The sequence below is a fragment of the Ambystoma mexicanum genome, chromosome 6q (genome assembly GCF_040938575.1).
Source record: "Ambystoma mexicanum isolate Mex_15411 chromosome 6q, UKY_AmexF1_1, whole genome shotgun sequence".
Classification (NCBI taxonomy): domain Eukaryota; kingdom Metazoa; phylum Chordata; class Amphibia; order Caudata; family Ambystomatidae; genus Ambystoma; species Ambystoma mexicanum.
Window position 1 is genome coordinate 593,209,333 of NC_090937.1, and position 144,179 is coordinate 593,353,511.

The following is a 144,179-nucleotide window of genomic DNA, read 5'->3' on the forward strand; positions in this document are numbered from 1 at the left end:
GAGCTGCTGTTTGCTCCTAGTCAACAAAATTCAATTTCAATCCCACTAACTTTCAAAAAATAATTATCCCATCAAAATAGCTCTGTTGCTGTGAAAGGTCGTATTACAAATTCTAGCAGTTTTCAGTTATTAGCAGGCATACCTAATGAACATTTAAATGTACTGCCATGCAAACATAACATACAATCTGCACAAATATAATTAAACAGTTTGTATTATGTATTCATAATAAGCAATGTTTCCACATCAGCCTTTACCCTTTAGAACATAGAAACCATTCTGGTTCAACTATATATCTGTACATTCCATGTGATACTTGTTTACCACCACATGAATATTTCTTTTTACACAGTTAGTGACTACTGAAAGCTGGTGACATCGGGAATACTACCTAATCTCTTGGTATTAAGTTTCTATTACGGCCATACTTCGTGATATTAACAGGGAAGTGAGATTAGTATATGCTAGCCCTTTTCTAATATTCTATGCACTTGACTTCAAGTGTGTACAAAAGGAATGTATTTCAGCATGCTAATTAACTTGCTCAAGGGTCTGCAGCTCTGTTTGCATTTAAATCTTTGCTCTGCAATTTGTTTAACATCTTCACTTCGTAATCTTGATAGCAAGGGATTATTGTTGTTGTACTATTAAAACTATGGAGAGCTGCAAATGTATCTATTTAGCTCCTAGTTATAGTCAAGGGGAACATGCTTTGTTTGAAACGGACAAGCACCTACTACAGACCCCTGTTGCAAAAGATGACACACAAACCTACCTATGCGCTATTAACTTTGAATGTTTGGAAATGTAAAAGTATGACAATAAACAATAAACCAAATACATATTTAGAGAACATTATATAGTATAAAGGGGACAAAAAGGTGTACAATCCATTTGGAATATGCAACTGGTTACCCCCTGCTAATGATGATACTCTTCCAAAGCTGTCTAACTTACAGCATTATATTATCCACACAACCTTTTCTTTTTTGAAAAACTAAAGAGTTGTATTCATTTTATTTTCATCAGATTTCATTTACCATAATAGCAATTCATACATAAAACAATGACTATATGCTGCAATTCATTCGAGTCAATACTAAAAATAACAATTAGTTCAAACATTACAAGTATTAAAAAACAATTTTTGTGTCTTGGGGTTAGTAGGTGATGTGGTTTGGACATATCTGACACACCTGTTTTATAGAACACAGTGGGCCTCATTACACGGAAGGCGGTAATCCAGGGTGCTATTAGCACCCTGGACCATGCCGGTAAATTACCGGCACCGCCTTGGCGGAAAGGGGATTTACCGCCCCATTCCAAGGTTGGAGGGGCGGTAAATCCCCTTTCCGCCATTGCCCTTCCCCATTCCCATTTCTGCCCCATAGGGCTCTATGGGAATGGGGAAGGCGCTAATTACGGCACCGCAATTTTGCGGTGCCGTAATTAGCTCCGAGGTCCCTTAGCGGGTTGGTACTTAACGCCTGCAAGAAGCAGGCGTTAATTCCTCCAACCCGCAAAGGGACCTCGTAGTACGGCGGTAAGGGTTAACGGTCACCGTTGCCATTAACGGTGACCGTTAACCCTTACCGCCGTCCGTGTAATGAGGCCCAGTGACTCTCTTATTTGCATTCTGATATATTCAATTCAAGTTCAAAATGTGTGAGAGTCAAAAAAGAACTGGCCCACTACTTCACAAGGTAGCCTAAACAAGAACTGAAAGACAGTTTGCATTTCAAGTTGTCTATTTCGTCTACATGTGTTTTAGCCCATGGATCTGAATACGCATGTTCAAATGCATTTCTGATGGGTGTTAATATGGCTTTCTTCAGGACAAGAAATTGCTTTTATCTGTGTTGACATCAATGAACCACAGTTTTCTCAGGATTGACACTCTGTATAAAAGATACGGACAGTGTGAAAAGGTGTTTTCAAAAAGGTTTCCAGACAAACCTTTCTGTGGAACTGTTGAGGTTTCCCTCTAGAGTATCACTAGCTTAATTGTTAAAACAGTGGAGGTGAAGGTAGGCGGAATGGATGAGTTATTTCGTTTTTGCAATAGACTCACTGGCCCTCATTACAACCCAGGCGTTAAGGGGTTAATGGCGCCATAAAAGGTGGCGGCGCCGTTAAACCCTTAACGCCTGATTACGGGGTCCCTTTGCGGGTGGCACTTTAACGCCTGCTTTTAGCAGGCATTAAAAAACCAACACGCAAAGGGACCAAGGAGCTAATTATGGCACCGTAATTTACGGTGCCGTAATTAGCGCCTTCCCCAGTCCCATTGAGCCCTATGGGGCAAAAATGGGAATGGGGAAGGGCCATGGAGGCATGGGGAATTACCGCCCCGCCAACCTCGGAATGGGGCGGTAATTCCCCATTCCGCCATGGCGGAGTCAGTAAGTTACCAGCATGGACCATGGTGCTATTAATAATTCTATTACATTCACTTCCAAAAACCCTACACCTTAGGATATAGAAGGAAAAAAAACCTAATAACACCAGTTGTTTTCATATTATAAAATATAGTGATGATAGTAAACTAAGAGAAAGGAAGACTTACTATGTCCATCTGCTTTCAGATATCAGTAGTCATCACATATTTACTTCTCAATCTCATTTCACATTAACATTGACCATTCACATTGCTACTCCAACACTGTTTTATAAAAGCACACAGTGGTTAGAATACACCTTCTCAGAAACCAGATTTCTAACCTTCAGTACCCAAAAATGTAAACTTACATTATGTACCTTGTACCCACCACAGTCAAAGAGATCCCTGCAATATGTAAGCATTTCCAAACACTCGCTGTCCGTTTGTCCAAAAGATGAAAGCTTTTCACAATAGCCAGGCAATCAGCATCAGCACAGTAGACGTTCTGCAAGCAGAGTGACAGTTATACACAACATTTGCCTTTAAATCATTTCCATAAGCAATGGCAACAGCAGAGGCTTAACGTTACCAAGAACTGTAAAAAGGTAGACACATTGTCACTTCAACCTATCACATCCAATAACACAATACAAACAATCAACACTACCAATTGCAAACACTGAAATCCTGACGTCATCCTCTCCCAACTGCTACTAATACTTCAATTACAAATAACCATGTATTGTCAAGAGAACAGTGACAGAGTGCAGACATCATGACTGAAGGTCAAACTGTGTGGTTCTTTGGAGATAGCTGGGTGTTTTGATTAATGTGTTTTGTCAGAATGTACATATTGACATGGACCTCGGTTTGACTGATTTGAAAATTAAATGGATTGTATTGCGAGGAATGTGATGGTCCCAGATTTTTCCTAAATTGTTGAGTCTGAGAAACACAGCGCGGCACCATGTCATACTCACTCATTCATTGTGGTGGCAATGATTTGGTTGGGGAATCTACAAAGCATATCTCTAGCTTTGATGATGAAGCAAGATTTCAAAATAACTCCTATAACTTTTTCCTCTCAGCACCTTCATTTTTTCCATCCTGACTCAGCAGCAAAAATGGAACTGGACCACCAAATGTAATTCTGATATTGAGAAATCTTGGATAAATGTGAATGAAGTCATTTCTGCTTTCATCAGAGACAGGAAACACCTGTGGATATCGAACAACAACATCCAGTTCTACATGTGTAACTTTTATAGACATGATGGAGTACATCTAACTGATCAAGAAAATGTGCTCTTCCTTCACAATATTAAAGCAGCAATCCAGCTTTACTGAAATACTGCAGCCAGTGTACCCCCAAACATTCCTTTTAGTGACTGCCTAGTATACACATATGCATGTTAAGGCAGCGATAGCTACCCTATAGTTAAGGTGAGTCACAGACAAATGGGAACCTCTCAAAATTCTATTTTAACTTTTGATTCGAGTAACGGATTTGACCGACATTTTGAAAGTGATTAAAATTCTGAGGCCCCCTGCCAGAATGAAAAGTTATATAAAGATTCAATAAGATATTAAGCATCAAAACATATTTTTTTTCAAAAAGTGCGTCCTACTTGCTTTTCATTTTCCCATAGACAATAAGGTCAACTTTTGCCAACGCGCTCAGCCCAAACCGCTGGACGAGTTTGGACCAGGTCTGAAACAACTTGGGCATGAAGCGTTCAAAAGCATGCTTTGCTTGGTTTGGGGTTATTCTGGGCAATAATTATTTAAATGTTTGACAGAGGAGGGGGTGCCCACCCCCCCTCCAAAAATGGAGTGCATGGCGCATTGCAGGATCATGGTTTTCAGAAATAAAACAACTGCCATCTTATTTTTCTCTCGATGTGAGAGATATTCACAGCTTAGCCAAGGTTATGGGGAAATGAAATGCATTAAAAAGATGTTTGCAGGTCATAAAGCATACAAATACTTTCAGGATAGAGGTGGGGGTGGCTAGAAGGCACTGAGTGAAACGTGAGAGTTAGAGGGGGTACAGGGACCGAGTTTGAAACACAAAGCTTTCTGTAGCCTCAGCTATAGCCGCAAATAGCTGACATCAGAAAGCAAACTGTGTCACAGAAGCAGCAGGCATTCTGGGGTGAAAGGGAGAGGGCATGGGAGGTGAGGAGGCCACCTGGGGAGTGGGGGGAGCTGGTATAGATGAGGGGGGCACTTGGAGATGGCCTGGTGGGGAAGGGAAGCATGTTTTGTTCCGACTGTTTTGCTGATTTTCCTGGCTATATCCGAGGTTACAAGAGACCACAGATACCCATGGGTAAGAATAGTGCTGTATTCACAGCTATATGTTTTGGGTGGTCTGCGTTTTATTTATTTTTGAATGTTATTTTTATAGGTTTAGTGACGTTAAACCTGGGCAGTGACTCGGAAAGGTATTTTAGAGTCTTATTTATTTTGGTTGTGTGTTTTAAAATGTTTGTACATGTGAGACTGTGGAGAAAAACAGAAGGGAAGTGTTTTAAAAACTTAATATTAAAATTATGTTTTCTACTGTAGTTTTAGACAACCCCCATACTGTAGTTTATGTGTATTTGTTTTTTTTGGCCTACTTTATTATAATTATTTTTGGCTTTATTTAGTTTTTTTTAAATTTTAGGTAGCATACATTACTGCTTGAGCTGTATTGTGGGGTATTGATGTTTAACGTTTTGTTGTAGTTGTAGTCCCGCTCTTCTCAAGCAAAGTTTTGCAATTGATAAAAGTCAATGAACTGTAGCCGCAGTTATGAGAAACTTTTTTTGTTGCATATGTCTTTGTATTTGTGTATTGTTATGTCATAAATAGTCCTTAAAAGACTGTTTTAGGGTGCACTGAGTCTAGTATTTTATCACATCTGCAGTATTGTTTTATGTTATCAAGGAATACTGAATTTCCTTCATTGGATTTGTGTACTCCATCATGCCTATAGAAATTGGCCATATGGAATGATGTTGTTTGATATCCATAATTGGTTGTGGTCTCTCATGAATGCTGAAACTGATTTGTTAACATTTCTTCGGGATTTCTCAATTTTACCATTACATTTGGTGGTCCATCTCCATTTTTGCCTCTTAGTCAAATTGGAAAAGATAAAAAGATGTTGTGAGGAAAAAGTTTCATTAATTTTGCCATGTATTGTTTCATTTTTTAAGTAAGCAACACACCCCGTACATTCCCTAACTCATTGCCTCCACAATGAGTTAGTATGATGTTTGCTTGTATTGTACTTCTAGACTTAACAATTTTGGAGCAACTTGAAACCAATCCAATCAATTGAATTGTAAATTCTCTTAAACCTAGGTCCATGTTAATATTTAGTTTCTCACAAAAAGCCAGCAACCAAAACAGCCAACTATCTCCTATGAGCCACACAGTTTTGAAACCAGCCATGATATCTGCAGTCTTTCTCTGTGTTCATGAAAATGATTCCCAACTTGAGTTTTCTAGTAATTGATGTGTTTGATTGGTTGATGGTACTGTTGTAGCTATCCGTGACTTTGCCACAGCCACCTGATACTTACTGCTGTCAACCACAGGTAAGCAGGCCTTTGTGTTATAGCTGCAGCTATTTGAGGATAAATGCGATATGTCATGTGTTTGTGGACATGCTGTAACCATGGTTATTTGATGACACATGGCATGTATTATTTGTTTATTTATTTATAATGCACACCTTACCTAAAGGTATCTGGGCGCAGTACAAGATAATGCAGTTTCTTAGTTACACAGGAGGAAATAAATCACATATATACAAATACAGATAGAGAACATTTTTCATAGTTATAGAAACAAAGCTGTAAAGCAAATATTATTACAAGGAAGGCACAGGATGTAACATATGTACATAAGAGGGCAGGTGCACTAGTAAGGGTCATCATTAGTAATAAGCCAGTTCTTCATGTTGTTTCTGAAACTACAAAGGGATTGATTAGTTCTCAAATTGGAGGGTAGTGTGTTCCAGAGTTGGGCGGCGAGGACAGGGAAACTGTTACCTCCTAATTTTTTCAGTTTGTATCTAGGAACTTGTAGACATCCAAAGTTGGCTGATCTGGTAAGTCTGGTGTATTGTTTCAGGGCAAATATATCCGAGAGATATTGTGGGGCTGAATTGTTAAGGCATTTGAATGTTAGGGAAGCAGTTTTAAGTTGAATTATTTAGTTTATAGATAGCCATTTGTGTTTCCTTCATATGGAGGAGTTATGCTGTCTGCGAGGAAAGCTCAAGGCTGTCCTGAAGGCATTATTCGGCAGGATCTGCATTTTCTTGGTGAAATATTTGTTGGCTCTTTTATAGTGTTGCCATTGATTTAAAAAATGATCAATATTGGTCACCTAGTTTGGTGATGTTGATGGGAGTGGCTAGAAGGGGAGTTCTGTTTTATCATCATTCAGGCAGAGGCCGAGTGTGGCCATCCATGCCTGAATGATGAGGTTGATTATGTTAATCAGGTATAGGTCCTTGGCATAATCCCCTGTCAATGGGATAATGATCTGGGTGTCATCAGCATAGTTTGTGTAGGTGACACCCATGTGGTCCAGGTCATCAAACTATGGTTTGGTAAATGTGTTGTACATGGTCGGGGATACACACAATCCTTGTGTGACTCTGCATGTAATAGGGATTGGGATAGCAGTCGCTGATCAGGCGTCGTTAGCGGGTCCCGCGAGTGGACCTCATAATGAGGCGGTAGAGGGTTAGCGTGACCAGCAGCTTGTTAACCCCCTACCGCCTAACGTGTAATGAGGCCCTTTGTCTTTAAGGTCGTCAATTTGCATTTTTAGGTTGTGGCCTGAAGCCTGATTGACGGAGACCTAGTAGTTTGTTAGACTCCAAAAAATGTTGTATTTGGTTGTAAGCTGCTTTGTCTAAAATCTTTAACAGGGATGGGACAGTGGTAATGGGTCTAAATTTAGTGGGTATATTCGGGTCAAGGAATGTTTTTTTTAGCAGGGGCAGCGCCCATTCGTTCTTCAAGTTGGTTGGAACAGTACAGGTATGGAAGGAGGCGTTAATCAGAGATGTAATGAAGGGGACGCGAATGCTTGCTGCATCCTTGATGACAGCAGCAGGGCATGAATCTCCATGGCAATTTGAGGGTTTGAGGGAATCGATGATTATTAGAACTTCTTGGGGTGATATTAGAGTGAACATGAATCGTTCCGTGGAGGTAGGAATGTTAGGACATTGTTTTAGGGAGTTATCTTGCGGTGGCAAAATATGTTTTTTGTCAGTGATTTTCTTTTGTAGCAGTGTAATTATATTGGCAAGTGCCTCCTGGACTTTTGTACACTAGGCTTGGTCCTTGACACAGAGATCTGTAGGAGGTTGGTGATTCAAGTTCTCTAGGATGACAAAGAGTTCACGGGTGGTACAATTGGCCTTATCAATCCTATCATTGTAAGAACTACGTTTAGCTGCTAGGATTTCATCTTTGTAGTTGGCAGTAACTTTTACAAGTATTTCTTTATTGATAGTAGATGGGCTGCTTTTCCATATTGCTTAATGTTTCCATTTTTCTTTTCTAAGGTCTTTAAGTTTGGGGGTGAACCAAATATTCACATGCGTAATCGGTTTACTTTTACACATTTTTAAAGGTGCAATGGTGTCTATAGCAGTGTTCATAGTATTCTTGTGCAATTCTACTAGTTCCTCAGGGTTAGAAGGAAAAGAAGGTGCCTGCAGGGGTTCGAGAATAGGTCTAAGATTATTGATCATGATATTTTCTTATTTCTCATTGATGCCGTGTGTTTGTGGTCATTGGTAGCTACGACTATGCAATATTTTGTGGTTAGGGTTAGGGGAGATGGAGGAGGGCCATGGGCATTGGAGGGGGGTAGTAGGCATGTTAGGGACACTTGTTTATAGTTTGGGAGGGTAGAAATCCAATTTTAAGTTCATGGTTTTAGTGATTATCCGAAGCTATCGACAAATGTACATGAAGGGCTGTCCTATAACAGCGTCTAAAGATGGCACATAAATAGGCGTGTCTATAATTTTCATCATTTAATTGGTTGTGACAGTGGTTGCCGTTATATTTGTAACTGTGTCTATACATATACATTCTCTGTGCAATATTCACGTTGTTATGTGGATGATACAGCACATCATTTTATTTGTGTGTGTTATTTGATGTGCTTAGCTGTTCTCTTCTTTTATTTTAAGTTTTGTGGGCCAGTTAGGTTTGATTTTTAGGTTGCTTAAAATACAAACTATGGTCTATAGCTGCATCGAATAGCCACGGCTATGAAAGAGGTTCAGTGGGGAAAAAATTGATTTCTGTCAATTTCATTGTTTTTTTTTTTCATTGGTTGTTGTTACTTTTCTTTTTGTGTAGCTGACTTTGATAGGTTGTGGGGAAAATGTGTCATCCATTTTAGTACTGTTATTGGTATATAGTCCTCTTCTATTTAAATTCATTTTGAAACGTATAAAAGCCATCATTTTCTGCAGTTTCATCCTTTTGATTGCAGAACGCTGCCTGTGTTCATGGCAGGTGTGTCGGTGATGTGAAGTGTTATTAAATGTTTACATGTTTTAAGGTTTATTTGCAGTTTTGTGTGTGTTAGTTATAATAGTTACTTCTAGCAGATGATGTTTATTATCATTTGTTTCATCTGCTCTGATTGTGTGACATGTATATCTTGAAGTATTTTTTTACTTTCACTAAAATGGACCTACACATTTAGATTTGTCTATCAGTTGCATTTTATGTAGGCATTTATTTTTGTATTCATGTTAGTGAAGTTGAAGGTTTATTTGATTGCATTTGTTGTAATTATAATGCAGTTTCAACTATGCAGTACTCTTAGCTGTTTTGAGTTTTCTATGAGGTAGTACAATTAATGGTGTTCTGTAAATTCATTTAAGTCATTTATATATTTTTTTTAATTTTGTTAAGCTGTATCATTCTCATCATACCAGTGGATTTGCACGAGCTGTTGGACAGTTAACTTCTGTGTAAGGTCACCCTATATTCAAAACATTGTGGTACTGCTGGAGATGGGAGCAGCACATTTGTAGACAGTTTTGAAAAGCCTTCTTTTTTAACCTCTCTAGCATTCCTGATGATTGTTGAAATGGAGTTCGGCAGGTGTTTCAAGTCTCTGGTTTGGCTCCAGAATTCTCACTGTGGAGATGGCAGGAGTGTGGCTGATGTGCTGATATTTCTGCACGTAATGCTTGAGCTCTATGCATTTTTATTGTGTGGTGCTTGTGCGTTTATTTCATAGGCATCATGCACATCTTTGTAGTGGATTTGCAGCAGTTGGTTTGACCTTTCTCAAATGTGTCTGTACTCTTGACTACCCATTTGTGGCATTGCCCACACATGACTTGCATCATGGAAAGATTGTGAGTCGGTAAAAGAGGTGTGTGTAGCTGATTTTGCTGCTGAAGTTGAGGCTTCATTTGCAGTTGATGATGTTGTTGCACTGATGGATGGAGGTTGTGCAGGTGGCACTGATCCCTGTCTATGCAAGGAATGGGACCCATGCATTTTTATTTTTTGATGTGCATGTGCATTTTGAAAGTTTTCACCCATCTCATTCCAATGGACTTCCATTGGATGGTTTATTATTATTGATATTCCTAGGCTTTCAGATGGAACATCAGAAGGCCAACAATGTCAAGGTTTGTTGCAAAATGTGTAAAGTATTTCCTCTGTATCTTTGAAGAAGTGTCAGTTGTGAGCAGTGGGTTTCATTCTGTATGTCAATGGATTTGGAACCCAAAATGAAGACATTATCACTACTGCTACTCTTGTGGTTGGATATGTTGGAATGTCCCACTGGGGAATAATATGAAAATGACAACTCTAAAAAGAGAATTGCTCAATATGTCCAGTTATCTTTGTGGGGTTCATTTAAAAAAAAAAAAACAGTCTGTTTTATATCCCTTGTTCTCCAAGTCTATTTATCCTACACTATTCTTGCTTGCTCTCCAATTTTATTTAACCTTCCCATCCTTTGTCCTGCAACCACCCAGTATAATGTTCTTTGTTTATTTTCACCCACTTTATATATACTTTTTCCTAAAAGTTTACTTAACCATCACCATCATTTGTGCTGCAACTAGCTAGTATAAAGTTCTTTGTTTATTTTCAACCAGTTTATATATCCCTGTTTATTAACTTTTTACATTGTTTTCCAATGACCCAATGATTAAAGAGAACAACGGTGTTTAATGCACAAATGTTGCATTTCAAATAGTGCATGTGATGCACTGTATAAAAACTATGAGGGTCATAGAAATGTACGTATTAAATTGTGTTTATCAAAGTGTGTGTTGTTGAACTGATCATGTTTTTTTTTTCAGTTGTAAATATATTATTTTTTTAACCATATATGTTGCTGTTGCTCCCGTGAATCGCTCATGCCTGCTGAACTTTGGATCTTTGGATACCGGCACTACAGCGACCAGAAGGCTTTGCTTTCCCTGCATTTTGTGGGCGGCTCCATAAAACTGCTTTCGCGCGCGCACCGGAGCAAGTCCCGGTCTAAGTCCCGCTTTGCCGCTCATGCTGATTGCTGTTGCTGTTGCTCCCGTGAATCGCTCGTACCTGCTGAACTTTGGATCTTTGGATACCGGCACTACAGCGATCAGAAGGTGACTTTGAACAGCAGTATACTACGAGTATACGAGTATACCTGGACTCGATACTTACTGTGACTTTCTTATTCAGGCTTTGCTTTGCCTGCATTTTGTGGGGGCTCCATAAAACTGCTTTCGCGCGCGCACCGCACGCGCGCACTGGAGCAAGTCCCGGTCTTAGTCCCTCTTCGCCGCGGCATTGCGAGTGGAGAGTGGAGGCTAATTTTGTGCTAATTTACAAACTCAAAGTGTGAGAAAAACTCAGTCATACTCAGTCATATAGACAATAACACTTTGGTGAGTTATCTGCAGTTATTTGCTCCATACTTGCACGCTTGCACGCCAAAAAGAAAACATTATTGATTTTTGCATTTTTGTCCATACACTCTGAAGACAAACATGCCGGAGACAGGCAACGCTTTAAGTGTTTCACTCACTACTGATCTAATGACTCCAAAACAGAAGAAACTAGCTCGCATTTCTAAAAAATACATTATTTTGACCCCCATTCTTCGAACACCACTTGCGAATCAAGACATCCGCACTTTTTGTGCCAAACACAAAGAATTTATGCCAGATCAAATTCCCAGTGTGCCGCCTCCTTTCACATTGATAACGCCCAAGGCTAATGCAGCAAACACTGTGTTTTGTTTGCCTGGAGCTCATGAACCTACCAATTGTCTGCCTATTGTTTCAGACTCCACCTTACTAGCAAACATTCACTCTGAGTCGGTATGTCATGAGGTAAGAAATGCTCTGACAAGCGTGTGTCCCTTAGCAACAATTTTCGAAGTGTCTAGTCATGTGCCTGATTCACCTGATTTCTCAGATGTATCCAATATATCCTTACATCCTAGTGATGGAAAACTAAATAATTCTTATGAAGACCTTTCGTGTGGGGTAGCAAATCAAAGCATTATGGGCTCAACCATCAACTCCGTACATGACTCCTTTTTGCTACCAACACCTAGACGTTGTTTACCAACTAATACGTCTGCAAATCCAATGGAAAATCTGTCTCTAATTGAAATCACTTTAGCAGCCGTGAATACTACACTAGCCAGTTTATATAAATTGTTTGAATCGCTTGACCAGAAATCTACATCTCAAGCTTTGCAAATACAACAGCTGGCTGAAGGATTTGCAAGTCTACCTGACACTATCCAGTCGCTCTCAAAGTCCATTAGCAAGGCTGACATGGCGGTAGGTCCTGATCAGCCTATGATTACGACACAAGAGTTTGAAGGGCCTGCTGCCCCTAACTCGGCTTTACTCTTTTTTGCAAATATTATTCGTCCTGTAACATCGCCTGCCCCTGACTGTTTGTCTATTAATGACTCTTGGATTCATCTTGACAACAGCCCAAAGAAAATAACAAAAAAAAATACGGCCATTGCCAGACAGCCTTTTGTTTCACTTGCTGACTTGCAAAAAATAGCAAAAGTCCGCAGTACTCGTTTAACAAAGGCAAAATCCAAAATTGCTCCCAATAGGAAGGATGCGATGAACACTCAACGTCAGATGGCTCTGCAAACATTATTACCAGCTTGCTTGTCTGACGTGCCAAACATTCCTCCAGCACTCCCCACTTTCAAATCCTCAGTTTCCATTGGTGTAGGCTCAGTGCCTCCTGTGAATTCAACGCTAACCAATGTACCAACTGAATATGCACCCCTGACAGAAATTATTGATCTAATTGATGAAACACTCAATAGAAATTTGCCATCAAATCTTCCCTCCTCTCAGCCTTCACAGATTCCGGTGAATTTTCCTCTGAATCCCAAACAGAGCCAATCTATTACAAAGTGTTTAATGGGGAAGCTTTCTGCCAGACAGTTTGATTTACAAGAACAGATGGCCTCTATTAAAATGGCATTAGAGGCATATATGAATGAACGTGTTGCTTTATGCCCCCCTGTCAATGTTGTAAATGGGTCCAATTTGAATCCGCAAACTCACGCACATTCAATGCAAACTAATTCTAACCTCATGAGTGTCGTGCAAAACTCATCTAATGAACAGTTGGATGGTTGGAAAAAGAAAAAAGTAAGCTTTGTATCTGAGGTTGGCCCCTCTAAGAGATATGAGGATATTGCTTCCATCCCCACTGATAGAAAACAAGGTGTACAAAAACGTAAGCGGACATGTGGCAATACTTTTGCAAATTGTCCTTCCTTAATCTTAAAATGCAGAGATGCGCCCCATGAACAGTACGATCTATGCAGGGCCAGCATCCTAAACATCTTTGGGGATGTAAGCAATCTCCAGGATATTGCTTCAAGTGATATTGATCAGGTCGAATTTGTGTGCGACCAAAACCTCGCAATTGTGCGACTCTGGATCAAATCTGGGCTTGTTCTGAATTCAATCTGGAAAGAAAAAATTGTACTCTTTAAAATGGGCTTCCTTATTGCCCAAGATCCGGAGCGTTTAATTGAAGAAGCCAAAGAGTTTGAACCAACTGTGCCCACTCCACTTGTTCCACAAAATCCCTCTGGATGTCTCTGCTCTTATTGTGGCCAAGCACAAGTTCCCATTGTACCCACTTCCGGTAACCTCCAAGCATAACCATTAATCGAGCAATCCCAGGTAAAACATAGTTTAGCTTCATGGAACACGAGAGGTAACTCCCACTTGCAATGGTCAGATCCATCTAACATTAACAAATATGATATTGTGGCCTTGCAGGAAACTTGGTTGGTGACTACCCCTATATGGGATGATCATGATGTCATTCTGCTACCAGCTTCAACGGCCTCTAAAGGGAGACCAACATCTGGCCTTCTGGTGGCGGTTAAAACAAGTAAAGGATTAAGGATTACCCAATGGGCCTCTCCCAACAACTTTATCCAATTAGTCAAAATTACAAGCTCTGTACAATCTTTGGCTTTAATAAATTTATATCGAAATCCTATGGGTCTGACTGAGAACACCTTTTATAAAGATTTGACCGCAATGTTGGAATTAATAGCTTGTGATAATTCTGTTGGTGGCATACTCATGGTTTGGGATATAAATCTCAACTGCATTAGCTCAAAAACATCCAGTCAGAAGCGTGACACTAGAAAATGGCTAAATTGTGTGAAAGACCACAACTTACACATGGCCAATGGTGCCATCTCAGGTGACATTCCGGCTAATGCGACATGGGAAAGAGGAAAGTCCCAGTCAATTATTGACTATGTTTTTGTATCTGATAGTCTCTTTCATAAGGCCACTCAACTGAAAGTCATAACGCAAACCATCAGTGATCACCATATGATAACTTTTGAATGGGAAGGTCTTTACGACTCCACAATATCAACACAACGATGGTCAAAACATATTTTGACTGTCAATACTGCGCGAACACGTTTCAAATGGACTCCTGCATCTTTACATGACCTTGAGCTTGCCACTCAAGGATTGCTTATTTCTAAAAAGGACTTCTATGCAGATATCCTTCCAAGCTTTGGCTCAGTGCTTGTTGATAGATCAAATAATACTACTGCACATAAACATCATTATGACCAAATCATGCAACAGGCCAAACGTACTTATAGAAAAGCTATAAGAGCTATACGAAAAATGACAAGTGAATCGACAGAAAATTAAATGTCAGTATAGAAACTGGTGTCGATCTAGAAGGTCTACTTTATATCAGCAGGATGGCAAAGCCTTTCTGGCGGCTGTAAATAACAAAAATTCAGGTCAAATATGGTCCTTACTCAACAGTGCGGTGTCTCCAACTCAATTGAACCTTCAACTGTGCGGAGTCACTGAAGTTCAGTGGCTTGAGCACTTTTTGAAATTGTACTCTGATCCGATATATGCAAACTTTAACTACATTTCTTTTACACCGAATCATTGGGACTTGGAGTGCTCACCCAGTATAGTTGAGGGTTTAATCAAAAAGTCTTCCTCCTCATGTGCTGAAGGGCCAGATGGGCTAAGTAATTTCATGTTCAAGCAGAACCCCTTGGAATGGGCGTTGATTTTGAACAACATATTTCATCAGATCATCAGTTGCGAAAAAATTCCAACCTCATGGCAAACATCTCTACTTGTTCCAATCTTTAAAAAGGGCGACAGGGAATCCCGGCGAGCTATCGACCTATTGCCCTGCTCGATGCTCCCGGGAAGATCTTTGCTCGCCTTGTTTTATGGGATTTTTCTCATTGGACGGAGATCCACCAGCAGCGAGACCGCTGCCAAACGGGCTTTGTAGCTGGTCTGGGTACATCAGTCAATCTAATAACTCTTAATGCCTTAAAAGCCCAAGCGCAGTCCTCTAAACAGCCAATGTACTTTGCATTTGTTGACCTCCACACAGCCTTTGACTCTGTATCCAGAACCAGACTGACGAATAAATGACATCTGGCTAATTGCCCTAAAACTTTATGTGACATTATATATGCCTTGCATTCTTCGACTTCAATCAAAATTCGTCTGACTGTCTCAGGCCTTCTGTCAAGGGCAATTCCAACTTTTCGGGGGTTGAAACAAGGCTGCGTGCTGGCTTCTGCCATTTTTAACTTCTTCATCCAAGTCGTCAAACACATTTTTTCTGATGTGATTTCAGATTCACCAAAACTCCGGATTGCTCTTTATTACAATATTGGCCAGTCCATTTGGGCCAGGTGCCCTGGAAGATTTCAATGCTTTAATCGTAGACAAGATGGATTCATAGGAGATGTCTATAGAAGGGTCAGTTGGAATTTTACCTATCTCAGTCATCTCATCATATTTAGAATCTACATTATGCTTTTCCAGGAACCTGGTCCACTCTACACTAGATATTGGGTTTGCTAACTGCCGAGCCTTGTTCCCCCTGGCTTCATTAAGGAGTGACCATATACTACTAGATTTCCTAGAGCAAATAGTCTGCACCAGCCTTTGCCAGGACCTGTTTCTATCAAGGCTTCTCTTTGCCTTGATATCAGCCCTGTATTTATTCCTTAATTTCTTAGATGTTAAAGTATATATCTCCCAAGTTAGACTAGTTTTCTTGGCTCGTCTTAGATTAGCTCTTAATATTCTTTTAGTATCTCGAATGTATCTGTCGTAAATGGGATATTTCGTTTGGTCACTGATCATGCCACCAGTAGGCGTTGCAGCATGTTTATCCGAGAACTGGAAGATACAGTTCTCTACATCATCAATAGACATCTTTATGAATTCTTCTATATTGGGGTAGCAGTTTTTATTTAGAGCTTCTGTAGCAAGTAATACATTCCTATCCGACCAGCGAATGCAGTTCCCTGCATGATTAATTTTTAAATCCCCTACCATACGAAATTGGGTACGGACTTCTATATTGTCAAAAGAGCATGCTAAAATTGCATGGTCGCTCCAATTATTAGGGATTACTATCATATCTTCAAATGATAGGAGCATACTTGGAGAGACGAAAACATAGTCCAAAGTGCTAACCATTGCTCCATTCCTCCAAGTATGTCTACCCGGATGATCACTTATCTTGCGACCATTTATCATCTCAAGATCCCATTTGCGAAAAAAATATATCCTTCACTCTCTACTTTCTGATGTTCCATGGCACATTTAGGATATATCTTTAGGTTGGCCGTTCTCTGTTCACCTCCTATCATATGGGTATTAAAATCTCCTACTACACACACATCCACATTTCCTTCAATGGTTAGCCAACTGGCTAATAGCTCATGCAATGCGTCCTGTAAGGACTCTCTATACACTGCCCCAGGGGGGTTGTACAGACAGACAACTAGCAGTTTACCAGGGTTCTCCTTATCTTTTACTATTTCAACTGCTAGTAATTGTTCCTCTTGATTCACTTCCAGCTTTCTAGAACCAAGCCAATTAGCTATCCCAATCCATAGCCCTCCATAGGGCCGTCCTCTTTCTCCTCTTTTGGCTAGTACCTGATGACCGTTATAACCATCCAAGTACAGAGGATTCATTGCCAAAGTCTCTTGAAGACAAATACAATTGTAATGAGATAGTTGTGCAATCGGTCCATCTTCATTTAGGAGATGGGCAAAGCCCCTGCAATTCCATGAAGCCAGCAATAATTTTCAATGTCCGGCTGTGACCTTGGGGAGAGCCTCTGTCAGCCATCTCAAAACAGACTGTACTTCTGTCATGTCCACCTTCTTTCCAATTGGTATATTAAGACAGGCAACGGCCGAACTATCGGTCACAGCTTCCGATTCAAAACCACCTGTCTCATTATACAACAATTCAGCATCTATCTCGATATCCACCGTTGTCAATTCTTTTTTGAAGGTCCTTAATAATTGAGCAGTGGATATAAATGTACAATGTAAAGCTGATACCTTGGGATATGTACCAGTCAAAGGCTCTAAGAATTGAAAATCCTCAGATTGTAATACTCTTAATTGGGGGACAGAAAACAATCTCTTCAAAAATTCAGAGCGAGAGAGCCAGGTACCTTTATCAATATTTACAAATATCAGATTGGTACAAATTTTTTATAATGCAGGTACGGTTGCCCCAAACGGCATCATTTTCTTTTATAGAATTTGATGTTGAAAATACAGAGCAGTAAGGACTTCCATGTTTACTAGCTGTTTTTGGAGTATTTATTGGAACGATGTTGTCCTCAAATATAGACTCGTTCATTGTATTTTCAAGTTCGTCTACCCCGTCCGGGGCTTCTGTATCCCCAGAAATTAGCCAGCTCGTTAGATGACCATTGCCTAGATCTTTCCGTTTCTTTGCCCGAGCAGCTCTTTTTTTTGCTTTTTTAGAGCGATGAATGGGCTTCCCCATCTCCGGAGGTGACGCCCCGTGACTGCTGGTTCTGGCTCCGCAGGATGCTAGCTTATCCCTCTTGCGTTGTTTACGCTGCTTGCGTGGAGGCAGTGTCTCTGGCAATATCTCTGGTTGTTCAGATGTTTCTATGCTTGGGGCAATGGTTTGTGGCTCATGCAGTTCATTTGCTATTGAGATGGCTTCAGTTAAGTTATTTTCCGCCTCCTCAGCCAGGTTCTGTCTGTGCTCTTGGTCACTGAACAAAGCATCTGTATTTGCCAATATTCGCCCAGACATCCGCAGCAATATTTTTAATGCAAACTGTAACGATGCCACCGATGCCTGTAGTTCAGCAATTTCTGGTACTAATAGGAAATTACTGTTGGTTTTCTCTGTGCCAGTTACGAATGATGTGTCTATAACTAGATTAGGTGAGGCTGATAATCTCACCGATGACCCATCATGAGGCGGCAGTTTGCCATCTTCTTTAGCTAAGCTCTCAGGCTTTAAAAAGTTCTCATTTTCCAGAGGGGTTATTGTCTGGGGAGTCATACCTCTCTGGATATTCAAACATAGATCTAAGAGAGAGTTATTGTCGATGTCTTCAAAGTTGAGCGAACTGCCCAAATTTGAGATGTTGACCACTGGTTCGATAGGTGTCTCCAGGACAGTGGAATTAATATCGACTGGCGCATTTAAAGGGAAAAAACCTGTGATCTTTCCTTGATCAACAGGGATTCCCTTCTTGACTTTATTTCTCTTACTTTTATTTTCTTCCATTATAGGTCCCAGGGCTGCCTCCTGTTTCTTTTCCCTTAGATTGTATTTGGAAATAGAAGGTTTTTTAGAGGGTGCCATCAGTTCAAGGGTATAATCACTAAATAAGATCAATAGATAAAGTTGAGACAGATTTCGGGAGAAGAGAGGCAATAATTTAATTCAACAAATATTGTCCCCAATCGTCCGGATTCAGCATCTAATTGTATCTTAGTGTTTTATAGGAATGCTGGTATCCTCTTCCAATCCCGCAATGTCGCCCCCTGTACACGTGGGAAGAGGGCGTAGGTGTTGCAACTACTGTTCCAGTTCGCCCACAGAAACCATATGGCTTCCCGTATCCCGTAGCCGAGCGTGCTGGAGCTGGAGCGCTGCTCAATTAGTGTCCGCGATCCGCGTTCAGGTCCGGAAATGAAACGAGAGGACCTAGCATCAAGCCGCACCTCAGGTGGCTGCCGTACGACTGATTACTGTCGTACTCCACAGAGGCCGTTTCCGATGCCGACATATAATGAGCGCTCATTCAAAGTTAATCAGTACTCTGCTACCTAATGGGGCAAATGGAAGCAGTGGAGGTATTACAGCAATTAAAAACTAGAGGTAGACAGGGAGAACCCCCTACCTTCTTTTCATATTGCAGTCCTCTGTATTACCGCCTCTTCGTAAGCCAGGCTACCTACAAACCCCCAATCTGCCCGCCGGCCGTTGTCAGCTGCCAATTACCTGGTTGGAGGTTAATAACTTTCTCAGGATACGGCAGCACTCGAGCCTGTGTGTAGTAGGCGACAGCAGACAAACAGGGCAAGGCAGGGAAAGGCTGGCTACGGATGTTTCAAAGTTGCGTCACCCACGCTTCCCAAACAATACGGGGCCCCGGCCTGTCAAAGTTAGCGGCGCTTCGCCGCTTTCCCGCGAGGTAGTTTCCACAGCTCGGCTCGTCTGGCAGGTTCCATAGCCGGGCCTTCTCCTTCGCGCGATTAGAGGAAAGGTCCTAGAAACTAGGCGGGACCTCTCCTGCGTGTCAAACACGTCAAGCCGCACCTGATTCGGAGCCCGCGTTCACCAAGCAAAGCCCAGCAGAGCCTCCGTGATCTGGCCGCTTCCGACGTTAGTCTTATGTTGAAAGAATAGACAGAATGTACTTGCAAAATCCTGATTGTGCCTCATTTTCTTATGGTGCATTGTGTTCAGCATCTTAATTTTTTATTTCTTTCTCTGGAATAATTGTCCTCCAGCCATTTCATTTTTCCATTTTGGTGTGATAAAAATAAATACTGCTTGACACTTCAGATATTAGAATTATCAATTGAGGAAGAGTACATGAGGACAGAAGGTGAAATGTTTGTATTTACCTTTTGATTGGTTGTTCAATGTCTGTGTGGTGGGTTGTTGCCAATAGGATGTCAAGTACCTCAGATGATGTTGAATTGTTGAACCTATCAGAGAATGTACTTTTCGATTGATGTGTGTATGTGTCAATGAAATTATAGATTACATTGTGTCATTGTATTAAACATTTTTGTACATAGTACATTTCTGTTGCTTAAGAGCGAGGTGTGGTTTTAGTTGATTGTGCTATTTTTGGTGTTATATTCATTCTTTTCAAACATGGAGGCCATTTCAGAAGGAGAATGTTGTGATTGTTCAGTAGACTGTGGAGAATTTGACAATGGGGTTCACAATGATGTTGAGGAAATAGGTGATTTGTTGGGAAAGCTTTTGCTTATAAAGTTTTTTTGTTCTATAATATTATTTTAGATGGAGTGTTTGGAATGAGAGGCTTATGCTGCAATTGTGGAGAAATATTTTTGACATGGAGCACAGTATATATTTGTTTGGGAAGAGAACATGAATTAATCATCTCAAGAAATGTTTGACATTTTTTTGGAATTGTAACAGAGGTGAAGAGTAATTTTCTGAATGAAAATATATCTTTTGGTTATATATTGGTTAAAGCACTAAAAGGCTCTTTTAAGAGACACTCAGAGAACTTTTAGAGTATATTGGAATAGGGAAATACCTTTCATTTTTTGTTGTTGTTGTTATAGCCGCTGCTATGAAAGCAACCAATGAAATGTTGTGCCCAATCAGGTTGATTGCAGCTGCGGATTTCATACACAGTCGCGGGTATCAGAAAGTTAATGGTACGTTGTGTATTTTTTGTCGGGTGTAGCCAGGGCAACATATTTCCTTAGGGTGTATAGCTACGTGTACCATCAAGCCAATGGGACATTGTGTTTTTTGGGAGGAGTAGCCAGAACCATGTTATTATGTTGGTCACGTGTAGCCGCGGGTATGACGATTTCAATTTCTGTTCAGTGATCATGGTGTTCCCTTGTTTTTACATTACACAATTTCATAAGTGTTTCTGATTTGATGCTCTAATGTGTACTGTTATGTTGTTGAATTGATACTTTGAACTTTATGGCGGGCCTTTGTAGCCACTGGTATTTACCTGTTAGCTATACTCACAGTTATAACTGTTTATGTTTTGGTGCAGTGATCCTATTATAGTATTGATGTTTTAGCACATATTTGCAAGATGTGTCTGTTTGGATGTTCACACATGATGGCATGTGTGAATTACATTTGAAACCTCTGTGATATGTTTTTTTTGGCATATCTGGAAAATGTACATGTAGCCGTGTCTATAGGTAGGTTTTCATCCTTTAACCAGGGTTATTGCAGTGGTTATGCAATTTGACATATTTAAAAAAATAAAAAGGTGTGCACATTTTCTTCAAGGTATTCTTTGATAGGATTTGTTGGGGTTTACTGATTGCTATAAGTTGTGATAAAGATGTTTTGGGAAAGTGCTTGTTTGCCATGTGCAGTCCTCTTTTTGTGCTAGTGGTTTCTGCAAGTTATTAAAGTTACATATTGTGAACTTTTGACAATGTGATCCTAGAGCTCAGAGTGTGCAGATGGTCTGTGTTGTGCTATTGTGAAGATGTATTCGTTCAATGGAGCAGCTGAATGTGAGTGATTGTGTGTTTTCGATATTTTATGTACATTATGATTTGTAGGATTTCTAGGGTAAATTAAGTATGTTTAGGTGTTTGTTTTAGTGAAGTGTATAAGCATTGCCTTGAAAGTTGGGTTTATTTTACTTCACTGCAGTTAGGAGAGTGATTAAGCAGTATGACATGTTATGCTATAGTTATGTTACAACAAATGTATTTGCAATTAAAGCTTGTTTCTCGCTGAGTTCGGAAGATGGGATATGAATCTGAGTGTATAAGAAACCCTAGTTGCAACTAAGCAATATAACTCAAACTGTGTTAAATATAGGAACTGTGTAATGGTGTGTGTGTGTGTGCTTTGTTATTGGACAATACGTTTTTCAGTGACTCTATATTGGTGATTTTGTAGTTTGTTAGAATTGTGCAAGTTAATTTGATTTGATAAGTTTGGAGTGAAGTTTAATATGTTGAGAAGTGGTTTGGGAGTTGTATTTTAAAATTGACATGTCTTTCTTTTAATATGTGCATGGTATTGTGGTGCTTAGGGCACGTGGTCATTAAAATCCTATCTTGAGTAGGGATGGGCAGTGGAGGGAGGAAACCCATGTTATAGGGCCTGATTCATGGAATGTTTTCCTATGGGATTGCACCATTATAAAATACTTCCATGAATCAGGCCCATTATGTTTTGTTGAGTAGCAATAGTAATGATTGGTTTGTTGGTGAAAAACAGGATAGTGGGTTAGGCCATTGATTTACGCTGCTTAAATAGGTGGTAATAGGTTAGGTTGTTCATTTTGCATGTTTTCTGGCTAAGGATGACTGATTAAATGGGTGGTGAGAGAAGCAAGGTTGTGGTAGGCTCACTCATATAACCAGCAGTATACTCAATGGGGTGTGCATGGAGTGCTCCTTCAGGTTTTAAGAAGAGTTTTCTAATGTGTGAAAACTGCAGCTGAATGGAGCAACTAAGTAGCAGTATGTTGTCGTGCAGCTCTTTTCTCTTATTTTCTTTTTTATGAATTCATGACACAGCAAAGATGAATGAATAGTTGGTAGGTACATGAAAGCAATGATGTGTTACAGATTATTTTGCAACAGTTTAAGAATGTGAAATTATAGCTTGAGTATGCCAGATAGTATCACTGTTTTTGTTGTTTTAGGCAAGATATAAATGGTTTCTGGGAAATCATGAAGTCAAGTGAAGAAGGTGAATTTATAGTGGCTAATTGGGTAGGGATTGATAGTTGGCATTTCAGCTTTTGTGCATTAATTTTCAACATGTGTTTGACTCTTTGTATATAGGTGTGAGCTTGCAAATGACTTGCTTCATGTATGCATTTCTTTTGATATGTCTATGTTTTATCATGCATTGTTAGGCTATGTAAGAAATGTGTACTGTGGTATAAGATTAGGACTGACATAGCGAGATGTCTAATGAATAGGGATGCAAAGTGGGTTGCGGGAAATTGTATTATTGATGTGGTTTGCTAAGGTAGCTGTATGGGGGTGCTCAGGCACTTGGTCATTAACATGCTAGCGAGAGTGGGGATGGACAGTGGACGAAGAACATATGTCCTATTTTGTTTTGTGGAGTAGCAATAGTAGTGATTAGTTTGTCAGTGAAAAACAGGATAGTGAATTATGCCATTGGTGTATTATGCTTCAATAGGTGGTAATAGGTGAGGTTTTACATTTTGCATGTTTTTTGATGAGAGTGACTAAGGAACACGGATTAAATGGGTGGTGGGAGGAGCAATGGTGTGGCAGGATGTAGTTGTGTGAGCAGTAGTATAGTGATCGCTGTGTGTGTGGAAATGGTCTACAGTTGTTCTGTAGAGGATTTTAAGGTGTGAAAAACTGCAGCTGGATGGATCAAGTAAGAGTCAGTGAGTGTAGTTGCAGCTCTGTCATATTATTACCTCATTAATCATTTGAAGATACACCAGAGACGCATGAATGCTAGGTTGGTACATGAAAGCAAAGATGTGTAACAGATTATCCTGGAACACTGTCATGACTGTGTTATAAGAAATGATGGTACTTTATGCCATGATGTTTATTGTGTTTATGCTTATGGGGCTCACTTTGCACCTTTAGTTCGTAGTGATCAATTAATGTAGAGAGAGAGACGAGCATGTACACATCTTTCATATTTTTGGTAAAGGAATGCTTTTTGGCCTATAAGCTTTTATGTCTTGTAAATTAGTGTTACTTGATTGAAGGAAGCGTTTGAAGTATTAAATGTAGTATAAGATGTGCAAAGTAGACTTTCAATGTATGGAAACAGAGTTTTTCAGTTTGTTATGTATTTGTGGTTGGAACAGTATGTTTTTAAGATGGTAAGATTGAATAAAATGTAAGATCATTACTTGATAGTGATGATGTATTCTACAGTCTCAGTGTGAAAGTAATATTATATATTGAAAATATCAAGAAACGTAATGAGTGACATTAACATCCTATTTTCTTTTAAAATACAGATTTTTTGTAAGATGCCAACATGAAAGCAAAAACAATGTGACATTAGGAAGCATTGTCTGCAGGGAAGTAGTAGTGTTGCTATATCTGTAAATACAAATAGTGTAGATTATACAATAGTACCTGTTTTCAACAATACTTTTACAATTCTGCAATTTGAAATAGGAGATGTGCCAACTGAACTTATCGATGCAACCAATCATGTTTTTATTGATAGTAAGAAAAGAAAAAGTGTATCAAATGAGTTGATAGCTAGTAAAAAAAAAAGATTTTTTGAATAAAAGGTAAGAAATGTGATATCAATTTGAAACAGAGGAATACAGATATATAAAAGAAAATGTATCACTCTTGAGTTTTTGCAAATCTTTGGAGAAGTGTGAAACCAAAATCTAAATATGTGGTAAAACATGTTTTCAAAAGAAAAAGGTAGAATTAATAATTAAAAAAGCATTTGATATGAAAATACAATTGTTCATTTTCCTATTGAATAAACTTAAAAATTACTGATGATGTCTATACCTTTCTATACAAATATAGAAAGAGTTCACATACTTACATGTGACAACTTTTGAGACGTGTTTGGTGGAGAGTGGAAACACTTCTCACAAAGAAAGATTTTTTAATCAGGAGAGTTACATTCAAGGAAAGAAAGGTCTGTTAACTATTGATGAGACTAGACACAGCTATGAAGTACACAATGGTGTGATTTTTCTTTTAAAAAAAGAAGAAATCCTAATGTCTGATAATACAGAAATGGAAACTTTAGGTCAATCTAGAATGAAACAAAAGAAGCATTGTGAGGTATGGACATGCAAGTTTGTGTGCAATACTGACAAGTTTTCTTGTAAAGTCTTAAAGAAATGTTTGCAACTTTTGTACAAAAATGATAATGTTCAAAGACAGATCAAGATCCTACAAAGAATAGATGACTTTGAAGTTCATGAGAATGCAGGACTTCTTGGTCCCTCTCTAGCTTGTCTTGATAAAAGTAGATGTAAGAGTCAGTTTCATCATATACGGATGCTGGCTGCACAGCATACTAAAATTAGATATGTTCTTGTTAACTATAAGAGTGTAAAATGGCAAGTATGTCTCTTGCACTTTTACGTCAAACAGGTTTGACTGGAACTGTAGAAAGTTCTTTGATCACAGAGTTTTAACCATGTTACACTTTTTATGTAATAAAGAAAATGGTCCATTAGGCACTGTGGAACATTTATTTGGGAGGAAATAGTACCAGGCACGTGGGGCTCCACATATTCATATGCTGTTGTGGATTAAATATGCCCCTCAGTTTGGTAAGGAAAGAGATGGCTGTGTGATGGAGTTTATTGAAAAATGTGTTACTTGTGAATGCTGATCTACAGAAACAAAGTGGAAAGATTTCAAAGGCACTCAGGTGGAAAGTACTGTCAGAGAAAATATAAACATTAAGAGAAGTACTACACTCAAAACAGGTTTGGCTTTCCAAGGCCTGTGACACCAGTTGGTCAAGTGAATAGTTTAATGTTATCTGTTCAATACCATGGTACTGGTAAGTCACCAAAACATACCTATCTTTTAAAAAGAAGTAAGGAATACCAATTCATGAATGATTACAATCCTGTCATTGGGCCTCATTAGGACCCAGGCGGTAAGGGGTTTACGGCGGCGTAAACAGCGCCGACCCATACCGCCTGATTCCGAGGTCCCTTAGCGCCATGGAGGTTTTAACACCTGCTTTTAGCAGGTGTTAAAATCCATGGCGCTAAGGGACCTTGTTGTTAATTACGCCACCGTAATTTACGGTGGCATAATTAACGCCTTCCCCACTCCCATTATGCCCTATGGGGCAAAAATGGGAATGGGGAAGGGTAAATGGGTTAATGGGGACTTACCGCCCCACTCACCTCGGAATGGGGCGGTAAGTCCACCAACCACCATGGCGTAAACATAGTTTATGCCATGGTGGTAAAGGTACGACCCAGGCGGTAACTTACCGCCTGGGTCGTAATGAGGCCCATTGTTCTGCTTTGGAATGCAAATAATGATTTACAGTTTATTGCTGATGATACAACAGATGTTGCTCGTTATGTTACAGCATAAATGACACAAGCTGAAAAGAGCAATGCAGATGAAGTATGTACAGGATTATCAGCAGATAAAACACTTAGACACTTTTAAGGTTGGTCTGAAGATGCTTTCACATAGAGAGTGTGGTAGCTATGAAGCCACAGATTGCTAGTTTTCCTCTCTATAGACTTAGCATCAATGTACTTTGGGTAAGTCTTGGACCAGCTAGTATTAGAAATCATACACTGAATTCTTTGAGTGAAATTGAGCAGTTAGCTGAAGCAGTACTTGATAGTACAGTGATTCTGAAAACCAACTTGATTGATGCATATTATCCAAATCGATCTGAAGTGTTGGAGGATCTTTGTTTATATGAAATAGCACACCGCTACTCATATCGAAATATTGAAACACATGGTGACAGAGGACGGTTTAAAGTACATGGATGTACTGGTTGTCTAGTGACACACAAGAAGGAAATTCTCAATAACCACATGAAACTGTCTTGCCAAAATGCAGGGAAAAAGGAAATATTTTATTTTCGTCTTTTGCAGTTGTTCTTCCCATGGCGTGCAGAGAGCGATTTGCTTGGAAGTTTTAAAACTTTAGAAGGATCAGTTTTTGTTAAAAAAAGATTAATACATATACAACATGTGGCCAGTACTTGTAGTTACTGGAGAAAGAACTATGCCAAGAAGAACTTTTGGCAGCTGAATTGGCAAAGAGACTCCTGAGGGAAATCAAGATTCTGCAGCAGGAAGTCAAAATCTGCTTGGTGAGCCAATTATTCAAACTGATGTTGAGCCTTGGAAGAAGTAGAAAGTGCAATGGAACAAAGATGCACATTTTGATGAAATAGTTACTAAACTTAATGTAGAGAAAAAAGAAGTTTATTATAAAATTAAAGATAGGTTCTTACATGGTTTACAGCATGGCAAGCGTGACTGTTCTTGTGTACATACAAACCTGTACTGTTATATGTTAGTGGTCAAGCAGGAACAGGTAAATCTTGTTCTAATTCATGCAATAAGAGGTTTGTTCCAAAATGTTACAGATTCCTTTTTGTCATGTATTGTAACGGCTCCAACAGGTTTAGCTTCATTTAATGTAGGAGGTGTTACATTGCATCACCTGTTGATGTTACCATTGGATCATGACAACAAACTAGAGTATCGAAAACGTGTACCAAGTGCAGCACAAGAAGTATGACAGGTTCTTAAAAAATTGAATAGCTTGATTGTAGATGAAATAAGTCTGGGGTCTTACTTGATTCTAGCTTTTACTCACTTGCGATGCAAGAGGTTTTGAAAACTGACTGAAGCATTTTGTTTGGAGGTAAACAAGTACTGGTTTTTGGAGACTTGTTACAATTAACTCCTTTGAAAGGTCAACCAGTTTTCAAAAATTGCAGCAATCTAAAGATAGTCAAAAAGGTATAGGAAATATTGGTCATTTTAACCTTTGGAATTGTGTTGAAATCTAGGAACTGACCATCAATATGAGGAAATCTGCAGACTTACAGTATGCATAAATGCTTAATGAGATTTATATAGGTGTTGTTAAAGAAAATGTGAAAGCAGTGTTAAAGGGGGGACTGATTTCTAACCAGTTTCATGCAGATTACAGTCCTTCTGATGTCAGTTGACTCTTAAGGAAAGGAATATTTCTTGTGTTGCTTTGATGTGCACACTTGCACAGTGTAACACGTTTAACTCCACAATGCTAGTGTCAATGAAGCACAATATTGTGGAGATAAAATCGTGTGATGTTTTAGATGGCCATGTTATGTCTTCAGAGTTGCATAAGAGAGCAAAGTCTCAATTATGTCAACAAGACAATTCAATTCCTAAAACAGCTGGTGTGGAAGGAGTTTTAAAAATGCATCAATGCACAAGTAATGTTAACGAGAAAGTTGAATTTAGGAATTGGTCTAGTTAATGGAGCGATGGGAAGAGTGCATTTGGTATGTTTTCTCACAGTACAAACATTGAACATGTTGAAGTGTAGTTTAATCATGTGGAACAAACTCATTTTATTTATCTGACTTCTGCATGTTTCATGATTTTTAAGGAAACCTTTGTGAAAAGAGCACCGTTTCTATTGTGCTCTGCTTTTGCAATAACTATTTATAAATCGCAAGGGCTGACTTTAGAAGCAGCACTTATTGACATTGGTCATACAGTATTTAAAGAAGGAATGCTATCGGTAGCTTTGTAACGTGTGAAAAATATAGGTCTATTTTTAATGAACTTTGATCTAAGAAACGTGACTGCTGACATTTCTTTAATTGAAGAATATAATAGGTTACATGTATTGCATGCTCCTCACCTGAGCCTAATACCTGCACCTGCTAAGCTCTCAGTTAGGAAACATAAATATTCAGTGAAATTGCCTTGTAATAAAAGAATTCCTCTCAAGCGTGGTAAAGAACACATTCTGCTGAAGTTGCTGAGATGTTCAACTATGAAATATTCTCATTCCAAATTTAGTAATGAAACAGGAGTTGAATGCTATTCTAATACAGCTTTGTGTATGTTGTTTTAAATGACACCATTGATGCAAGAAATAGCTTCCACAGCACAGAAATAGCTATGCGTGGAACTTTCATTTCTTAAAAAAAAACACACAGTCCATTTAATGTCTATTCGAAATGCAGTAGGTGTTGAAAGTGGAAATCAACAATGTTCTCAATGTACTCAGGAAGATAGTCAATAATTTGTAATGACTGTCTTTGATTTGTCAATGGAGGAAACAGATAATGTAGATAGGTATGCAGTAATTAGCTACGAGTGGAATCATATGTGTCCGCTATGTAAGAAATTTGAGTCTACTCCAGATCTTTGTGAAAGATTTGTATGTGTGCCTATCCCTGATCAGAAAAGTGTAACTTTTTCTGATCTTCTAAGTAAAGCATTCCATGACAGGCAATACAGTCACTGTGGTTGTAATTTACAATCAACATTGCAAAATCTAGTTTTCAATAAGTATGTATTGATTATGTTTCAAAGATACAGTGTAGAAGGTAGGCACATTTACACATCTATAATGAATGTTAGATTTGGTCAAGTTCCTATTAGAAAGACAACTTTTAAAATGTGTGCAATTATTTTTCATGAGTGGGAATCCGTCGTTTGAGGACATTTCACAGCATGGGTGCGTTAAGAAATAGATTGTCTTGTTTGTAATGTCTCCATATTCACACACTAAGCAAGATTGCCAAAGGGTTTAAAGAATGCTTAACTATTTTTTTTAACCAAAGTTTTAACATATGTGTGTAATATTTTTTGTGAATATAAACATGCAAAATAAAAGTGTAAAATTAAAAACTAGGTTAATATGTGTTTTATGTAAAGTAGTAGAGGAATTGTTACTAGGATGTACTTTAAAAATAGTATGTGATAAATGTACAGGTAATATTCAGAAGATTATATACATTAGAAGTAAAAACAGCATTGTGCAATCTTCTACTTCTGTTTTATTTTGTAAAACACTATTGCCCTGATTCATGGATTATTTGCGCCGGAAAAAAAATAATTTGTGCGCCATTCTGCCTGCAAATCTATGTTTAACAAATGGGGATTAGCAGGCAGAAAGGCGCTCAAATCCCGTTTTTCTGGCGCAAATAATCCATGAATTAGACTGCATGTGAAAGTGTTCCTTATAAGTGCTAGGTTACAAACATGTTTCCTTGTACATTCTTTTGAGTGCGATGGAGTGTAGAAAAGCTATAACTGTTTACATCTGAAACAAGAAAACATTAGGCTGTAGATATAATAAACAGATAAAGTGTAATGCTTGAAAACTAAATTAGATCTTACTATTAATTACAGATGTAAGGAAGAATTTAGATATATTGTGTTTATGTATTATGTGTATAGGTGGTGAAGTTAAGTATGTACATAATATTTTCAAAAAAGTATTATAATTGAAATAGAAAATGAAACTATCTTACTGAAAGGGTTAGTTTGTTAAATATACAAGTGTGTTCTAAATGCAGTGTGAAGTTTTAGAAAAGCCATATCATTGTTTTAGTTATTAAACTGTACCTGTATCTGTTTTTTCGTTTTGCATGATAGGTTTAAGAAATTGTCATTATCTTCTTAGGTGTAGGTGGCCAGAAAAAGGATGCACACCAAATTATGAAAGAAGTTATGAAATGGCAATGTATATATATGTTTTCATAATTTAGAATGTATTTTGATATAGTATTACACACTGCGTAAAAGTATCAGTTCAAACAGAAGTTTATATACTAATTTGTATTTTGTTTTTTTAAATAGGTTGTGTACAATAAGAAATGTCATTATGAACTTCTTATGTGTTTAGGTGGCCAAACAATGGACCAACACACGTTTGATAAGAAGTATGGAAATTACACTTGTTAGGTTATTAGTGTCGTTGTTCGTGTTAATATGTTTACTCACAACAGTCTTTATTGTATACCTATTATTTGTAATATAGGTATGACTATACTTTAAAAAGATTAATACTCAAAATAATGTTTCAATGTTGGCATGTCTTCATTTTTTTATTTGTAAAACTGAAGACATAGGGCCTCATTACGAGTTTGGAGGTAGCCATGGTGCTATCAGCACCATGGCTGCCTCCAAAATCGTGTCCGGGTTCCTTGAATGAGGAATTACCGGGTCATTCCAACCTTGGAGGACCCGGTAATTCCTCATTCAAAAACCCATCTTGGGCCCGTTATTAGCTCCCTGGTCCCCCTGCGGGACCCGCAAAGGATGTCTGGTCTGACGAGACATTCTGAGCGGGTCCCGCAAGGGAACCTCGTAATAGGGCGGAATGGGATTAACGGCGCCGGCACTATTACCGGCATTGTTAATACCATTCTGCCACCTCGTAAAGAGGACCATAGTTAGGTTACATGTCTTGATTTTCTGTAAATGTCTTATCTTAAAATACTAAATGCTGTTTCTAGAGCATTGCAACATATGTGCATTGTACTGAAATGTCTTTACATATGTGCAAAATATTGAATTTGTGGGGAATACTTTTTAGAATTTGCTGATGCAAAACCAAATTCGTAGTTACGTAAATGATTAGTATAGTTAAGGTGATAATACTCAATGTTTTTCCCTATACTACACAGCAGCAGCCAAGAAAGTATTATTTTATAAAGGGTGTTTTATTGAGTGTAATGCACATATATAGAGTTGTATTTTTTTATGTTATTTTGTATAGCAGCGGCTATAGCATTCATTTAATAAATTGCTGTTTGTTGCTTGTGCAGCTAAGGCTAGCAACAACTGGGTTGCTTTTATTTACAGCTAAACTGTTTCTCCAGTTAACAGTGTAACCACAGCTACAAAAACACAAGGGGTTTGATTACTGAAGCTACATACAATAAACTACAATATGTATTGTAATATATTTTTGCAGTTTCTGTTCATTTGAATCTATTTTTAGAACTTAAAAGGTGGCCCTTAAAATGGCTGTTTTGGGGGATAGTAAGAGGGGGGTGAAATAGGGGAGTAAAACACATAAGGATGAAAAACAATACAAAGGTACTAAAACCAAAAATAAACATATATGTTTATGTATTTTGTTCTATTGTCATCAGTGATGTGATTTGTAATGTCATCAGGGTTCTCATACAACATGTAATTAGTGATGTCATCAGTAATGTGATCTCTGATGTCATCATTGTGGTCCTTGGCTGCGCAACAGGGGGCACAAAGGTAAGGTGTCTTCAGCTGAATTTCAGAGGTTTTGTTGTGTTAAGTTCACAGCTTAATGTCCCTGCAACTAACGTTTTTCCTTGAATATATATATATATATACATATATATATATATATATATATATATATATATATATATATATATATATTTATATATATACATATATTTATATATATGACATTAAATGAAAAAACGTTGTTAAAGGCATGTTATAGTTACAAGTAAAAGCCAAAAACTTCCGAAATTCGGCCAGTTATGGTAAACTAAGGATCCATACCTCGCACCAACACTGTGCACTGCTAAGACTAACATCCATTGCATTATTTAAGTAACTTTGGGTCTCACCCCAAGTTACCAGGGGAATCCAGACGCGGACCCCTTGCTCACTATTCTTAGAGAAGTTTTTTCAGTGAATTTCATAGATTTTTCCCAGTGCACCCTTCATTTCCTACAACTTGCTAATACAATACTTACCCCAATATAGCTAAATTGTTGTCCAATTTACAAAATGTCACCTTAAAACTCTGTCAATCCTCACCTTTTGGCATAACTTTTAAAACTTATTCTGCTGTTTTTGTGTTCGCCGACATTCGCAAACATCTGATGTCATTGCAGACTGTTCGGACAGTGTCACGTGAACGCATGCAGTGTGATGATGTGTTCTCGAACACTGTACTTCGGGAATGGGTCCGTACTTTGCTAACAGTCCAGAACTGCATTCTCCGCTGATCCAGGAACTTTCAACCTCAAAATGTTCCCTTGCACAGCTCCTCCACCTATTCTTACTCATTATGCATTAACAATCTAGCAAAGAGCACATACTTGGAAGAATATTAGCAAAACTGCTATTTATCTTAAAAATGACATCAGCTATTACCATCCCTCCTCCCCAAAAGCCACCACCACCACCACCACCACGAGCTGGAGTAACTACAGCACAAAAATAGCAGTACTTCAAAAGATAAGGAACAAGTTCAAGAAGATAAGGGAGGGGAAGTGCCTACCTCTAACACCCAGAGAGAATCATGAGTGTGGCAGTCATTACCACTGCTGGGAATGTACCAAAGGCTAAAGCTACCAAAGTGAAATTCACTGTGTGAAACGTTGTACTCAGTCGCGGATTACCTGGACAGTACTCGTGTGTGCTACCACACCAAATCCAACCACCACTCTCAAAAAGGTTGTTTCTTTCCTAGCAAGCAATAGGCTGTCTTCCTTCACCTTATTTTCCTCCATTAGCCTTTGTCTGTGGGACACAAAAATCCCAATAGCTTGTAAACGATAAAAGAGGCTGTTGATCCATATCTTTCGAAGACAACAGTACTCTGTATATACTGCAACACACCACTCTGCATGGGAGAGCAATTTCAAAGTGCTTTTGAAGCTGTAATTAAGGAGCATGAGAAACACAGCCCCCTACCTTAGATGTAACTCCCATGCAACCAATAAAATGGTTCCTTTGGGAACCACCTTTCACAGTTAAACATTGAACAAAATAAACAATTTTATAGCCTCCATCTACTTTACATTTCCTTGTAAAGTAGTTATATTAAATAAGAGTCTCAAACATTCCAATTAGCGTTTTGTGTTATGCTAATGGGAATAATGGACAATTGTATATTAGAGAAAAAAATGAAAGGACAGAAATTTCCCAAATAACTTTCTCTAGCCTACAATAAGGACCATAATCGATAGACTTTTATAACTATGGTCTACACAGTCCCCTTGCCAGGACCTGGATCATTAAAAGACCTGGATGGCACGTGCACACCATCGCACTGGGCAGCCTTTCTACCATTTTTAACTTTATATTTGTAACACTCCCTCAATGTCTGCTTTCGAACAGTCAGACAACCATCCACCAATCACTTCCAAAAACTGTACATATAACGCTATGACCATATCAAGCTTCCACACACCAACTGCCATTTAACAAATCTTTTCCATCTGTACTCAGTGCTCCTTTAAATGCACATATGCATTGTGCAGTGAGAGAAGTGCATAAATAGAAGGGGCAGTATGGATGATAAAGTTCTCATGAAATCCTAGGAGGGAAATGCAAAGGAATGCCAAGGTGGGACGCCACTGGCTAACTAGGGAGCAGAGGAGTCCCAATTGCGGGATGCATCTTAACCATAACATCCCTTTAACAACGTTTTTTCGGCCAATTTAATAGGTTAACATAAGTGAAATGTTTTCATGGTGTTATATCACTGTATATAAGTTATTAATAATTCCTCTTTTCATATATATGAAAGAACTATACACCTCCTTTAAGAAAGATTGTTTTTACAACATATAATTTTGTCTGTAGCTTTCAGCAGCTCATGCTGGGGATACACATCATTGTTCAAGTGCCTACAATTTAAAATTCAACCATGTCCCCAGCCCAACTAAACAAACCCTGTTTTTCACTGCACCTACCCTACATCCGAGCTTAGTATCAACTATACCCTAACATTGTAAACAATGACCAGTTCTCATGACCAATCTCCAAATCCATGGGGCATGGGCTTTGGCCATGCTGCATTCCCCAATGAGCAAATCAGAGTTCACATTTGCATTTGTCAAGGGCAAGGCCCGCTACCCAGACACCAAGGGGCCGATTCATGGAACAAACGTGCGCCGGAAATCTACGCGCAAGCAGGCGCAAGCAGGCGCAAGCGGAAAAAAAGAGGCGCACGCGCACGCGTGCGATTCATGGAAGTCCCTGCGTGTGTCTTCCTCGGGATGTGCGCCAAACCCGTGCATGGGACACACGTCACTGCAACATCCCGAAAGACGTGCGCGACGCGCACAGTGAAAGCGCACAACCTCTGCGCATACACTAGAAAGTGGGCGGAACACGGGGCGTAACGCGCGGAATGGGGAACAACTCGCGAAAACAAGGGCGTAACTGGGGATGTACTGCAGGGAAGCAGACGGAACGCCCACACGCACCCGAACCACATGTATTCATGGAATCGAATAGGGCAAAGCCACGCACAGCGAAAGACACGCACAAGCCCAAACACGTCCGCCACACGAAGGCAGGCGGTAGCATCCCTGCGCATTACAAAAGTGGCAACATACAGCAATAGTTCCTGTGCGAGCGGGGCACGTGTATTTCAGGGTTGCGCGGGAAGTTACACACGCGATTGAGCGGGGTACGTGTATTTCAGGGGTTCGCGTGAACTTTCTCATGCGATCGGGCCTGGGGGAGCGTGCTATGTGCATTTCGGGGGTTCGCATGAACTTTCTCACGCGATCGGGCCTGGGGGAGCGTGCTACGCGTATTTCAGGGGTTCGCGTGAACTTTCTCACGCGATCGGGCCTGGGGGAGCGTGCTATGTGCATTTCGGGGGTTCGCGTGACCTTTCTCACGCGATCGGGCCTGGGGGAGCGGGCTACGTGCATTTCAGGGGTTCGCGTGAAGTTTCTCACGCGATCGGGCCTGGGGGAGCGGGGTACGTGTATTTCAGGGGTTCGCGTGAACTTTCTCACGCGATCGGGCCTGGGGGAGCGTGCTACGTGCATTTCAGGGGTTCGCGTGAACTTTCTCACGCGATCGGGCCTGGGGGAGCGTGCTACGCGTATTTCAGGGGTTCGCGTGAACTTTCTCACGCGATCGGGCCTGGGGGAGCGTGCTACGTGTATTTCAGGGGTTCGCGTGAACTTTCTCACGCGATCGGGCCTGGGGGAGCGGGCTACGTGCATTTCAGGGGTTCGCGTGAAGTTTCTCACGCGATCGGGCCTGGGGGAGCGGGGTACGTGTATTTCAGGGGTTCGCGTGAACTTTCTCACGCGATCGGGCCTGGGGGAGTGTGCTACGTGCATTTCAGGGGTTCGCGTGAACTTTCTCACGCGATCGGGCCTGGGGGAGCGTGCTACGTGTATTTCAGGGGTTCGCGTGAACTTTCTCACGCGATCGGGCCTGGGGGAGCGTGCTACGCGTATTTCAGGGGTTCGCATGAACTTTCTCACGCGATCGGGCCTGGGGGAGCGTGCTATGTGTATTTCAGGGGTTCGCGTGAACTTTCTCACGCGATCGGGCCTGGGGGAGCGGGCTACGTGCATTTCAGGGGTTCGCGTGAAGTTTCTCACGCGATCGGGCCTGGGGGAGCGGGGTACGTGTATTTCAGGGGTTCGCGTGAACTTTCTCACGCGATCGGGCCTGGGGGAGTGTGCTACGTGCATTTCAGGGGTTCGCGTGAACTTTCTCACGCGATCGGGCCTGGGGGAGCGTGCTACGTGTATTTCAGGGGTTCGCGTGAAGTTTCTCATGCGATCGGGCCTGGGGGAGCGGGCTACGTGTATTTCAGGGGTTCGCGTGAAGCTTCTCACGCGATCGGGCCTGAGGGAGCGGGGTACCACTCACCGTCTGCCTTGCGTGTAGTAGAACGCGTAGCCAACACCCTCTGTGAAGTAATAGCGTGTGAACCCCAACGGATGGAAAACACACGCACCGCACGAAAAGCACATACAGAACATAAAGGCACGCGGGATCTCCAAGCCCTGCCAGGGCAACGCCCGTGCGCAAAACGTCACAGACGCGCTTACGCTGTAAGGGCCTTTGGTCCAATGAAATCGCGTACGCGTGCTGACGCGCTTACGCGCTAAGGGCCTTTCCTCGAATTACACGCTGACGTGTAGATTTTTCACGTGCCAAATCACTCCGTATCAAGCTGGCCACGCGAAAACACACAGAAGACCACGCTCCTGCCCAGAAGGTTGAATCACTGCCCCCCAGTGCCCTGAGCATTTTCCCACGTGCCATCTGCTGCTGCCTGCCTGCCTGCCTGCTGCCACAGTGCCCTGCCATTTGGTGCCTGCACATCAGCCATCTGCAGGGGTCCAGTTGCTGTGTCCACCCCTGCTGGTACAGAAGACTCCCGACTCGAATAACATCGCTCCACAGCCCAGCCCCAGGACCCAGTTGCCCACCCACTCCTGCCACTGGGGTTGCCATGTCGGGCACATCCACATCTGACCCCAGCCAGAGGGGCAGAGGGGCACCAGCTTCACTGCCACCGAAGTTGGTGTCCTGGTGGAGCAAGTCCTGGGGCAGTATGATGCCCTCTTCGGATCGTCCCGCGCCAACAGGGAAGGACGGGATAGGATCTGGGCCGACTGTGTGGTTGCCATCAACGCGGAGGGGGTGGCAACCCGCACCATCCAGAAGGTCAAGAAGCGCTGGGAGGACTTGAGGTCCAGGACCCTCATGAAGGCCCGGCGCCTTGTGGAGGGGCCAGGCCGCATGAGTTCCATCCAGTTGAGGGTCCTGGAACGCGCACACCCAGCGCTCCACGCCCAGGTCCTTGAGAGGGAGACCCGTCTGGAGTTGAGCGGTAAGTGGCCAAGCATTGCTGTGTGAGACAGGGCATGTTGCAGTGTGCTGGTTGTCTGATACTTGCCTGCATGTGTGACATAGGCCATGTACGCATGTATGTGTGCAGGGACATCATGGGAATGCATGTGCGACCTGTAATGTGTGAACCGCACGGTTGTTGCATGTGTTTGAATGCGACATGGGGAGCTCTGTGCAAATTGCACACATGAGAGCATGGCAGTCTCTGTTCCTGGACATGGGTGGGGCGAGGGATGGGTGCTGATGCCAGATACATATGTGGTATCCATGTCTGTGTGCCTGACCTGCGTGTCTGTGACTTGTGAGTGCCATGGATGCATGACACATGTCTGTGACAATGTACAGATTCACTGATGCAGCCTAGTCATCCTTGTATGCACTGTGATTGGGGTGTACAGGGCCAGATGGATGTGACTGAGGTGAAGTGTGTGCATGTGATAGGCATGACCCATGATGCATGTGAGTCCCACTACATTGTATGATTCGAGAGTCCATTGGACATGCATTGAAATGTCCATGGCACGCACCATGACTGTCACTGTGTGTGTTTTGCCTGGACTGACACATGTGTTGTGGTGTGACATGATGGAAGTGTACTTTGACAGTGGCACTCATCTGCTATTGCTTCCTGTTTAGGGGACCATTGTACAGTACCCTGATGCTTGTGTTCTATGTCTCCCTCTACGCAGCGGCTAGTGAAGGAGAGGGCGGAGACCGCGCTGTGGAGCAAGGCGGCGGGGATGCCCCCACGGCTGCAGCGGAAGGGGTGGGTGAGCCCCCACAGGGGCCTGCTACGGTGGTAGACGGCGAGGAGCCATCCAGGTTGGTGGTTTCCACAGAGGAGGAGGAGGCCGCCACTGAGGCGCACATGGGGCCTGGTGGGGGCATCCCTGCTGGTGCAAGTGGTGCAGTCCAGGGGCAGGGGCAGGAGACAGCACAGGTCACCGTGGAGGGGCCTGTGCATGTCGCTGTCCCTGAACCTGTGGGTGCACCACCTTGCACCAGCAGGGATGCCCCGTCCCAGGCCCGTCCGCAGGTAGAGGGGATGTCCATGTCATCTGACTCCCCTCCACCTGTGGACGAGGGGACCCCTGGCTGTGTGGAGAAGGTCCTGATTGGGGTCGCGATGCGCACGGCTGTGATTCGTGATGCCGTGCGTGCTTCCCAGGAGGAGCACGCACGTCATCACGAAGAGCACTGTGCCGACATGGCCCAATTGGGATCGGCCATGTTCGGGGGTTTCCTGCATGTGTCGGCCAATCTGGCGGCCCTCTCCTCCTCTGTGGAGACTATACGCCAGTCGTTCTCCTTGCCGTCTTCCGGCCCAGATGCCACCAGGGCCCCCTGTGGACCTGCCCTGACCAATGCGGCCAGCTCGGTGGGGATCCCATCCCTGCCACAGTCGGGAGTCAGAGGTCCAGCAGGGGTGGACAACACAGCAACTGCACCCCAGCAGACGGCATCATCGGGCAGGGCATGTGCACGACGGCGTCGGTGGTTTCCATCATCCTGGATGCCGTCATGCTGGCAGAGGCAGTGGCGTCGGAGGCAGCAGCAGGCTCGACGTGGGAGGCATCATGGCTCGGGGCCATCAAGATCAGAGGGGCAGGCATCGGCCGGAGGGCAGGAGAACCCTGGGATGGTAGTGTCTTCCGTGTGGGAGCAGTTGGTCCAGCGGATAGGTGCGGAGCGGCAGCGGGCGGAAGAGGAGCGGCTCACCATGGTCAGGGCGGAGTTCTCCATGCGTCGGGCGTTGAGGCGGGCTGAGTGCCTCGAGGAAGCTTGCAGGGAGTTTGAGGTGAACATGGGGTTATCCCTGCGAGACCTCGGGGCCAGGACATCGACATGGAGTTCGATGATGCCCTGGCCGGCAACATCAAAGAGTGAGCCACAGGACTTGCCCGCTGCCATTGTATATAGTTATATAGTTAGTGGTAGGTTTCCTTTAAATTATTATTTTTTTTTATTTGGTTGCGATTGGACAATGCGTCACTTTTTTGTATATAGTTCAGTTTTTAGTTAGTTGACATAGTTAGGTTTCATTTGGTTGGGCTCATGGACCCGGGATTGTCTTGTATATAGTTCTTCTATGGATTTTTTGATTTTTTGGATTTTTTTCATGGACATTCATCTTCTTTTTGTTGTTTTGCTTTGTGGTTTTTCTAATTTCATTTCCATTCTAGTTGATTTTCAATACATTTTTATTTTCATCCTTCAATGTGTCGTATCATCTCATTACTTTCATGCATGTCATGTTGGGTGTTTTAACATTCACTTGCAGCCATTGTGTGTGACAGACATGTGTTCATTTGCATTATTTACATTGGGTGTGTAACATGTAATTGCCTTTGATATGAGGGTGGATGTGATAGTTGGTTGGGCCTTTTGGCAGGGGAGGATGGCCATTACGGACATGATTGGGGATTGTTGGGACCCAGGTGCAGGGGGACATGGATGGGACATGGGTGGGGGCCTGCTGGCAGGTGCCCCACAGTGCTGGGGGGTGGGGGTGGTGGGGGACATGAGTTGGACATGGGTGGGGGCCTGCTGGCAGGTGCCCCACAGTGCTGGGGGGTGGGGGTGGTGGGGGACATGAGTTGGACATGGGTGGGGGCCTGCTGGCAGGTGCCCCACAGTGCTGGGGGGTGGGGGTGGTGGGGGACATGAGTTGGACATGGGTGGGGGCATGTTGGCAGGTGCCCCACAGTGCTGGGGGTGGGGGTGGTGGGGGACATGAGTTGGACATGGGTGAGGGCCTGCTGGCAGGTGCCCCACAGTGCTGGGGGGTGGGGGTGGTGGGGGACATGAGTTGGTGTTCATTAGTTCAAGGAGACGTATGCCTTTGCTGGGGGGCATGCCCATGTTGGGTGGGCTGCCTGCGGGACATGACCAGGGATGCAGGGTAGTCCCCTGTGGTGTGGGCTGCCTGCAGGGGCCGTGGAGGGTGTACAGGGAACACCTGGGAGGACCCACACTGTCAAATCGCATGTAGGACTCCCCGGCACCCCTGAAATACACGTACCCTGTAAAACTTCCCGCGCACCCCTGAAATACACGCGCCCAGGCTATTCGCGTGTGGAACTTCCCGCGCACCCTTGAAATACACGCGGCCAGGCTATTCGCGTGTGGAACTTCCCGCGCACCCCTGAAATACACGCGCCCAGGCTATTCGCGTGTGGAACTTCCCGCGCACCCCTGAAATACACGTGCCCAGGCTATTCGCGTGTGGAACTTCCCGCGCACCCCTGAAATACACGCGCCCAGGCTATTCGCGTGTGGAACTTCCCGCGCACCCCTGAAATACACATACCGTGCTGGAATCGCATCTGTAACTTCCCCTGCACCCTGAAATACACGTACCCTGCTGATATCGTGTGTGGAACTTCCCGCGCACCCCTGAAATACGCGTACCCTGCTCGCACGGGGCCAATCGCGTGAGGTACTTCCCGCGCACCCCAGTGATACACGTAGCCCGCTTGCTGTGCTGGTACAGGGTTAGCGCAGCCCTTTGCGCTGGATTGGGTATGATGATGGCTTTTCCCTGCGCGGGAGGTGTTCTTGGGGGCGTAACTGGCGCTGCTGTAGGGTCGCTGCGCCACTGTGCGCCATGGCTGGTTTTGGTGGCTGGAATCCATGAATACGCTGTGCGCGGAAATGGATTTCAGCGCACGCGGCTGGCGCAGGGATTCGCACGCGCACACTGTGCGCCAGCCACGTGCGCCACTTGTGCGCTGAATTCTATGAATTACCCCCCAAATGTTTATCACTAGTTTGTCTACTTACTTTCTTACACTTTGGAAAAATAAAACACAATATACATTTCCAAAAACATGCTTTCAGGTCCTTGCTAATGCTTGTGGTGCATGTTTGTTTTAATCTAGTCCCCCACTTCAGGCTGCAAACACAAGCAGAATGTGTTTTCCCATTCAACCTTATCACTTCACCCAAGCTGCATGCTCCAATAAGCAAATTAGAGTACAAATTTCTCTGTGATGATAGCCAGGTCCATTGCCCAGACACCAAAGTTATTTTACTGTGTTGTGTACTTACATTTTCACACTTTCAAATGCCCACTGTAACCCCATTGCTAGTCCCTCATGGTCGTGGCCAGTGGCCAGATTGTTCAGGTCATGGCCTTAGGCCATGACCCAGACAATCTGGCCACTGCCCGTGGCCACAGGCTATACCTCATTCACCAAAGATATATGACTATTTTTTGTGCCTTCATTATGACACTTTTAAAAAATAAAACACAGAACATTTGCAAAACCATGTTTTCAGGCTTCAAAACCACCATGTTTTATTTTTTGAAAAGTGTCAAAATGTACGTACATAAAATAGTCATATTACTTAGCCCCCACTTGACAAAGACCATTCAGACTTTGCCCAAACACTAAAAGTTTGGTCTATAATCTCTCTGAAATGGTGTGTCCGCACTAACATACAATACAGGTTTGGATTGCACACAAGAACATGCATACTTGTCATGCAGTAACCCATGTAGGAATCTAATTGTATAAGAAACTTCTTTTTGCTCTATTTTAAGTTTACTAACAATGTCATCACAATTCACATTGGCAACTTCAATTTGTTGCATAGCAATTTCTACTTCCTCCATAGCAAGCTCAACTTCAGTTTCAATATTGGCTCACCAAGGACATTTTGACGTCCTGCTGCAGAATCTTGACTGCCCTCAGGAGTGTCTTTTGCCAATTCAGCTGTCAAAAGTGTTTCTTGATATAATTCTTTCTGTAGTAACTCCAAGTACTGTTTACATTTGGAGATGTAATTAAGCTTTTTTTTAATAAAAACATGATTTATCAAAAGCTTCAAAACTTCCAAGCAAATCACTTTCATCATGCCATGTGAAGAACATCTGCAGAAGACAAAAATAAAATAATTCCTTTTTCTGTGAAGTTTGGCAAGACAGTTTCATGTGGTTAATGAGACTTGCCTTCTTATGTCTCACTGGACAACCACTACATCCATGTACTTTAAACTGTCCTCTGTCACTGTTTGCTTCAATATTTCGATATCAGTAGCATTGTGTACTTCATATAAACAAAGATCCTCCAACATTTCAGATCGATTTGGATGATATGTATCAATCAAGTTGCAGTTTATAGAACTAGCTGGTCCAAGACTTAACCAAACTACATTGATCCTATATTCATACAGAGGCAAACTAGTTAGCTGATCCGCAGCTTCGTAGCTAACACACTCTCTATGTGAAAGCATCTTCAAATAAATGTTTAGAAGTTCCATGACTGAGACTTTTATCTGCTTATATATCTGCCATTACTTCAGCTGCATTGCCATTTTCTGCTTTTGTCATGTATGCTATAACATAACGAGCAACAGCTATTGAATCATCAGCAATAAACTGTACATCAGTATTTGCATTCCATAGCTGAGCAATTACAGGATTATAATCATTAATGAATTGACATTCCTCAGCTCTTTTTAAATTATAGGTATTTCCCAGTGACTTACCAGTAACATGGTGTCGAACAGATGACATTAACCTATTCACTCAAACAACTGGTGTCACAGGCCTTGGAAAGCCAGATCTACACTTAGTGTAGTACTTGTCTTTACTTTTGTATTTTCCATGACAGTACTTTCAAAATGAATGCTTTTGAAACCTTTCCTCTTTGTTCCATAGATCAGCATTCACGTGCTGAGCTAGAATAGAACAAGTAACATATTTTTCAATGAATTCCATCACACAGCCATCACTTTCCTTAACAAACTGCAGAGCATCTTGAATCAACAGCACATGTATATGTGGAGCCCCACGTGCCTGGTACTCTTTCCTCCAAAAGAAATTTTCCACAGGGCCTAGTGGACAATTTTCTTTATTTCATATAAAGTTTAACATGGATAAAAAATATGTGATGAAAAAAACCCAATACACTTACAGGGTCCATTAAACACAATTATCCTGGTGTCATGTGCTCTTTGTTTCCTTTCTCTGCATTAATTTCCAAAATCCACTCTACACGATCATGCCAACCATACTAAGCGCATCTTAATATCATAAACCAGGTTGGTGATCCCAAGTTTCTGATCATGCATCTAACCTCGGAGTGTTTCCTATACCAATATCCTTAAGTACCTCTCATTGTAGCAAGAATATTCAGAGGTTTGCCCTCTAAAACTTCATTTTTTCCTTTCACCTGTTTCAGCATCTCACATGCAGAAAGATTTTGAAATCTAATTCCAGTCTCAAGTGTATGAGCAACAGCATAACATAATGTTGAAAATTCACGTTAATACAATAAGTGAAAAATATATTCAACATTGGAGCAGAATCGTGAATCTTTTGAATACATTCGTGTACGACGATACTCTGAAGCAGAGATTTGCACCTTCCGATCATCCAATCTCCCTCCAGCACTAGTTGGAAAAAGCATAGGGAAACAACAGGCTTCTAATGTCTTTTCCCAGATACTAATTTGTGAACCTTTTGTTGCTTTCATTTGATACAATTCTAAACTGTCTCCCATGACTTCACTCGAGTGTAGAGGATGAATAGTGTAATGTTCATGCAAACTATTCCCTTCTGCAACCGATAGATGCTGAACCTGACCTCCACTGCTTTTGTTTGTTGACTCAACATTAAACGTAGACAAATCTGGTACAGTCACATTGCCTTTATATAAATTGTTGTGTTCAAAAAGATATGCCAATGCATTTTTCACCAATATCGATAAGCTGTTGCCAAATCCTCTTATCTTTAGTGGAAACACAATTTACTAAAACAAAGAATCAGCAATGTCACTCTTCAATCCTAGAGTATTAAAATGTTCTTCCATGTTCAAAGGTAAATACACAACTTTGCCTCTCACACCTTGCACTAATGAATTTGTAGGCAGATATGACATCTTTGTTTTGCAATTTAACAATTACTTGGAAAGGATGAACAGTTTGCAATAAAAACCCTTCAAACATGTTCAATTTTTAAAGCACTGCAGGGATATCAGGTACTACCAATCATTTAAGACATTATAAAATCCAACACAGTGTCTGCAAACATAAACTATAAAACGCTTTAATGGTCAAGACTGTTGTGTAACACTCCGCTCTTTTTCATATATATATATTCTTTTGTAGCAGGTACAAAAAAGCTGTTTAGTTTATCATTAAAAAACATCTGTTTTATTATTTCATACCAACAAATCCTGTATGAATCTTTTCTTTAAAAACAACACATATACATATACTACATTTATACACATTCATTGGCCATGCATAGTTCCTTCACACAATATTTTGTACATTAGTACCAACATATAACTTTTCCTAGATACATAAATGAGACACTGATATTTTGCAGTATCTTGTTTTCAATTATTTTGCTTTGTTGTGTTGGGCCTGCCTGGTTTAAGCAGTGCTGACCGTTGTTGTATAACCACGTCGACACAGTGTGTTTTAGCCGCCTTGTCACCAGTTGCAGTGCCATAAATAAAGAGACCTCATCAGTACGGAAATTGATTTAGAAAGTACACAAGCATATGTTTAATGTGTCTGAATCAGTCGTAGCCCAGTACAAACTTTCAGCAGGAATGGGGAGTTAGAAATAGGCTGATAATTCAGCGACATTTGACATTTGAATGTTTTTTGACCCGCCTACAGCTTTTTACTGCATTTCATTTTCCCATAACCTCGGATATAGCCGCAAATACCACTCGCATCAAGAGAAAAACAAGATGGCGGTCATTTAATTTCTGGAAACCATAATTCTGCAATGCACCATGGGAGATATCTCTATTTTTGGGGGGCAGGCACCCCTTTCTCCGTCAAATATTTAAATAACTACTGCACAGAATAATCCCAAGCCATGCATGGCATGCAAGTCAATGATTCGTGTCCAAGTTGTTGCAGACCTGGCCTAAATCCGTCCAGTGGTTTGGGCTGTGCACTTTGACAAAAATGTAACTTTTTTGTGTAAGGGTAAATGAATGGGAAGTAGACTGCACTTTTGATGCTTAATAACTTTTTTGTTTTTTAACAAATCTTTACGAAACTTTGCCATGTGGGGCATCCGCAAACTTGTAATCACTTTTGAAATTTCGGTAAAATCCGTTACTCGAATCAAACGTTATTAACAGTAGAATTTTGAGGGGTTGCTATGTGTTTCCGACTCACCTTAACTATCGTGCAACCTATGATTTGTGAAACTTAGTTTGTATGTTCAGGGTTGGCTCCAGCCCAATAACAGTTGGTTGGCTCAAATGTTGGCCCAAGCTCGGCATACCAGTGTGGGGTGTACTGGTGATAGTGAAATTTGATGAACCCCACCCATTCACCCTTCACAGGGTGCTATCCGTATGAGCGATTTCAGGAGATTGCTGATTTTGCGATTGTTGGCTCCAGCTCCACAACAGTTGGTGGGCTGATGTGTTTGCCTGAGGTCAGCATACCAGTCTGGGCTGTACTGGCGATAGTGAAATTTTAACCACCCATTCGCCCTGCACTGAGGTGGCACGAGGTCCAGGTCTGTGCTATCAGTATATGTGATTTCGGGAGATTGACGATTTTGTGATTTTTCAAAAAATAGGGCGTTACGACACAATAAAACATATACGAAGCTATAGCAGACCCCCATGTGCACATCAGCTACAGACCCAGCAACGCCGGGTGATACCACTAGTTCTTTTATAAATGGAATGTGAATTTTTGAACATCCATATTTACTATAAATCAACCAGTGCGTGTTCACACTCAAGATAAAGCCACATAACTCATTTCCTCTGTAAGAAAATGTAGATCCTTTATCTAACAATGCTGTGCTCACACTTAAACCTTGAGACTTATGTATTGTCACTGCAAATGCTGGAGTTATTGGGATTTTTTTGCATACTACATAAATGTCTTTTAAAATGTGAAAGCGTACAGTAACCCTTCTTTATCTCTTGCACTTTTTTTAATATTATCACACTTTATTGCAATATATTCTATGGATAAAATGGTTTTTAAACCAACTATATAGCCCTTTACACCATTGACTAAACCTTCTTGTACATGAATATTTCTTTAAAAAAGTAGCTTTACATTTAAACAAACATGTAAAGTACTATCAAGGCCTGCTGTTCTAGAAACAGTTTGTTGTCATTCTTTTAACTTTCTTTGCATTATCTTGCATCTTTTTAGTTAAAGCTGACTGCTGCACTTCATGTACTGCTTCGAGTGAAATCATTTTTGGATTTTCTTTAAAAATCATTTCACAATAGGGCCGCTGTTGCGCGCGATAGAAAATGGCCGCATGAGGGAGAGCTCCAGCTCTTGAAAAAATCCTGTTGCTTGAAAATCCTTCCATTGCCGTCCCGAATGCTTAAAAAAGACAGAATTTGCTGGCAGAGGACTCTGGGAGCAGGCACCCGATAAATCAAGCAGATTGGTTACTGCGAACCCCTCACAATCTACAGGAAGAGTTCTGGCGGTCAGGAGGAGCTGGCGAGGCTGACTGCCGGCTCCACAAATTAATCACTGTGTGCCAGTGACATGCCAAATGAGGAGGGCCTCTGCGGGGGCCGGGAGCGGCGGCAGCTTTCTTCCTGTTGGTCCGGAGAGAGGGGAGGCCACCGCCACCCGCAACTACACTCGGCGAAGGAGCTCAGCGAGGGAGCCGGGCGTGCAGCAGGCCGTGAGGACAAAGGTGTCAGAGGAGACTGCGAGGCTGTGATACGCGCGGTGCTGCGTCTGCAGCAGCGGGACAGCCCATCCCTCCCAGCGCCGGCGGGCCGTGTGAGACATGGAGGGAAGACGTGCAGGAACAGGGTGGCTCCGTGTTGTGCCCCCCCATTACAAGTAAGTGCAGGTAGGGCCACTTCCCCACCACGACGACTAATGGGCCACACCGTAACCCTCTGGCTAGTCGCGGAAGTAAACCAAGACACAACTTGAATACTTTTATTGAAATTAACTTCTTTCAAAATCCTATGCAAGAATATAAAGAAAGAAGATAGCGCCCGACGAACGGTGCAGGGAACGCGGCAGAGGTCGCTGAGAGAGAACTCCGGCCGCAGCTGACTTCCAGGGCCTAGCCGGAGGAGATCCTGGTCCCGCTGCAGAAAAAAAACAAGCAATAGGCCAATTGTACCTACACCACCCACCTTGCTGGCATCCTCGATAATAGCACGTAACCGAGGAAGGACTCAATCACCCTAAAGTCTCTAAGGCCGCGCATCACACAACATGGGGCGCACTGAGAGGAAAGACACAGGAGGGAGAAAGACTGGCCCAATGGACTCCTTCGCCAACTCCCAGCCACAAAGGGCGGCCGACGAGGCACCACAAGACCACGGCAAGCAAGGGGAAGATCCCCTAGAGCGTCTGGCGACTCTGGTCCAAAATGGATTCATGGCAGTAAATGTAAAACCCGATGACATAGTCGCTACAATTGGGTCTCTGAAGGCCCGGATGGAGAAGGAGAGCGCGCAAATCACAGAAGCGGAGAACAGGATAAGCACGAACGAGGCCACCATCCTACAACACAGTCGAGACATAGCTCACCTCCAGACAGAGCTGCGAAAAACACAACATAAATGCGAAGATTTGGAATCAAGATCTCGGAGGAACAACATCCGGATTGTGGAATCACAGAAACGTTTTGGAAAAACGACATGGAAAGGCAAGTGGAAAACCTGTTGAGAAACATCCTGGGAACAGACTCTTTTTCCGAACATTTCCTGGTGGAGAGGGCCCATCGTAGGCTGGCACCAGTACCGAAACCTGGGGCACCTGCCCGCACAATAATAGCTCGCCTTCTCAACTATAGGGACAGAGACTTAATACTCAGACTTTCCAGAGAGAAAGGCACTTTACATTTTGAGCAAAACAGGATCCATATAAATCCGGATTTCTCCACCTGTATACAGGCACAGAGGTGATCCTATGAACCAGTTAAAAGACAGCTGTGAATGCGCAATGTGCCGTACACCATCATCTTTACAGCAAAAATGAGAATACAGTATGGAGGGCGAGCTCATTTTTTCGAAAACCCCACGGAAGCCATGCAATACGTAGAAACCTCCATCCCACTACCTCCCAGAGACCGGATGGTTGACCAGAACGCCAGACCGCCACTCGGAGAGGAAATACTGGATGCGGCTGATTGACCAGGATACACTGTCTGTGCTAAACACAAATCAGCTGGTGAAAATGTGTTCTCTTTTCTTCTTAGAGGAGTGGCCGGCTCCTCACTCCTCTGAGCAAAGAAACTTTGTAACATGGATGGACTGGATAAAGACTTCGATTTTTTGAGCCGAGATCCTCCATCGGGGTGAGCCAGGTGCAAGCAACGGGCGACCCTCAGGAAGGTTCCACCAGTTTAAAGGAGTGAGCAACATGGGGAGGCATTGTCAAGTTGGGGGAGATGATGTGGGAGGGGGGCTGAAGGATTGCGGGATGTGTAGCTCCGTTGAGCAACTCAAGCGGGGGTTGGGGGGACTGGGGGTTTGGGACTCAGTTGGAGGAGTCCTACAAGTTAAAAACTGTGGTGACATTGCAGCGCATGGAACTCTCCTGAGTAACCGTACATTTAAAGACATAACAAGGATATACGGACATGGTTGATCCTGGTGTGAAGGCCCAAGGGCTTAGACTCAAACTTCTTACATGGAATGTCCGGGGACTGAACAACCGAACTAAGCTACAAAAGGTGGGAGCTTATGTTACTCGGCACCATCCCCAGATAATTATGTTACAAGAGACTCATGCGCCCCAGAAGGTTAACACCAAATTCTTGAAAGGGTGGGGTAAGCATCAATATTATACTCAATACTCTTCACAAGCCAGAGGAGTGCTTGTCTTAATCCACCCATCAGTGGGGTTCATATTGGGGAAAAGTAAAATTGACCCGTTGGGTCGCTACGTAATAGTGTGGGGCAACATCGCTGGGGTAGGATTGATATTAATAAACACTTATGGTCCGAATTTAATTGACCCAGATTTCTACACTGATGTAATGCAGGAGGTGGGCTACTCTGGAGGTGAGCAAATATTGTGGGGGGGAGATTTCAATACCATACTGGACACTGCCCTAGATCGCTCCACATCCACATATCGCAATCCTACAAAAACGGCTGTTATGCTACAACAAATAATGTCACAATCAACACTGATGGACGCATGGAGAACTTTGCACCCCCACCGAAGGCAGTATTTCTTTTACTCCTCGGTGCATGATAGCGAATCCCGTGTAGATTACTGGTTGGTCTCTGCGTCCTCAGCAAACCATATCGATAACAGCGAAATGCTTCCCCAGACCTTGTCAGACCACTCCACCATCCTGTTAGATATGACACTAGGCGACCTGAAGCTCCCGACCAGGAGGTGGAGAATGCCCCCTGGCATACTTGAAGACCCCGCAGTGGCAGAGGAATTACACACGGAGGTAGAACACTTCTTTGAAATCAATAGGAACTCTGTTGACAGCCCTGCAACATTGTGGGAGACATTTAAGGCATGGATAAGGGGGATTCTGAATTCCAAATCCACTGGGCTGCTGAAGGCGGTTAGAGTGGAATTGGCCAAAATAGAGAAGCGACTGGGGGTGCTGGAACAGCGATACACAGCCAAGCACGAAGATAGTACCCTCGCAGACATAAATAGTGCTCTACAAGAATTTAATAAACTGGCTACCAGGGAGCTTCTATACATGGCTACTCCAATTAGAGCGTGCCGGTATGGCGAGGGAAACAGGGCGGGTTGCACCCTAGCTAACCTATTGAAAACCGAAAGACGTCACACTATGATTTCCAGTATAGTAACGGGGGATGGCACGGTAACCACGAGCGAGGAGGGCATATACAGAGAATTTACCCGATTCTACACAGAACTCTATGCCAACCACGATCTGAAAACTCCCGATGACATCCTGGAGTACCTGGATAACATCACGCTCCTGTCACTGTCAGCAGAGAATAGACTACTATTAGATCAGCCCATAACGGTAGATGAAATAAAAGAAGCAATTAAATCATTGGCTAATGGGAAGGCTCCCGGCTCAGACGGACTGGGGGCTGAGCTGTATAAGATGCTCCTTGAAGAGCTGGCCCTGGTGCTATTTTCAGTGTGGAAGGAGGCCATGGAGACAGGGACACTCCCAGCGTCCATGAGAGAGGCCATAATAACAGTACTCCCCAAACCCAGATGCCCACCGAATGAGATGTCCTCATACCGACCGCTCTCCCTTATAAATAGCGATGCCAAGGTTTTTGCCCTTACTATGGAACCGGTTGCAGCAGCAATAAGGGAACACCAAAAACAGAGGGGTATATGGATGGCAAGCCTGACCCAGTCAATTTCACCATATGCAGATGACACCCTGCTCTATATCGCGGAACCAGACACACACCTGGGGCCTGCAATGGAGACCATACATACATTTTCAGAGTATTCAGGATACAAAACTAACCGCTCCAAATCCGAATTTTTTCCCCTGACTCCTGCCACGACCTGTCCGGGCAACACACACGGCTTACAATGGTCCCCTGACAAGATAAGGTATCTGGGTGTAATTGTGTAGGGAGACAAGGCGTCCCTGCTCTCTAACAACCACGAGGCCCTGTTGACCATGATGGCTGCTAAACTCTGTTTTTGGGCTAAACTTCCCATTTCACTCATGGGCCGGATAGCTATATTGAAAATGGTAATTCTCCCCAAACTACTATACATTTTCACTAATATCCCGATATGGCCTGGTAGGAGATTTGTTGACACTCTTAGGCCCCTGGTGGTTGAGTTTGTATGGAGTGGAGGGACGCCCAGAATGAAGTGGGAGAGGATGGTGGAACCCTACAATAAGGGTGGGGATAGCAGCCCCTAATTTTGAATTATACTATTTGACACCACAGGCTCAGTTCGTCAAACACTGGTATGATGAGCAAGATACTTAACCCCACATCTGCTTAGAAACACATGCTGCGCGCCCAACCGACTGGAGGTCAGTCATCTTTAAGGCAAAACACAGAGATGAATGTCCGTTTAATCCAGTTAGCACAACTGTGGATGCATGGTCCAGAATTTACCGTAGGCTCGAACTGGAAACACCCTACTATGCTGAGGCCCCATTTTGGAACTTCCCGGTATACCGCCCACATACAATCCGGATGTGAGGAAGACATGGGATCCAGAGGGAGAGTTTAAAATTAAAGATATATTTCCTAATGGTAGATTCATAACGCTGGAGGAGTTCATAACGGGGATGGGAGGGGGCCAATTAATGATACTGCAATACCATAGAATGAAGTTGGCTTTTAAGGCTAGGTGGCCAATGTTCCCGGACGAACCCCCACCACACCCATGTCTGATAGCTTTGTCAACCCGGGCCGGAACTAGCGTCTCGGGCCTGTACATGGCCATACAGGCCAACACACCATCTGCAAATATGATGAAAACTTCCTGGGAAACAAACCTAGGAGCTGTCATACCTGAAAAAACCTGGGAAAGGTACTGTGAACTGACCAAGAAGGTATCCAAGAACGCAGGTCTCTGCCTAATTCAATTTAAAGTGTTAAACAAGTTACATTATACACCCCTAAAAATTGTGAAATTCACAAATACTGGTACAAGAAGTTGTCAGAAGTGTGGTGCAGACCGGGCGGATTCAAAGCACATGTACTGGAGCTGCCCTCGCATTGGTGTATTCTGGGAGGAGGTGGCGAAAATCCTAGAGGAGGTGACGCAGGTACCGGCGGACGTCACGCCGCAAAAATACTTATTTGGAGATTTAGGTAAACAGTCAGAAAAACTAGAAGACTCTTTAATATTGCATGTGCGGTGGCTAAAAAATGCATCTTGAAAAATTGGAAGAGCACGCAGGCTCCACGGGCAAGCCACTTTGTTAAGGAACTAACGTATGTAAATGAGTGTGAGGAACGATTTGTGATGTCACTCCCAAATTCAAGTAAACCTAAGGACATCTGGGCCCGACAGGGCCTAGTAATATGGTTGCTCCGTAGCACTATATCTCATGCTGTATACCTATATTGAATGATTCTGATTAAGCATGTTTATGGAATGTCATGTTGTTGCAATGTCATATAACACAATCAATAAATAAAGTTTTTAAAAAAAAACATTTCACAATTACATTTTTTGCAATCTGCTAAAGTGGACATGAGTCATATTTGTTTATCCTTGTACTAGTTCTGCAGTTACTTCTTTTCCATATGAAGTATTTAATTTTTGCTCCTGTAGTTTAATAATTGAGCTGTCAGTAACTTTGTCAATTCTAATTTGTTGAAGCAATATCCGTATTCAGTATCTTCACTTTGTTTAACGTTTTCTGTTAATTGCAAGAATTTGAAATAACTCCAAACATTTATTTATGTTGCCTATACTTTCAAAGGCTTTTCACTATCTTTTGTATTAATTGTTTCAAAAACAGGATCGCCATTTAATGAGGTTAGTACACAAGGCAGATAGTTCACTTCTGATAATCTCTAATCATGCCCTGATTCTTTTATCTCTCGATTGGGAAGATCCCCCTTCCAGATTAAACAAATGGAGATTAAACACCAACCTTTTAAAAACACCGGAATTCATGGACTCAATAACACGTTTCACAGGAGAATTCTTTCAGTGGAATGAGGGGGCGGTAAGCCAGCCTCACTGGGGTGGGACTGTTAAAAGGGGGCCTTCCGAGTGCACATCATATGTTATGTAGCAGGGTAAATATGAATGCAAGGCAGAAGGCAATGCAAAGTTTAAAAGCTATTACACTCCTGGAAAAAGCATAGGGTGCTGCACTGTGTCAGGGTAAATAAAAGAATCTTATGCACGTGAGATGAGAATACAACAGAACGACTATGAACAATGCCTCTGGGTTTCTCTTGAAATGCCATTGAACATTTTTTGGGGGAGCTAAAAGAGCAAGGATCGCTGCTGGCTTTCATTCTCAAGGCCAGAGCTCAGAACAGCAGAATTGATGTTTTGAAAGTATGAGGTACAACAGAGCTAAAATATCAAGATATTGGGAATGAGTTTGAGAGATTCTTTAAATACATGTAAACCCCTGAATCAACTGTATCACATGACACAATTAAGCGTTATCTAGAAGGTGCTTCCACCCCACTAGGTATATGATCTCGTACTCAGATGGTGCTGCACTAGAGCCAGATTTTTCCAAGAATTAAATCAAATTGGCTATCAACAAAATGAAAGAAAGGGAACGTTCTGGCCCCTGACAGAATACCTATCAACTTCTAGCAGTCCTTTATAGACATCCTCGCCCGAAATGTCAAGAGTTGTTTATTACCTATAACTCTAATGCTGCCTTTAAGGGTACGTTTTTTGAGGCCATCATCCATGTAATTCCCCAACCTCTGAAAGAGCCCGTGAAAGTGAAATACTTTAGACCCATTTCTTTGATAAATGAGGAAGCTAAAATGTTTGCCAAATTTGTGCACCTGGGGCTGGAATCCCTACTCCCTAAATTGATCCTCAATAGCAAACTGTTTTTTATAAAGTGTAGAGTGTCCTCATTCAATACTTGCCTTCTCTGTGCTCTCTTAGAACTGATAATGCAAACTGATAACCACTAAGAAGCGATTATGTCAAATGCTGAGATGGAGTTCAATAGGGTCGGATGGTCTTTCTTGGCCTTACAGTTGCACGGTTTGGGCCCTAGAATAATAACCCTTATCATGATCTCAGACCAACACCTCATAGCCACGGTATATGTGAATGGTATATTTTCCCAATACTTATTTCCTGGTTAGCGAAACATAACAATGATACCCCCTCTCCACACTCCTGTTGTTTTTGTTCTTAGAGCCCCTACTACAGCATATGCATAACAAAGACTATTATTGGGGTGGGAGCCCAGGGGCTCATAGTCAATATTTCACCATAGGACAATTATGTAATGGCGTTCTTAGAAATCCCAGCCACCTCTTTAGTGCCCCGCATGAGTGAAATGGCTTGATTATCCGGATTTTGTTCCACCACTATATGCACACGCATTGATTATTGGGTATAGGTTTGATATACCAAGGACAGCTACATTCACAAAATCCTGCAGTGACCACAGAACAGGAATGTGTTCTTTGTGTAATATGGGAATGGGAACAGCTGTGGCTTTCGTGTTTATCTTCACTGAACTAAGAGCGCTGCGATCCTATTACTGGAGGCTCCTCCTTAGGACTGCAGGCATCCGCAATATTGCAGATGTGTCGAAGTATTGAAGAGGTTGTGTCAACAGTGGCTAAGTATTTACATCGGGTCTGGCTCTGCAGGACCAGGACCAAGATTATAAAATATGATCACGGCCCCGCGCCGTTAATGACAGCATGCATTGAAAAGGTGCTGTTGCGGCATGACTTGAAGTTCTGTTATATATTTATAGACACATGTTTAACTAATCACCCGGTAATGACTTTTGTCTCTTCGCTTAGGTTGAAAGTTAATTTGTGGGTTTTGTAGTGGCTACGAGGTTAATCACCCCCTAATGCCTCAAGAGCTGTTCGTTGGTTTCATTAATTCGAACCCAGTATATCACTTGAGCTTTTTTATTGGCATGCATTAATGCATGTAGATGATGTCATGTGATTGCACGGGGTGACGTTGTGCCTAATTTTTTATTGGAATAGAAAACGTGAAACTATTTTTAATCTTGTTTCTTCAACGTTGAGAACTGTTTTGTATCTTTCTGTAAAAATGGAAAACACATTTATGGCTTTGTGCAGAATAAAGTATACATGATTGATTCATTGAAACAGCAGCATGCACAAAGATATCCGGTTATAGGTTTAACAATGAAAAAACTGAAGTCTTACCGAAAAAAAAATGTTTTAAAGTGCGCAGAGAGGGGCACAACTTATTATGGCAGCCAGACAGCATTACATATCTGGGAATAGATGAAACGATCTAACTGAGCATTGATTTGATTAATACCAAAATCAAAACCTTGTTGAGCAAATGGTCCCTGATATTCCTGCCCGGGAGGGGTCTTCTGGAAACAATAAATACGTGCATCACACCAGTTGGTATATATGGGCTAGCAATGTTAACAGACGCAGACCTACTACTCCTTTGAATGCCTTGTCTGCCGACTCTCTCTCTCTCCTAGCCATTCCCTTACCGTGGCCACTATCTATCGGCCACCTGGTCAAATTTCCTCCTTCCTCTCTGAGTGGGTTGACCTCTCCTCCTCACTCCTGTCCTCAACCACTCAACTCCTCTTTCTTGGAGACTTCAATATCCACCTTGATGCCTCCTTTCCTCCCTCTGGACTCTTTCGCGACCTCTGCTACTCTCTCTCACTCTCTATTCTCCCGTCTGGGCCAACCCATGCTGCAGGGCACACTCTTAATGCTCTGATCTCTTCTGACCTTCCCCTCTCTGTCCCTCTCTCCAGGAGTGATCACTTTCTCCTATCCTCCCACCTCACCTTCCCTACCCCACTGGCAAAGCCACCCTCATCACTGCCACCCACCTTCGCGGTCATCCGACCCATGAAGCGCGTGTCAGTTGAGGCTTTCACTTCCACCTTCTCGCCCCCCAATCCCTTTCGGCTGACTCCCACCCTGACACAGCCCTCTCCACTCTGCTATATCTGATACCCTTGATATCCTTGCCCCTGTCATGAGAATTCGCCTGAAGCCCAAAGCCAAATGTAACTCCTGATACAACTCGGATCTCGTCACCCTTAAATGCAAGTGCAGGGTGGCAGAGAGGAAATGGTGTGCTTCATATTCATCCTCTGACAAACTGGCCTGCAGCCTGCTCCAAAGGCAATACCGGCTCTCTGTTCTCACTAAGAAGAGAGCCCTTATCCAAGCCCGCATCTCTGCAGCATCTAACAATTCAGCCGAACTCTTTAAAATCTGCAAGGAGCTGGCCAACCGTGCTGCAGTCTCCACCTCAGGCCCTCTGCACGGCACTGGCCTCTCACTTCATTTCAAAAACTCAGGACATCCTGTCCTCACTCTCCTCCTATCACCTCCCCTCCTCTATTCCCTGCTCTCCCTCTGGCCCTTCTGCAGCCACTCCCTCCTTCTCTGCCTTTCCCCTTTTTTCTGCTGACAAGGTTTCGAGACAAGTCCGATCTATGAAAGTCTCGTCAAAACAGGTCCACCCCTGTTCCTCCAAAACTATCAAGGACCACATCGACTGCCTGGCACCTGCCCTGGCTGACTTCTGCAATCACTCCTTCGCCTCTGGAGTCTTCCCATCCCCCATCAAGCACTCCCTTGTGCACCCCCTTCTTAAGAAACCCTCTTCCGAACCCTCCTGCCCAGCTAACTATCGCCCAATCTCTATCACTCCCTTCCTGGGCAAGCTCCTGGAGAAACTGGCCATCTCCCAGCTTAATCTCCATGCTGAATCTGTTGGTAGTCTTCATGACCATCAGTCTGGCTTCAGAGCTGCCAGAAGCACAGAAGCTGCTCTCCTGAACATCCGTGAGGACCTGCTCTCAAACCTTGACTTTAACACCCCTTGTGTTCTCATTTTGCTCGACCTCTCTTCTGCCTTTGACACTGTCAACCACACCATCCTGCTCAACCGTCTCCGTGATAACCTGGGTATCACTGGTCAGGCTCTGGCGTGGCTGACCTCCTTCCTCTCCAATCGACCCTCCCAGGTCCAACTGGGTTCCTTCCTCTCTGACATCTTTTTCTCTACCTGTGGTGTCCCCCAGGGATCTAACCTCTCCCCCTGGCTGTTCAACCAGTACCTGGCACTTCTTGCTCACCACATCGCCGCTCTCTGTCCCAACTTTCAGTGCTATGCGGATGATACCCAGCTCATTTTCAGGCTACCCTCAGCCTCCTCTTCCCCTTCCCTCAACTCCGACTGTCTTTCTGCTATCCAGGAATGGTGTGCCGCCAACGACCACTGCCTTAATGCCAGTAAGACTGAGATTCGACTTATCGGCACACCCACTCCCTCCTTCCCTGCAGCTCTCTGGCCGGCCTCCCTTGGCCCTCTTCCTGCTCCTACCTGCAAGGCAAAAAACCTCGGGGTCATCTTCGACTCCACATTCTCTTTCTCTCCTCACATATCTGACGTCTCTAAGAAGTCACACTACCAGCTACACCTTCTCAGAGGTATCCTTCCTTTCCTCTCCTTCCCCCAGAAGCTCACTGTCTCCAGATCCCCGGTTCTCTCAAAGCTGGACTACTGTAACAGCCTCTATCTAAATTTTCCTGTCTCTACTCTCCGCCCTTTGCAAATCATCCAGAACAGGACTGCGAGACTTGTCCTTGGCCTCAAGCCCAGGGACCGTATCTCTCCAGGACTGAAATTGCTACACTGGCTCCCAGTGGCCACGAGGATTAAGTTCAAAACCCTCTGCATTGTCCATAAGGCCTTCTGGGGCCTTGGGCCAAAATACCTTCAACTCTCTCTTCCTAAATATCTTCCTCCTCGAGCTCTTCGCTCATCCACCTCCAACTACCTCAGGGTCAGCCGCTTCTCCAAGCAACGAGCTGTGGGTAGATCTCTCTCTGCAGCAGGGGCCTCCCTCTGGAACAGCCTTCCTGCCTCCCTGAAACTTGAGGAGAACCATCTCCGGTTCCGGAAGCACCTCAAAACCTTCCTCTTTGCCTCCGCTTTCTCTCCCTCTCTCCCCTGCTAAAATCACTGACCTGCACCGAATCTGCAACTGGCCACTCACCGATCTCGGTCCTTGGCCCTGCCACTCTTCCCTGCACTGCCTACCTGCACTACGGGACTGTCTCTTTATCCTACAGCCCCTCTCCCGGCACTTACCTTGCACTTGCCACCAGCTGGCCCTATTATTTCTCTTGTATTCTACTAACCATGTACTGCACTCTCCTTGCACTTGCCACCAGCTGGCCCTATTACTTATCTTGTATTCTACTAACCATGTACTGCACTTCCCCTCTCCCCTTCCCCTTGCACTTTTCCTAGTCCCCCTACCCTTGCACTTGCGCGATCTGAATGACACCTGGCCTAGTAGGATCGTTGTCTGTTCTCCCCTTGTTCCCCCCCCTGCCTCGTTGCGCCTTGAAACACTAGTGTATAGGCGCGTTACAAATGCCATATCGTATCATATCATATCAGTAGAATGGCCAAACCCCCATTTCGCCAATATCAATAAACTATTGATACTTGTGGAAAGGCAAATGCACCAGAATATACGGTAGCAGGTTTTACTTACCAATGTCTCTACGAGGTATACTCCAAGTAGTTGGACCACTTTTTTGAACTTGTTCAGCCCCACGATATTGGGAGATGGCACTGGCTGGCTGCCCAAGTGGGGGCTGCCATCCGATTAGCCTGTTTTTTTTTTACAATAAGATCATGATTTAACAATAAGATCATGATCATGATTGATGGCTGCCCGTTATATTGGTATGGATGGAGAAACCGTGGAATGTTTCATATGGATCAGGTTTGGTCAGCAACAAGAATTCTTTGCTGTGAGTCTCAGAGGACCACATATGGCTTTTCAGATGGGAGTTCGTAAGATATATACAATTAACGATCTGCCACCGGAACCTAATCGAAGGCCCCATGGAGGAAAACAGAACTAGGAGGCCTTGCATACCATCAACATATAATTTCTAGAACACTCACTTCATATAATAATTCACAACCTAATAGTAATAACACTGTGGTTTCACCTTCCTTGACTCGCTTTGGCCTACGATGTGGCAAAAAATCCTTAACACTTCAAAGTTTGCCTCAAATTTCTTTAGACCATCCAATATTGAAGAAGACGAAGAAGATCCACCACATGCTTGCTGTTCATGCAACCTGGAGAGGGCAGCTCTTAAGCATATGCTCTTTTCATGTGAGTACTCCGCAGCGTACTGGAGCAAAGCGTGGCCAGGGATACAACCTATATGCAGGTCCTCAATCTCCATTTCCCTTTTTTTCAGTCATGACAAGGAGCGCAATCCCAGCTTTTGAGGGCAACGAAAGGCAAGGGAAAATGTATGATGCACTGATAGCCAGAGCATTAAGGTGCTTGCATCAAACTGAAACCAAGGGGCCTATGTGCATCGAATGGAATCTTATCTCTATACACAATCGACACACCCATTGCCTAGGCCCTATACCTGGTGTTTGCTAGAGCACTTTTTTAACCAGACTTGTACGGACAGTTCACTGCTAGCACAATAGCTACTGTTACAGCCTGAAGGGCCTTGTACTATACGTTGAGCATCACATGACCTTGGGGGTAGCTGTCATGATCTCTGCTTCCAAAAGGTCAGGACTTACCCAACTCCCTTGGAAGCAGACCCATAACCCAGGTTCCGAGTGCCAATCAGTCCCAATTGGGACCTTTTGGACCCTGTCCTGGCGCCAGTGGCACCAGGCTCATAAATATGCCCAGTCCCAGCGCTGGAAGCGCCGGGCTCATAATGCTTGGGTGGACTTACCTGCAGCAGACCATGCTGCTTACTTACCTGCCAGTTGAGCCTCTGATCCTCTTCTGTTTGGGACTACTTTTCCTGTTGGGTGGGGCAGAAACCACTCCCTAGGTTCAGAACACTGGAACTCTTCTGGAAAGCAGGAACTCTTTTTCTTCTAGGCGAGGCTATGGAAGGAGTTACCTAAGCACTACAGGAGGCTATTTAAACCACACCCGATGGATGAATCTTGCTTTGCGTTATTCTGCATCCTCTGCAGCAGAACGCTCATCGTGTCTTCTGCATCTGATCCTGGGCCTAAGGGAAAAAGGCTTACCATCCTGAATCCAGTCTTCAGCAACACCTATAAAGACAAGAAAGAACAGGTTAGCACTACGGTCTTCAGTGACAGCGCATCTCTTACCTGGTCCATTGGCTGTCACCAACGCCTCGCGCTGCATTCCGGCATCCGAAAGACAAAGGCTTACCTACTCTTCGCGTGCTCCGGAGGTCTTCGCACTGCATTCCGGCATCTGAAAGACAAAAGCTTACCAACTCTTCGCACGCTCCGGAGGCCTTCGGCGCTGCATCCCGCATCTGAAAGACAAAAGAAGGTGCGTTTAAAGACATTGGGTAACTTTAATACTCACGTGCCATTACTCCTTACCACGCCGAACCCAGTGGGTATTCCGGCACCCTTCAGCAGCTCCGAACTTGTACCTGCAAGATAAAAGGACAGTTAGTGTGCATCGTGAAGCAGGCAACAAGCGCTTACTTACGTGCTTCCAGGCGCTTCTATTCCTCACACGGGTTCCACCCTCAACTCACTTCGGCCCGTCATCCGCCATCGCCGGAACCCTGCAAAACAAGAGACATCATTACAAAAGACTTTTAAAGACATTTGAAATGCTCGGAACTTACCGTTCGTGCAGTAAACGACGCACAGCAGGCCTCTGAAGTCAAGAGGCCTGCACCCTTATCCAGTGAAGAAACTGGTTACGGCACCCTGCCCCGAGGCAGATGGAGAGCACGGCGTTCGCTTACCTAAGGTGAGAGCGTTAACCTTTGGGGTTCTACAGGAGAAGAGAAAGGGAAGAAGAGAGAGACACCCAATAACCCAGTTCATTAATCCCATATTTTCTATCTGCAGACATCTTACTCTTCGAGTCAGACATACAGTGCACAGAGGTCCAGCCCAAAGAGCCAACCGTGGGTTACACATCACCTTTGAAGATACGGTATTCGCCCAGTCAAGACCGGCGCCTCTGCGGGAATCAGGTGAGCGTTACAGAACGCAAAGCCTACCGCAAAACTCCCACCCAGGCGCTATGGAAACCTCGGATACCGACCAGCTAGCCCAGTTACTTGGGGAACTAAGAGCAGAAGTGCATGCAGCCCGTCAGGAAACGAACGCTCTAAGAAGGGAACTGATTATTTCCAAGGAGCGAACAGACGATCTCGCTAGACAATTGCTACAGTCACAAGCCAGACAGACCCCGTTACCCGCATCAGGGGCAAATCTTCCTTCAACATCCTCTATGAATCCAGTGCAGATCAACCTACCTGGGAATGTACCTCTAACTCCGCCCGAACGATTTTCTGGTGACCCAAAGAGGTTTGCAATATTTATTAATCAGTGCCGGTTGCATTTCTTATGCCGGCCAGCAGCCTTTCCAACTGATCAAGCTAAAGTAGCTTTCGTGCTTTCGTACCTTAGTGGCAATGCGGCAGACTGGTCGATCCCTCTAGTTAATCAAGATGATCCGGTTCTCCATGATTTTCAAGCTTTTCAGCTCAGTATGGAAAAACTGTTCGCAAGACATTCACAGGGGCAGGCCTTGGACAATGAGCTTCTTTCGTTGCGACAGGGTAATCAAGACCTTTTGGCTTATATTGCGTCTTTCAACAGACTGATAGTAGAAACTCAATGGCCTGAGGACAAAAGGATTACGCTGTTTTATAGAGGTCTACGTGGAGAGCTCAAAGATGTGTTAGCCCAAGTAGTGTATCCCCCGCAAGACTGTTCGGACTATATAGACTTAGTCGTTCAAATAGATCACAGACTGCAGAACAGGAAGGCCGATCGTTCCAAGTTTGATGCTCGAGTATTTTCCAAACCACCAACTCCTTCCAAAGGAGTAGACTCCGGGGAACCCATGCAAATAGGTGGCCTGAAAGGACCACTAACACAAAAGGAGCGAGAAAGGAGAAAACAGTTGCAATTATGCCTCTATTGCGGAAACTCAGGGCACTTTCTTCGAGACTGTCCGGTGAAACCAGCCAAGAAGGCAGTAGGAGCTGCAGTTACCAAGGTCACAAACTCTGAGCAGGGAAACGACCTCGCCCGACAAGAATAGAGGTCCTCTTGCAGAGCGTTAAAACCAGTTCCGTGACCTCGCATTTCGTGATACCTATGGTCCTCAATAGCCCTGATCATCCGGATCGATTACATGCGATTGAAGCTTACGTCGACAGCGGTGCCATCGGCAATTATGTGGATCATGAAATGGTTTTGAGGATGAATCTAACTCTTTGTCCCAAGGCTGTAAAGGACGTCATTACTACGGTGGATGGTACGGAGATAGCCTCCGGACCAGTAACGCATACCACTCAAGAAGTGACGCTAGTAAGTCAAGATGGACACCATGAGAAGATCGTGTTCGATGTGATCAAGGCCCCTCAGTTCCAGATTATTCTAGGAATACCTTGGTTAGAGAAACACAATCCTCAGATCGATTGGCGAGCAAGAACGGTTCAGTTTCCAGAATGTGTCTCTACTTGTCACCCTCCACCTGGTGTTGCACTGGCAGCAATTTCTTCGGAGACTCCCCAGTTACCTCCCGAATACCTAGAATTCCAAGATGTTTTCCGGAAGGATCAGGCTAACTCTCTACCACCTCATAGGTCTTATGACTGCCAGATAGACCTGATACCTGGATCTACTCCTCCTTGTAGTAGAATTTATGCCCTCACCGAGCCTGAGAACCTTCACCTCCGACAATACCTGGATCAATACCTAGCGAATGGGTTTATTCGTCCTTCCAAGTCCCCTGCTTCTTCAGTTTTGTTCTTCGTTCCAAAAAAAGAAGGAGACCTTAGTACTTGTATAGATTATCGCGCCCTGAACCAGATCACCATTAAGAATAGATATCCGTTACCTTTGATCCCTGAACTCCTGGACCAAGTCAGAAAAGCATGCATATATACAAAGCTGGATCTTAGAGGAGCCTACCACTTGGTACGAGTAAAAGTGGGCGATGAATGGAAGACGGCCTTCCGCACCAAGTATGGGCTATTTGAATATCAGGTCATGCCCTTCGGACTTTGCAATGCCCGGCCGCCTTTCAATATTTTATGAACGATGTCCTCAGAGAGCTCATAGATGTGTGTGTTATTGTTTACATTGACGACATCCTCGTTTATTCTTCATCGGAATCTGAACATCGGAAACACGTGAAAATGGTCCTCGAGAGATTGCGTCAACACAAACTTTTCGCTAAGTTGGAAAAATGTGTTTTCAATGTAACTGAAGTTGAATTCTTGGGATTCATATTATCACCTAGCGGAGTGCGTATGATTCAAAGAAGGTCGATGCAATTCTCAAATGGCCATCACCATCCTCCGTGAAAGGTGTTCAAAGCATGTTAGGCTTCACTAACTTTTACCGCAGGTTTATCCCCGAATTCTCCCGAATAGTCCAGCCCATCACCGCCTTGTTAAAGAAAAACAAACGTTTTGAATGGTCTACCGAGGCGGAACAAGCTTTCCAGAATATGAAGACTAAATTTATCTCTGCACCAATTTTAAAACACCCTCGCCCCGAACTCCCCTACATCGTTGAAACTGATGCTTCGAGCCTTGCCATGGGGACAGTTCTATCACAAAAGGACCCAGTAACCAATCAGTTGCATCCCGTGGCATTTTGGTCCCGCAAATTCTCGCCTCCTGAAATCAATTACACTATTACTGATAAGGAACTTCTGGCTATCAAGTCTGCCTTTAAGGCTTGGCGGCATTATCTTCTGGGGGCCCGACACACCGTTACTGTGATTACGGATCACCGAAACCTGCAATATTTGAAAACCGCAAAAGCCCAATCCTCTAGACAACTCCGTTGGGCACTATTCTTTGCCGAGTTTGACTTCATAATTACCTATCGACCTGGTACAAAAAACGGTAAAGCTGATGCCCTTTCTCGGATGGGAGTGGAAGAACACTTGATCAACCCTAAACCTGTACCTATCATTCCCAAACAAAGAATTCTGGGTGTAATCGCCACACAATCCATAGAGGAAGTTAAGGATAAAGCCAGGCAACTTGTAACTCCAGCAGACATACAGAATTGACATCTGCAGGGAAAGGACTTTGCAGTGAAGGACAACTTATTGTATTTCGAAGAACGATTATACCTGCCCAGCACAGATTTACAGAAAAAGGTAATCTCTTGTTATCACGATTCTTTAATGGAAGGACATCCCGGTATGGCCAAAACCTCAGAAAAGATCAAGCGCTACTTCTGGTGGCCATCTTGGAAAAAAGATATCAGAGACTTTATAATGTCCTGTGGAGTTTGCGCCCAAAACAAGAATCAAAAGGAAAAACCGGCCTCTTACGCCCTATTGACATCCCACCTCGCCCTTGGCATACGCTTTCTATGGACTTCATCACCGATCTACCTCCATGCTCCGGATACAATACGATCCTAGTAATCGTGGACTTATTCTCCAAGATGGCGCATTTCATTCCACTCAAAGGCTTGCCAACAGCAGCAACTCTGGCCCGGGAATTTCTCGAAAACATTGTCCGACTGCACGGTTTTCCTTCAGTTCTAATTTCGGATCGAGGTAGTCAATTTATTTCTCATTTTTGGCGAAGTTGCTGTCGGTCGGCTCAAATTGATGTGAGACCGTCGACCAGTCACCACCCTCAAACCGACGGACAAACCGAGAGGACCAATCAAACTCTGGAACAGTATTTACGCTGCATGCTGCAACAAACTGAAAAAACTTGGAAAGATATCCTTTGGATAGCCGAATATGCCTACAATAACTCTGTCCACTCGGGAACTGGGAAAACCCCGTTTTTTCGTTTATACGGCAGTCACCCTCGAACCTCGGAGTTGGATCCACTCCAAGATCTTGGAACACCAGCAGTACACTACCTGCATTCTACAATCACCCAAGCCTTTAAGGAAGCCGTTTCTCACCTTCAAAGGGCTAAGGAACAATACAAGAAAGGAGCAGATCAACATCGGAAGGAAGCCCCCCAATATCAAGTAGGAGATCAAGTCTGGTTATCCACCAAATATCTACCTCTAAAAGGACCACACACATTCAACCCAAGGTACCTTGGTCCCTATTCCATCACTACCATAGTAAACCCAGTAGCCGTCAAGTTGGACTTGCCCCCTCACATGAAAATACATCCGGTCTTCGACATCTCTCTATTAAAACCCGTGCAACCTCAAACCCGACTAACTAAATCTCCAAAACCTATCCTAGTCGATGGAGAACTCGAGTTTGAAGTCAAAAGCATTCTGGACTCCAAGATCTCCAAATCTAAACTATTTTACCTAATTGACTGGAAAGGCTACGGCCCCCAAGAAAGATCCTGGGAACCTGCAGAATATGTCCACGCTCCTCGTCTAATCAAAAGATTTCACCGAACATTTCCTGACAAGCCCAAACCCCCGGAGAAGCCCGGTTTGGGAGGGGCCTTGAGGGGGGGTGCTGTCATGATCTCTGCTTCCAAAAGGTCAGGACATACCCAACTCCCTTGGAAGCAGACCCATAACCCAGGTTCCGAGTGCCAATCAGTCCCAATTGGGACCTTTTGGACCCTGTCCTGGCGCCAGTGGCACCAGGCTCATAAATATGCCCAGTCCCAGCGCTGGAAGCGCCGGGCTCATAATGCTTGGGTGGACTTACCTGCAGCAGACCATGCTGCTTACTTACCTGCCAGTTGAGCCTCTGATCCTCTTCTGTTTGGGACTACTTTTCCTGTTGGGTGGGGCAGGAGCCACTCCCTAGGTTCAGAACACTGGAACTCTTCTGGAAAGCAGGAACTCTTTTTCTTCTAGGCGAGGCTGTGGAAGGAGACACCTAAGCACTACAGGAGGCTATTTAAACCACACCCGATGGATGAATCTTGCTTTGCGTTATTCTGCATCCTCTGCAGCAGAACGCTCATCGTGTCTTCTGCATCTGATCCTGGGCCTAAGGGAAAAAGGCTTACCATCCTGAATCCAGTCTTCAGCAACACCTATAAAGACAAGAAAGAACAGGTTAGCACTACGGTCTTCAGTGACAGCGCATCTCTTACCTGGTCCATTGGCTGTCACCAACGCCTCGCGCTGCATTCCGGCATCCGAAAGACAAAGGCTTACCTACTCTTCGCGTGCTCCGGAGGTCTTCGCACTGCATTCCGGCATCTGAAAGACAAAAGCTTACCAACTCTTCGCACGCTCCGGAGGCCTTCGGCGCTGCATCCCGCATCTGAAAGACAAAAGAAGGTGCGTTTAAAGACATTGGGTAACTTTAATACTCACCTGCCATTACTCCTTCCCACGCCGAACCCAGTGGGTATTCCGGCACCCTTCAGCAGCTCCGAACTTGTACCTGCAAGATAAAAGGACAGTTAGTGCGCATCGTGAAGCAGGCAACAAGCGCTTACTTACGTGCTTCCAGGCGCTTCTATTCCTCACACGGGTTCCACCCTCAACTCACTTCGGCCCGTCATCCGCCATCGCCGGAACCCTGCAAAACAAGAGACATCATTAAAAAAGACTTTTAAAGACATTTGAAATGCTCGGAACTTACCGTTCGTGCAGTAAACGACGGACAGCAGTCCTCTGAAGTCAAGAGGCCTGCACCCTTATCCAGTGAAGAAACTGGTTACGGCACCCTGCCCCGAGGCAGATGGAGAGCATGGCGTTCACTTACCTAAGGTGAGAGCGTTAACCTTTGGGGTTCTACAGGAGAAGAGAAAGGGAAGAAGAGAGAGACACCCAATAACCCAGTTCATTAATCCCATATTTTCTATCTGCAGACATCTTACTCTTCGAGTCCGACATACAGTGCACAGAGGTCCAGCCCAAAGAGCCAACCGTGTGTTACACATCACCTTTGAAGATACGGTATTCGCCCAGTCAAGACCGGCGCCTCTGCGGGAATCAGGTGTGCGTTACAGTAGCACATAGTTACAGGTCAAAAACAGTAATGTGTTTCTACACATTTATGTTTTAAAATACGACTTATTTTCCATTCCAGTATTGTGCCCAAGGTATAGTTAAAGAGAGATTACTACATGTGATGAGAATAGAGTAGTGAATGCAGAATATTATGATAGGGCGTTAATGTAGCTGGATAAACATGTCATACCTTCCCTTCTCTTTTCTCTCTTCCTTTCCTTTTTCCATTTTGTTACTTTTTCCTTTTCTTGTCTCTTCTTGCTCAGTCTCTTCCTCTTTTTCTCTCTTATGTCATCATCTTCCGTTTCCTTTCCTCTTCATTGTCTTTAGGCAATCCATAGGTATAGTGATGTTACAAAGTTCAAAAATGATTAATTATTCACAGAATGAGTGATGTACAAGGTAAATGGACTAGCAATGTGTGTAGTTGACAACATTGTACATGCTACTGACCATTGTTGCTTGTGACATAGTGTTAGGGAGAATTCTCCAGAATGGTTAATTTCCCTTACCTACTGAGTCCCTCAGCAGCTTTGCTGGATTTCTAGGATTTATTTTTCTCACCTGGTAAGAGTGTGAACTTTTTTTCCACTCTTACATGCGTTTTGCTGTGTGTGTTTAACATTTTTGTGTTCATAGACTGTGGAGCCTCACCTATTCCATAGGCATCATCTTTTTACTGTGTGTTACACAGCACCTTCAGTGCAGTGACACCGGGTTGTCTTTTTAGACTTCCCAACTAAGACTCCATTTTCTGGGACTGACTACTGTCTCCCAGAACATGTAAAGTTGCCATTAACTTTATTAGTCTTTTTAAAACCACTTTGAGTGTGTGAAGCTATCTTTAATTGCTAGATTTGGGAAGACCCCTTCCCAGTACCTTAAGATGTTTGGGACCCTCAAAAAGTATGATGGTACCCCTTGGGCTACCTGGGTATGTGAATGTTTGAAGAACTTAGATGGTTGGGTTAAGGGTTACAGAGTGAACACTTATGAAGGTCTGAGAAATCTTGTTATGTTGGAGTCAATTTATGATGCCTGCTCTCCTGAGCTCAGACAGCACTTGTCTGATTCTAATGAGATAGATCCAAAAGAGTTAGCTAAGGCTGCTGACTTGTGAGTTGCCAACAAGGCTACTCACAAGGATTCTGGGACAACTCAGAAGAAGGATGAGGGAAAGGAGCCAAAGAAAAGATAACAAGGAGAATTTAAATAACTCCAATCCAAAAGAGGGCCACAAACAGCAACATAAGGGTAAACCACAAGGGAAACTGAATCAGGCTAGTGCACCATCTGGACCTAAACCAGATAAAGGTCAGAACAAACCCCCATTCATCAAGACATTTCAGAAATGTTATGTTTGTGGGTCAACTGACCATGTGAAAGGGGATCCCAGATGCAATGGTAAATATTCAGGGGTCCACACTGTCACCTTAGCCTTCTCCCCAGAGGAAAAAGTACCTATGGCAGATGGAAACCTTCAGCTACTGGCTGATGAACCCATGGGATTCTCAGCTAGTGTTTCTTTAGTGTCCCTGGGCTTGTGGGAACAACAGCATTGAGATGTCTATAATTCCATCCCAGATAATGCTAAAGAGTGTTATAAAGATAGTGTTCTTGTGAATGGCTAGGAGACTCCTGTCATCAGAGACACTGGAGCCAGCACAACTATCGTGGATGAATCATTTTTCAAGATGGAGGATGTTGCTAAGGCACCCAAGCGCCTAACCGAGTTAGATGGAGGCCCTGCGCAAATGCTTCCCCAGTTACCAGCTCTCATCCAGTGTAATGATATGACTGTCAAAATACCTGTTAGTGTGCAGAGTGAAGTGCCTGGGAGAGTCCTGTTGGGTAATGACCTGAAAACCCTTGGAGTTGTGTAAAGTACCCCCAGGCATCCCAGTAAAAGGAAACAGGAGCTCACTAGGCCTCCAAGAGAGAGGACCTTGAGAGGCTCTCCAGAGGAGTTGATAGAGGAAACTATCACTCCCACTCCACAGGAGTTGCTGACTGCTATTTCTGGAAAGAAAGAGGCAAAGGGGAAACCCAAGACCTCAAGGAAAAAGACAGACAGCACCCCTGTGCTACCAACGAGGACATCCCCAAGATTCTCCAAAGTCACACCTCTGACTCCTCCACCTGCTGAGGCAGTGTGTGAGATACAACCCTGTCTGGGTGATCCAGTTTCTGAAGAGTCAGATCTGGAGGAGGACACTGTTTCGGTTGGAGATCTTGACCCAATTGACCATCCTGAGCTGCAGTCTTTACTGGCAGAAAGTGGACCCAACAGGGCAGACTTCAGCAGAGGACAAAGAGAGAGTCCTACTCTCAAAGGTCTTCAACAACAGGTGGCTTCTCAACTTGATGGGCAAGAATTTGGAAAGCATAGGTTGAGCTGGGAAGATGGCCTCTTCTACAGTGAACCAACTGAGTCTATTTGTGGGGACTGCAAAATAATTGTAGTGCCCCTAGCAAACAGACTCCAGTTCCTACAGTTGGCCCATGAGATACCTTTGGCTGGTCATATGAGTTTCAAAAAGACCAAGGAAAGGCACTCCTTATACTGCTACTGGCCTAAGATCAGTTCAGAAGTTGACAAATTCTGTAGGAGCTGTCACACTTGCCAAACCTCTGGCAAGAGTGGAGCCAAGAATGTGGCACCCCTGGTGCCTCTCCCAGTGGTGGGAGTTCCTTTTGAGAGGCTGGGCATCAATCTTGTTGGTCCCCTTGACCCTCCCACATCTTCAGGAAACAGGTTTATCCAGGTTGTAGTTGATCATGCTACTAGGTATCCTGAAGCAATACCTATGAGGACTATTACTACTCAGGATGTGGCTAAGGCTCTAATTGGTATTTTTACCAGAGTAGGGTTTCCTAAGGAAGTGATATCCGACAGGGGATCCAGTTTTATGTCCCACTACATGCAAGCCATGTGGAAAAACTGTGTTGTCACTTACAAGTTCTCTACAGCCTACCATCCACAGACAAATGGACTGGTAGAGAGGTTTAATCGTGCTATGAAGAGCATGATAGGTGTTTTAGAGGAACCCCCTAAAAGAAAGTGGGACCTTCTACTTCCATGCCTTCTCTTTGCATATAGAAAAGTCCCTCAGAAGGGAGTTGGTTACAGTCCCTTTGAACTTCTCTATGGCAATCCAGTCAGAGGTTCATTGGCCCTGATTAAGGAGGGGTTGGAGAGTGATCCTTCCCCCAAGCCAGTAAGAGTGACTGACTATGTAATTGGCCTCCGGAGGAGAATGTCAAACTTGATGGCAGAAGCTAGTGATAACTTAAAAGCAGGTCAGGCTCTGGTCGAACATTGGCATGCCCAGAAGGCCAGCATGGTTGAGTTTACTCAAAACCAGCTTGTATTAGTTATGGTGCCAACAAGGCAGAGGGCCTTGCAGGACAAATGGATAGGACCCTTCAAGGTTGTGGGCAAACTTGGAGAGATGAACTATTTGGTGGATTTAGGCAGACCTAAGGAGGCTCCCAGAGTCGTTCACACCAACCTTTTGAAGGCATATGTCTCGAGACCAGAATTGGGAGCTTTGCTTCTAGCTTCAGCTCAAGAGGAGGAGAGTGAACCTCTACCTGACCTCCTCAGAGGCCAACCTTTAGATGGGAACATAGAAGGAGTCAATCGCTCTTCTCACTGAATTCTGAACAACAGTAGGAGTGCAAAGTTCTGTTAAATCAGTTTGCCTCCCTGTTTTCACTTTCACTAGGCTTGGCCCCTTGGGGCCAGCATGATATTCTTACTGGTGACTGTTTACCTGTGAAAAGCAGAGGTTACAGAATGTCAGAACATGTGAGATCCCACATCAAAGGAGAGGTCAACAAGATGCTTGATCTCGGGGTGATAGAGCCCTCTACCAGTAAATGGTCTAGTCCAGTTGTTCTAGTACCAAATGGAGGTTCCAAGGAGTTGAGATTCTACGTGGACTATAGCGCTCTAAATGCAGTCACTAAGACTGATGCCCATCCTTTGCCAAGGACAGATGAACAGGTGGATAGAGTTGGTTCAGCCAAGTACCTCAGTACATTTGATCTGACATCAGGCTATTGGCAAATAGCCCTGACAGACCATGCCAAGGAGAAAACTGCATTCTCAACCCAAGCAGGCCTCTACCAGTTTAAGGTTATACCTTTTGGATGAAGGAATGCACCTGCTACATTCCAAAGGATGGTCAATCAAGTTCTAAATGGGATAGAGGACTTCTGCATGACATACTTGGATGACATTGCAGTGTTCAGCACTACTTGGAAAGAACATTTTGATCACTTAGGGTATGTTTTGCAGACTCTTGAGCAGGGCCATCTGACCATAAAGGCAAGCAAATGTCAAATTGGTCAGAGCAAAGTGGTCTACCTTGGCCATGAGGTAGGAGGAGGTGAAATAAGTCCATTGTCCAGCAAAGTACAAGCTGTACAAAACTGGGCCACCCCTACTACTCAAACCCAAGTGAGAGCCTTCCTAGGTCTCACTGGGTACTACAGGAATTTCATAGAGAACTATGGGACCATAGCTTCTCCCTTGAATGTAATCTCCTCTACATAATTCCCTAAAAAGGTTAGATGGAATTAGGAGTGCACTCAGCCCTTTGAAAACCTAAAGAAAGCCATTTGTCAAGCTCCAGTCCTAAGAGCTCCTGATTACCACCAACTCTTCATTGTGCAGACAGATGCGCCCAATACAGGTATAGGTGCAGTCCTAAGTCAACTGCATGAGAAAGGTAGAGAGCACCCCATTTGCTTCATCAGTAGAAACTAAAGTAACCAGAAACAGGGTTGGCAACCATAGAGTGTGAATGTTTTGCCATTGTGTGGTCTTTGAAGAAGTTTAGACCATATTTGTATGATTCTACTTTTGTGATTCAAACTAACCACCAACCCTTGAGATGGTAAACGCAAATGAAAGGGGAAACCCCAAAACTTCTAAAATGGTCAATCTGCCTGCAAGGGTTTGATTTCACCATTGAGCACAAAGCAGGATGTCACCCCCAAAATCCTGATGGACTCTCTAAGATGTTTTTCACCAACTACAATGAAGAGATTCATCCAGGAGTGGATTAGATCTCCCTGTTCCTTAGTCTGGGGGGGCGAGTGTTAGGGAGAATTCTCCATAATGGCTAATTTCCCTTACCTACTGAGTCCCTCAGCAGCTTTGCTGGGTTTTAGGACTTGTTTTTCACTTGGTAAGAGTGTGAGCCTTTTTTCCCACTCGTACATGTGTTTTGCTGTGTGTGTTTAACATTTTTGTGTTCATAGACTGTGGAGCCTCACCTACTCCATAGGCATCATCTTTCTACTGAGTGTTACACAGCACCTTCAGTGCAGTGGCACCAGGTTGTCTTTTTAGACTTCCCAACTAAGACTCAATTTTCTGGGAATGACTACTGTCTCCCAGAACATGTAAAGTTGCCATTAACTTTATTAGTCTTTTTAAAACCACAGACCCAGTACAAACTATCTTTCATAGATTACGGGAAAGGGTTAATTGTAATCCCTTTTTGTCTGTCTCTCATGGAACATTGTTTCATTCCCTTTTCAGTAAGACTTGGCTGTTGGCAGTGGTGTCTACACTATTTTTCCTACCACAGTGGTATTGTTTTAGGATATCTTAGTAGCCTCGAACTTAAACCCGCTGGACCATATACGTTTTTATACAGTTCCGGCTGGGTTTTATTTGCCATTTCTTTTTGTAAAGGTCTTTCTCGTGTTTTACTCTGCGCGTCAAACCAGCTTTGGTCCTTTTGTTCGCCGAACTTGGGCAGGCTTCTGCACTACTGTTTGATTGACTAGGTGACTGTCCCGCCAGGACAGCCACCCTGCTGTGTGATTGACAGCCAGGCTGTGTGAATGGGGGAAAACTGCATAAAAAGCAGGTCTCTGGGACTGAGAAGGCAGAGTCGCCACTGGATCGAGAGAACCGAAGAGACGCTGACAGAAAAGGACCTCTACCACGACTGAACCTCCCGGTGAAGTTCTGCTGTGGGTCGGAATCTCCAAACTTCGATGACAGGGAAGATCTGCAAGGAATCTTCTCACCTTGAGCTGGTGGGAACAACCAGTTCGCCAAACTGCTAGCCAGGTCTACCTTCTCTGGTCGAATTTGCTCTGCACAGCTACAGTGAACCGGATAACCAGGAGGAACAGTCCCTGCTTGCTTTTTAAGGAGCGCACCTTTTATTTGTCGCTTTGCTCCTCTGCTCGTTTCTTCCCCGGGCAGTGCAGGACCTTCCAGTCTTCCTCCTTCTTGTCAGTCAGACAGTCGCTTCAGGAACCGTGAGCCTGCAGGACCTGCCAGGGACATCTGCTCAGCTACAGCATTCTTCTGCTCTAAAGGTACTGTGCTAACCTGGTTGTTCGTTTCGTCCAGCCACGGTGAAAGTGTGTGAAATTTTTTGCCAATCCAAGGGCTTGTCCTTCTTTATTCTATAAAGTAACATTTCGTCTGACCAACTTTGTTCTGAACTCTTGGCAAAGACCTAACCACAAACTACCCTGAACTGTGTGATCCTCTGCAAAGACTTTGGTCCATTGACTTTGGCCTGGGCCTCTTGATTTGATTTCCTCACTGTAGTTCCTTTTTCTAGGATAACAATTACTATGATTCAAACAAACAATGACTCAAGGTTTCTGAGTAAAAGAATATACATTTATTTACACATCAGTTATTAAACATTTCACTATTATCAAGCAGTTGAAAAATCACGATTCTAATACACTAGACCACACCCAATAGATTCTGGACAAGTTAGGCTCAAAATGAAGTGTGAGCAAAATGGCACTCCAGTAATTTAAAAGGGAGGGAAAGACAAAGTGCCTAATTCATGGAATTATATGCGCGGAAAAATGCAGATTTGTGCGCCTTTCTGCCCAAAAATCCCTGTTTGAAGTATGGGGATTTTCGGGCAGAAAGGCATGGAAATCTGCGTTTTTCACGCAAATAATTCCATGAATCAGGCACTTTGTCTTTCCCTTCGTTTTAAATTACTGGAGTGCCATACACTCATGTAAAAGAAGATAGAACATTCAGCATAAATATATGTAGACACTCTGGATACTTCATAAGCGAGAAAAAGGGCAAGAATTGTCTTAATTTCAATCAAAGAAATAGAGGCAACATGGACCTTCACCAGTCTCTAGGGCCCCCAAAATGAACTAAGGGAATAGGCCCTCTCGAAAGTACCTGGTTACAGTTCTTAAGTGGTTCGACTCACTCACTTGTCTCAAGAAACAACACTGGCAGATGTGTCACCCACCTCCCTGAACCTCTGGAAACTGTAGTTGTGTGATTCACACTCTCCAATTCAGTGAAAGTGTAACACAGTGCTCAGTAAGCAAAGCTAACCTTACATCTCACTGTCTTACTGTGTCCCAGGAACTCACTACCTCCTCTGACCCTTCTTACTAGTTATGTTATGTTTTTTGTGATGTATACCACATACTCTATATATCACTGCAAATCCCTATATATCCTAAGCCTGACTCTGGCAATGTCTTCCTGACTTTGAACGCTTATTGAAACTGAAAGGGATCTTCAGCCACGAGTCCTCTTTCAGACCATATGGATAAACTTCATACATTTTTTTTTCGAAAGGTTTGTCCCATGAGCGTCCTTGACAAATCACCCAAAATTCAGGCCACTCGCCTTTGTTGTAGGAAAAGTCATCCAGGCATAGACAGAACTAGACGTGCGCTGAGTACATGCCAAAATGAAAGCAATTGAACTGGAAACACGCTACGAATTGTGGGCCTGATTCATGGAAGTTTTTTTATTATTTATAATGGTGCAACCCATAGGAAAACGTTCCATGAGTCAGGTAGACTATGCAGCAGGAATTCTTAACAGAGAGACCACTGTGTCCCTGCACTTACTGCGAAATGTTAAGTTTTGCAGTTATATGTGCTCTTCGTTATTCTTCCATTGCAGGAGCTCAGCATGACATTGCAGGTATTTAATAGCATTTGTTAAAATACAATTCTATTCCCATTAGAACGACCTTCAGCGCCTTTCAAGATTAGGGTAATTAAAGTGCTGCAATTTAAGAAAAAGAACATTGGTTATATCTTCTGCCGTAGAATTTGCTTATCAGTAGCCCATCCTCTGGTTTGTTCTTATGGTCTCGCAATAATAACAGCCATCCTCACAGATTTATGCTGCTAGTAATTACACGGTGCGCACATTGAAGGGGTCAGTCTAAATACAGCTGTGTTCGTTTGGAAATAAAAACAAAAAGGTATAGCGCTACAAACGTTAACAACTTCCAAGCCATCAATACACAAATAATCACAATAGAAACTGCGGTGTACACCCTTGGTTGGCGTTCTTTTCTGGCAAAAAGGACATTAGAAACAGGCACCGCAGAAAAACGACTGACTAAGGTTTCTCCGTGTAATCCTATGGCAGTTTTAAGCTGAAACTCGTTGTCCTCAAAAAAATGCCATCCTATTGCCATGTTTGAAGTTCATACGCATGTTAATGCTCTAATGCTTAGTGCGTTTCCCTGCTAGCCCGAAAGCATGACAGTGCACATGATCCGGGTAGTGTACCCCATTATACATTCCAAAATGGGTTATGCCAAGAAGTTTCAAACCCTTCCGCTGTTAGTATTTTTCAGATATGTAGTATGTCTTCATTCATTCAGATACATTGCATTATACTGAAAGTTGCCGAATTCTTTACCAGGGGCACCTTCATGTGGGAGTTTTGAACTGGTTTGGGAAATATGCAATTCCGTGATTTTCAAAGATTTTTAATTTTTTTAGTATTAATAGATTGAAGCAAAATATAAAAGGGAGCAAAAGAAAAATGCAGAAGTGGTTAATCAAAAAAGTACGTATATTTTTGGTTTTTGCGCAACTGGTGCTCATCATTAGGGAAAGTTGGCCCTGTCTACAGTGATCAGAACATGTGCTGGAATTGTAATATTTGTCATGCAAAGAGTAGAGAACTTGCCATATGTTCCAAAGTGGCACACGTGGGCTCCTTGCATATTATGAACTCCAATGACAGAGAGGCATAAAGCAACTCTGATGCTTTAAGTAGTGACGCATGTCGACATGTTCTGTATTCTCTGGTGCTGTGCTCGAAAGCTCTCAGGGGCCGACCACACCGAAAGAAATCATGACAACTCAGAACATAATGAAGCGGCAGCAGCATCCACAGACAGAGATTGAAGTTGATAATAGCCAGCATAGGGGCCAGAAAATGTCCTCAATGTTCTCATAAAAGTGTACATGTATGTATAAGTGTCTGTGTCTGTGGGCCTGATTCACAGAGTATTTTCCTATGGGATTGCGCCATTATAAAACACTTCTGTGAATCAGGGTGTGTCTGTGTGTGTGTGTGCATGCGCGTGTGTGTGCTTGTGTGTGTGTGATTGAGACTGTTGTGGGTTGAATGAGTCAGTCTCTTTGCAACATGATACAGTCATTGGGATATAAAACTGAACCTTGGCATAAAACACTGCTGCACCTGGTCTGTCAATATATTTACTGACTCGTATGATTTTATCATGCACATTTGTGTCTGAACCTGATGTTATGTGGCAAAACATAGGAAATATGTGTCACTGAGCAATTAGTATAATCTTAGACACATAGGGCTGTCTATGTGTATATATGGATCTATCAGTACATTGAGGTAGTTCTAGGGTATTTTAGGTTTAGGTGTTAAGTTACTAAGGGGCAGTGTTTAGTTGTTTTTCATGTTTTACATACCATTGTTTGGCTACATTTTAACAAAATAATGCCAATTTCAGTTATATCCCAAAGTGGCATGTGATGGCTATCAACAACAATTTTATTATTTTTGGAGGTATGCACTTTGAGTGTGAATAACCTCTAACATTGACTGTTCAGCAGAGGCGATGTTTCATGTTTATGGCTGAGCAGGAGCCCAGGCAGGGTTCTGTCATGCCTCTTACTGCCAAATATGTGCAAAGCTGGCAAACGAATGGCCTTGCAAATCAAAGAATCAAAACCCTCTAACTGGTGTGCTCCCTCTCCCATTAAGTAACTGGTATTGCAGGTCCCCCACAGCTCAAATTCTAAATGTCGTAGTATGCCCCCAAAACTCAAACCTCCTCTCTGGTTTTCTGTCTCCTCACCCCCCAACAAAAACCTATTGGGGATGTAAGAATGGACACCTGATTTCCAAATGTGCAGGCCTAACTGTGATACCACAAAACGTTATGTTACTGGAATTGACACCCCTCTTTTATACTCAAGAACATCATGAGTAGTTAAATTATGAGAAGCACCACGAGTAAGGAAGGAAATCATTACTTGTCCAATATATGAATACTCACCACAGTTGTTTGTTCCATTTATAATTCTGCTATACCTGCTATGCATGCCTCACAGAAATCAACCACTGGAAGACGGATAACTGCCTCCTCCTCAACCGCATAAAAAATTAAATCATGATATGCTGAAAGAGGGCACTCTTCCCGACCCCAAACCGCCTCTTGGCCTTTCTCCATAGGTCCTCCTCCTGCCGCATCCAGCCCAGTAAAGAAACTGTGATGCACCATGGATGCTTATCAGACACTTTCACACCACATTAACTCAGTGTCTGAATCTTGCTATCTTCACCTCTGCATTTTCAGATGCATCTTCCCTTAACTCTCCTACCCTCACAGAGTCACAGCAATCATATTTATCATTCTCTCCCGCCTAGACTACGCTATATCCTTTTACCTGGGTACCCCCACATATCAACTCAGAAAGCTCCAACTGGTCCAAAACACTGCAGCTAGGATCCCCCTGGCTTGTGGGGCCAGGGAGCACATCACACCCACCCTCTGTGTCCACTGGCTCCCTGTCTGGTGAAAAGCCACGTTCAAAGCCATGTTCATCACCCACTGTGCCCTCAACAAGACATGCCCAGAATACCTTCAACAGAAACTCAACCGTTACCAACCCAATAGAACCCTGCAATCAGGCACTGCACTCCTCCTTGTGATCCCTCCCCTCCAATCGACAACAATAGAGGGATCCTCCTTCTCTGTCCAAGCCCCCTCAACCCGCAACACAATTCCCATCCGCATTGGCCGCTCAAAGGATCACTTTGCCTTCCAGAGGGACTTCAAGACCTAGCTCCCCCTCTACATGCTGACAAACTCACACCACACTTGTTTTTTTTTAACCTGCTCACAGGTAGACCAGGGCAGCATCAAACCTGCCATGAAATGTACTGAGTGACGGAGAGAATAAACAACTACTTTTGCTTTGGCTAAAATGCACACATGTATTCTAAACTCTTCTGACGAATTTCCCATACCTTGAACGTTCACCTACAGCGCTTTGAGGCCATACCAATGGTGAGGTCATATCAATGGGAACAGGTGCTATATAAATGACAAATTACATTACATTACAATTATAATTTCAATAATGTTTAGAGCAACAACAGAGGCGTATAAACTATTAGTAAGGCTTTTCATAGCAGTGATTTCTATGGACGTTATTTTTTCTTTGCCAGCTAAAACACAGTGAGATACAATCATTTGCCCAGAATCAAAATGGTGAAGGTGTGATTGCAGTCTATTGATCACAGATTTTTCCAGGCCTAGTTGGTAGAAATATGAATAAGTATGTCGCCTTTATGAGTACTCTGTTAAAGTTAAAAAGGAATGACTTGAAAATTGCATAAATCTCATAAAAAACGATGGAGATCCCATACAGGTGGGTTGGGTCACCGGGGTGTGTGGATGCGAAGGGGATTGGGGCATTAGATGGAAGGACTCAGTCTGAAGTATATGCTCATTACCTGGATGATGGCCAAGCTGTTGTAGTGTTGTGCATGTCTCTTTCTATGGTGGGTAACAGCCATTTATGTATTGGCTATTACTTTTACTTTGCCATGACATGTTCCCGTAGCAGGGTGGGTGGTCGGATTTTGCCAAGGGTAGGGTATGGACATAATGGGCGGATTAGAGCGACTGAGGTTTTCGCATATTGTCTTTTGACCCTCTTGGCCCTGGTTGTGTTTTGTTTTGTATGTTTTGCCATGGTCCTGCCGATTTGTTTTTGGTTCTGTTATTGTTTTTAATGTATGATTATCTTTATGTTAATAAAAAGAATTAAATAAAAAAGAAATCTCATAAAAACATCCAAGTAATTTAATTTATTATTTTGTGTTTCATTATACAACTTTACACAAAACATTAAGAAAAAACATTCAAAGCATTCAAATATTAAATTAAATTAAAATTAAACATCGAAGTAATACAAATGCAGAACTTGTATAGAAATATGTTAGGTAACATGTTTGATTGTAGTTATATCTTAACATCTTTCAAAAAGACTACAAGACACATATTTGAAATTAAATGGCTTCTTCTTGTAAGTCCATTGCTGAAAACAAATAGCTGTGTCCAAAAGTCAAGGCCCTGCTAAATCAGAACTACCCGGGCAAGTGGTGTGTAGTAGTCTGACAATCACAGGCATGAGATCTTCTCATCACAATTCTGTGGTGGGAGAGATGAATATTTCAAGCTGCCCATAATATGCAGTGGCACCCTTTGCCCCCTCCCCAACACAGTCACCCTTACATGGCATCCTGCATGACCTTCATTCTGCCCATGGACACTTTCATTGACAGATAACATACTTGGCATCCTACCACTGCATCGCTCTACCGCAAAACACAAATCCACTGACTGGCAAACTGCATGTCCTACCTGGTGTCCTGTCTTTTACAAAACTCTACCCCAACACAAACCCCTTCATAATCTCAGCATTTTACAATACTACCAAGACTGAAAGAAACATAGTGAAAGAAAATGCATTTCATGAATTTCTTCTTGCAATCACTGTTTCCTACAGCATGCATATCTTTATCCTCTTCCGTTTTCCAATCACCTGGCATTCACACATAATAGGGGATATGTCAAGCACCATAACCACTCCATTACAGCAGCAGTCTAATGGTAAGCATTCAAAGATGCAAAACAAACAAAGACAAACTAAAAAAGAGCTCTTTTGAGTGAAGAAGTTAGTGTTCTAGGCAAGAAACAGCTGATCAATCAGAGTCATACATTGCAGGTCATGCTTAGTGGGACTGGAAGAAAGCTATTGGGGCAGCAGGTATCGGGGCCACCAGCGAAGGCCAGCGCTAATGCCCATGGGTGAAGGACATGGCTAGTGGACCCAAAAGACATGTATAGTGGCCACGGCCGAAGGCTGAGGCCTCCTAATGGGTCCAAAAGAAACATATTTGGGGAACATGTAGAGTGGACATGGCCTTAGACCGTGGCCACAGGACATGGCCAAAGCCCATGGGTAAAGGCCGGGTAATGTTTTAAAATATACATACATTGGGCACAGCAGAAGGTGGTGCTCACTGGCCAGGGCCTTGGGCTCTAAAAAAACATAGTGGCCACGGCCTTCTAGTGTGTCCAAAATAAACATATTGCAGGAACTTGTACAGTGGACCCGGCCGAAGCCATGTCTAATAGCTCTTATAAAACTATGATATTAGAAAACCCGTGAAATTCACTGAAAAAAAACTAAGTTAAGTTGTGCAGATTTAAGGAAACCCCACCATTGAAAATCAGCAGAAATGAGATATTATAAGAGAAGGGATTCACAATGACATACAAAATTGCATTATGGGGGACATAGCATAATGGGAAATATCAATGGGAGTACCCAGAGTTAAGCTGGTCATGACATCCCACATCCACTGAATTTCAAGGGATTTGTTGCCTTAAAACTGTGCAACTTAACTGCACCTTAACTTAAAGTTTTTAGTGAATATGTGAATTGATTGTATAGCACATTGCAACTTTTCAGAAGCTTACTGCATTGAATGCAATGTTCAGCTTTGAATCTGATGGTGTTGATGAAATGATTTGTCAAACGAAGATAGCAGATCAATCTAAGTTACTCCATTGTTTAATATTATATTTTATATGGTCAATCATTTTTTTTTAAATTCATATATTTTAGATTACTTTAATATGTTTGATCAAATGTATTTCAATACATTATTTGTATATAACGATATGGGATTTAATTCAGAACTGTAAGGTTTATCTGTTTATTGTCGTGATTTAGACCGGGCCAGCCTGTCTTGGTTCAAATTCCCGGATCGGTCTAATTATATCTAATGTTTTGGCTGTTACAGCCTTATAAGGTGACATAGGCTGTTTTAAAGATTATTTAGGCATAGTAATGCTTAGTAATTGTGGATGAGTGGATGAGATATGAGTGGATGAGATATGCTGACATTGTTTGATGCCAATAAGGAATCTGGCATCTGAGTGATGAACTGCTTTGAGCGTTGCTACTCTGGAAGTGAGACCAGAGAAGAGTGTTTTGATTTTGTGCAATCCTGCTAATTGGTAGCAGATCATGGGGGCTTTTTGACAAGGTAAGAATGGAAGGAGAATATTCAATATACTGTGAAGCCCAGTAATTTGGCTCTCAGAGCTAATTTTTAGGTGTGTGTTTGAAATATCAGTCTACCACAAAACAATCAGGCTGTCAAGACATACATGCATGCATTTAGTAGGGTTGAGTATAAGATATGAACCAGCCATCCGGGTCAGAATGAGCATCAGTGAGTATTTTAGCCATGAGATGTTTCCCACACAACGTGAACTGACTACAATGCATGGGAACCCAACAGGATACATTGTCAGTGATAATAAATGTGGGAATCCCTCATGGACAACATACTTTCTCTAGAACTACAAGTCAATGTAATAGCAGAAACATGCTTCTACCTCCTGCGACTAATAAGATAGATACTCACCACCCTCAACTTCCCACACATAACCTTCACAATCATCTCCCACACATAACCCCTGCAAACATCTTTTTGGTACTATCAACGCTAGTCTGTGCAAACAGCTTCTACCTTGGAATGTGAGAGCACCTAAAAAAACAAAACAACGCATCGCTAATACTGCAGCAAGACTTCTCCTCAGACTAAATAGATGAGACCACATCACACCAGCCGTGATAAGTTTACAATGGCTACCAGTAAAAAAAAATTAATTCACTTTAAAGCCAACAAGTGAGGAGCCACATTTCTCAAAGCTAAAATCAGCTGCTACCAACCATGTAGAAACCTAAGATGGAGCAACAAAATCCAAATAGAAATGAATGCAGGGGAAAACGAAAATAAAGCAAAATGGTCAAAATATGAAATGAAAATGGGTTGCTTGCCTGCAGGAAACACTTACCCTCCGGCCGGGGCAACCAAAGTGCCTCTGGAAGGTGCTATGAGGTATCTGCACCCTCGAGGAATATGCATTCATTCTAGGCTTCACCTTTGGCAATCTTAAATCTGTTTGATGCATTTCTTTTCAGATTCATTAGGTCTAGATGAGAGCCACTGCTTTCTATTTCTAAACCTAAAAAAGGGATTGAATGAGAATGCACAAAACATACACGGACAAGTGTACGCACATTCCACAAAGACTCTGCAGTTCAAATCACAGTCAAGTGCAGATGCTATGCTAGGGCTGTCATTTCTTTTCACTGATCATTAGTAAAGTTAAACTCAATAATTATTTTAGCCACTGGCCTTTTGCTATCAGCCCTGGCAGGAGAATTGTACAATATACAGCATTAGGACATTGAGCATGTAATGGAAATGGCACAGATTTAATTAAAATATAAGTTATCGTTATAAAGAAAGGTCATACTAAGAAAAGGTCATTTCAAAGTATATTAACAGCCACCCTAAGTGTTACTTGCATGTAAAACGTATATAATGTACTTGACATTTAGAGAGGCAATTGGAAGTATTTTTGTATGGCTGATTGAACATTTTACTTTTTTTATATTCTTGTATAACTTGTGTCCATAAATTGCTTAATTGGTTGGAAGTCACACACTGAGCGAGACCTTTTTATATTATTATTATTTTCGATGTCTGTGTTCCTTATGTTGGTAATAATTCAGATGAGGAACGTGCACGCTCTTTTATTTTACATTTCCTTACCTTCCTTTTGCATAAGGGCATCATTTGATGCAAATTAATATGCTATAATTGAAAACGTTAAAAGAAGTTTTGCTATGTTTTCCTCTCTACTCTTCACATTTTGATACATACATGATGACAGCGGAGCTATCCCTTGAATTTACAACCAGTTTTTAGTTTTAAAAAGGTAGGCATGCTACATTTTGCAAGACTTTCATTATAATTGTCAGACACATTATAAGAACCAATGCAAATGCAAAATACATGTACGTCTTTCTGAACTGGATGGACAAAACACAACGACAACAAATTGCACAATACAATTGTTACAATCTTTACATGTATTAAAACGTGACTGTGGTACAGCTACCATAACAATAAACGCACTCTGTTAAAACATGTATACAACCGATTGGCCTCATTATGAGTTTGGTGGCAATTCAGAGGAAAATCTGCAAAATGGCTGCCAAACTCCTTTACTGTTACCTTACTTGGGATTACAAGTGATGGGAGAGTGTTGTTAATCTTTATCAATCCACTGCAAAAATAAAACATTGTCTATCAAGTATTTAACCATTCTCCCTATGTTCAACCTAAATGCTGTTTATAAGAATCGATCCAGCTCCCACGCCAGAGCTGGGGCAGCTATACAATTTGCAGTATGCAAGTGCCACTCAGCGCACTCTGAAACCTCATACCTCAGAAGTGGAAGGTACATCAAAGGATGCATGTTTGCAAATTCTGGACATAAGAGTAAAACATGAGTCTCTGATTCTTTCCATGTGGAACAGAATAGGCAATTAGGTATTTCTGCTCTTGTCAGTCTTCTATGATAGGGGAGAGCCTCAGATCTAAAACATGTAAACCAGTGAGTAGCCGTGGCTTCTGGTAGCCGTGGTTTCTGAAATCAATGCTAAACATTATTCTTCATGGCAGAGGCGTTGCTAGAGGTGGGCTCAGGGGGGCTATAGCCCCGGGTCTTTTGGACATAGCCCCGGATAGAAGCTCAGAGACTACAGCCAAAAGACTAGCTAGCCCCGAGTCTCGACAGTCCCAACATCAGAGTAGCCCCAAATCTTTTTCAGACCTAGCAACATTATGGGCAAAATAACTGATCGTGAAATGTTAATGGGCCTTTTCACTTGAGGCTTCAAATATTTTATGTAGGCACACACAGATCCTTAACATGGTGCTGCCCGTATCCAGCTTCAGAACCTGAAAACCTAAGTTAGCCTCGGTATCCTACTCAAACGTTCCCTGCGTCATAGGCCCCCTAAAATACATATTGACAAAGCTGTGTGCAGATTAGCCCACAAAGACATCCGCAGAGACCAAGCTTGTTTTGACATAATTTAAGATAAATCCTTGGTCGAATTTGTCAAGGACATCAACATTAGTTGACCTGGTTAGAAAACCAAGTGATCGCTTAAGGAAGGGTTTCTCAGTCATGCATATCTCGTTATATCCTTCAGTGTATCCACAGATTTCTGAACCACTAAAACCGAGCTTATATTTGTTTGCTAAAAATGTCAATGCTGCCAGGTTCAGAGAGCCTGGTGTACTGTGGAAGATCGCCCACCACAATTGATCTAGGCAAATCCGATTAGAATTGGGCAAACATTTCAAAAAATGGGCTAGCCTTTGAACTCTCAAATCGGGATATGTAAAAAGTAAATTATGGAGTGTTTCTTTAGCATCCATGAGTCTACGAAAACAGCAGTTTGAGTAAACCACCCTACCCTTCCCTCTTATATCAAGGATTTCATTTGTGGCCAGTACATTTAAACCAAAGCGCATGAAGTTATTAGGCAACTTTCTATTCGGAAATCAGTGCAGGTATGCTTCACTGGTGCCCAACACCATCTGTGATGAAATGACCTGAGAATACAGACGCAAAATCAAAACAGTGTTGTTCGTTTTAGCCCAATCTTGATATTGGTTCATTTTTTTTATACATGCAGTGGATTACTCATCAGGGTTTCAAGTGATGTTTCAATTTGGATAATAACATAAGTCATTCCACATGCATATTATAGGCGAAGACATCAATTAGAAATCCGTTTATGACCCCCTTTGTTAGTAATGCATAAAGGGAGTTATCTGCACCAACATAACATTTTGTGAACAATGATAACCTCCTGCATTCCAACCAAACTTTGCAAAGATTGAAGACCTAATTCATAGCAAATGGCGGCAAAAGTCAGACATTTGGCAATAAAGTACAGAACGGCACGCCAAATCAATGATTCATATCAATTCAGCTCCTGTAGAATCCAGGTGGGAAAGTATTCCAAAGTAAATGTGCTGTATTTATTATCATTTTTTTGGCTAATCAATTTCATTGCTTTTCCTTTCAGATGATTCCTAAAGAAACACTTGCAGGGACATGATGTGTAATCGGGAATACCAGATAGACCTTGGACCTCATTATAAGTTTGCTGGTCCGGTAACAACGGTACCGGTAATCTACCGGTACCGGATGCTGGACCGGCAAACTACCAGTTCTGCTTGCTGGTGCCTTCCCACCAGCCATGTCTGACCTGGCGGGCATACCAGCATCTGTGAACAGAGCATGCCAAATGCACCAGCACCATTCATGAATGGAGCCCGTGCATCCGACCTCCCTATTCCCATTGAGCCCTATGAGGCTCAAATGGGAACAGGGAGCATTTTTTTCTGGCGCCTGCGAATGGGCACTTACCGGGTCTGGCAAGGCCGTAACAACCCGATAATTGCCCATTCGCAGGCGCCGGAAAAAAAAGTATACCAGCGGCAGCCATGCCGGTTTTACCGGCATGGCTACTGCCAGTATCGTAATGAGGCCACATGTCTGTTTTCAATGACAATTTTATTCCATTCAGGAACCAAGTGAATTAGGGAGGACACTTTCATTTACTCAGCCTTAGAATCACATTATTTGATGGATTAACCCTGAGATGATTATTATTTATATATTGATTGAAGCGCATGATTAATATTTGTAGGCCAATAGGTGTATGGTCGATTAAAATAAAATCATCCACATAGGCTGCCCAGGAGATCTGATCATCCACAAAAGTTGGTGGCACAAAAGATACCATGGAAAGAGAGTCACCCACATCTGAAACGTACAGATTAAACAAACAAGGCACCAATATACAGCATTGGCACACGCCATTGGTAGTTGTGACTGCCTTAGATACAAGACCCTCATTTTTCAGTCTAACCTGCAATTTGGACCCTTCATGCAGATGCATCAATGTGCTCAACAAACCATGAGGGTGACCCAACCTATCCAGTTTTAGCCTCAATGTATTTCTGTCTACCAGGTCAAAAGCCAGTGACAAACACATTGAAGATGCGTAAATTGTTGGTGCGTTCTCCTTCCATGCCATTTGTTGTAAAGAGGACAGTAGCAAACCACCACAGTCAGTGCACATGTTTTTCCTAAATCCCATGTGTTGGGGTGAGAGGATGTTATTGTTACTACACCATTCTTCAATATGGCCCAGCAATACTGAAGCAAATATGTTTAAGTCAGTGTCCAGGAGCTCCATCGGATTATAATTCAAAGTATCTGTCCTAACGCCTTTCTTATATATAACAATAACATAGGAAATCTTTCAGGTGGACGGTTAACATCTATGTCTAACAATGTTCTCAAATAACAGCCACAACATTTTAGATCAAATATTAGAATTATTTTTCAGCATTGCGTTCATAAGTTGGTTAGGCCCCCCTGACCCTAGATGCACTGGCCTTTTTGATCAACCATACGAGATCCCCAATAGAAAACTTCAGATGCCATATATTAAGGTGAATAGCTTCCAGCTGACTAGGGAACGTCCTCCCCAAGCCATACAGCCCCGAAACATGATTACATCAAACTTCTTCGGGGATAGAATTGGTTTGGAGCCCAAGTTGACTGGATTCAAGAGCATTAATCAACAGACAAAATGTACGAGAACTTCCACCTTTTAAGGAATTCATCAGGACCTCCCCATCCTGTTGATAAATAAGAGCTCAGTGAGCTTTGACATGATTTATTAGTGACTGTTTGGCTAGCCAAATGGTCCCCTGGATAGCAGCCTGATCACTGGACATCTTACACAGGTGACAAATCCACCTCTGGGTGGTATTTTTCCATGCCTGCACCAGAGGGTCATAATTATAGATGTGAGCACTGATCCGTGGGGACCACTTCATGACCCTGCACAAGGAACCCATCAACAATTGAAAATATGTACCAAATATTGTATGCAAATAAGTTGACAGTTTATCAGTCAAATGGATATGGTCAAAATCCTTCCGCAATACCACATTCAGTTTAGCTATGTTCGCATCATGCCATGCAATCCGAGAAAGACTATTATTTACAGTCAAGGAAACCTGAAAAGCAGACTTGGTCTTTTGAATTTCCCATTAATTCGATGACATCTCCAACATCGCATGGTCACTGCAATGTGACGGAGGCACCTTAATATCAATACCCAAGTCCAATAAGCACTTTGATACAAATATGTAATCTATAGTTGATGATGAATAACCATTAGAGCATGTTGGTCCATTCTCTGTCTGCTCTTTAAAAACATAATTCACGAGGAATAGACCCAACTCGTAAAAAGGCCCTACCAAAGCTGGTCTTGGAGTCACTTTCTGTTTAATCCCCTGGGTATAGAGAGTCTTGGAAAAGCAAAGCTTGAGTCCTTTAGAGGGGCTTCAGGGAGGTTAAATTACACTGCACATTAAAGTCCTCAGCTGCAATCACTTGACCCCCAGGAGTCTCAATATACCAATCTTCAAACACGATATTCACTGCTTTTAAATTGGTTTCTAGGTTGTCTCTAGGATTCCAATATATGTTCACCAATATGATGCGCCTACAATATGGAGGAGAATCCAATTCAATTGTAACTGCCAAGTTGCCCTTTGTGATATTGCGACTATCAATTCCCCTTAAGCACTCCCCATTTTGGATACCAATTAGGAGACCCCCACTGGGCACCCTCTTATCCCGTGGCAGGCTAACTCCAACCTTATGTCAAACCCATCCAAAGAGGGAGCAGCCACCAACCAGGTTTCTTGTAAAAATATAATGGCAAAAGTGCCCAGATGGCGACACACATTGGAATCTGTGCATAGATTTGAGAACCCTCTGGTATTCCATGAGATCACAGAAAAGGCCTTAACTATGCTAAAGTGATCCTTTTGCCCTTTCAACTCCAAAATGAATTTTCTTAAGGTCATAGCTAAACAGTGCCAGTTTGTGTTCCCCTTCTCAATCATTTCCTCTTCCAAGATGGTGGCCCCAATTACTTGGATCGAAATCCTGACAGTGACATTCTCAATACTTGCCACAGCATGAGTACCAGTTCCCAGGGAGGGGCCCCCAATCTTCTGCGAATCATGGGACCCATCACAATATACCATTTCCAAACCAAATTGTAATAAATCATAACCCAGCTTGTGAAAATGTTTAACCTTATTTAATAGGGCCTCGTACACCATCCACAAGGCTATGACCAGTCTCACATGGTCAAACATTAGAGGATGGACAAAGTCAACCAATTTTATGTTCTTTGTTGTTATAAGTTTCAACAATGGGATTTCATTCAGTAGAGCAAAAACTCTTAGCCTATTCAAAGAATCAGGTCCCCCATAGTCAAAAATGTTTTACAATAGTAAACTATAGTGAACTGGATATTCCAGCCACTTTGATGAGCAGCAATTACCCTTGAGATGGATGGGGATGAAGATCTTACTGATACACCAAATAATAGAGCTGACCCAGAACATTGACAAAAGTAAGACTGTTTTAATATCAATTACCTAAAATAGGGAACATAACGAATATGAACACAAACACAAGATCTACAACTCTCAACACATTTAAGAAAAAACTGTATTTTTATAAGCAAAATGTGTCATCACTGACATCTAACCTACGTGTTACCAGCGTCATCCTACGTGGAAAACTATAAAAACCTAATGGACAGAGTGATTTGCTCTAAGTGAATATCTAAGTATATGATCCATACTAGTCTAAAAGAGTGCAACTATGTGGTTGGTTACTTAACATCAGGCGGGCAACTAAGCCCTCCTCTAAAAATGACCACTATGAACGTCACTAAACACACAACTTCCCATTGGTTTACACACTACATGACCCCTGAGTATGCAGGTCCTCTACAATTGGTTGGCACTCTGTCCATCTTCAGTATTTTTCCACCTATGTGGATACTAGTGAGGTTGCCTTAACTTTAGCTTCCCACCAATTAGTATATCAATCCATCATCACCTCCAGTGGTCTACTGTCAATCAGAACTTTGAACTTCGATCATGAGAGTGTTCTTAACACTGAGAAAATTACGGAGTGAGCAGCACAGTCTACCTCCATGCGTAGGTGCGATCATCTCCTTCATCCAACGTCATGCTTCCATGTGACTAGAGACCATAAAGTCAAGCCTTTTCGTGTATTTAATTTTGTATTCCAATAGTCCTCTGACATCTTCCTTGTTATGTACACTCCTTCTGGACAGGAGGTGTGTGCTTGTTAGGAAGAATTCTCTGTTTACGCTGTATTTCCTAACCTAGTGAGTCCCCCAGCAGCTTTGCTGGATTTCTGGAGTTTGTTTTTTTCCATCCTGCCAAGAGTGAGACTCTTTTTCTCCCACTCTTGGACATGAATGTGTGTAATTCCTTTGAATGTCAATGTGTTCTATGGGCTATGGGGTCTTTTACTCCATAGGGTCTCATATGTTTTACTATGTGTGTTACAACGCACCCTCCGTGCCGTAGCACTGGGGCGTCCTAGCGGACCTCCATCATAGACTCCATACCCAGGGACTGACTACTGTCTCCCCGGGCATATAAAGTCACCATTGGCTTTAATAGACCTAAATTTACTAGCAGAACTAGTACAAACCATCCTATTGTGAATGTACTAGTAGGGGTAATTCGATTACTCCTGGGTCTGTTATTCGAGGGGGCACTGTCCCGTCCCCCCTCGTCGAGTTTTGGCTGGTGGCAGTGGAAACTACTTGTTATGTTCGACCCCGAATATAACCCTATGGGATTCTTCCCATTGTTGGAGATTGATCCTTTTTCTCGTTAATCTCTAACATACCACCGGTTTACTTATCTTAAATAAGTCTATCGGATGGTATTTTCTGCCAGAACTCGGTTTTTAAAATGGCGTCTGTGTTCGTCTCTGTGACGCCTAAACCAAAGGTTGAGCCCTTTGTTCCACTTTTGGCGGGCTTCAGTACAGAGACCCTGCAAAGTGGTGCCATTCTATCTGGGTTACCACAGGGTTGTGGGGGGGGGTTTAGGCACCCTGGACTGAGTTGCCTTGCCAACTCCAGTCGCACTCTGGTGTGATTGGCCCAAGTGGTGAGCCACCCCGCTCACCACTTAGCGGGTTTTGATTGACAGCTAGGCTGAATGAATGGGGGTTTTCTGCATAAAAGCAGGGCTTTTGGGACTGGATCTTCAGAAGTCGCCACAGGACCTAAGAATCCGATGAGGGTAAAGCTGAGCCGACCTGCAATGATGACACCGGAGGTGGAGCCCTGCTGATCCGATTCACCACTTCCCGACGACAGAGGAGATCTCCCTGCCAGAGAGTCTCTTCCCCTGACTGGTGGGAACAACCAGTCCCCTTTGCTTTTTCTTCGCTCCAGGACCCAGTGGTCGAATTGCTCGTGCAGAGCACCTCGGCAACCGGATAGCCACTACCCCTGTACCGCGACCAAAGGGGGGTGCCTTGTGACGGAGCACTCCGCGGCTGGTCTCTTCCCTGGTGGTGCACCGGACTTCACTTTTCTTCGACGACGAGATCATCTCTACTCTTGGCAAAGACCCAACGTGCATCCACCACCAGGAACAACTGCCCCCGCCGGAGCTGTCTCTCCACAAACAAGGTACCGTGTCCGCCTGGCTTCCCTTTCTGGCGGATAGAGTGAGGTGTCTTAATCCTCGCCTTTCCATTGGGTCGCCTTCAAGCTTTCTTTAACTTGCTGTTCTGAACTGGTCCAATCTTTCCATAACAATTTGCGATAAAGACTCGAAGCGCATTTCCACTGAGACACTTTTTGGGACATATCGCCTTGCCTCTCTCTGAGTGGGCCTGGCCTCTGAACTTTGTGATCTGCAGTAGACCCTGCCTTACTTGCCTTGCATTTGTCCGTAAAGTATTGGTACCGAGTTGACTTCATAACCTGCCTTATTTTTCTCTCCCGTCCTAAAGAATACTAGAGTGCCATCTAGGTTAAAGCATACACCTCTGTCTGCAAATAAGTGATGCCGGTAACCCTAGACTTGTCGAACTATTGTTAGGGGATTGAGCTTTTTCTTCGTATAAGTAATTGTGATTGAAGTTGTTTGCCGTATTAGTGCCAGAGTGTTTTCCATAGATGTGCTGTTATAAATAAATACCTTTATATCTTTACACCAAAGCCTTGTTCCGTGTTTGCTTGTTCTACTGTGTAGATTGCCCTATTTTGTATACTCCACATACTGCCTAACTCTTCTTGAGGGAGGTCTGACTGCTCAGCCACAGCTACCAAGTGACTCTGTGTGGTACAGACTGCTACCAAGTGGGTTTACTGCCAAACACCTGTAGTCCTAAATCTTTTGCAGTGGTCCCAGAGGGAACTGCACAGGTTTCCGCCTAACACTGGTGTACAGCGGTGGGATTTGTATCGAGTATACAGTTTAGAGTGCTTTTCGACATTTTAGGATAACTAACCACAAAGCTTAGCACTAAAAAGCAACTTTCAAAAACATGTCTACTATGGAAGCTTACAGTCAAGAATCCTCGTCAGGTGAAAATACTGAGAGTTTACGAGCTCTCTGTAGGCAAGAGAACCTTTCTGTAAGAGGCAAGAAGTTAGAACTAATAGCAAGATTGCTGGAAAACCAAAGTCTGTGTACTGGTTCAGAGGAACCAACTTCTCCAGCAGATGTAGATAACAGTGATGGTGTTAATCTAAATCGTAATTCTGACGATAGTGATGAAGAGGCTAAAGAGGAAGGAGAGGCTAACGAAACGGTCCCCCCTGCTCCTCTACCTGCCTTACTAGCTGTACCTACGTGGCCCATACCAGGTCTTACATGTAACCCTGCTTATTTTGAACTTGAAAAAATGAAGCTCGAATTAGAATACAAACGGTTCTTGGCTCAATCTGAAAGAAACCAAGAGCTCGAGTTCAGACGGATAAATGCCCAGGCTGAGCAGAAGCAAGCTGAGTTAAGGCTCAGGGAAAAAGAACTTAATCACGAATTAGAGATGAAAAAGTTGTCTGTGGAAAATGCTTCTCTCTCCTCTGGTTCCTCTAGGAGCTCCAGTCCCAAAAGACCCCGGATGCCGAAGGAATCAGTGGGTAGGTATGAACCGAGATTGGATGTGTTGGATTGGCTAAAACTGTTTGAGTACAATCATGGGCTCCAGGACATCACCGGGAATGATTTACTTCCCTGGTTGTTCTCTAGGCTCCCCCCTGTTGCGACTGATGTGGTAATGGAGCTGTGGGAGGCGGATAAGACGGATTACGAAAGTGTGAAACTAGCTTTGATAGCTAGATTCGGGAAGACCCCTTCCCTGTATCTTAAGAGGTTTAGAACCCTCAAAATGCATGATGGTACCCCTTGGGCTACCTGGGTGAGTGAAGGGTTGAAAAACTTAGAGGGATGGATTAAGGGTTACAAAGTGAACACTTATGAGGGTATGAAGAATCTTTTTATGTTGGAGTCGATTTATGATGCCTGTTCTCCTGAGCTCAGACAGCACTTGGCTGATTCGAAGGAATTGGATTCCCAGAGGCTGGCTAAGGCTGCTGACTTATGGGTTGCCAACAGGGCTACTCATAAGGATTCTGGGGCAACTCAGAAAAAGGATGAGGGAAAACAGCATAAAAAAGACTCAAAAGAGAATTCGAATAACTCAAATTCCAAAGAGGTCCCCAAACAAAACCAGAAGGGTAAGCCACAAGGAAAATCGCAGCAGAATAGTATGTCTTCTGGTGCCAAACCGGAAGGGGGCCAGAACAAGCCACCATTCCAGAAAGCATTCAGTAAATGCTTTGTTTGTGGCTCGACTGACCACGTGAAAGGAGATCCCAGATGTAAGGGTAAAACTTCAGGGGTCCAGCTTGTCTCCTTAGCCTTCGCTCCAGAGGAGGAAGTCCAAATGGCAAGTGGAAACTTTCTACTGCTAGCTGATGAACCAATTGGAGTCTCAGCCAGCGTTTCATTAGTATCTCTGGGGTTGTGGGAACAACAGAATTTAGACGTCTATAATTCTATCCCCGATAATACAGGTGAATGGTCAGAAGACTCCTGCCATTAGGGACACTGGGGCCAGCATAACTGTGGTGGATAAATCGTTTTTTCAGGCTGAGGATGTTGCTAAGGCACCCAAACGCCTCACCAAGTTAGCTGGAGGGCCTGTTCAGATGCTTCCCCAATTACCAGTTCTCATCCAGTGTAACGACATGACTGTGAAGATACCTGTCAGCATACAGAGTGAGGTACCAGGACACGTACTGTTGGGTAATGATTTGAAAACTCTCGGAGTCGTATCGCATACTCCCAGACCTCCTAGTAAACGGTTACAGGAGCTAACCAGACCTGCAAGAGAGAGGACCATACGCGGTACTCTCCCGGAGATGATGAAGAAAGAAATCACTCCTGCTTCACTGGAATTGTCGGCCGCTATCTCGAAGAAATCAGAAGCGAAAGGGAAGCCTAAGACTTCTATCCCGAAACCAGCAGCCAGCGTTTCTTTGCAGCCAACAAGGACTTCCCCGCGGTTGTCCAAAGTTACACCCGTAACTCCACCTCCAGCTGAGGCTGAGAGGGAGGTACAACCCTGTGTGGTAGAATTAGACTCTGGCGAAGAGCTAATGGAAGGCCAGGAACTCATTGGAGATCTGGATCCTGTTGACCATCCTGAGCTGCAGTCTTCACTGGCAGAAGGTGGACCCAGCGGGGCAGACTTCAGTAAGGGACAGAGAGAATGTCCAACTCTGGAAGGTCTTCGCCACCAGGCAGAAGCTCAGGCTGAAGGGCAAGAGCCTGGGAAATACAGGTTGCACTGGGAAGATGGCCTCTTCTACAGTGAACCGACCAAGTCTGCACCTGGAGACTACAAGCAGCTTGTAGTACCCCAAGGGAACAGACCACAGTTCTTGCAGTTAGCCCAGGAGATTCCTTTGGCTGGTCACTTAAGTTTCAAGAAGACTAAGGAAAGGCTCTCTCTCTACCTCTATTGGCCAAAGATGGGGGCCAAAGTAGAAAAACACTGCAGGAGCTGCCACACCTGCCAGACCTCTGGTAAGGTTGGCTCCAAGAATGTGGCATCTTTAGTGCCTCTCCCAGTTGTGGGAGTCCCATTTAAGAGAGTAGGGATTGACATTGTTGGTCCCCTTGATCCTCCAACCTCCTCAGGCAACAGGTTTATACTTGTTGTAGTAGACCATGCTACTAGGTATCCTGAGGCAATTCCTATGAGGACTGTTAAAGCACCGGCTGTGGCTAAGGCCCTCCTTGGTATTTTTACTAGGGTCGGGTTTCCTGAGGAAGTAATCTCTGACAGGGGGTCAAACTTTATGTCCCACTACATGAAAGCCATGTGGAAAACCTATGGAGTTACTTACAAGTTCTCAACAGCTTACCACCCACAAACCAATGGGTTGGTAGAACGGTTCAACCGAACCATGAAGAGCATGATAGGTGCTTTAGAGGAACCCCTTAAGCGTAAGTGGGACCTTCTACTGCCATGCCTTCTCTTTGCTTATAGAGAAGTCCCACAGGAGGGAGTAAGTTATTCTCCCTTCAAACTTATCTATGGTCATCCCGTCAGAGGTCCATTGGCCCTGATTAAGGAGGGGTTGGAGAGTGCTCCTTCCCCCAAGCCAGTCAGAGTGACTGACTATGTGATAGGTCTCCGGAGGAGAATGTCGCACGTGATGACAGAGGCAAGCGATAATTTGAAAGCTGGACAAGCATTGGCCAAGCACTGGCACGATCAAAAGGCTAACATGGTTGAGTTCGCTCAAGACCAGCTCGTTCTCGTTATGATCCCAATAAGGCAGAGGGCCTTGCAAGACAAATGGATGGGACCCTTCAAAGTCGTGGGTAAACTCGGAGAGGTCAACTATCTGGTGGACTTGGGCAATCCCAAGGAGGCTCCGACCGTCTTCCACACCAACCGACTCAAAGCGTATGTCTCCCGACCTGATATAGGAGCGTTGCTTCTAGCATCATCCGAGGAAGAAGAAGAGAGTGAAGCTCTTCTGGATCTCCTCAGAGGCTTACCTTTGGACGAAAAAGTTGAAGGAGTAAATCTCTCTTCAAATCTGACACCAGAGCAACAAGAAGAGTGCAAATCTATGTTGAATCAGTTTGCCTCTCTGTTCTCGCTTTCGCCAGGCTTGACCCCTTGGGGCCAGCATGACATACTCACTGGTGACTGTCTGCCAGTCAAAAGCAGAGGATACCGAATGTCAGAACACGTACGAACCCACATCAAAGGTGAGGTCAGCAAGATGCTCGATCTCGGGGTAATAGAGCCCTCTACTAGTCCATGGTCTAGCCCAGTTGTGTTAGTACCAAAGGCCGGATCTAAAGAGCTTAGATTCTGCATGGATTATAGAGCTCTTAATGCAGTCACCAAGACTGATGCCCACCCTTTGCCAAGAACAGATGAGTTGGTGGATAAACTTGGCGCCGCCAAGTTCCTCAGCACATTTGACTTGACGTCAGGCTATTGGCAAATAGCCCTGACAGACCATGTCAAGGAGAAAACTGCATTTTCTACCCCGTTGGCTTATACCAATTTAAGGTAATGCCTTTCGGATTGAAGAATGCACCTGCTACGTTTCAACGGATGGTAAACCAGGTTCTGAATGGGATGGAGGACTTCTGCATGGCATACTTGGATGACATAGCAGTGTTCAGCAATTCCTGGGAAGAACATGTAACCCACCTGAGAGATGTTTTGCAGGCTCTTGGACGAGCCAATCTGACCATAAAGGCGAGTAAATGCCAAATTGGACAGAGTAAGGTAGTCTATCTTGGACATGAGGTAGGAGGTGGAGAAATAAGGCCTTTGCTCAGTAAGATTGAAGCTGTGCAAAATTGGACAACACCTACTACTCAAACCCAAGTGAGAGCCTTCCTAGGCCTCACTGGGTATTACAGGAATTTCATCGAGAACTATGGGACCATAGCTTCTCCACTGAATGTCATCTCCTCGCCCAAATTTCCTAAAAAGGTTAGATGGAACGAGGAGTGCAATCAGGCTTTTGAAAACCTGAAAAAGGCTCTTTGCCAAGCCCCAGTACTCAGAGCTCCTGATTACCGCCAACACTTCATTGTGCAGACAGATGCTTCAAATGTAGGAATAGGTGCCGTACTCAGTCAACTGGATGGGAAAGGTAGGGAGCACCCCGTTTGCTTCATCAGCCGCAAGCTGAAGGATCCTGAAACAAGGTGGGCAACAATCGAAAGAGAGTGCTTTGCTATCGTCTCGGCTCTGAAAAAGTTTAGGCCGTACTTGTATGGTTCTACTTTTGTCATTCAGACTGACCACCAACCCTTGAGATGGTTAATGCAAATGAAAGGGGAAAACCCGGAACTATTGAGATGGTCGATCTGCCTGCAAGGGTTTGATTTCACCATTGAGCACAGGTCAGGGTCAGGGCCATCTTAACAGTTTTGGGGGCCCGGGGCACAGACAGCCTTGGGGGCCCCCTCCACCCCCCCGAAACCGATGTTGCCCCCCAAAACGCATGTCCTACTCCCACCCCCCTCCAAACCCATGTCGCCCCCGCGACACGACACCCATGCCCCCTCCATATCTCGAGTCTAATTCAACAGATACTCATCTAAGCTTTAAATGGATTATCTAGTTGTTAATAAAATATAAACATTATACATCTGTGATCTGTTTCCCCAATAGGATGCTATATTAAGGACATTTCACTTTGTTTTTCTTTCGAATAATATATTTTGTAAGAAAATAAAGGAAAAGGATTTTAAGCAAGCATTTATTAAACAAAATGAAAACCTAACAGTTCAACATGAACTTTTTTGCCTGTATGAATGTGTCCAAAGCACTTGGAAAAACATGAAATAAATAAGGCAGTACAGAAATGACAAAAGCATGACAAAAGCATGTAACAAAACATCAAAATTCACTTGGCATTTCAGTTCATGCCCGCACAGCAAACTAATTCAAGTAATCCTAGAAAGAATGAGATGACAGTGAGGATATGCTTTCTACACCACACACATTAAACTATGTGTTTCCTTCTAGATTTGCGTATTGCAAAATCCTTAATTATGTCTGAAAATTCTATCTCTTGAACCATTTCAGATTCAATGCTTAACAGAGCCAAAGAATTCAGCCTGGCTTGAAGCATACGATTTCGTAGCTCAGTTTTTATCAACTTCAATTTTGAAAATGAACGCTCCCCACTGCAATTTGTCACCATCATAGAGAGGAATATTCTTAATGCAATTTCTAGATTTGGAAATGCAGGGCCAAGCTTATCATTGTTTATTATCTTGTAAATACACGAAAGTGACATGGTTTCTTTCTTTTCAAATGTATAATGCTTAAATTGTTGGCATTCAGAAATTAGGTTGGATTTCTCAAGATCTTGGTGGTAGTAAGAGGCCAGCTTTATACAATGTTCACTCATTTCTTTTCCATCCATGTCTCTCAGGTTCACGAGGAATCCAAATCTATTGCTGATATCTTTGTATGCGTCACCTCGTCTTGTTAACTCATTAATTATTGAGTCCATGATTGGCAAGTATGTTTCTATGTGAAACTTCTGCCGTCCTTGAAGGACCGTGTCACTAGCAGCTCCTTCAAAGCCAGTTAGACGAGAGCTTCGCTGTTTCACACGTTTACCTTGGTCACTGTAATCTGCCTCTGGCGCTTTTGCCTTTGCCTTGACTTCATATTCATTAAATTTGTCTCTTATTTCTTGTACATACAACTTCAATGACTGGATGATATTAACTGCAACAGAGAGGTTGATATCTTCTTTCTGAACAGTTTTGCTTGTTTCATTGAAACGTAACAGAATGTCATTCCAAACAATGGTTAGAAAAATGGTTTCCAGCTTCTCCATTTTTTTAAGAAGACTTAGTGCATCGTGTGCGGTGTCTTTTGTTTGTGTGTTATCACTACTCAGTGAATGAAGAGCAGCTTGAATTCTTTCATAGCCATCACACAGAGCATTAACTGCATCTGCATGAGCTGACCATCTAGTGTCAGACAAGCGCTTCACAATCTTGTGAGCTGGACCTACAGAAGACACCAACACATTCCAGCGATGAGTAGAAGCAGAGAAAAATGTGTACAAATGTTGAACAAAGTCAAAATAAGATACTACCTGCATGTTGCACTCAGCAGCCTTGACACCAACTAGATTCAAGGAATGTCCTGCACAGGGAACATAAACAGCCAATTTGTTGATCTCTTTTATCCTTGCCTGCAAGCCTGAGTACTGTCCTGCCATATTGGATGCATTATCGTATGATTGGCCACGGCAATCTGATATGGGGATCCCTGCCCCTTTCAAGAACTGGACGACAACATCTGCAAGGTACTCTGCTCCATGGCCATGAATTGGGAGAAACTCCAGAAATCTCTCCTTTGGAGCATCATCCTTTACATATCGCACCGTAAAAGTCAACTGGTCAATGTGACACACATCTGGAGTGGAGTCGACGCTAAGTGAATAATACTTTGCTTCTCTCAGTTCTGAAATAATAGCAGAGAAAACCTTTTTGCTCATCAGTGTGATGAATTCTTCACAAATATTTGCTGACAGATAGGATGGATTTCCCTTACCAGCATTTCCATATTTTTTGATGTGTTCGTCCAGGAAGGGATCAAATTGGCTGATCAGCTCCAAAATCCCTAAATAATTTCCATTGTGCTGTGATCCTATAATCTGATTTTCCCCTCGGAATGCTAGACCCCGCGATGACATGAACTTTACAACTGCTACAACTCTTTTAAGGACATCCTGCCAGTAGGTTTGTCCATGTTTTAACTGTTCAGCTAATGCTGAGTCAATGCGGCCAGTTTCCTTTTGACGTTTCCAAAGTATTACATTGCACCTTTCATGTTCAGGAGCATGTTCATGTTCATGAATGCGGGAAGATGCATGCTTCCAGTCATTAAAACCAGTTGTACTGAATGCGGAATCAGTACTAGAAAACAAACGGCAGACAAAGCAGTAAACTGAACCTTGTGATGGGGAGTATAGCAACCATTCGCGGTTTACAAGTTCGCCATTCCGCATTTTTCGCTTAAATAATGCTTGTGTTAAGCATCTTTTTATTCTTTTGTCACCAAGTACATAAACACGGGTTGACTTGGAAAAATTGCTGTTGAGGTTTTGACAGGCTGCCGAACCTTTTTTAATCCAATAGTACCGCAATTCGTTTGTGATAGGATCCCATAGTGCGGGATCTGTGGAAGAACATGTGACGCTCACCGATGCAGTTTCCAATATTTCTGCAGGCTGGTTGTCATCTTCTTCTCCTCCTGGTGCAGGGGAATGCTGCTCAGCCACTATTTGTAGATGACCACTACTGCTCACTGATGCAGTTTCCAATATTTCTGCAGGCTGGTTGTCATCATCTCCTCCTGGTGCAGGGGAATGTTGCTTAGCCACTATTTGTAGATGTCCACTGCTAGGTGAAGTGGGAGCAGCAAATAACCCCTCAGTGGACTCTTCTATGGACTCAGCATGAGCCTCAGTGTGCGCACTTTCGCTTTGTGGTTGTTCCTCAATAGAAGTATCACTACTAGATGGTTTTGGCTGTACAGAGAAAAAGGAAGACAGTTTTTGTTGATTACCATGCTTTTCTTTTCTTTCTACTTTTTTCCTTTTGGCAGCTCCACTTTCATATGAACGCCTCATTGTGAGATCATGTATTGATTGGCTTTTTTTTCTTTGCTAAAACTTAACTTAGCAGGAGCAGAGCCTTTCATTCAGAGCATTTCATTCAGATAGACTTCAAAACCGCTGGCTTGTGGCATCCTCTTTTTGTGGATTGTGAACCTGAAAAGGCAGAGTACAAGGAAATAATTTTAGTACTGTACCTTTGAAGTTTAAAACATGACATGAATTAGAATATGGCAATACTGGCGTACATTGGCACAGCCAGCATTACAACACCTTGAAGTGGTGGTATATGCATTTTACTGAGGGTCCACTCCACAGGCAGTGTAGACAGTGCATCAGAGCACAGGGAGGGGAGCCCTGCCTCTGTGCACTGCTAGGTGGTCAAAGGTGTGAGGGCAGAACCTGCGGACATCTGTTATCAAAGCAGGTACCAGCCCTGTGCATTGGCTGACATGCTGCTGGCTGACACAGGCTGCCAGGAACTACTGCCAGCGAGCCCCAGCCGGAATTGCAACCAGAGCCAAACCTCATTTGCTTTCGAGGCCAAACGCTTGGAGTTTATCTCCAGCCGAAATGTGTCCATAATGCTAAGTTCCACCCTCTAATTCACCACACAGACACACCAGCACCCGTTTGCCCATGCCCACTACTGCAGGGGAGGACTGGTGCACTGCCAAGCTGTCATGAGTGTATATATATTTATGCATACACTTTCATACTTGACAGAATAGGTGCAACCTCACATGTCCAGGTGCTGCCGGAATATGCCAAGTGTGGCATCAGATGGGGGAGTCGAGAGCTGAATCTAATGTCATGTAAAGCCCCATTTGCCAGGTACAGGAAAAGGTTCACATGTCCAAGGACTCCATCATATGTTCAGTGAAGCCTCACATGCCCTGCACTGATCTACTATGCCACATACAACGGCATATAGAAGGTATAGCTATGACCCTATAAGTCCAGATGCCCACTGCATCGTCAAATACTGAAATGCTACCATCACAGACGAAAGGAGGATAGCTCAGGGTCACCACGCTCGCCTTGGAAACAAGACGACACGAAGCAACACAGGTTCGATCCCCAGGGTCGGCACTTAGAAATCTCTGGGTACTAAGCGCGTTATAAATACGCACTAAGACATATTCAGGGAACAGCGCCTCGATGCCCCCGGGCTTTTTAAAAATGCAAATAAATAAGTGCAATATCGTATGCAATGCATTGCCGAAGCAGAGTCTAGCCCATGTTAGGAGACCCTTTCTGCCCCAGCCCTTCTAAGTTTTCAGAGGTTAATGAACAGCTGCCAAATCATAATTGCATTTTTAAGTTGCATTGTGATATCGATTATGTAGGTCACTCAATAAGTTACAGTACTGGTCACCAGTTTGCCAAAGCAATTCTGCAGCGTTCAGAGTGAAGTCCGAATTCCCAGGCAACCCAATTGCCACTATACAATTCATAGCATTAGATGGACATGCGAGGCTGAAATATACACATGGTGAATATATACCGGACAAGTAGCAACAGCAGCAGTAATACTAATAATAATGTATTGTTTATATCACAGCGTTACAATTACAATCAACACAACATATCCAAAATAGAGAAAATATTAAAAACACATAAAGGTATGTATAAAAACTGTGCAGATAGCTGAAAGGGACAACATAGATGTGATCTCACAAGACACACGCCACTGTAGTGGCACATACATTGGGCCGAAGAAAAAACATTGGGCTGTGGTTTTGCTGCTCAGGTGGTCACAGCTGTCTTCACTCAAATGCAATGTAATAGTTGCTAAGAGGATTGCAGCGTGGAATGACACCCAGGGCCAAAATAAGCCAGTTCCCTGAAGCTGCTTCTGGGTGATGTAGCTACTCGCCTTCCGCGACTGATCCCTGCAGTGGTGCCAAAAAGCCTCTTTCCAATGAGTCCTTCTCTCTGGGCGACCCTACAAGTGGCCCACATCCAGACACTAACTCCAGACACTAATATGCCTCATCCAAGCGAGTGACTGAGCACCCTGAACATTTCGAGCTCCTCAAACTGAATCACTAGGCTCAAGTCACTGTCTAATCCAATCCAAAAGGGTTCCAGAAGGTCCTCCTCGGACCCCAGTGGGATCCCCAGCTCCGTCTTCAAGGAGGAACTGGGGTGCCTGAACCTAAGCTCAGAAGGCATCTCAAGAAGACTTCCACATCACAAACTTGCTTGAGTCAAGGAGCGAACCCCCGTAACTCCACCCCATATAGTGCCGCAGTGATGACCTCTAGGGGAGCTTTAACAGAGATGGAGAAGATATGGGCATTCAGTCTTAATGTCCCTGGATGACCGGTTGAGTTTGCCCTGTTGGCATTCGATCTTTTGTTGTGCCGGCTGCCCCCATGTGGGAGATGAGCCCTAGACTCGAGAGATGTCCACCCAATGAGAAATTAACTAGCATTTATTCATTCATTTTTTATAGCGCTTTTCACCATAGTTAAGGTCCCAACGTGCTATTGGAGGGACCATTACATGTTAGAAACCCTTTATTCACTAGCATCGGCACTGCGGGTCTGAGAGATTCGGAGCTGAGCATTCCTAGTGCATCCCATCCCAACACTCTTTTATAGGTTTTAGATCGTATTGTGGAAAATACACGGCCTGCCAGAACATTCCACGGCGTCAGTGAGCGTGGGGGGCTTAACGTTCCAGATTGAATGCGTGCATTTGAGCTTCCTTCCGCGTGAAGGTCGCGGGCTTCGTTAGCGGATAGATAAATAATAATAATAATAATAATTTAGCATTTATACAGAGCTACGAACCCTCGGGTATCTGAGCGCTGCTTATTATTACCCATGGTGTGTGGTATTTATTGACCTCAGAAGGATGAAAGGCTGAGTTTGGCCCCGCCGGGATTCGAACCTGCGTTAGCAGGCTCTGCACCGATGTCAAAGCGAGCGCTCTACTCGCTGTGCCACTTGACCGGCTTGATAATCTCACAGCTGCAGAGGGGAGCGCCTGCTTAATGTATCATATCTCTGTGCTTTGAAGCAGACAAGGTCAGTAAAGAAGCGCTCCCTAAACATTCTCACTGGAAGAAAGCAGCCTGACTCCTCATGCTGTGACAGTGTGTGAAGGGTGCAGTAGCCGCACACTCTGTTACTTTTCTTCAGCTTCCAGTTTCTCTCGCTGCAGAGCTTCAGCCGAAATGGTTTCAGGCGACTCCGCTCATATGGCGGGTGCGTGCGTATTACAGAACCCTCAAGCTCTGCTTTTACTCGACACGAGGCTGCATTTGCAAAATGATGGCAGCAACTGCACATATCAGCGTGTACCTTTCTTATTGCAACCATATACCAGGTGTATGATGACGTGGCAGTAATGGGCCATGCTAGACTGCGCTTGTCATGTAAAAGCAACACAACACTTGAACATGTGATTCTGTAATTTACAGACTATATGGCTAGTAATACCGCATGTGAATTCCCAGGACTAGTGACTATAGCGCCATTGTGCAGGGGTTTGAATCCGTGTTTACCAAAGTGCATCGGGCAAACATCTCCAAGCTGCACAGGGGAGAGGTGCCTCTGGGCCCTCCTGCCCCCCATTCAGAGCCGGTGGGCCCAGGGCTGGGCAGGGGCGGGCGCATCATCTCCCTGTTCCCCACGTACGCCCAGGGGCATGCTGGGAATTTCAGGTCAACTGGGGACTATAGCGCTGTATTTTAAAGAGCCACATGTTTGCGTTTACGAGCAGGAAAATGAATTGCTTTGTGAAATACACTATAATCATTCAAGTAATGCAATAGCATAACAAAGCACAATTTGAATTGGGTTTCAAATTAATTTCTTTTTTTTCACTTGTTTCAATCGAGTATGTGATGTTGTATTTCATTAATTAAGTTAGTTTCTTTTTTATGCATGAAGTTTTATATGTTGTAAATTATTGCTATGACTTTTATGATCTATTCTGGATCGAATTAAAGTTTAACAAACTAAAAAAAAAAAAAACACTAAGCACAATACAAAGGAACCCATTTAAAAGGGCATAAGGAGCAGTGGGTTAGCAAAGATGCATTGAAACGATAGCAGAGGTACAGATTCAACTTAACCAAAAAGTAAATAGAATTTTTAATTCATGAAAGGAATTCTGAATATGAGGCTAATTGCTTGCCCCCTCCCTGCCCTCCCCCTCTTTGTTTGTGGTCAGGTTATGAAGAGTGTGTGTAACTCGGGCGGAAATTACAGTGCGGTAATTATATGCACTACTGGGAACACTACCCAGGTGCAAATACACAGGAAGATTTTTACCATAGGTCTCTGAAAGGTCAACAGGAATGGGGAACAGTACAAACTACGATGACCAAATGACTCCATGTAACAGGGGCACAAGTCTCACTCCCAACCATGCAATTTAATTTAACAAACAAAACGAATGCATTCTCGGTGTTGTAGTCTTGGTTAACTCGAAGTGGACACATTTATGTACACCTGATATGAGCGATTTTCAAAAAGGAAAGCTGGGACTGGGGAAATGGTGTCTGGTGATTGTGTTCAGTCACTAAAACAAACAAAAAGCGACAGCCCGTATCTTTGAACCTTCTTGAATGAAAAGGATTGTGGAGTAGTAGACAGGGTTGTAGGGAAGCTGACTAAAGTGTGCAAAAAGGGGAAGCAAGGAAGAGGAAATAGGCTGAAAAGGTGCACTGACAAAAGAGTAATGAGGAGTTTTTGGGGGTGCCATTCCTCATTTAAAGATACAAAAAAATGCAACAGGAAAAATACATGATCGACAAAAGAATCGCCATATTGGCCATTTTGTGAAAAAATAGCATTTCCCACTTGTGACACACATCCTCGTCTGACATGAAGTCACCTGATAGCCCCAGTCCCATCTTTTAGTTGCCAGTTTCAGATTTGGTCATCACCTCGGTCAAACGTTTCTGCACATCTCCCATTTGCTTAAAGCCTGACCTCTCCACTGTATGTTCCCTGGTGCACAGAGTGTGAAGAGACAGGAGACACGAGTTCCACTAAGTCCTATACTGAAATAAGCCCATTGCTCTGCAAATCCATAACAAAATGGCAACTAAGCGCCATGTGTAAGAGCCACAAAACATAACACACTGACCTGGAGAAGCGTGCTCTGGGAAGCTAGCCACACAATTTTAGCCTCGGAAGCTCAGTCAGCACGTGTCGCAACGCTGCCTGCTGCTGGCTGGCTTGTTCTTCTGAGGAGGCTGCCTGCAAGCTGCGCAGCAGTGCCAGTGCGCACTCCCAGTGGCACGTGCCGTATTCCCCGTGGGGTGGGGGGAGGTTGGGAGGGGAACGCATGGCTCGTGGTCCTGCGTCGTTCTCCTCCCCCTCCCCCACTTGTTGTTCAGTCAAAATCAACATTGCCATTGGGAATCGAAACCACGGCTTCACAGGTCACAGAAGTGTCAAGATTCAGGAACAGGGGCCCTGTTCCTGAATCTTGACAATTCTGTGATCTGTGAAGCCGTGGTTTCGATTCCCAGTGTTGATTCAGGGGCCGGGGCAGCCTGCACGCACACGCACATAAATTAAAAAAATAAAACACAATGTGTTCAGCACTGGGGGCCGGGGGCCCCCTCCAGGACCACCAGGATGGGGGGCCCGGGGCACGTGCCCCGTTTTCCCCCCCATAGAGACGTCCCTGGTCAGGGTGTCACCACCAAAATGCTGATGGTCTCTCTAGGATGTATGTCATCGACTAGAAGTATGAGATTCATCCAGGAGTGGATTCAATCCTCCTGTCCCTTAGTATGGGGGGGCGAGTGTTAGGGAGAATTCTCTGTTTAGGCTGAATTTCCTAACCTAGTGAGTCCCCCAGCAGCTTTGCTGGATTTCTGGAGTTTGTTTTTTTCCATCCTGCCAACAGTGAGACTCTTTTTCTCCCACTCTTGGACATGAATGTGTGTAATTCCTTTGAATGTCAATGTGTTCTATGGGCTATGGGGTCTTTTACTCCATAGGGTCTCATATGTTTTACTAGCGGACCTCCATCATAGACTCCATACCCGGGGACTGACTACTGTCTCCCCGGGCATGTAAAGTCACAATTGGCTTTACTAGACCTAAAATTACTAACAGAACTAGTACAAACCATCCTATTGTGGACGTACTAGTAGGGGTAATTCGATTACCCCTGGGTCTGTTATTCGAGGGGGCACTGTCCTGTCCCCCCTCGTCGAGTTTTGGCTGGTGGCAGTGGAAACTACTTGTTATGTTCGACCCCGAATATAACCCTATGGGATTCTTCCCATTGTTGGAGATTGATACTTTTTCTCGTTAATCTCTAACATACCACCGGTTTACTTATCTTAAATAAGTCTATCGGATGGTATTTTCTGCCAGAACTCGGTTTTTAAAATGGCGTCTGTGTTCGTCTCTGTGACTCCTAAACCAAAGGTTGAGCCCTTTGTTCCACTTTTGGCGGGCTTCTATACAGAGACCCTCCAAAGTGGTGCCATTCTGTCTGGGTTACCATAGGGGTGTGGGAGGGGGTTTAGGCACCCTGGACTGAGTTGCCTTGCCAACTTCAGTCGCACTCTGGTGTGATTGGCCCAAGTGGTGAGCCACCCCGCTCACCACTTAGCGTGTTTTGATTGACAGCTAGGCTGAATGAATGGGGGTTTTCTGCATAAAAGCAGGGCTTTTGGGACTGGATCTTCAGAAGTCGCCACAGGACCTAAGAATCCGACGAGGGTAAAGCTGAGCCGACCTGCAACGACGAAACCTCCGGTGGAGCCCTGCTGAACTGACTCACCACTTCCCGACGACAGAGGAGATCTCCCTGCCGGAGAGTCTCTTCCCCTGACTGGTGGGAACAACCAGTCCCCTTTGCTTTTTTTTCGCTCCAGGACGCAGTGGTAGAATTGCCCGTGCAGAGCACCTCGGCAACCGGATAGCCACTACCCCTGTACCGCAACCAAAAGGGGGTGCCTTGTGATGGAGCAATCCGCGGCTGGTCTCTTCCCTGGTGGTGCACCAGACTTCACTTTTCTTCGACGACAAGATCATCTCTACTGTTGGCAAAGACCCGACGTGCATCCACCACCAGGAACAACTGCCCCTGCCGGAGCTGTCTCTCCACAAACAAGGTACCGTGTCCACCTGGCTTCCCTTTCTGCCGGATAGAGTGAGGTGTCTTAATCCTCGCCTTTCCATTGGGTCGCCTTCAAGTTTTCTTTACCTTGCTGTTCTGAACTGGTCCAATCTTTCCATAACAATTTGCGATAAAGACTTGAAGCGCATTTCCACTGAGACACTTTTTGGGACATATCGCCTTGCCTCTCTCCGAGTAGGCCTGGCCTCTGAACTTTGTGATCTGCAGTAGACCCTGCCTTACTTGCCTTGCATTTGTCCGTAAAGTATTGGTACCGAGTTGACTTCATAACCTGCCTTATTTTTCTCTCCCGTCCTAACGAATACTAGAGTGCCATCTAGGTTAAAGCATACACCTCTGTCTGCAAATAAGTGATGCTGGTAACCCTAGACTTGTCGAACTATTGTTAGGGGGATTGATCTTTTTCTTCGTATAAGTAATTGTGATTGAAGTTGTTTGCCGTATTAGTGCCAGAGTGTTTTCCATAGATGTGCTGTTATAAATAAATACCTTTATATCTTTACACCGAAGCCTTGTTCCGTGTTTGCTTGTTCTACTGTGTAGATTGCCCTCTTTTGTATACTCCACATACTGCCTAACTCTTCTCGAGGGAGGTCTGACTGCTCAGCCACAGCTACCAAGTGAGTCTGTGTGGTACAGACTGCTACCAAGTGGGTTTACTGTCAAACACCTGTAGTCCTAAATCTTTTGCAGTGGTCCCAGAGGGAACTGCACAGGTTTCCGCCTAACAGTGCTTTCACACGATTTGTATCCAAAGTCAACTTACTCCAGTTTGATAAAACGTTGGTTCCATGGGCTCATCCAACCATGCCTTTCTGAGCTTTGCTTCTGTAATTCAATGTCTGCTTTTTAAACAGCAACATACTGGACTGAGGCCTTTTTGCTCATGTCCAACCTGCTTTAATACGTTTAGTGGAAACATCCACAAATCTCTCATTCCTATGTATGTATACGTTGGCATTTGCCGCAATCTATTTTACTATAAGCTTAGAGCTAGCTTCATGATTACTTTGCATCTTGTGTTTCTTCTGCATTTATACACATGTAAAATTATTTCATATCTTCATCTCTTTCTGTGCCATACGTTTCTACACCTGAGCCCAAGATGTCACTTATTCTTGTTGCTTTCTTGATGCCTTACAGAATATCCACATTCTCTGGTCACTGCATCTTGTTATTTCATCTTCAGCTCCATAGAACATATACTTGGTAATGGCTAGTAACACCAACATTCATCCTTGCCGTTTATTGGTTCTGCTTCTTCAGGGATCTCGTTCAGATGGCCATCATATTTCTTTGTATGTAGATATTGTTTCCTAAATGGGTACCTTGGTTCCCAGATTCTCTTAGGTACTGGCCCTTTCACTGGTACTGGACGTAGTCCATATTCTGCTCTTTGTCAATTCGGCTGTTCAGTATACATCTCATACTCTTGTTTCTAGCATACAGGCAAAAGGGGCGGGTCGATAGAGGTGGGGGTATTTGGCTCCTTCTCTACACTCCCCCCCTAGGGGATTCATCAACCACTCCCACATCATCCTTCATATCCAAGCAGCTTGGCCTAAATAACAAAATATTTGGGACCCACATATTTATGACTCCCTTCAGGCACCCTGATGTCTTCACATGTGTCATGAGCGCTACTCCCGAGGAGCCAGGACTGGCCCAGCGTCCCCGGAAGTAGGCTCATCATCCACACCCCCGGTTCCAGCACACCCCTACAGGGGCCCTTTGGACCATGTCCTGGCGCCTCTGGCGCCAGGCTCATAAGGAACCACAGTCCCGGCACCATGGGCGCCGGGCTCATATTCTTAAAGTGTGCAGTAGTGATTGGGTGGACTTACCTGTAGCAGACCATGCTGCATACTCACCTAGAACAATCCAAGCTGGGTGAAGTCCCAGCCACTGGCTGGGAGGGACCAATCCTCTGTTACAGGAACTCTTTTCTTACCTGGGTGGGGCTGATGCTAATCCTCTGACACTGGAACTCTTTTCTTACCTGGGTGAGGCTGGAGGAAGAATACGCACCAAAGCACTTCTCCACTATTTAAACCACGCCCGATAGAATTCACGTGCTTCGCGTTATTCTGCAACAGCAGCAGGACGCACACCGAGTCGGCTCCTGCATTCCAGGTCCAGACACACCCTCAGCTTCTCGAGCAGCAACCTGTGGATGAAGAAAAGGCACAGGAACATCTACTCACCAGAATTCAGCCACAAGAGTCCAGTCTCCGACAACCTGCAAATAAAGACATAAGGTTAGAAAACGGGCAACACGCTCGCAGCTGTGCTCGCTTACCTTATCCATCCGTGATCACACCGGAGTTCACCGCGGCCTTCGCTTCGACAGCATCCCAGCACCTGGAAGACAAAAGACATTGTTAGTGGTGTCCGAGCCGAAGGGTTCGCAACTCAGTTATACTTACGCGCTTCTTCACGCGCAGCAGCGGCAGCATCACCCTCAGCATTTCAGCACCTGAAAGGAAGGAAAAGACATTATCAGAGGCGCCCATTTGGAAACGGCCACAATTCAGTTATACTTACGTGCCACTGCACGTGCAACAGCGGCGGCATCGCCCACAGCATCTCGGCACCTGAAAGACAGAAAAGGACATTATAAAAGGGTGCTCCTTCAGAAGCGGCCTCAGATCTTCTATACTCACGAGCCTCTTCTTGCACAGCAGTGGTGGTGTCGCCAACAGCTCCTCGGCACCTGAAGGACTATTACAAGCCACAAAAGGACACTGAGCCTAAACACTGAAATCATCCAGTGACGTAACTGGATTCCACGCGCCCCTGCACCAGAAGCAGGATGGAGAGCTCGGCTTTACTAAACCAAAGGTGAGAGTTCGTGGAGACCAGTCGAGAACCAAGAAGTGGGAAAAGCAGAAGATTGGTGGGAGAACTTATCCAACCAGCTTGTAATTACCCCTTTTTCTTCCACCTGCAGAAAACTCACCTTACAAGCCAGACAGTCAATATTCGGAGGTCCTGCCCAGAGCGTCTTCCGAGTTCTACGCCTCATCACAGTCATAGAAGCAACTGTAGCAGTCCAGTTTGGGTCAGCGCCTCCGTGGGAATCAGGTGAGCGTTACAGAACGCGAAGCCTACCCATAATCTCCTACCCAGGCGCTATGGAAACTTCCAACACAGACCAATTGGCCCAGTTGTTGGGGGAATTAAGAGCTGAAGTCCATGCTGCTCGCCAGGAAACGAATGCCCTTAAAAGGGAATTGATAATGTCAAAAGAACGAACTGACGATCTCGCCAGACAGTTATTACAGAGTCAAGCGGGGCAAACTCCTCTACCTAACTCAGGGGGGAATTATACCCCAGTTACTTCAACCAATCCCGTTCAAATCAACCTACCTGGAAATGTGCCATTGGCACCTCCTGAATGCTTTTCTGGTGACCCTAAAAGATTTGCAGTGTTTATAAATCAATGCCGACTGCACTTTCTTTGTAGACCCGCAGCCTTTCCAACTGACCAGACCAAGGTAGCCTTTGTACTTTCGTATCTTAGCGGCAGCGCCGCTGATTGGTCGATCCCTCTGGTTACACAGGATGACCCAATTCTTCCGAACTTCTCAGCCTTCCAGGCGAGTATGGAGAGACTTTTTGCAAGACATTCCCAAGGGCAGGCCCTGGACAACACACTCCTCTCCCTGCGACAGGGCAACCAGGACCTCTTAGCCTACATTGCATCTTTTAATAGGTTAATCGTGGAAACTAGATGGCCCGAGGATAAAAGGATCACGCTATTTCACAGAGGTCTGCGTGGTGAACTTAAAGACGTCCTTGCCCAGGTCGTGAATCCTCCTCAGGACTGTTCGGAATATATTGATTTGGTGGTCCAATTGGATCATAGGCTCCAAAACAGAAAGGCGGACCGATCCAGGTTTGAAACCCGAGTATTCACGAAAACACAAAGCAATGCCAAAGGGGTCGACACTGTTGAACCTATGCAGATTGGGGCCGTAAAAGGGTCCCTTAACCCAGAAAGAGCATGACAGAAGACGACAAATGCAATTGTGCCTCTATTGTGGAAACTCTGGACATTTTCTTCGAGATTGCCCGGTAAAACCACCTAAGAAGACAGTAGGAGCTTCTGTCAAGAACTCTGAAAAGCCTGAGCCGGGAAACATCCTCGCCCGACAAGTGTAGAGGTCCGCTTGCCGAGCTTAAAAACCAGTTCTTTGACCTCGCACTTCATAATGCCTATGGTCCTCATAAACCCAAAGCAACCAGAACGTTTGCATGCTATTAAGGCATACATTGATAGTGGAGCAATAGGAAATTACGTGGACCGCGAATTGGCTTCCAGGATGAACCTACCTCTTTGTCCAAAGGCGGTTAAAGACGTCATTACCACGGTGGATGGGACCGAAATCGCCTCCGGACCGGTAACCCATACCACTGCTGAAGTGACGTTACTAGGCCAAGACGGGCATCGGGAGGTAATTGTGTTCGATGTGATCAAGTCTCCTCAATTCCAAGTAATCCTAGGAATCCCTTGGTTGGAGAAACACAACCCTCAGATTGATTGGCGAGCAAAGACGATAATGTTCCCTGAGTGTGCACCAACCTGCTATCCATGACCCAGCATTGGCCTATCATCAGCAACAACTGACGGTCCACAATTACCTCAAGAGTATCGAGAGTTCCAAGATGTTTTTCAAAAGGAACAGGCTAACACCTTGCCACCTCACAGATCATACGATTGTCAGATAGATCTGCTACCCGGTGCAACTCCCCCTTGCAGTAGGATTTACGCCCTCACCGAGCCTGAGAACCTTCATCTGCGACAGTATTTAGACCAGTATCTGGCCAATGGCTTTATCCGTCCGTCAAAGTCTCCTGCATCCTCGGCTCTGTTCTTCGTACCAAAAAAAGAAGGTGACCTCAGAACCTGTATTGATTACCGTGCTCTGAATCAGATAACAGTAAAAAACAGATACCCCTTACCTCTGATCCCGGAACTCCTCGACCAGGTGAAAAACACCTGTATTTATACCAAGCTTGTTCTCCGGGGAGCTTATCATTTGGTACGGATCAAGGAAGGTGATGAATGGAAGACGGCATTTCGCACTAAGTATGGGCTATTTGAATACCAAGTGATGCCCTTCGGATTATGCAATGCGCCGGCCGCCTTCCAATATTTCATGAATGACGTCCTCAGAGAGCTCATTGATGTCTGTGTTGTCGTCTACATAGACGACATTCTTGTGTACTCATCTTCGGAAGCTGATCATCGAAATCATGTTAGGGCAGTCCTTGAAAAACTTCGCCAACATAAACTCTTTGCCAAGCTCGAGAAATGTGCCTTTCATGTCACCGAGGTCGAATTTCTGGGATTTATTCTGACACCCAAAGAAGTCCACATGGACTCGAGAACAGATGAGTTGGTGGATAAACTTGGCGCCGCCAAGTTCCTCAGCACATTTGACTTGACGTCAGGCTATTGGCAAATAGCCCTGACAGACCATGTCAAGGAGAAAACTGCATTTTCTACCCCGTTGGTTTATACCAATTTAAGGTAATGCCTTTCGGATTGAAGAATGCACCTGCTACGTTTCAACGGATGGTAAACCAGGTTCTGAATGGGATGGAGGACTTCTGCATGGCATACTTGGATGACATAGCAGTGTTCAGCAATTCCTGGGAAGAACATGTAACCCACCTGAGAGATGTTTTGCAGGCTCTTGGACGAGCCAATCTGACCATAAAGGCGAGTAAATGCCAAATTGGACAGAGTAAGGTAGTCTATCTTGGACATGAGGTAGGAGGTGGAGAAATAAGGCCTTTGCTCAGTAAGATTGAAGCTGTGCAAAATTGGACAACACCTACTACTCAAACCCAAGTGAGAGCCTTCCTAGGCCTCACTGGGTATTACAGGAATTTCATCGAGAACTATGGGACCATAGCTTCTCCACTGAATGTCATCTCCTCGCCCAAATTTCCTAAAAAGGTTAGATGGAACGAGGAGTGCAATCAGGCTTTTGAAAACCTGAAAAAGGCTCTTTGCCAAGCCCCAGTACTCAGAGCTCCTGATTACCGCCAACACTTCATTGTGCAAACAGATGCTTCAAATGTAGGAATAGGTGCCGTACTCAGTCAACTGGATGGGAAAGGTAGGGAGCACCCCGTTTGCTTCATCAGCCGCAAGCTGAAGGATCCTGAAACAAGGTGGGCAACAATCGAAAGAGAGTGCTTTGCTATTGTCTCGGCTCTGAAAAAGTTTAGGCCGTACTTGTATGGTTCTACTTTTGTCATTCAGACTGACCACCAACCCTTGAGATGGTTAATGCAAATGAAAGGGGAAAACCCGAAACTATTGAGATGGTCGATCTGCCTGCAAGGGTTTGATTTCACCATTGAACACAGGTCAGGGTGTCACCACCAAAATGCTGATGGTCTCTCTAGGATGTATGTCATCGACTAGAAGTATGAGATTCATCCAGGAGTGGATTCAATCCTCCTGTCCCTTATTATGGGGGGGCGAGTGTTAGGGAGAATTCTCTGTTTAGGCTGAATTTCCTAACCTAGTGAGTCCCCCAGCAGCTTTGCTGGATTTCTGGAGTTTGTTTTTTTCCATCCTGCCAACATTGAGACTCTTTTTCTCCCACTCTTGGACATGAATGTGTGTAATTCCTTTGAATGTCAATGTGTTCTATGGGCTATGGGGTCTTTTACTCCATAGGGTCTCATATGTTTTACTATGTGTGTTACAACGCACCCTCCGTGCCGTAGCACTGGGGCGTCCTAGCGGACCTCCATCATAGACTCCATACCCGGGGACTGACTACTGTCTCCCCGGGCATGTAAAGTCACAATTGGCTTTACTAGACCTAAAATTACTAACAGAACTAGTACAAACCCTCCTATTGTGGACGTACTAGTAGGGGTAATTCGATTACCCCTGGGTCTGTTATTCGAGGGGGCACTGTCCTGTCCCCCCTCGTCGAGTTTTGGCTGGTGGCAGTGGAAACTACTTGTTATGTTCGACCCCGAATATAACCCTATGGGATTCTTCCCATTGTTGGAGATTGATACTTTTTCTCGTTAATCTCTAACATACCACCGGTTTACTTATCTTAAATAAGTCTATCGGATGGTATTTTCTGCCAGAACTCGGTTTTTAAAATGGCGTCTGTGTTCTTCTCTGTGACTCCTAAACCAAAGGTTGAGCCCTTTGTTCCACTTTTGGCGGGCTTCTGTACAGAGACCCTCCAAAGTGGTGCCATTCTGTCTGGGTTACCATAGGGGTGTGGGAGGGGGTTTAGGCACCCTGGACTGAGTTGCCTTGCCAACTCCAGTCGCACTCTGGTGTGATTGGCCCAAGTGGTGAGCCACCCCGCTCACCACTTAGCGTGTTTTGATTGACAGCTAGGCTGAATGAATGGGGGTTTTCTGCATAAAAGCAGGGCTTTTGGGACTGGATCTTCAGAAGTCGCCACAGGACCTAAGAATCCGACGAGGGTAAAGCTGAGCCGACCTGCAACGACGAAACCTCTGGTGGAGCCCTGCTGAACTGACTCACCACGTCCCGACGACAGAGGAGATCTCCCTGCCGGAGAGTCTCTTCCCCTGACTGGTGGGAACAACCAGTCCCCTTTGCTTTTTCCTCGCTCCAGGACGCAGTGGTAGAATTGCCCGTGCAGAGCACCTCGGCAACCGGATAGCCACTACCCCTGTACCGCAACCAAAAGGGGGTGCCTTGTGATGGAGCAATCCGCGGCTGGTCTCTTCCCTGGTGGTGCACCAGACTTCACTTTTCTTCGACGACAAGATCATCTCTACTGTTGGCAAAGACCCGACGTGCATCCACCACCAGGAACAACTGCCCCTGCCGGAGCTGTCTCTCCACAAACAAGGTACCGTGTCCACCTGGCTTCCCTTTCTGCCGGATAGAGTGAGGTGTCTTAATCCTCGCCTTTCCATTGGGTCGCCTTCAAGCTTTCTTTACCTTGCTGTTCTGAACTGGTCCAATCTTTCCATAACAATTTGCGATAAAGACTCGAAGCGCATTTCCACTGAGACACTTTTTGGGACATATCGCCTTGCCTCTCTCCGAGTAGGCCTGGCCTCTGAACTTTGTGATCTGCAGTAGACCCTGCCTTACTTGCCTTGCATTTGTCCGTAAAGTATTGGTACCGAGTTGACTTCATAACCTGCCTTATTTTTCTCTCCCGTCCTAACGAATACTAGAGTGCCATCTAGGTTAAAGCATACACCTCTGTCTGCAAATAAGTGATGCTGGTAACCCTAGACTTGTCGAACTATTGTTAGGGGGATTGATCTTTTTCTTCGTATAAGTAATTGTGATTGAAGTTGTTTGCCGTATTAGTGCCAGAGTGTTTTCCATAGATGTGCTGTTATAAATAAATACCTTTATATCTTTACACCGAAGCCTTGTTCCGTGTTTGCTTGTTCTACTGTGTAGATTGCCCTCTTTTGTATACTCCACATACTGCCTAACTCTTCTCGAGGGAGGTCTGACTGCTCAGCCACAGCTACCAAGTGAGTCTGTGTGGTACAGACTGCTACCAAGTGGGTTTACTGTCAAACACCTGTAGTCCTAAATCTTTTGCAGTGGTCCCAGAGGGAACTGCACAGGTTTCCGCCTAACAGTGCTTTCACACGATTTGTATCCAAAGTCAACTTACTCCAGTTTGATAAAACGTTGGTTCCATGGGCTCATCCAACCATGCCTTTCTGAGCTTTGCTTCTGTAATTCAATGTCTGCTTTTTAAACAGCAACATACTGGACTGAGGCCTTTTTGCTCATGTCCAACCTGCTTTAATACGTTTAGTGGAAACATCCACAAATCTCTCATTCCTATGTATGTATACGTTGGCATTTGCCGCAATCTATTTTACTATAAGCTTAGAGCTAGCTTCATGATTACTTTGCATCTTGTGTTTCTTCTGCATTTATACACATGTAAAATTATTTCATATCTTCATCTCTTTCTGTGCCATACGTTTCTACACCTGAGCCCAAGATGTCACTTATTCTTGTTGCTTTCTTGATGCCTTACAGAATATCCACATTCTCTGGTCACTGCATCTTGTTATTTCATCTTCAGCTCCATAGAACATATACTTGGTAATGGCTAGTAACACCAACATTCATCCTTGCCGTTTATTGGTTCTGCTTCTTCAGGGATCTCGTTCAGATGGCCATCATATTTCTTTGTATGTAGATATTGTTTCCTAAATGGGTACCTTGGTTCCCAGATTCTCTTAGGTACTGGCCCTTTCACTGGTACTGGACGTAGTCCATATTCTGCTCTTTGTCAATTCGGCTGTTCAGTATACATCTCATACTCTGGTTTCCAGCATACAGGCAAAAGGGGCGGGTCGATAGAGGTGGGGGTATTTGGCTCCTTCTCTACACTCCCCCCCTAGGTGATTCATCAACCACTCCCACATCATCCTTCATATCCAAGCAGCTTGGCCTAAAGAACAAAATATTTGGGACCCATATATTTATGACTCCCTTCAGGCACCCTGATGTCTTCACATGTGTCATGAGCGCTACTCCCGAGGAGCCAAGACTGGCCCAGCGTCCCCAGAAGCAGGCTCATCATCCACACCCCCGGTTCCAGCACACCCCTACAGGGGCCCTTTGGACCATGTCCTGGCGCCTCTGGCGCCAGGCTCATAAGGAACCACAGTCCCGGCACCATGGGCGCCGGGCTCATATTCTTAAAGTGTGCAGTAGTGATTGGGTGGACTTTCCTGTAGCAGACCATGCTGCATACTCACCTAGAACAATCCAAGCTGGGTGAAGTCCCAGCCACTGGCTGGGAGGGACCAATCCTCTGTTACAGGAACTCTTTTCTTACCTGGGTGGGGCTGATGCTAATCCTCTGACACTGGAACTCTTTTCTTACCTGGGTGAGGCTGGATGAAGAATACGCACCAAAACACTTCTCCACTATTTAAACCACGCCCGATAGAATTCACGTGCTTCGCGTTATTCTGCAACAGCAGCAGGACGCACACTGAGTCGGCTCCTGCATTCCAGGTCCAGACACACCCTCAGCTTCTCGAGCAGCAACCTGTGGATGAAGAAAAGGCACAGGAACATCTACTCACCAGAATTCAGCCACAAGAGTCCAGTCTCCGACAACCTGCAAATAAAGACATAAGGTTAGAAAACGGGCAACACGCTCGCAGCTGTGCTCGCTTACCTTATCCATCCGTGATCACACCGGAGTTCACCGCGGCCTTCGCTTCGACAGCATCCCAGCACCTGGAAGACAAAAGACATTGTTAGTGGTGTCCGAGCCGAAGGGTTCGCAACTCAGTTATACTTACGCGCTTCTTCACGCGCAGCAGCGGCAGCATCACCCTCAGCATTTCAGCACCTGAAAGGAAGGAAAAGACATTATCAGAGGCGCCCATTTGGAAACGGCCACAATTCAGTTATACTTACGTGCCACTGCACGTGCAACAGCGGCGGCATCGCCCACAGCATCTCGGCACCTGAAAGACAGAAAAGGACATTATAAAAGGGTGCTCCTTCAGAAGCGGCCTCAGATCTTCTATACTCATGAGCCTCTTCTTGCACAGCAGTGGTGGTGTCGCCAACAGCTCCTCGGCACCTGAAGGACTATTACAAGCCACAAAAGGACACTGAGCCTAAACACTGAAATCATCCAGTGACGTAACTGGATTCCACGCGCCCCTGCACCAGAAGCAGGATGGAGAGCTCGGCTTTACTAAACCAAAGGTGAGAGTTCGTGGAGACCAGTCGAGAACCAAGAAGTGGGAAAAGCAGAAGATTGGTGAGAGAACTTATCCAACCAGCTTGTAATTACCCCTTTTTCTTCCACCTGCAGAAAACTCACCTTACAAGCCAGACAGTCAATATTCGGAGGTCCTGCCCAGAGCGTCTTCCAGTTCTACGCCTCATCACAGTCATAGAAGCAACTGTAGCAGTCCAGTTTGGGTCAGCGCCTCCGTGGGAATCAGGTGAGCGTTACAGAACGCGAAGCCTACCCATAATCTCCTACCCAGGTGCTATGGAAACTTCCGACACAGACCAATTGGCCCAGTTGTTGGGGGAATTAAGAGCTGAAGTCCATGCTGCTCGCCAGGAAACGAATGCCCTTAAAAGGGAATTGATAATGTCAAAAGAACGAACTGACGATCTCGCCAGACAGTTATTACAGAGTCAAGCGGGGCAAACTCCTCTACCTAACTCAGGGGGGAATTATACCCCAGTTACTTCAACCAATCCCGTTCAAATCAACCTACCTGGAAATGTGCCATTGGCACCTCCTGAATGCTTTTCTGGTGACCCTAAAAGATTTGCAGTGTTTATAAATCAATGCCGACTGCACTTTCTTTGTAGACCCGCAGCCTTTCCAACTGACCAGACCAAGGTAGCCTTTGTACTTTCGTATCTTAGCGGCAGCGCCGCTGATTGGTCGATCCCTCTGGTTACACAGGATGACCCAATTCTTCGGAACTTCTCAGCCTTCCATGCGAGTATGGAGAGACTTTTTGCAAGACATTCCCAAGGGCAGGCCCTGGACAACACACTCCTCTCCCTGCGACAGGGCAACCAGGACCTCTTAGCCTACATTGCATCTTTTAATAGGTTAATCGTGGAAACTAGATGGCCCGAGGATAAAAGGATCACGCTATTTCACAGAGGTCTGCGTGGTGAACTTAAAGACGTCCTTGCCCAGGTCGTGAATCCTCCTCAGGACTGTTCGGAATATATTGATTTGGTGGTCCAATTGGATCATAGGCTCCAAAACAGAAAGGCGAACCGATCCATGTTTGAAACCCGAGTATTCACGAAAACACAAAGCAACGCCAAAGGGGTCGACACTGTTGAACCTATGCAGATTGGGGCCGTAAAAGGGTCCCTTAACCCAGAAAGAGCATGACAGAAGACGACAAATGCAATTGTGCCTCTATTGTGGAAACTCTGGACATTTTCTTCGAGATTGCCCGGTAAAACCACCTAAGAAGACAGTAGGAGCTTCTGTCAAGAACTCTGAAAAGCCTGAGCCGGGAAACATCCTCGCCCGACAAGTGTAGAGGTCCGCTTGCCGAGCTTAAAAACCAGTTCTTTGACCTCGCACTTCATAATGCCTATGGTCCTCGTAAACCCAAAGCAACCAGAACGTTTGCATGCTATTAAGGCATAAATTGATAGTGGAGCAATAGGAAATTACGTGGACTGCGAATTGGCTTCCAGGATGAACCTACCTCTTTGTCCAAAGGCGGTTAAAGACGTCATTACCACGGTGGATGGGACCGAAATCGCCTCCGGACCGGTAACCCATACCACTGCTGAAGTGACGTTACTAGGCCAAGACGGGCATCGGGAGGTAATTGTGTTCGACGTGATCAAGGCTCCTCAATTCCAAGTAATCCTAGGAATCCCTTGGTTGGAGAAACACAACCCTCAGATTGATTGGCGAGCAAAGACGATAATGTTCCCTGAGTGTGCACCAACCTGCTATCCACGACCCAGCATTGGCCTAGCATCAGCAACGACTGACGGTCCACAATTACCTCAAGAGTATCGAGAGTTCCAAGATGTTTTTCAAAAGGAACAGGCTAACACCTTGCCACCTCACAGATCTTAAGATTGTCAGATAGATCTGCTACCCGGTGCAACTCCCCCTTGCAGTAGGATTTACGCCCTCACCGAGCCTGAGAACCTTCATCTGCGACAGTATTTAGACCAGTATCTGGCCAATGGCTTTATCCATCCGTCAAAGTCTCCTGCATCCTCGGCTCTGTTCTTCGTACCAAAAAAAGAAGGTGACCTCAGAACCTGTATTGATTACTGTGCTCTGAATCAGATAACAGTAAAAAACAGATACCCCTTACCTCTGATCCCGGAACTCCTCGACCAGGTGAAAAACACCTGTATTTATACCAAGCTTGTTCTCCGGGGAGCTTATCATTTGGTACGGATCAAGGAAGGTGATGAATGGAAGACGGCATTTCGCACTAAGTATGGGCTATTTGAATACCAAGTGATGCCCTTCGGATTATGCAATGCGCCGGCCGCCTTCCAATATTTCATGAATGACGTCCTCAGAGAGCTCATTGATGTCTGTGTTGTCGTCTACATAGACAACATTCTTGTGTACTCATCTTCGGAAGCTGATCATCGAAATCATGTTAGGGCAGTCCTTGAAAAACTTCGCCAACATAAACTCTTTGCCAAGCTCGAGAAATGTGCCTTTCATGTCACCGAGGTCGAATTTCTGGGATTTATTCTGACACCCAAAGAAGTCCACATGGACTCGAGAACAGATGAGTTGGTGGATAAACTTGGCGCCGCCAAGTTCCTCAGCACATTTGACTTGACGTCAGGCTATTGGCAAATAGCCCTGACAGACCATGTCAAGGAGAAAACTGCATTTTCTACCCCGTTGGCTTATACCAATTTAAGGTAATGCCTTTCGGATTGAAGAATGCACCTGCTACGTTTCAACGGATGGTAAACCAGGTTCTGAATGGGATGGAGGACTTCTGCATGGCATACTTGGATGACATAGCAGTGTTCAGCAATTCCTGGGAAGAACATGTAACCCACCTGAGAGATGTTTTGCAGGCTCTTGGACGAGCCAATCTGACCATAAAGGCGAGTAAATGCCAAATTGGACAGAGTAAGGTAGTCTATCTTGGACATGAGGTAGGAGGTGGAGAAATAAGGCCTTTGCTCAGTAAGATTGAAGCTGTGCAAAATTGGACAACACCTACTACTCAAACCCAAGTGAGAGCCTTCCTAGGCCTCACTGGGTATTACAGGAATTTCATCGAGAACTATGGGACCATAGCTTCTCCACTGAATGTCATCTCCTCGCCCAAATTTCCTAAAAAGGTTAGATGGAACGAGGAGTGCAATCAGGCTTTTGAAAACCTGAAAAAGGCTCTTTGCCAAGCCCCAGTACTCAGAGCTCCTGATTACCGCCAACACTTCATTGTGCAAACAGATGCTTCAAATGTAGGAATAGGTGCCGTACTCAGTCAACTGGATGGGAAAGGTAGGGAGCACCCCGTTTGCTTCATCAGCCGCAAGCTGAAGGATCCTGAAACAAGGTGGGCAACAATCGAAAGAGAGTGCTTTGCTATTGTCTCGGCTCTGAAAAAGTTTAGGCCGTACTTGTATGGTTCTACTTTTGTCATTCAGACTGACCACCAACCCTTGAGATGGTTAATGCAAATGAAAGGGGAAAACCCGAAACTATTGAGATGGTCGATCTGCCTGCAAGGGTTTGATTTCACCATTGAACACAGGTCAGGGTGTCACCACCAAAATGCTGATGGTCTCTCTAGGATGTATGTCATCGACTAGAAGTATGAGATTCATCCAGGAGTGGATTCAATCCTCCTGTCCCTTAGTATGGGGGGGCGAGTGTTAGGGAGAATTCTCTGTTTAGGCTGAATTTCCTAACCTAGTGAGTCCCCCAGCAGCTTTGCTGGATTTCTGGAGTTTGTTTTTTTCCATCCTGCCAACATTGAGACTCTTTTTCTCCCACTCTTGGACATGAATGTGTGTAATTCCTTTGAATGTCAATGTGTTCTATGGGCTATGGGGTCTTTTACTCCATAGGGTCTCATATGTTTTACTATGTGTGTTACAACGCACCCTCCGTGCCGTAGCATTGGGGCGTCCTAGCGGACCTCCATCATAGACTCCATACCCGGGGACTGACTACTGTCTCCCCGGGCATGTAAAGTCACAATTGGCTTTACTAGACCTAAAATTACTAACAGAAAAAGTGAAGAGACACTTCTGGTGGCCTTCATGGAGAAAAGACATAAAAGAATTTGTGATGTCCTGTGGTGTGTGCGCTCAAAACAAGGGTCAAAAGAAAAGGCCGGCTGGTCTTCTGCAACCATTAGACATTCCACCGTGTCCCTGGCATACCCTTTGCATGGACTTCATCACAGACTTACCCTCTTGTTCCGGGTACAACACTATTCTCGTTATTGTGGATTTGTTTTCTAAAATGGCCCACTTCATTCCGCTAAAAGGCTTACCTTCAGCTTCAGTACTAGCCAGAGAATTCCTTGAAAACATTGTCCGGTTACACGGCTTCCCGTTGGTACTAATCTCTGATAGAGGAAACCAGTTTATTTCTCACTTTTGGCGTAGTTGTTATCGGTCAGCTCAAATCGATGTAAGACTTTCAACCAGCCATCACCCCCAGACCGACGGGCAAACCGAGAGAACAAATCAGACTCTCGAACAATATTTACGATGCATGCTACAACAGTCTGAAAGCAACTGGAAGGACATCCTTTGGATAGCTGAATATATATACAACAATTCAGTTCATTCGGGAACCGGGAAGAGTCCCTTCTACATCTTGTATGGAATTCATCCTCGAACCTCCAACCTCGACCCGCCTCAAGATCTTGGAACACCTGCCGTAGATCAGTTGCACTCTGTTATTACCCAAGCTTTCAAGGAAGCGACTGCACATCTACAACAAGCTAAAGAAAGGTACAAAACAGGAGCAAACCAACACCGAAGCAATGCCCCTCAATACCAGGATGGAGATCAAGTCTGGTTGTCCACCAAACATTTATCGCTAAAAGGACCTCGCACCTTCAACCCCAAATACCTGGGACCATATTCAATTACGGCCATAATGAATCCAGTGGCTGTTAAATTAGATTTGCCAACCCATACGATAATACATCCTGTGTTTCACGTATCTCTTTTGAAACCCATGCAACCTGGAACCAGACTGACCAGACCTCCAGAACCCATTCAGGTGAATGGAGAGCCCGAATTTGAAGTTAAAAACATTTTGGACTCCAAGATCATCAAATCAAAACTATTCTACCTAATCGACTGGAAAGGCTACGGACCCCAGGAAAGATCCTGGGAACCTTATGACTACGTCCATGCTCCTCGTCTAATCAGGAATTTCCACCGAACCTTTCCCGATAAACCAAAATCCCCGGGGAGGACAAGTTTGGGAGGGGCCTTGAGGGGGGGTGCTGTCATGAGCGCTACTCCCGAGGAGCCAAGACTGGCCCAGCGTCCCCGGAAGCAGGCTCATCATCCACACGCCCGGTTCCAGCAGACCCCTACAGGGGCCCTTTGGACCATGTCCTGGCACCTCTGGCGCCAGGCTCATAAGGAACCACAGTCCCGGCGCCATGGGCGCCGGGCTCATATTCTTAAAGTGTGCAGTAGTGATTGGGTGGACTTACCCGTAGCAGACCATGCTGCATACTCACCTAGAACAATCCAAGCTGGGTGAAGCCCCAGCCATTGGCTGAGAGGGACCAATCCTCTGTTACAGGAACTCTTTTCTTACCTGGGTGGGACTGATGCTAATCCTCTGACACTGGAACTCTTTTCTTACCTGGGTGAGGCTGGAGGAAGAATACGCACCAAAGCACTTCTCCACTATTTAAACCACGCCCGATAGAATTCAAATGCTTTGCGTTATTCTGCAATAGCAGCAGGACGCTCACCGAGTCGGCTCCTGCATTCCAGGTCCAGACACACCCTCAGCTTCTCGAGCAGCAACCTGTGGATGAAGAAAAGGCACAGGAACATCTACTCACCAGAATTCAGCCACAAGAGTCCAGTCTCCGACAACCTGCAAATAAAGACATAAGGTTAGAAAACGGGCAACACGCTCGCAGCTGCGCTCGCTTACCTTATCCATCCGTGATCACACCGGAGTTCACCGCGGCCTTCGCTTCGGCAGCATCCCAGCACCTGGAAGACAAAAGACATTGTTAGTGGTGTCCGAACCGAAGGGTTCGCAACTCAGTTATACTTACGCGCTTCTTCACGCGCAGCAGCGGCAGCATCACCCTCAGCATTTCGGCACCTGAAAGGAAGGAAAAGACATTATCAGAGGCGCCCATTTGGAAACGGCCACAATTCAGTTATACTTACGTGCCACCGCACGTGCAACAGCGGCGGCATCGCCCACAGCATCTCGGCACCTGAAAGACAGAAAAGGACATTATAAAAGGGTGCTCCTTCAGAAGCGGCCTCAGATCTTCTATACTCACGAGCCTCTTCTTGCACAGCAGTGGTGGTGTTGCCAACAGCTCCTCGGCACCTGAAGGACTATTACAAGCCACAAAAGGACACTGAGCCTAAACACTGAAATCATCCAGTGACGTAACTGGATTCCACGCGCCCCTGCACCAGAAGCAGGATGGAGAGCTCGGCTTTACTAAACCAAAGGTGAGAGTTCGTGGAGACCAGTCGAGAACCAAGAAGTGGGAAAAGCAGAAGATTGGTGGGAGAACTTATCCAACCAGCTTGCAATTACCCCTTTTTCTTCCACCTGCAGAAAACTCACCTTACAAGCCAGACAGTCAATATTCGGAGGTCCTGCCCAGAGCGTCTTCGGAGTTCTATGCCTCATCACAGTCATAGAAGCAACTGTAGCAGTCCAGTTTGGGTCAGTGCCTCCGTGGGAATCAGGTGAGTGTTACAACATGCTCACCTTTATTCCATGTCAAAAACTGGCACTGTCCACTTGGATTGTAGTATATCCATCTTCCCACATATTTCTTATGATTCTTCGGATACAGGAACTCAGGTACATGGATACTGGCCTTCACAAAGTCTCTGATCTCTTCATCCGTCAGGTATTTGGGCTTCCATCCTGATTCAACGTTGACCATGATCTTCATCCTTATGGACTTTTTTGCTGTCTTCTTGCATTGTGAGATTATTATCTTGATTACACAAAATTCAAGCAATATCTTCACTATCAGAGCTCCAAGGACCTTGAAGATGTCTGCCATCAATTTTGGAACCCAAGAGAAGAGTGATCCATTCCAGCTGTCATCAGCAATGTCCTTTACATCCTCTATCATTTGGCCTTGGAGTTTTCTCAGCATGTCTATGGCCTCTGTCAATGTTTCATTCTCATCATCATGAGAAGGTATAATGTGCAACATGATTCCCTGATTTTTGCACAAACACCTCCATACATCTCTGTGATCATGTCCAGGAAATGTCTGTTCTTCAGAGTCATCAGTCTTATGGCTCTCATTTCTTCTCTGATTGCATTGAATCCTTTTATTGTAGTGTTAATTGTCTGCAGAAATTCCCATCTGGTGATTTGTCGGCACTTGGTGTCTGCTCCAACATGAACAGCTGGCATGAAGATCAATTTAACATGGATGAGGTCTGGCTAGAATGTCTGTGCTTATATGGTATGGCATCGACGGCTTCTGTTGATTTAGCTGAGAAATAGTTCTCTCTCTTCATCCTCTTAATCAGCTCCACAGACCTCTTCTTCCTCAGGTGAGCATCTGCTTTTGGGAAACTGTCAATGTGTAAATCACCTTTTGGAATCACTAAAGCTGGAACATGGTTATTCACCAATGTGCATATTCCTCCCCAGTCTGCAGGCAATCTGATATATGCTCTGGCTGCACAAGCCCAATAATGATACATGATCACTGCTGTACTGTGTACCATTCCTGAAACATCTAAGATCCAACCACAGTTCTCATTTTCTCCAACTTTTCTTGTGCCATTATTTCTGAAGCACAGTTTTGAACTTTACAAGGGTACAATCTGCAAAGGTTCTCCTCTGTCTTCAACCCAAGTCAGTAATTTAGCAAACCTTGGCCATAATGTCTTACAGCCATTCTGCACAATGTCGATGACTGGTTTATAGCATCCATTGATCACCCAGGCTCTGCAGATGACCACTCCTTCGTCCCATCCATTGAGTGATAACACAAATCCCCAGATCTGCATTTGACCTCTATTCTTCCATCTTCGAGCAGCTTCTGCAGATTTTCCTACAACCTCCAATTTCTTAATCACTTCCCATCTGATTCCAGATCCTTTTACTCCAGGCTTCTCATATCTGATCACATTATTCTGTGTATGTGTTCTGTTTCTTGTCTTGGTATCTTGCACGTAGTCATCTTCATCTGGATATGTCCATTCAGTTGCCCATTTGAGGTAGGCATCTCAACCCATAAACTGGCCTCTAGTTTTGCAAAGTGCTATGTGCGAAAGGCTGTCTGGATGTCTATTTCGATAGCTATGAAGATTTTAGACTTCCCCGTACTGTATGGCATGAGTGCAAACACAAATCATTCCTCATTTGAGGTCCTTCTTCCTACTTCTTTCATGTGCTGGTACCAAATATTATTTCTCAAGTGTTTTCTACTGTCCATATAATCATTTAGCTCAAAATCCTCTTTGTGTTTCTTTTAGTTCTCATTCTACTCATGTGACCTTTCAGAATAATGTCATGAAGTGTGTCAGCATAACTCCTTCTTTGTGGATAAATCCTAGGCACATCTGTAAGCGGACAAGGTACATTTATTAATGTTCCCTTGGTAGGAGAAAGCTCAGAAAGTTTTCTTTACTCAGGTGCCCATTTAGGCCTGTAAAAGTCTTGCATAAACTCCATATATGTCTGTCTTCTAGGAGTTATCTTTGGGTTCTTTACCACAGGATCAGGTGTATTTGTATTTATTACTTGCATAGGCACGTTGTCTAGCAAACTCTGATCTTGCCTATTTTGCCAGACCTGCTTCTTATGTCCAAACAGAATTTCCAAAACCTTTCTTGCGTGTGAATGATTGCTAATGGTGCATATCTCAGATTCAAATGGTGGGTCATCTTTCTTTGGAACAGGAATAACTACATATGGCCTGCAGTGTTTCATAGTTGCCACAATTGCTACTTCCTTGCTCAGGAATATTCACTGGAGTCTTAGACCCATGTATATCAAGGTAGTATGATGTGTGGACTGTGAGTGAGAGTAGCATGATTATAAACAGAATACATCCATAAATAAGGCAAAGGTACATTGATGTAAAATACCTATTGCATGGACAACGTGAATGTCTTTCTGCATCTGGGATCACAAAGTTACTACTAGAACTACCCATTTTTTATTTCCTAAGGAAGGACAAAGTAATTATTTAATACATTAGCATTACACACTCCTCCTGGAAGTTGCTGTCTTGCCTTGGCACCTTCGTTCTTAATCCAATGGTCTGCTTGCTGAATAAAAAAATTCACTCTTGATCTTTATTTTCCTGGAACCAGTCCTTAACCATGCAAAATAAAAATATCTCCAACAAGAAGAACGCTGCTCTCAATGGGCCTCATTACGACCCAGGCGGTAAGTTACCGCCTGGGCCGTGACTTTACCACCATGGCGTAAACTACGTTTACGCCATGGTGGTTGGCGGACTTACCGCCCCATTCCGACCTTGGCGGGGCGGTAAGTCCCCAATCCCCATTTACCCTTCCCCACTCCCATTTTTGCCCCATAGGGCATAATGGGAGTGGGGAAGGCGTTAATTACGCCACCGTAAATTACGGTGGCGTAATTAACACCAAGGTCCCTTAGCGCCATGGATTTTAACACCTGCTAAAAGCAGGTGTTAAAACCTCCATGGCGCTAAGGGACCTCGTAATCAGGCGGTAAGGGTTGGCGCTGTTTACGCTGCTGTAAACCCCTTACCGCCTGGGTCGTAATGAGGCTTAATAATATGTCTAGATCTGTTCCACAACTTATATCAGCTGCCATTCCATTCCTCGAAATTGCATCAATCCAGACGACATGATGAACTTCTTTCAGTATGAAACAAATGTTTTTGTCTTTGTCAGTAACCTTCTCGATCTGTACCTTGAAGGAAAATTTAACACCACCGTCCTGTGGGTTCTCTCAGAATATACACTTACTTGGATCATTATTCACTCTAAGATCACAGTCAAAGTTTCAGTATTTCTGAGGTCCCTTAGGAACGTGAGTATGTCTGTGCCAACAAGATGTGGATATCCTTCAATCAAACAAACAAACACCACATTGACAAGTCTGTGTGCAGCCTCTGGAGACAGGGGCATTTGTATTGTCTCCACTATATTCAGGTAACTGCAACACTTGCTGGATAATTGTTGTAAGTAGTCTACTTACAATTGGACCATTTTTAGGATCTTGCAAAAATGTACGTATATTAGAAGTTCTCCCCACAATCGCTGGATATGAGCGCAGCACATAGAGAAAAAGTTCAAATATGATCCTTGAAACGTTGTCAGTGGATAACACCATAAGCAAATCCGAACAAGAACTCAATGTGGAACAAATCAGGATACTGCACTCTCTTCCAGTTATCAAAGCCACAATCAGAGTCTGGCATCTCTCTTATTATCAAGGCTTAACCATGCCTCAATCCAAAGTCAATAAGCTCCTCTTTGGCTCAAAAACAAATAGTTTTCTTTCACTCTGATATATCAGCACAGAGTGTCTGCATCACCTTCCTTTGCCTTGTTCAAGAATGCCTTGAAAGAGTGTCTGAAACAAGCCACAGTCCAACAAAGTCTTTGTTTTTCTATTTTTCAGTTTCTGCTTCCTTCTTCCTCATCATATATCTCATCTGCACATGCTGTAGTTCTTTCCCAATGCTTGTACTTGCTTCTCGGTGGGGTGTAGATGGCAGAGAGGTTTTTCCAGCAAAACTCTTGACGTCACTAATGTAAATCCAAGCACGCCTGCCCTCTACTTTGACATCAGACAGCGTGATGTCTTCTATGATAAATGGTCAGTTGATACGAGGTTCGTCCCAACTTTTTCTCGTGTGGTTCTGAATTAGGACCTCCTCTCCAGTGAATAGTTGGGGAAGACAAAGGGCCTCTTTACAAGGTTGCAGGTAGCCATGGTGCTATTAGCACCTTGGCTACTCCCTTACTGCATTCCAGGTCTGGGTTCTCGGAATAGGGACTTACTGGATCATTCCAACCTTGGAGGACCCGGTAAATCCCCATTCTGAGAACCATTCCCCATTCCCATTCGAGCCCCATAGGGCTCAATGGGAATGGGGATGGAGCTAGTAGCGGACCCGTTATTAGCTCCCTGGTCCCTTAGCAGCTCCCACTAAGGGACCTCGTAATGCGACGGTAAGGGGTTAACGGCAACGGCACCCTTACCATTGCTGTTAACCCCTTACCACCGACCTCGTAATGAGGCCTAAAGTTCTTTAACTTGATTTGTTGAAGCATCTGCTTCTGTGTTCTGTAAAGCCTTGAACCTTCAATGGCATATTTAGACAGATTTTTCTGCACTCATTTTGCTTCTTCGCCTTTCCGAGCATCATCTTTTTTGCGACTCTTCTCCTTCAAGAGCCTTCACAATGGTCAGCTGAATCTCGGACCATGGTTTGGCTTCAATACCCATTCATTTCTTGAGCTATTTCTGCACAGGTTCTGGTAGCCCTTGGAATAATATATGATAAAATACTGGTATAGAATTGCGTGTTTCCAGAGCCCAAAACTCCTGAACATTTTGAATGTAAAGCCATGGATCATCCCTGTCCTTCGTCTTTTCATCATGATAGTTCCCATATCGGACATGTCCAGATATTGTACTCTGAGTGTCTTCCAGACCGCCGCCCTGAAGTTATTGAATGGTGCTCCATCATGAGCGGTGTTAACTATAGTCACACCAGGGTACCCTGCCCGCGTCCATATGTCATCAGCTCTCTTACCAAGTATGGCGATAAGGAGACCTTTAATGTCCCCTATGGCTAAAGTGTTTCCTCCCATCATTTTCTCTGACTCATGCATCCATTTCCCAGGGCACAAAGTTAACATGTGGAGTTTACATCTTAAGTTATCTTTTTCCATCTGGGGCCATGGTATATATTGTGGTCGGGTCCCTCCTTTTTCCAACAAGGGAAACTGCGATGCCCCAAACTCATTCTCATCTCTCATCATTTTTCTGTCCAATGCAGGAATGATATTACCACATTGCCTTATACCAGGTAGCGATCTTAATCTGCTCACATAAGGTGGTGATTCTCCCCTTTCACTGTGGAATTGCACCTTGGGTCGATCCGACTGTGTCAGTGGCTCTGATGCCCTGGTTACAGGTGCATTTAAACCTGACCATCTGACTTCTTTTGACCATCTGTCTTCTTTGAAAAACATCCCTCAGTGCCACACACATCCCTTCTCCCTTCCCCTAGGAAGGTGTCTCTGTCTTCGTCTGACATTTCCTGTGCCCAACTTGTACAACTTCTCTCATCGTCATCTCTGCTCAGAGTCAATCTATCTAAAGACAGCTCCTTTGGCTTCGTACTACATGAGGCTCCTTCTGTGTCATACAACTGAGTACTTTCAAGTCGATTTTTTCCCTTCCCCTTTAACTCTTTCTGGGTCTTCATTTCATGATATACTTTATCGATCGCTTCCCCAATGCTCCTTGAGTCAAACTTGTCTTCTAGATTTACTCTAGACGGGCCTGGTAATGACTCGTACGCTGGAAAAAATTCCTCTATATCGTCCCATGCTACTTCTGGCTCAGGATCTCTTATCTCCTTTTCCAGGCACTTGAGATTGCGTGCTTGCTGCCTTTTTTTGTTCCAAATCTTCATCAAATTTTCTTTGCTTTCATGCTTCTGCTCTTACTCTGTCTTCTTCTTTTTTCTTCATATCCCTTCTCTCATTTGCCCTGCTTATCTCCTCATCGTTTCACCTTTGTATTCTTTTATCCCTTATTTCTTGTTCCTCTGCTTCTATTCTTTTTTGTTCTAGCTTTTCCTGCTCATCAATCGCTCTCTGTCTATTATCGCATTTTCTTAGTTCTTCTGCTCTCTCCTGTTTTCTCAATTGTTCTTCTTGGTACAGCTGCCCTCGTCTCTGCCTATCCTTCCTTTTTGCTTCTTCATCTTTCAATTGTTCCTCTCTTTCCTTATATCTTGTGTCTTGTTTGTCTTGATCTTCCTGTTGTCTTACATCCTCAATGATCTTACCATTGATTTAATATCTGATCACCCATTCATTAATTCTGTAAAAGCACTACCTCATTAGCCGCGTGTCTTTATCCTTTCATCGTTTTATCTCTCTTCCTGTATCAAGAAATGTACTTACTCAATCAATCCTTTCCTTATTGCATCTCTCTTTGTCCCTTGGGACCTTACAGATTACATCTTTCTCAGTATCTATCTTTCTCCACGCCTTTGTTACTTCTTTGCACAGGTGACACATATGCCGGGTTACTATATCCTGTTGCTGCTTTAAGCTCCCTCAATGGATATATCCCATCGTCTTTCTTGCTCTTGTCTCCTATTTCAGCTTGGGCGGGAGGAGCAGAAGGGTCGTCACCCCTCTCTTTGCATATATTAAGTATTCAATATATAGGAGGCTCTTCCTTCTTCTCCTGTTGGTACATCTTCCAAAGATCTAGACTAGCTAATGGCTTTTCTATCTTCTCTGCTGTGTATGCTGCATGCAGATTTGTCGTCATATGCTGCAAGACTGCCTTCGATAGCTAGTCTTCCTGTGGCCACGGCATAAACATTTTATCCGCGGTTGCTTTAACCCATTCCGCACTGTACTGTTTACGCTTAGGTGCATGTTTTGGTAATTGTTTACAGAGATGCACAAGTGGAGCAATAGCCTCCATCCTTAACTCCTTTACCCTTACTTTGTGTTACACTTCGTTTTATTTTTCAATCACAAATTTGATAAAAAAACAAGTTTGTGAAAAATAACATAATATGACCGAGCACCAATGGTTGCAAAATCCAATTCCACTAATTACAATTATTACTTTAATCTTTCTAAAAACAACCATCAGGTTCAATTCTAAACATTCAAATAATTTTTGCCATTGATGATGTCACCATACACAAAATCCACATAAAACAAACAGACAACTCAACCGGTTACATAGATTTCTTATAATTCTCTTCTTAATACTTATTAGCCCTCTACGAATACTCCAACTGGAGTTTAAGTTACCCCTTTGGTCCTGTCTTAAACCAGCACTTTATCCTAGGATTCCACTATGGAACTTTGGGTTCAAACTTCTTCTGTTACATCATAAAAACACAGGCCAGGGTGTATTCTCTTATTGTGGCCACTCTCACAATTTATATCGTTGCTCTACCACACTTGAGTCAATATCTCGTTCCCCACATATATTATATGCTTACTCTCACGTTATATTTTATCCCTCCTCCCTCCGTTACTCTCTTTTTTCTTCATTCATCCCCCTTGATTTTGTCAGCCCGCTCAGTTTTTTACTCGCCAATATCATCTTTTCCTATTTCGACTCTCGGGATTGTCCACCTTTTTTCCTGTGTCTTCAACCTTCCGATCAATGCCTCTTGTAGAATGTAGAATGCAAACGGATAGAACTAGAATGGGGATGTAGGAAAAAGGGAGGAAAAAGGAGAAAAGGGCAGACTGTTGATATGTAGCAATAAAAGAGTACAGATGCATAACCAGCCTCAGTGTGTTATTCAAGATGAACAAGCTGCATGATGAAGGTACACAACATTTGGCGACGAAAGTGGGATGTGGTCCGAGAAATCACTTTTGCGTCATGTGCAAGGAGAGAACATCTTCATTGTCAACCTGTGGAACCGATGCACAGTCAATGTTGAATGGGAGACAATGCCTAGTGGTGGAACATTTTGAGAATGGGAGGTGAGCCGGAGAGAACAAGTTGAGCAGAATAATGTGGCCCGGAGAGAACAAGTTGAGCAGAATAATGTGGCCACACCAGATCAAGGACTAGTGGATAGAGGAAAGTGGCTCCCGCGGGAAGAGATACAGGAAAATCCACAAGTCCAAAGAAGTCATCGAAAGATTGTGCACAAGGCGTCAGGATGTGCTCCCAGTGGGAGAATGGCCAGATACCGATACCAGCGGTGGAAGAAGCATTGCCCAGGGCATGAAGGTTATAACTGCATAAATGGAGAAGGGAACAGTGGCAATGAAAGGGAAGTGAGAGAGAGAGACAAAGTTTGGATAACTTGTAAGAGGAAAGATTAAGAATGTCAGACGGCTGGAGATGAGAGTATGCTAGGGGGGCAAAGGCAGCAAAGGAAGGTAGTCAGGAAGATGGACCCTAGTGATGAGTCAGAGCCCTTCATTGTGATGGGTGTAAAAAGGCCTGTTGTCATTGCCAGGAGGGATGGTAGTGAAGTGACTGGAGATGCCTCATTATTTCATGCAATGTTTCAAGACGATTCATGTGGAGAAGAAGCATATGAGGAGCGATGGGATGAAGGTTTGCATGAGGAGCGAGGAAATGAAGAACCCATTGATCTCATGTCACTTAAAGATTGTGGACACTCTCCGCCATTTATGGCTGGTGTGGGGGCAGCCAATATTCATCCCCAAAGAAATATTCATTAACCTGTACATCTGATTGAGCAGATGTAGAGATGATCCTGCTGGACAGATGGGGGTTGAACTTATATGATAAGCAAGGGGGCGATGTTGTGGCTTGTAGAATGTAGAATGCAAAGGGATAGAACTAGAATGGGGATGGAGGAAAAAGGAGAAATGGCCAGGCAGTTGATATGTAGCAATAAAAGAGTACAGATGCATAACCGGCCTCAGTGTGTTATTCAAGATGAACAAGGCTGCATGATGAAGGTACACAACAGACACTTGTTTGGTTTTACACTAGCCACTATCTAAGGGGAGCTTCACGTTCTTTCAGCCAAATGGCAAAGGTCTTTTGATATTAACAAAACTCTAATGTTTACTCAGATCGATGGCTCTTAAAACATCCTCTCTCTGCAACCAAGTGAACTGGATAGTCCAGCCCCTTTGATGAGCAGCACTTACCCTTGAGATGGATGGCGATGCAGATCTTACTCATACACCAAATAATAGAGCCGACTCAGGACGTTGACAAAAGTAAGACTGTTTTAATATCAATTACCTAAAATAGGGAACATGACGAATATTTACGCAAATGCTCGATATTCAACTCTCAAAAAAACTGTATTTTTATAAGCAAAATGTGTCATCAGTGATGTCTAACCTACGTGTTACCAATGTCAACCTATATGGCAAACTACAAAAACCTAACAGAGGTTGTGATTGGCTCGAAGTGAATATCTAAGAATATGATCCATACCAGTTCAAAAGAGTGCAACTATTTGGTTGGTTACTTAACATCAGGCGGGCAACTAAGCTCTCCTCTAAAAATGACCACTATGAACGTCAATAAATACATGACGTCCCATTGGTTTACACACTATAGGACCCCTGAGTACGCAGGTCCTCTACAATTGGTTGGCACTCTGTCCATCTTCAATATTTTTCCACCTACGTTAGCAGCCTGCAGGCTGGCCATCCAGATGCTGGTGAGGTTGCCTTAACTTTAGCTTCCCACCAATTAGCATATCAATCCATCATCATCTCAGTGGTCTACTGTCAATTAGGCCTTTGAAATTCGTCTTTGAGAGTATTCTTAGCTCTGAGAAAATTAGGGAGTGAACAGCACAGTCTGCCTCCATCTGTAGGTGCGATCATCTTGTTCATCCAACTTCATGCTTCCATGTGACTAGAGACCATAAAATCAAACCTTTTCATGTATTTAATTTTTTATTCCAATAGTCCTCTGATGTCTTCCTTGTTATGTTCACTCTTTCAGGACAGGAGGTTTGTTCTTCCACACGATATGTATCAAAGTCAGCTTACTCCAGTTTGATAAGAGCTTGGCTTCCTGGGGCTCGTCCAACCTTGCCTTTCTGAGCTCTGCTTCTGTAATTCAATGTCTGCTTTTTAAACTGTGACATACTGAACTGAGGCCGTTTTTGCTCATGTCCAACCTGCTTCAATACGTTTAGTGGAAACATCCATAAATCTCTCATTCCTATGTATGTATACGTTGGCGTTTTCCGCAATCTATCATGATTACTTTGCTGCTTGTGTTTCTTCTGCATCTGTAAATGTGTAAAATGATTTAATATCTTCATCTGTTTCTGTGGCATATGTTTCTACAACTTGACCCCAACATGTCACTTATCCTTGTTGCTTTCTTGATGCCTTATAGAATATCTGCATTCTCTGGTCACTGCATCTTATTATTTCATCTTCAACTCCGTAGAAAATATACTTGGTAATGGGCAGTAAGACTACCATTCATTGTTGCTGTTTATTGGGTCTGCTTCTTCAGGGATTTCATTCAGATGACCATCAAATTTCTTTGTATTTAGATATGGTTTCCTCAATGGGTACGTTGTTTCCCAGATTCTCTTAGGTACTGGCCCTTTCACTGGTACTGGACTGAGTCCATATTCAGCTCTCTGTCAATTCAGCTGTTCAGTATACGTCTCATACATTTCCATAATACAGGCAAAAGGGGCAGGTCAACTGAGGTGGGGGTACTTGGTTTCTTCTCTACAAGGGTCATCCAGAAACACTGGATCTCTCCACAAAACATCAGCTACATGCTTGAACCCAGATTTAGCTTCCCCCTGACTTGGCAAAGATCCATGTACATGGTGGGCAGAAGCCTTCATTGATAGAGGCTGGGGTTGAGATATTTCTGCCAGGAGGTCACACATCTTTAAGAAGAGGCCCTGCAGTGATAAGGAAATCTATGATTCCTGGGGCAAAGCTTGTGGGACTGAGTTTACTTGTTCCCTCTCCCTGCTCCTAGCCATACCGGGTCTGTCAGGACCACCTTCCCTCCTAACTCTTTCCATTCCTTGGTTGACCAACATTGAAAACCTGAGACTCCACAGACCCTCCCTCAAAGCTTGCGGCAGAAACTTTAGAGGTTATGACCCCCTCCATGGCCAAACCAAGCCCAAAGGTATTGGTGGAAGCATCCACCATGGGCCCCATTTTCCCAATGAGTTTTGGTTTTTATGGCTGCTCACATCCAAGGTTGAGTCTTCAGTCATAATGGGGGAAGGGCCCTTGGACTGCAAATCTTTCTCCTTTCCATACGAGATCTGGGACTTTTTAAAGAGGTTGTAAAAAGATTATACCTCCCAAACCTTCGGGGACAGCCTTTGCCTTTATCATTCCTTGGCACCACTTTGTGTCTCATAGCCGCCCCAAATCCCCCCTCCACTCCTTGTTTGGAAGGCAGCACAAGGCCCCTTTCCTTCTGCCACCATAACATCTGGCTCTACTATAAGTTTAGAATGTTGGCCATCAAACCCACTCTCCAAAGGAGGAACCATCATAACCCCCACTGGCCCCCACCTCACATGGATTTCATCAGACGGCGGAGCATCGTGCTTGTCAGCCCTGCTCAATCCACGTACAAAGTACTTGGTATATTTTCTAGATGGTTTAAATGGGGCTGGAGGAATTTCTTTATTTGTACTCCTAAGGTTCTTTCTGGTGGTACTAAGGGGGGGAGGCCTGAACCTCCTTCCTATTTTGCACAGCCCGTCCACCCATTACTCCTGAAACAGAAGTCACAGTGGATGCAATCTCTTCATCAGGAATGTCTTCCTTATCTGGAGTAACAATGGTAGTCGGAAATCCCATGTACTGGCCTCCACTGGCTTCAACCACAGCAGGCAACTTAGTCCCCCACCCTCTCCCCTGTCACATCAAGGTATCAATCAGTACAACCAGTTGGTCTGAGGTTCTTTGTAGATATCTGGTATGGTATTTTAGCTCTCAGCAGATACTCTCCTGTATACTAGAGCACAGGGGTGAACTGCCCCCCCCCTGCCATACCACTGGTAGAAGGCATTTGAGCCAAAGGCAGGCTGGATTCAAACACCCTCTCTCCCCCATAATGATGTTCAGACAGCGCTAATAGGGTCACTACCCCTGGGGCAAACATGAGAGGAGTGTTCATGAAGGAGGATATTTTTTTTGCTGCCAGTACCTGATTAAAGGCCTCCTGTCCCAGAATTTGATTGTCTATTTCCTGGGACAGAGTATCAAAGTCCTCCAACTCCAGTAATAGTGGAGAGCTTGCCAACATCTCACAAGCAATCTGCCCCTGGGCCTGGGCCACAGTACTCAGTCACGGCACCCTCCCCCTATCTGGCAATGAATCATTCTCCACCGGAGAGGGGGGCAGAGGCAAGACTAAGACCTGGGACATGCTATCACATCTGTCAGTAAACAGAAGCAGGTCTGCCTCGCTCCTTTTTTCTCAACCTTCCCCACCAATACGAGAAAAAAAGACCCTTTTGTAAAACCTAAAGTAACTTGTTTAGGTACCCCAATGACAGAAACATATATCAAAAAATAATGTGAGGTATGCTAATGACAGATCACAAAGTACACAAATCAACCCTTCAGCAGCCACAAGCCAGCAAACAGCAAACTGCACTTGCAGTGCACTCACAGGTGCATGGGCACAAATGCGTGCAGCCTGGTGACTTTATTGCTGTTGGCAGCAGTAGTGGGAGGGGCTTAGTTCCATATTTCAAAGCAATCAATTTGCTTAAAATAAAGAAGAAAATTGCAGCTGTAAGATATTAAGTCTCAGGCAGTCTCAATTGTAGTTAAATGGGAGGCTCAGCTTACACCAAAAGTACCTTGTGCTTCACGTGGCTTCACAAGTCCCAAAGTCCTTACTTGACTGGCAGATTGACAACTCAGCAGACAGCACTTGCAGTGCACTCATGGGTGCACTTTAACTGTTAATTTCATGCAGTTTACAGAGTTTTTCAATAATGCGAGCATGCCTCGCAGGACCACTCTGTGTTTTCGGTATCCTTTAAGCAATGCACAACAATTCCCCTTTCATAAAACACACTGGGGGTCATTACGACCAAGGCGGTAAGTGGTTAACGGCACCGGTAATGGTGCCGATGCCGTTAACCCCTTACCGCCGCATTACGAGGTCCTTTAGCGGGTCCAGCTAATGGCGGCTGGTTTTACCAGACACCCTTAGTGGGAGCCGCTAAAGGACCAGCATGCTAATAACAGGCCCGTTATTAACAGGCCCGTTATTAGCATGCACCCGATTCCCTTTGAGCCCTATGGGGGCTCGAATGGGAATGGGGAGGTACCGGGTCCGGGTTCCTTGATTGAGGAATTACCGGGACCTCCAAGGTTGGAATGGCCAGGTAATTCCTCATTCAAGGAAACCGGACCCGGTATGCGGTAAGGGAGTAGCCATGGTGGAATGTGGAAGCTGGAGGCACGAGCAGGTGTAGTGGAGCAAAGGGGCTCACCAGCAGAGAGGGAAAGTAACATTGCGTAAGCAGGATGTTCCACAGAGATGGCAGTAACCACGGGAAGAGTCCTGGGTGTTCAGCAGCTGGAGGAAGCAGTGTCACCCTCAATAGGACCTCAAGGAAAGCAGGCATGCCGTAGCAGAACCACGATAGACACAAGAGAGTCATCAAAATAGTCCAGAGGGGAAAGCAGGTTGCAAGGCTACACTGCATAAGTGTGAAAGGGACTGAAGATGCCACAGAGAGCCAGTGAGTCAACCCAGACAAAATGGGGACCCAAGGCCATTTCGGCACCAAACCCAGTTTGAAAATTGTAAATATGCAGAGACAGAAAGAATGAGAAGATTGTTTGCAAGTCAAAAGGGCAGAGTACAAATACGACTCCCAATAATATATGAGTGCATGGAATGAACTTAAAGCGAACACTGAAACAGCTTGATATTCCCAACCAAGGACGATATATGCAATTTTGAATGTAAATAGAAACTTTTATATATGTATGGACGTTAGAAATCCTGGCAGGCGAGTAAACCAGGCTGCTACAAGAACATGAGAAGTCCTGGCAGGCTAGTATACTAGGCAGTTGTATGTGCATAACGCATTCCTGGCAGGGGAGCACAACAAGTATTATAAAGGGCACCTGGTTAATGCCTTGCTCTACCCAGGTAGGTATACTCGTATATCAACACAATTGAGCAAGGTCATGTAAATCCAACTAGAGATTGGACCATCTCACTCCTGAATTTCAATAAAGTCAACTTTGATTTGATTGAACAATACTGCAATTCTTATTTAATGTATGTGCATCAGGTGTAATATTACACATGAACATTAAGACATAGGATTACATAATCACATTTTACAGCCAGTTTCAGCTTTTATTCCTGTCCTGAGCGAATCCTTTGTGCCACTTAGGTTTATAGTGATCTAGGGTCTGCACTTGGAGTGCCAATATGGTGGCTGCAACAATATGTAAACCAATTTTATGAAGAATTAAGCTGGTACTCCTTATTGGTGCGCTCCCCGGACAGAGTTGACAATCACTCAATCATATTAATTTGATTCATTTATTTATATTTTCTAGATGCTCCATATATTTGAATCATGCATTCAGAATTCTTGTTCAATCTTTGTAACAACAGATTAGCTCCCTTGTAACATTAGATTATCTATTAAGACATAGGATATACAACATAAAAGGTACATGGTGTAGTGCACGAGTAGCCAAATCCAAATCAGTAATAGTTGGTATATAGATTTGAGCAATTACATTCCCTATGTATCGTAGTGGGGGTCACATGAGAACTAGATACTGTAATTGCAAAAGCAGATGCACATGTATGTGATACAATGAAAGGTCGAAAGACAATACAAAAACAGGTCAACAAAACGGTGTTTCAGCCATTTAGCTAGATTTGAAGAGCTGTGGTTTAGTATGCCTTCATCAGGACAGGTAAATTCTTAAGGCTGAAGAATCCTATGTGATCATAATCATGAGGTACATTGGCACGGATCAACTAAGTGTCTGTGTACACCGATGTAGGCAGATAAACAATTCTTCTGCAGTGCGGTCATACCAGTCAAGACCCTGTGTATGGGAAGAGATCCACAGGAGAGGGCACGTTAATGCATGGAGGTAGCACTGTGTTGGTTAATCCAGTGGGCCACTTATGCGGTCCGTAATTGGTGACGATCCGCTGAGATGCAAACGACAGACGGTCAGAGTGCCAGCCAGCGACTTCAGAGACGGCACTGAGAAGTCCTGAGAAGGCCTGTCTCTGTTCCCTTCCCCGGAATGGTTGTTGGGTGGAATGACTATATAGGTAGTCTTGCCAGGGCCTGCTTGTTGTGGGTACTCCCTTGGTGTAGAGCCTACCAGAAAGGAGTGAGTAGTCAATATGTATTCTATGTTGTGGGCATCTTGCTTTGGTTATTTTGACACAATGTCTGAGCCAGCCCTGACTGGAACTGGAATGAATGCAGTGTCGTGCACTGAAAGGCTGGGGAGTAGCCTCCAATCCACTTTCTGTGTTGTGGGTGGCTGGCTTCGGGTGAATTGCCTGAATGCATGTGGGCCTGATTGGGTACTGCCTGCATGAATGCACTTGTGTTTGATTAGCTGGCTGAGCCTTGCTTAACCTGAGTGAAGGGGGAGTGTTTTTGTATAACAGGGGTCTCAAGCTCACCTCCTTGTCGGAAGCTGTAACAAGAAACCTGAAGATGAAACTGAAGTCATTTTATGCTTACATCCTGGAGTCCAGCTGGAGGAGGAATTCTGAGGCTGCAAATCTTCAAACATTCAGAAAGCTGCTGTGCTGACTCAAGGACTGAACCAGAAAGGACCTACATAGTCAACCTCTTCCCGAGCTACGAGAGAACATTGATGTCCTTCTGGCCAGTCCTGTGTGTCTGCCATCTGGAGAAGGGCTCTTTGTGGGTCCAGAAGAGGAGCACCTGACCCTCATGAAGCAAGAAGTTTGTCTGTGTCAACCAGGGTCGGCAGGAGTGTTTGTGATCGCTGGAAGCCAGGTTGCTGCATATCGCCAAGAAGAGCGGGTACCCTGGCATAGCGCTGCTTGACATCAGGAGCTGTGAAATAGGTTCCATGTGTTAAAATTGCTGCAAAAATTGCTGTGGTTACACAATATTGTGGCAAAAATGCTGTGGCTTTTCCGCCGCAACCTGCAGACCCATTATACCATTTAAGGTAAGCGGTGGATGCCCACCAACCCATGTTCACCTGGGGCACACCTTTACCAGGTCAAACCACAGCATTTCTGCTGAAATTTTTTGTATAGGCGACATTTCTGAAGCGATTTTATCACTGCATACCGTGAATCAGTCTACTCATTAAAGAATCCTTCAAGGGGCTTCTATCCCACAACACCTGCCCACTGTCCATGCCAGACAAGGTCCAGTGTCGCTGCTGCAGTGGAGTTCCTGTCAGTGCCTTTCCCACAAAGAAAATCCAAAGAAGATGTCCGAAGTGTTCAGGCTTGGTGAAGGTTGATAGTCCATTCCAGCAGTCATGTCCATGTCACCAGAAGCAGTCCTGAGGTCTACGTTTCAGCTGCAGGACAGAAGAACGAAAAGACAGTAAACCACAAGATCCTAAAAATGGACTCCTACTTCTGCAACTGCCCCTGTTGCCATCTAAAGGCATCCACGGCCACCAATGGTATTATCTTCTTCAACAAGGCCTTCTCAAGGTTCAAAGCAAGTTTCACCTTTGTGGGACATCCCCAGCCTGAGTAACAACCCACCAACGGAGACCACCGCGAAGACCGAATGTGCTACCTCTCCGACACTGCTTGTTTCCTTTCTGTCTTCTTGACATCGACATCCCAATGACTTCTTCTTCAAGGGGAGTTCCATCTTCGAGGGGCTCATCAAGTAAAGCCAAGAAACTCCACTGCTTTGAATTCCAAGGCAGCCAAGTTACTGTGCTAAGGAAGAGCATCTTACACACTCAGGAAGCGTCCAGGAGTCCAAGATTTGTCTTGGATCCTGTTTTACTGTGTGACTTCCCATGGACTTTGGGGTTTTAGTACCGGTGTAGGGTGGCAGCCTCTCAGCCAATTAAAAGGCTCATAACAGGGGGATTAACAGACAGTATTCCTGTCTGCCCTGAGCCTCATCAGGGCTGTTGGCTGCCATCTTCCCGCGCCGGGTAATGAGATAAGTGGTCTTCTCCCCTCTCCCCCATCCACAGATTTCTCTCCAAACCCATCACCCCCACTTACCTACTTTTCTATACATTTTGGGAGCATACACGGTGGGAACACTTGTGTCCCCAGCGTGTCCATTGCTGTTCTGCGACAGGTCACCATGGAAAGGAAGAAGGGACTACACGTTGTCCCTTATCTCCTTTCCATAGCAGCTATTTTTTTGTTGACATTTTACCTATTTTTTAATAGCTGTCATGGAAAGGGAGAAGGGACTATCTAGTTTATTCTCCCTTTCCATGGAGGCCATTTTGTTTGTTTACTTTTTTTTTCATTATTTTGAATAACTGCTATGGAAAGGTAGAACAGACTTCATTTCCCCTTCCACAAGTGCCATTTTATTTCTTTTTTCTTCCTTTGCGAAACACCAGAGCATTTTGCAAAGGAAGAAAGAAGCTTTTATTACCCCGATATTGGTGAAATGTTTTGCAAGTGCATTATCCCTACTTGTGAAAAAGGTACACATTTTGGGGCTCGTAATGCACCTATGCATTTTTTGTCTTTGAATAAAATGCTGCTAAAAGATACATTTTTCAAACAACAGCATTCATATTCAATGGTTTCCTTTTTTCTATGCAGGTTACTTTTCAATAAAAAATAAGAACATTTTAAACAACCAATTTAAACACAGCTTTGGCAATCTAAGCATGTACTATATTGCACATCTGTGGCAAACTCCTCCATCACTTTTCCAACTTCCTCTGACATTAAAGGTTTGTTTTCTTGCATTTTTCCTAACATTTGTCTGCAATAAAATGGGACCCTCAAGTAGGATAAACGATCAGAATACAAAAGAAAAGGAAGAACACTTGCAACAGGCCAGATTCCTCCTTCAGTTCAGCACATGTTTATATCTTTGATTACTGTCTTCCCAGTCTAATTGTGTACCATATTACACATCTGTCGCAACCTCCTTCATCACATTGCCAACTTTCTCTGACATTGAAGGTTTATTTCCTTACATTTCTCCTAAACTTTCTCCGCAGTAAAATGGGACCATCAAGCATAGAGTTTCAGACTTAAAAGAAAAGGAAGAGCAGTTGCACAGATTCCTCTTTCAGTTCAGCACAGACAATGCACGTATACCTTAGAAAGGGGATGGGTTTTCACAATCCCCCTTCTTTCCCAATGACCCAATGATTACGACATGTGTAGACTACAACAGTGTACCATACACAATTGCTGCATCAAACATAGTAAATACAATGTACTACTTATGATGCTCAAACCAATTAAACATATATGTACACATTTTAATAGTTTTTCATAAAGTGTGTTCTATAAATAATTATATGTTCTTTTCTTTACAGACAAAAAAGTACAAATTATACCCTTCTCACCATATCCAACTAAGTGTTCATACCTTATATATTTATTGCAATTTGTAAGCCCAATGACCACAATATTCAATTTACAATGTTCATATTCTCTACATAATCACTGTGCTAATATTACCGTGGCCATGGCCAGTGTCCAGATGATTGGGGGCATGGCCTCTGGCCAAGCCCCCAAGAATCTGGACGCTGGCTAGGCCACAACTTTACAGCCATGCCCCTAAGAATCTGGACACTGGCTCTTGTCCCAACTAAACTCTTAAGCTATGGTATAACCACTTTACACATTTCAGTAACAACTGACATATGTATTTTTATTCCAATCACATATATATTGGTCACACTCACTTCTTTCATGAAATATGTATAAATATACCAAGACACAGAACGACTCCCAGTCCAAATGACGTGCACAAGGAAAAGAGGCTGGAGGGCTCATTAAGTAGGGAACACGAGCCGCATCTCGGAAGGCACCAGATGGGCGGGGCTTGCTAAGTGGGAAAAGAGTGGCAACCAGGAAGGCACCAAGTGGGTGGGGGTTAGGCCTAGGTAACCAACATGCACTTGCCCCTGCGCCCCATCTGCAAAGGAAAAGAGGCTGGGGGGCTCCTTAAGAAAGGAAAAAGAGTGGCAACCTAGAAGGCACCAGGTGGGCGGGGCTTAGGCCATGTGACAAAGATCCACTTCCACCTACTCCGCATCTGCAAAGGAAAAGAGGCTGGAGGGCTCCTTGAGCAGAGAGAAAGAGCGGAAATCAGGAAGGCACCAGGTGGGCATGGCTTCCTAAGTGACGGAAATGAATGACAACCAGGAAGGCACCAAGTGGCTGGGGCTTAGGCCAAGGTGACCAAGATTGACTTGCACCTGCACCCCATCTGCAAACGAAAAGAGGATGGAAGGCTCCTTAACAAAGGAAAAAGAGTGCAACCTGGAAGGCACCAGGTGGGCAGGGCTTAGGCCAGGTGACGAAGATCCACTTGCACCTGCTCCCCATCTGCAAAGGAATAGAGGCTGGAGGGATCCTTGAGTAGAGAAAAAGAGCGGAAATCAGGAAGGCACCAGGTAGGCTGGGGCTTAGGCCAAGGTGACCAAGATGCAGTTGCACCTGCACCCCATCTGCAAAGGAAAAGAGGATGGAAGGCTCCTTAAGAAAGGAAAAAGAGTGCAACCTGGAAGGCACCAGGTGGGCAGGGCTTAGGACAGGTGACCAAGATCCACTTGCACCTACTCCCCATCAGCAAAGGAAAAGAGGCTGGAGGGATCCTTAAGTAGGGAAAAAGAGCTGCAACCCGGAAGGCATCGGGTGGGCGGGGTTTGCTGAGTGAAGGGAAAGAGCGGCAACCAGGAAGGCACCAGGTGGGTGGGGCTTGGGCCAGGTGACCAAGATCCACTAGCACCTGCTTCCCATCTGCAAAGGAAAAGAGGCTGGAGGTCTCCTTAACAAAGGAAAAAGAGCAGCAACCTGGAAGGCACCAGGTGGGTGGAACTTGATAAGAGGGGCAAAAGAGCGGCAACAAGGAAGGCACCAGGTGGGTGGAACTTGATAAGAGGGGCAAAAGAGCGGCAACAAGGAAGGCACCAGGTGGGCGGGGCTTAGGCCAGG